This window comes from Cinclus cinclus, chromosome 1, assembly GCF_963662255.1.
Source record: "Cinclus cinclus chromosome 1, bCinCin1.1, whole genome shotgun sequence".
Taxonomy (NCBI): Eukaryota; Metazoa; Chordata; class Aves; order Passeriformes; family Cinclidae; genus Cinclus; species Cinclus cinclus.
In genome coordinates, this window is record NC_085046.1 from 92,352,004 (window position 1) to 92,496,182 (window position 144,179).

Below are 144,179 nucleotides of genomic sequence, written 5' to 3' on the forward strand. Positions count from 1 at the left end.
CTAAGAGTAGGCTCAGCCTGTGCACAGCATGGACACAAAGCATGCCAGGCACTCTAAACTATTTGCTTTGGATAAGAAACACACAGGATAGGTAATTTTGCACAGGAATTTGCCATTGTCATACGGCAAATGAACCCTCCCTGGCAATCCCACAAAAAGCCAACTGTCTGTTGCAGGGGGTTCCTTCTCTATTTTGCAGAAAGCCTAACTAAATGGGAGGGGAATGAAGAAAAGTGGAGGCAGGCCAAGTGGGGAAGCCATCTACATCCCTTGTTGCAGCCTGGAAGGACATTGCTTTCCCTCAGATGGGAGAAAGCACTACAGATCCTGCCAAGCTGCTCTGAAGAAGTGATCCAGGCAGTGATTCCCTGCCCCGTGTTCTGCCACTCCCAACGCACCGACAGACACCCATCAGTACATGCACAGGTATCCAGCACCACCTTCTCCCTGTGCCTAAGGCCAGAGAGGACATTTAGCTATTGAGTCAGGACTACCAAACAACACTGAGAACAGTGTCAGCCACCACACTTCAATAAACGCAAGATTTTTGTGAATTTCTATATTATTGCTTTGTTTGCCGGCAGCTTAATGTGAATTTTGGATGCAGGTGTGGGTGGATCTGCAGCCCCCGAGCCATAGCTACAGGTGGAGACACTGGAATGAAAAAAAAAAAAAAAAAAAAAAAAAAAAAAAAAAAAAAAAAAATCAATCTATTCCCTGCTCCCATCACTTTATCTCACTGTATATTCGGGCAGGCTCAGTTAAACCGCTTCCACTCCACGTTTTCAGTCAAATCCGTGCAGCAGAGCCCCAACCCCCAGCCTGAGCTATTCCCTCGGGTGCCGCGGGATGAAGAACACCCGGACCAGGCTGGAGCCCCGCTGGAGGGGCGGTGGGAGCGCCGGGGCCGGGCGGGGCCGGGCGGGATGCGCGGGGCTCGGCTTCCCCCTGCGGGCCGCGCCGGGAACGGCGGCCACGGAAAACTGCCGGGAAACCGCCGGGAAACCGCCGGGAAACTGCCGGGAAACCGCCGGGAGACCGCCAGAGCAGGGGGGGCGAGGCTGGCGCTCCAGCGGGACTGACTTGGAGTGAAATGTTGGGAAAGGCAAGCGGTGAAAAACCCACAAACTACCTAGCAGACTAAGGGGATGTCTGATCATAGAATCACAGAATGGTTCAGGCTGGGAGGAGCCTTAAAGATCGTCTAGTTACAGTCCTCCTTGCCCCATCCAGCCTGGCTTTGAACACTTCCAAGGATGGGGGTATATCCAGTTTCTCTGGACAGCCTGTTCCAGTGCCTCACCATCCCCACAGTAACGAATCTCTTCCTAATAGCTTATCTAAACCTGCCTTCTACCAGTTTAAAGCCATTCCCCACATCACTACATCATGCCCTGGTAGCAAGTCCCTCTCCAGCTGTCATGCGGGTTCCTTCCACACACTGGAAGAATGCTACGAAGTCCTCCAAGAACTTTCTCTCTTCTGGGCTGATCAGCCCCATCTCTCTCAGCCTGTCTTCATAGGAGAGGTGATGCAGCCCCCTGATCATCTTCATGGCCCTCCTAGTCCAACAGGCTCACATCCTTTTTACACCAGGAGCCCCAGATGCTCCAGGGATGCAGTACTCTGGGAGCAGGGAGAGGGTCTCACCAGAGCAGATGGGCAGAATTCCCTCCCTCACCCTGCTGGCCACGCTGCTTTGGATGCAGCCCAGGACACTGTTTGCTTTCTGGGCTGTGAGTGCACATTGTTTGGTCATGCTGAACTCCCACTCAACCAACAACCTCAAGTCTCTTCAGGAAGAGGTTTTGTCCTTTTGGGAGGGTAAAGGAGGGAGGATGGCAATTGAAAATGCTTAATGCAGACTTCCTTTTACAGCACTTTTTAAAAACCCATCCCACTTTTCCCCCAAGTGCTCTGTTATTATTTAACCCAGAAGACTAGAAATTAAGCCTCAGACCAACAAGTATTAATTCTCTTTCTCCTCCTGCTTCTGCAAAAAGACCTTAGAAATCATCCGCAGGCCTCTAAAAATAGATATTTTTCTCAGTTTAGCCTATTCTTTATTCCCAGGGAAAATGTTACTTCTACGTCTAAAACTCTGAGGAAGATCTTGTTTAGCTCTAACCTGACAGGAGATAATCTTTGCCACCTCCCAATTTCCACAACTCTCCAAGATGTGGTAGAGAATGGGACAATACACCAACACAGTCTTTTAATACTGATGGCTGGCAGGTCAAGGTTCAGCGTACAATTCCCAAAAATCATGTGGCTTTTGAGTGAGTCACATCAGCAACACTGCCCTTCCCTTGGCATTTGGACTCCTACATACACCATGGTTTGCTGCACAGCCAGAGTTCATTTGCAGAAGGTATCAGCGTCATAATCTTGGGTGATGAAGAAGTAAATTAACAGTTTGGGGTATTTTAATTGTTACAGTTATACTTACATGGACTCTTTGTGGAGTGCATGAAGCAAGCACTGAGGTGATCTGAGTGTCTTTGTGCTTCGTCCATGTGCAATTACTTCTGGTGCTCCCTCAAAATGATCTGTCCAAAAACCTCCAGAAATTCACTTGCCATTATTATTTTAAACGAAGATAAGCAAAGCTTTGTTCTGTTTTGTCCTCTCTTTACCTACCTTCCCAGTTGTCTCTGAACTTAAAATAAAACATAGGTGGCAGCAGAGAAAGTCTGACTTGACTCACTCAATTACAATATGTACACTTTTGCATCAATCATTCAAGTGCCAATAGCATGAAAGCCATTAGGAAAAAAGCAGAGTATTTTAATACGGCAAATTTCTTTGATATCAGCTTTTAACTTTACGTCAGTTGCAACAGGCCTGTTGGTTTTTTTGTTTTTTTTTTTTTAGAAAGCCCTATTTTCATTCCCATATTTCTTGTCAGCTGAGGGCTGAGGGGAGGAAGGCCCCAAGGCTGCAGTTCCTGAAACACACACACACACACACCTGAGTGGGAGTCGAGTGGGTTTTCTTTACTGACAACACGTCAGCCAAGAGAGGGAGCAGCAGAGTGAAACAAGGTAGAGAGTAGGAGCTTGGGAGAGAAGGAGATAAGCCTCTTCAACTTCAACTCTTCACTCAGTCTTTGTATGAAGTGAAGATTTATGACCTGCTGTATGATTTAGCCTCTCTTAGAAGGTCTCTTCTTTCTTTCTTGGGTTAGAACAGTTGCTGCTTTTATTTTCCCCCATGTTACAAAAGTAATAATGTCATATGTTAATGTCCCGGAAATAAAATTTGAGGATTATTCAACAAAGAATCAGGTAATAGCAAAGGTTTGAGTAGTTCATATTCAAAAATATTTATTTTTCAGTTGTTTATGATACGTGTCAAATTCTTGCAAAAAAATTGTAACAAACAGCATCACAGTGACATATAATCAAGCCATCAGAGTGCAGCTCATCACAACTGTGTAAACAAAAAGAAGTATTTCTGTAATGGCACTGTCCATGAATGAGATTATGGCATACAGAATCTCAGCAAAAGTCAAGGGAAACTTTTACAAAGAAAATAAAGCCCCAGATTTAGGCACAGTGTATGAATCTGGACAAACTGGCCCAATCTACATTTAATCAGAGAATAGAGTGTCCATAGAATTTTTGCTTGGCTTGTTGTTAAGGAAATTAAATCTTCATTGTTTTAAAGGCATCAGTCCAGCATGTGAAATAGTACTGTTATTTAATAATATGAATAAAGAGCAAACATTTCTTAATTATGACAATGTGAATACCCCTACTGTTACATTATTAAAGATGAGATGATTTGGGAATGTTATTGCCTGTATAGCATGACACCTTAAAAAGATATTCCTTAGGAAATAAGAAATAAGTTACTGAGAAATAAAATCCAAAGTGCACCATCAAAGAATCTTTTTTTTTTGTGCATAAATACCAAAAAAAGCAGAATCTTATTTTTCTGCAACAGAAGTAAGCAACTGGATTATAATACAAGGTACATACTGTAAACTGTAGGATGTACTTTGAACTTAAAATACCTCAAACGTATTTTATATATCAGCGTCTGAAATGGGATTTCTTAAATTTTATGTGCTTTTTTAGATCATGCATTAATTACAGCTTGCTTGATGGCTACAATTTTGCCAGCAGCCTTTTAGTGTTCTGCGAGATCCTCTTAATAAAAACACACAGGTCTGAATTCCACTACATTTTACACATGTACCTTTCATACAGGAAGTTTTGCATGTGTTCCATCTGCAGAGACTAGGTCCCACAACAGCAGGAAAGTAAAGACAGAGCAACGAAAGTACAGTTATTAAAAAGTACTGGACAGCTGGGAGTACATAATAGAACTACAGGCTGGTATCTTAAGTTTACAGAAAGCTATAAGTTTGCTTGTTTAAAAAGACCAGACATCCAACATGTGCTTACTCACATGAAGACACAGAGTTCATGCAAACAATTAAAAAAAGATCTTACTTATTTTATCCTTCAGAAATGCTGCATATAGATCATCCTCAAATAAATTGTGGTCCCCTCAGTAACAACAGGGGCCTGATGTGCAGGTTGACTCAAGCAACACGTAATTCCTCCACAGTGAGACGTGAACAGCAGTAACAAACAGGAGATTTAATTGAATTGGGCTTCACTTCAAACACCATTAGGTACAAATCCAGGTTCACTTGTCATTAAGCAATAAGGCTACCTTAAAAAATAGATTTATTTTCTTGGAGGAAGAACATTTTCTTCATAATAGCCTGGATTTACTACATTTCCAGCTGGGTCATATCTAGCCACCACAAAGGTTGAGCCATCACTAGCAGATGCTTTCCCAACTCCCATCTTCTTTGTGTTCTTCCAAACCATTGCTGTGAAGTGACCTGAAGAGAGAGAAACATACTTCTTCCCTTTAGATACTAAATCTGTAACATTCCCTTTAACATGTGAGGTGCTGGGGGAAAAAAGAACACTAAACAGCCTTTTCTTTGCCTAACATGAGAACAAGCTAAGGACATGAAAAGGAACCTGACCTCTACCATTTTGTCTTTGAAAAACCCTAATCTGATCTGTTTTCATGCCACTATTCCCATTTCCATGTCCTGTATCCAAATAAGAACATGTAGCAGGAGAATCATGAAAGAAGTAGTTTGATTAGTATCACATGTAAAATTTGACAAAGACAGTCTGTACTCCCTGCAGTGTGAATAGCAGTTCTGAGAGTGACTATTATTCATTTGCTTTAACCACCTCATACTCCCCCAAGTGTTTGCACGTGCAACTCTTCAAAAACCCCACTGTTTTTGTGGCTTCTGCTTAGTTTAATAGCCACCCCTACATTGTTTTTCCCTCTATGCATAGGCAAATCCCAAAATCAGGGAGAAAAGTGTGATTTTCTTAATCTGAAACAAGGTCAGGTACCTCTCTTGCTTGAGCATTGAGAAACAGCAGTCTCAAATTCATTTTGCACTAGACTGTCAATATGCAGCCAACAGCCTGTTCTCCAAATTTTAGCTGAAGTCAACTCTGTGAGTGGAGTGATATAATTCAGCAGAAGTCACATGTCAATGTAAATAACAACGTAGTACATTTAGTAAGACTCCTATACAATATAATATTTCTTACAAATTAATTTGCTTTAAAAATAAGTTGCCCGTTCAAAACTTTGAAGTTGGAGGAAAAATACAGTACTAAAAAACCCCTACAAATTTTGCTTAGTTTATAATTTCCCAGGGTCTTTTTGCACATTTGTCAGTTTATAGCATAGTAGTAGAAGTTCCATGTTTGAAAAGAAAGTTCCCAGTCTGAACTTACCTGTCCTAGAAGAAAACCCAGGGGTTTGAAAGCTGTAATTTTTTATTTCACTGTACCATCTGTCAGCCACATCTTTTCCTGAAAGACAAAAAAAATGTGCTGCAGAATCATGACATAAACACAGAAGTGCGGATCACTCAAAGCCTGTCCAGTAAAATTTTCTATAACTTTCAGCTTGGAAGGTAATGAAAACACATCTCCCTCATCTTGGATAAGTGCTCTGGTCATCAGGCTTGTATGTACAGCTTTCACCAGCTCCTTCCTCTTGAAGTGTGTTTGAAAATGCCTGGGTGCCATATTTTCTAAGCAAAAGGCCACACTTGTGGATGTTTACCCCTTCCAGCTCCAGGTAAACCAAAGAAAAATTAAATTTCTGATGTCTTTTAGTTTCCCATGTTCTCACCAGCATTGAATATTTCAGATTTCTGAGTGCATTTAATTTAGTGGTTTCTAGCTAGCACTAAAGCCATTGTGAAGGTCCATTTTGAGGCACTCTAATCCAGGGTACTACAGAAAAAAAACCTCAGATACTCAGGAACTGCTTCTGTGAGGAAGTCTGTGTGTCCAGCACTGTCTCATCCCATCCAAGGTTTTCCTAACAATGGCTGTATAAGGATGATGACTGCAGCCAGGGATGTAGCGCAGACCAGAATCAGCAGATGCAATGCAGACAAATGTCAAATGTTACTTGTTTTCCATTACTGATTGTTAGGAAATTCTTGTGTCAAACACCAGGGGGATGAGAGGGGTCAGGTTTTTCCCTGAGCAACCTCGATAATTAAATTTCTGTTTAGCATTCCAGGATGCATCATCCACACAAGGCCAGGAGGTTTCAAAGCAAGCTGCCAAAGCTGTTAAGCCTGCCATCAAGAAGAATGCTGGTCCCTGGTGGACTGCTGGCTGCAGAAGAGCAATGACTCATGCTTTGCTATTTTGCAGCAAAAAGTCTTGAACTTGCGCACTTCTAGAAGTCAGACACTGTGTTAACTTCTTTAAACTTCAGCTTCTTATGACTGAAGTCAGCTTAAAGGATGATGCTGTTGGCTTGGCAAGCTGGTTGTCAGAGCCCTAGCTGGTAAGCAAATATTCAGTGAAATGCCATCTCTAGAGAGCTTTATGAACTAGAAGTATTATGAACTTATATGCCACACTGCTTGTTAGGAACAGTGCTTCATAGAGTAAAAAATTTTTTCTACATAAAAACGTAACAAAACAGCTCTTGCCTCCCAAAGTAAAAGTTTCAGGAGTAGCAACTGGTTTCTTCTTTTCTTGCTCTCCTTGCACCAAAAGACCAAACCCAATAGACATGTATTGTGGTTTAAGTATGTAATACATACTTATTTGTTCATTTCTTACTTGTGCTAAAGCTAAAACGAAGACTAAAAGAAAGTGCAAATAGTGACCCTCATGCAATACAAGGTGAAAAGAGAAAGCACATCGTAAAAAACAGACAACAAACCAATCAGATTATCCTGTTCCACTCTAGATTTCATAACTATGAAGGATTTGGATGGGTTTGTGGTAAGCTGGGTGTAACAGAAGTACAGTGTGTGAGTGCTGACATATCAGACCTTATGAAGCCCGTGCATTTTATGTGTACAAGTGCTGAAGTGACTATACCTACATAAGTAGGATTTTAGCAGAGGTAGGACTGCATTCTCACTGCTGCCAGCTTTTTATTCCCTCTGTTAATGTATCAGTGTGATACAGTATAAACAGTATTTAAAGAGAAAGTCACCCCACTCTGCTTACTGTAGCTCTGAGAAGTGTGCCAAGGCAGCATGTGACAGAACTTGGAAGCTCCATAATGTAAGTATTGCAGGGCACATGAAAGTTTTGACAAACACTATCTCTTCCTAATTAATTTGCTTTTAATTTAAAGAGCACCATCATTTGAAAAAAATATTTGCCTTTTAATTCAAGGGAGATAGCAATGGCAACAGGCAAGACTGCCTCAATCCTGTACCTGAAAGACAATGAGCATAGCTGGGCAGCATAGTCTATCATGTGTTAATTCCCAGATTTCAAGGATGAAAGCTTTCAACTGACTGAGGCAGTTAAAGCCAAGAAGCTGATCACTATTCTTCATTTTTCACATGCAGGATCAGTTTTCATTACATAGCATTGCTGTCATCATCCTTGAATTAAGTCATGGCCTCATAAGGCATGAGAAAATAAAGACTGGCTTTTTTCTAGCAAAAGAGAAGGTCACCAAAGGACTAGGCAACTTTCGACAAACTCTGTCTTGAAAACATGTTAAAGAAGTGTCCTGTAAGTGAAGGGAATGAATTGTATCTGTCACATGGCACAGGAAGTGAGGGGGAATCCAGTGTTGAAGATATTACCACGTGAGAAGACAGGTAGGTACCTAGTAATTAAACAGTCTCTCTTTCCTCTGGAATACTTTCCTTCTCATTCTTTGCCCTTTGTGGAACAGTAAACAATGCCCTGGTGGGACACAAGACAAACCAGTGTTGAAAGTGACAGCTGGCACACAGGGGATTAAGGAAAACCCCTGTTTTGAACCGAGTGACCCCCAGGCTTCCAGAGAGAAAACAGCATAGGGGTCAGGAGTCCACTGAGTCTACCTGCTTTAGCAGCACCTTGCATCCTCAGAAAACTGACCACATATTTCCATTTAAATGTACTATGGAATAAATTATGCAGTCATATTTAGGATCTGTTTTGATTGCTTCTCAATGTTTCATTGAAAACAGCTCCCGCTGCTCCCAAAGTTCCCTCAAAACAGAGGAAATTGGTTGTTGTTCAAAATGCTTTTCAGTCAGAAGGGGAAAACACAGAAAAGAAATTGCTCACATCCCTCATTCCTGATCACAGCAGAAATTAAAAAGTTTACTCCTCTCAAGAAGCACAGGAGTCTGCCCTGCAGTCAGAGCTGCAGCTTCTCTTCTGTCACTCTGCTTCTGGAATTTATTCATATTTTTCTGGGCTTTTAAATCACCCTTCCTCTTTGCACTGCAAGCCACACTCAGAGTTTCAACACTTTGACTAAGGAAACGCAGTTTGACTCCACCCTTCTCCCAGTGAGAGATAGCTCACTCATGACCTGCCCAGCGAGGCTTACTAGATGTTCATTTCAGAACAGGCTAAATCTCACTCTGAGTTTCAATCGTGATGGACAATCTTCTTCACATGAAAACTTGGTGCAACAATCCTTGAACTAATGTCCAACTATAGTTTTGCCCAAGACTAGGACCAGCACAATGATTTGATTTTATTTACACAAGCTACATGCTTGCAATGTGGCCACACTGACTGTGCCTCAGAGGTGTGACCATACAGGCTCAGCTGATATGTAAGACTAACAGTCTAAATTATATCCAAATTATCAAAGGGTCATTGCATGTGCCAGCAGGTGCCATTACTCTTGCCTGGCCACACTCTCATCAGCTGTGTTATTGTCTCATTAAATGTCTCATTAAGTTTAGCTATCCTCCTGGGTGAAGAACTCCATCCTCTGTGGATATTGAGGGTGTGAGTGTCAACAGCCCATACCAGACCAAGGGTGGCAGGGACCTCTGCATTTGTGGTGCCAGCAACTGGAGCACCAGCAAAGCAGGTGAAGTGCTCTGGGAGGAGCTGCTACAGAAGTGTGTGGCCATTGCAAGGTGGGTTTTGGTCAGCAGCCAGGGACCTGTGCATGTGAGATGTACTGTACTGGAGTGGAACTGCAGCCTCAGGAATTGGTATGTGCAGGTGCAAGCTACTGGTGACATTGGACCCAAGGACAGATACTGGGTCCACTGAGTGTCTGAGCTTAGTTACTGTTGGGATCCACACTGGAATTCTATTTCTATTAGGTTATATATATATATATATACACGTATATGTGTGTGTATGTAATTTAACACTATAAAATATACTGAGAAATATATATTTGTACTTTTATATACTATATTAATTTACTTATATACACTCCATTAACATATACTGGAACATATACTGAAGCCACCTGGAAAAGGAAAGAGGAGAAGGCCACTAGCACTGTTCATTTTAATACTGACTGCATCTGTTTGTGCTGCTCATTTCCATGCTATATGTGTGTTTGTGTGCATGTGTGTGTGTATGTAAGGCTGGACACACATTCCCAGCCTCACCATTGGGAACACAATGCTGTGGCAGCCCTACTCCTGTACTCGGCTCCCCTCAGCTGGGCCCAGTTAATTTCTCTCAGCCCAGCCTTACTGGTTCTCCTCATGCCAAAGAATGCTTAAATCCTCAAATAATCCCACTAAGTTGCCAAAAAAACATTCTAATAGAACCACATAGAACATATTTCTCTGCAAATGGGCAGCATCTTGGTGATCTACTTAAAAACTAAGTTTTCACAACATTGCTTCCACCAGTCCAAGGGGAAAGAGGGTAGATTTAATATCTCCTTCAAAATAAAATATCTGCCTAGATTAAAGTATTACCAGTGACTTTCTGAAGTAATTCTCTGCTTTCAACATCCCTCATGCAGGTCCTTATTTTATTTTACTTTATTTAACAGTATTGTATAGGCCTGGTGTTAAACAGCAAGAGATAGATCAAGGCAGGCCTTCAGTCAGAGCACACTCTTCCAGGGTTTGCACAGACTGTGCTTGTGCTGTTCTGCCTCCTAATCCCAACTTTAGGAGACCCAGATTCATCCCATGACAGATTTGGGTAATAGCGCACTGTGGATTTCTCTTACAAGTTCTCTAGAGAGTTCATAAGCTGCAGTATTTCCACCAGCAACAGGGCGTGTTCTTCTCAGCCACACCAGCCATCCCAAACAGAATTCAGACATCCAGGGCTTGCCTTCAGCCTCCTGACACAGGAGAAATGAGATGAGGTATCCTGAGAAGCCTGACATAGCACAGCTGCCAAGGCAGGCTGTGGTGTCTTGCATTAGAGGCAGATAACAGCTCACTTATGTGAACACAGACAAAGAAAATTCTTGCCACGGAGCAGTTCCTGCAGGACTGGAGGGAGGAAGCAGCTGCCAACTATTTCTTGGATTACAGGGATAAACATATTTCTAGCAACAGCTTTAGACTATGTAACTCTAAAATCCTGAATAGAATTCAAGGTATTCCTGTACCAGGAGAGAAGTCATATTAGAAAACGATATAGTTGAAAACTTAAATCTTCCCTGAAACAAGAAATGCATCTTCTGGCATTATTAAAGAGCAGTAAGAGCCAAAATAAACAGCATCACTTTTTGAGAGAGAATACAGAGTATTCTAGAGGTTTATTGACTCTCGCTTTATCTGGGAAAGAAACCAGAAAACACTGCCTGCCTTTGTTAAGCCCCTGAATGGATGTCTTAATCCAAATTTCAGCCTCATTGAGCAGGGTACAAATTAACTATCCAGAGGGAACTATATGAGAAAAATAACAAGAATGAACCAACTCCACAGAGGTGGAGACTAAGCCTAGATGAGAAAATAACTTCCTTTGAAGAACTAGCTTTCTCATTATGGTACTTGGAGTGATCCTGCTGCATTGGAAATGTAGAAATGTTTCACAGAACAAAAGAGGATGTAGCTTAATTTTCTCAACATGGCATTTAATCCTGTGGATAAAAAGCAGCAAAACTTCTCAAAACTGGAAAGCTATGTATGGAAACTGCATTGAAGAAAACAGACCGGATCCAGAGAAAAGACAGACATTATGTAAAAGGATTTGTGTTTTATGTTACCAGCTCTCTAAATGGGAACTCCGTGGCTTTAACCTCGAGGGAAGGAGCACAGGCCCTTAATACAAACAAGAAGAAAGAAGTAAGCTCAGTCAGTGAGTCATAGCCACTATGCAAACTCTGCCGTACATCTGTGTTTTCCCATGCTGCTCTGAATCCTTTCCTCACACACTTGAAAAGGACAGAATGCCAAATATGAGCAGATCAAATTGTATTTTCCCACCATGGGTTTCTTTTTCAACATGAAAATGTACTCACTTTGGACTAGAGTTGGCTCTTGAAGAGGAACCAAAGAGCATCCCTGGGACTAAACTCACTAAAATTTCCAGGTCCTTCAAACAGAGCCTCCAGCCTGCAGAAACAAGCTTCTGTTTCTTTGGGGCTGTGCTGGAAATTCCAGGGGTAGATTGGAATAAAGAAAGCAAGTGGTCACTTTTAATACATTCCACCTGCTGTCCTAGAAGGCTGAGGCATGAGCCCTGCCCATTCAAAGGCAGAAGGGAAGAGCCTGCTGAATTTCTCTCCAGCTGACGGCTCAGCCTGACCAAAATTCAGCTCCCAGACTCAAACTAAAGGTTCCCAGTTACATAACACATTTACAATCAGAAAATACATGGAGTAAAACAGTTTTCAAAAATGTAATCACGGAAAAGGGCTTAAAGCCTGTTTGCTGACAGAGAGGAAGATACTAGGAAGGACGTTAGCCACTGTCACTTTGGTGTCCAGCCCCCTGCTTCTGCCCCCACAAACAAGAATGGCTGTGCAGTGTGCAAGAGGCATTTTTCCACTTCCCTCACCACAGCTGTGGGCAGACCTCTCTTTGGCTGAAACAAACTAAGGCTAAAGGTGAAGCAGTGGGCATTGTTGGCTTCCTTCTCTGCTGCCATGGACACACAGGTACCTCTAAAGGCAGCTCCACAACAGGGACATACAGAGCAGCCTAGCTGCCAAGCCCTGCCTCCAGAGGGACATAACACACCACCACAATCCCTTACTCCCCCCTGTGCCCACATATGCTTCTTGCTCTCCAGACACATAGGTGACTGAAAACCACCAGCCTGTCCCCAGGGAGCCTGGGCTGGGCTGTGCCAGAGAGATTTTTGAAGCAGAGAAGACTCCTGCACTCTTGCAACCAGATGCTCTGATACCAAAGCACTTGAGACAAGGCACTTATCAGGTGTCTGTGAGACAACAAGAGAAGAGAGCTCACCTGATTGGTCATAGGATGCCCATGCTAGGTTTTCTCCACAATTCCCATTAGCAGACTCGGAGCTGTGCTTGAGGACCCTCGTGGTAGCCAGTTCTTCTGCATACCTAGCAAAGAAATCCACACGTTGGGTCAGGGACCGCAGCTGCAACCAGCAGAAAGAAGGAGGAACAGGAGGAAGAGAAGGATATGCAAGCGAGGAATTGTGCTGGAAGACAACAGGTTTAAGTCAAGTTGCAAAGCCCTGAAGCCAGAGATGCTTTAAGGTTATAGAGATCTATGAGTTAGGCAAAGGAAAAACACATTTTCCCTGTCTTTCATGAGCTTCTGTATAAATTCTGAAAAAGGCCCATAAGAAATCAAAGGGCAGATCCCCTTGCACCATCCTTAGCCGCAGCTGCTGGAAAGGGAAGTACCTAATGCAATTGCTACAGGTGTCACCTCCTGGCATTTCTAGGCCCCTCGCAGGAGTAAATTAAATGTTCTCAGTGAGACTGAAAAAAATCCAGAAGTGGGGATGCAGTCAAAGCAAGTGTAAACCCCGTACATTTACAAATGAAGGTAAAAATGTCATATGCAGAAAAAGAGCAACAGGCAACAAGACCAGGCAACCTTGTACCAGGCCACAAGATGGAAGAGAAGGGGACCACATGGAGACACTGAGGCAACAACTGTGTAAACCAACGTAGGGATAAGCAGCACTGTTTCTATAGAATTTGTCCTGTGTTCAAGTGTGGGACGTGTTTTCTTAAAACAATAGGGTTAAGAAGAACATCATGAGTAAAACAGCTACTCTCTTCAACCAGCGTTGGAAAGGCTTCAGTAGAGAGGGAAATTGGAAAGACTATTTGTTATTTTGTATAATGTCAAGACAGAGAGTTATCAGGTCGTAGGTTTAAAATTCAAGCGAGACAAAGCATTTCTTCCACACTGTGCAGCAGAAATCATCACCACAGGACAATGCAAAGCACACATGAGTTTGAATAAGAGAGAGGCAAATTCACAGTGTATGGATGCGGGGAGGAATCTTCACAGCATATTAAACAACAAATAAATGAGGATACAACTTATCTTTTAGGAAAACCATATTTTCCAGGATAAATCTGTAATTTCCAGGAAAAGATAATGGGGGAAGGATCACATTTGTCCTCCTATTCCTTCCCTAATCATGAGTTACTGGCATCTGCCAGAGACATGAATTTTGTCCAGCTGAACATTTTGACCCAAGCTAGTACTTCAGTCATTAGGTTGTCATTTCCTTCTGCCCTAATCTTCCCACCAAAATAAACAAAGAGAAAAGAGTATTTAGCTGCATCTATTAATTCAGAGATAATGAAAACTTGTCAGTTTGCTAGATCCTGGACTAGAGGATCTTTAAATGCTCTCTCTACAGTCCTGTAATTTTTCTCAGGATCCTCATATCCTAAGTTAGAGGCAGGACTGGGACAAAGTACACTTTGCAGACAGATGAAGCTGCCAGGGATTTGAGACAAAGGGTGGTTAATCCACTCCAGCACAGGCAGTTGAAAGCATGAGATTTTCGTCTGAGATCACCACCCTATGCTTCATCACAGTCAGAGATAAACAGACACCTGCTGAGGCTGACTCATCTCATGTTACAGCACAGATCCAATAGTCAGCTCACCTGCCACAATAACTGGACCTGAAAATAGTAGGAAACATATCATTTTCAACACAGGTAGAGAATCACAGAAAAGTAACCAGAGATACACCAAATACATATTAACAAAGGTATGTATATAGGATATACCCAAAGAAAAAGTGAAGTTCTTTTAATTTAAGAATATGCAAAATCTGTCTTGACAAATATGAGATTTCTTAAATTTCATGTCTTTTATTCAGAAAAAAACATTTCTTGTTCTTGTTACTGACCAGTTTTACCAGTCTCTGAATATGTCTTTTAATTCTTACAAATTACAGACCTCAACCAAAGAGAGGTTTCCTATTGATCATCACAGCAGGGCACCAGCTGAGACCAAAGATGGCTGTGAGGAATTTCTGAAGGATCTAAAAATATCCAGCAAGGGCAACAGCACACTTAGAGATAAATGTCGAGCAATGCATATTTGAAAGAATAATCTGAACTATGCATAAAAGCCAACTTGCTCAAACCAAGTGTTGCACTTCTGAGACCCAACAAGTGCTATTGACAAGTCAATGAAACCTATTCCTCGCTGCGAACATGAAAAACAGAAACAAACGAACAAACAAACAAACAGAAAAAACCCATAGAAGAACAGAAGGAAAGCCCCAGCAGATTATAAGATTGGTGAATGAGTCACTGGCATTCCAAGTCTTAAGAACGCTATATCCAGTTATAATGGTGTCTCAAGAGAAAAAAAAAAAAGGGTGGGGGGGGGAAAGGAAGAAATAAAAAGTGAAAACACCAAGATTTTTCTTGCTGTCAGAGGTCATATCCACATGTCATTTATGTGGTGTGTTGTACAGCACAATACCTGGGAGAAATCTAGGAATCAGGAGCCAATTCATCTATGTGACATCTGTGTCCCATCATGCTTGGACAATAAATCAGGTTCTGGAAAGACTACAGCACCTCTCTCTCCCAGTCAACCAGCACAGAGAAATCTGCATGGTTACAGTAGAAAGCTAATGGGAGGAGATCTTATGTCTAGAGTAGGGATCAAACTGCCCACCATTTAGTATAATTTATCTTCTGAATAGTTTAATCAGCATTTACTCCTTCAGTTATCTCCTTTGTACTGTGACAATCAGCATGAAAAAGAATTGAAAATTTTCAAATCTACTTTTTGAAAAAGATTGCTGTAAAGAGAAGGGAATTAATCTGGTTATCATAACTACAGTAAAGAGGACAAGCAGTATTGGACTCAAACTTCTGTAAGTGACACTCAAGTCAGAAAGCAGGAAGATGGATTCACTGTAAATTAGACTGAGAAGAACTTGTGCAGTCTTCAACACTGGAGAAGAGGCAAGATGTTCCCTTCCTGACAGAACAGAGAACACAAAATAATTTTACTTTTGGGGCTGGGAGATAGATAAATTAATCTGAAATTACTTCCTCTTGATTCCACTGATCTTAGACCAGTCACCACTTCTTACCATGAAAAAGTTCTTTGCTCACTATTTCAGCAGGAGTAGATATTCTCCTGCAGTTGACAGTCCCTCATCTGACAGAAGTGGTGGTGAAGCATATTTTAGACAACTTCCCTCTACAGAGGACACCCACCAGTGCAGAGAGATGTAGTCCACATCTGAAAAAGGCTCCAAGAAAGATTTATACAATTCTGACCACAGAAGTGTCCATGTGACCAGCTACTGCTATGTGAAGGGAAAAGAGGGGATGAAAGAGTAGAGTCCCTCACTTTCTACTCAGTAAGTCTTCACTGGTTATCAGCATGTCAAAAGGCAAATATCTTTGCAGTAAACACAGTCAAACCTAACAGACAAAAGTGTCACAAATCTCATTAGAGAAAAGAAAGGACTGAACTCACTGTTGGGCTCCTCTGTTTAACTTCTTGCAGAGTTTTAATGGGGGGACTCCATGTTTCTTCCTGTAGTCATTGTGTACCTTCAAGACTTCTTCAGCAAATTGTTTGGAAGCTGAAATCACATTAAAAAATTGGAAAGTCTTCAAATACAGACATTAGTGAAGACAGAAAAAGCATACCCTGTACCTGTACACCACTGGTGCAGGCTGGACAGAAGAACACAAGAGTACCTCTCTCATTACCTGGCAGCAAGATGAAATGAACCACTAATGACTTCCATCCAGAAACAAACTCTAATAGACATTTCTATTGGGAAGCTACAGACTCATCAAGGTTGAAGAAAACTGTGATCCTTACTGCTTTCCTCAATAGCAAGGTGATTTAAAGTCAGTCAATCAGTTTGTTTAACACAAAGTTTAAAACAGAAATTGGTTTGACTGATTTTCATCCTAACAACTAAAATCAGTGCACTGCATCACCATCCCAATCTCAGAGTAAGCAAAAAATAAGTCCTTCAAGAGGTGCATTAAAAATGTAAATTATTGTCCCCCTATGCAAGAATTGTCTGTATTAGTCAGGGCACCACCTAAAGAGAATGAAGACACTAAAATGTTTATATCTCTTCAAGTGCTTTGAAGCATGCACTATTCTTCTAATTCATTTTATAGTACAAATTCATAGAGATCTTAAAATGTACCTTTATTTGGCTCAAGACAAATAAATGTTCACAAACAGCAAGTGGTAAGGAAAGGAACAACTATTGTGGCATGGGTTTTTATATTTAATAATGATTCATCAGCTTCATTTCTGAATATCCCAATTAGCATGACTACCATCATTTTCCTTGTAAGACACTTCAGAAACCCAAACCCTATGACCAGAAAGCGTTTCCTGTTATTAACCTTAGATTACTCAACTTCCTCTCACTGCTTGATCCTAACAACTAAAATTAATCATTCTCTGCTGTATCAGCATATTCTCTTCTGCTGTTTGTAATGATGCACTTTGCCCACAACAGAGCTGTCAATTTGCACACACTGCTTTCAGAACTTTTTCCTAAGGTGATTACTCAGCTCACTCTCATGCTTTAGGCTGTTCTTGGAGTTCTCTCCAGTTTCCTCAATGACACTGGGTTAATACAGCAGCCTAAAATAATCTCACTATCCAAAGCACATAAGAAAGCCATTACAGTTTCATGCAGTACCTTAAATCTGTTGAACACTGTCTGAAGTTGGGTTGACTCTTTCCTGACCAAAGTATCATTGTGGACATATATTTAATATATTCTCCATAACATGCTTTCAGACTCACTTTTTTTTGGTATCAGTTTGTTGGTACAACACAGCAGTTCTGTTGAGCAAGGTGACATCTGCCCACCACCTTCCTCCTCTTCAGTTCTCCCTCAATTTTGAGTATCACAAGTTGCACATCATCAAAAAATCAGGCACCTCTGTTCTGGTGTTCAAGCACACAAACTTCTTTTTGCTAATGAACCCGTCTCATCACTCTCGTTACCATCACTCACAGCTCACTGAGTCTATCAGGCCAGAGTCCTAAACCTCTCATCTGCTCTCTTAGAGAGGTAGCCAATTTCTACAGCATCTATCAGAAGTCACTGACAAAAGCAAGCCTACATCAAATTCACCCCCTTCCCTGAGGCAGGGGGTCCAAGTTTCCAGCAAGGAAATGTTAAGTCAGCCTACAAAATAAAAACATTAAAAAACACAGCTTTGAAAGTTGTATCATGTACTCCAGACTACCTTTTTATTAATTTTTCTTGAGACCATGCTAAACTTGAGGCTGTTATCATCTAGACTTAATATCCTGCCCACTCAGCACTGAATAGTAGACAACCAATCTAACCTGCAAGTACAGAAGTTTCTATCCAAATCATTTGCTCTCAATGACAACACCAAATTGAAATTCTAATTTAAAAAATAGTCAACTGAAATACAGATTTTCTCAGTGCTCAGTCCATACATTAACTGAAATACTGCATAATGTAGCTCTGTACTAACTTTCTCACTTACAAAGAGTAACAAGAATGGACAAAACTGAGTTGCTTCTAGCCACACCAGGCACTGCTCTGCTGTCCCTGGAGAACCTTCATCCTCCCCTTCCCTCTAAGGTGGCTGCTATAGAAATGCTTATCTTCTGTGACTCAAGCTCATGTGCTAACCACCTCCCTCTGTACAGCTTCTCCTGTGCCTGATGATGTGTGGAGAGGGACGCCCAAGTGCCAGATAAATTTCAGATTTGTTTTAGAATCCATGTTAAGTTTTTCCATTTTATGAGTGTTCCATACACTGAGAAGCCAGGCATTTAAAGTGAGAGTTAATGGGAGTTTTCAGGCTCCCACCCAAATGGGAACAGCTTCCCAAACAGCTGTGGAGACGTATTTCTTTCCCTTCATGTAAGCTGCTTAAGCGGCTAGAAAAAAATTATTTTCTACTGCCAGAGAGTTAAGTTTGGTCATGAATCATTACACAGCCTAATAAGTAAAACAACTGAAGGTATTAGATACAGTTGTTTGCTCCTCAATATTCAATTATTTGCCTCTATTTCTTATTCTTCTGGAACATTGGCTAAGATAATGGCAGCATGTGGCAAAGAATTTCTAAGATATTATGTGGTACAGAGCATACCTTACAGCGGTTACACTCTTGGACTTACAGTTTCATTGCTCAACTTTGTGTGATGGGGAAAAATAAGCAGAGGAATCTAGGTTGCTTTTTCCATCACATTTGTTTTTCAGAGAATCCTATTTCTCTATTCTTACTGTCGCTAACTTCCTGAAAGGTGGTTGTAGTCAGGTGGGGGTTGGTCTCTTCCACCAGGCAGCAACCACCAGAACAAGAGGACACAGTCTCAAGTTGCATCAAGGGAAAATTAGATTGGATATTAGGAATAAGTTTTGTAGTGAAAAAGTGATAAAGTAGTAGAATGGCCTGCCTGGGGAGGTGGTAGACTCACCATCTCTGGATGTGTTTAAAAAAAGACTGGGTATGGCACCTGGTGCCATGGTCTAGTTGAGGTGTTAGGACATGGGTTGGACTCAATGATCATGAAGTTCTCTTCCAACCTAGTGATTCTGTGAGTCTGTAAACAGTGCCAATCCACTCAGTCTTTCTTGCATGAAGAGCTCTTCATGCCTGAGTCCACACAGCCTCTTCTTAGAGCCATCTTCTCCTGCCATTTCTGTCCTAGTTTGGGCATCAAAACAGAGGTGAGTTACCCAGACGTGTTCCACAACATGAGCTGACCTGCATCACTTTTGCAGCTGTCAACTGCACCTCCTCCACTGGTCTTGTGGAGCTGCAAGATGATAACACTGAATTGTTCCACAAAGCACCAAATCCCTACACAGCAGAAATGCTGCAGGCAGCCTTTACCTCAGCACTTAGGACATACAACATCACAGCAGGCACACACATGACTAGCAAAACATTCATATATTTTTGTGCCTAAGTATCCACCCTGGTGACTTGAAAACGAGCCCTGTATCAATCTCTAGAGGTATTGCTTCTTCTCAGTGCTTTTTGTCCTATTGCTTATGGGTTAACCTTCACTGGTAATGTTTTACTTTCCATAAATACTAAGGTTTTCTACTTAGCCATCAAATAATTAATATATAATGCTATCAACAAGAGACAGTTGGGACTGCTCAGTCTGGAGAAGACAGGGGCTTATAAGAAAGACAGAGGCAGACAATTTATTAGGCCTGTAGTGATATGACAAGGGGTAATAGGTTTAAAATAAAGTAGATTCAGGTTAGATGTATGGAAGAATTTTTTTATGAGAGTGGTGAAACACTGGCACAGGCTGCCCAGAGAGGTGGTGAATAACCCATCCCTGGAAATATTCAAGGTCAGGTTGGATGGGGATCCGAGAAACCTGATGTAATTGAAGATATACGTGCTCTGGGGGTTGTATTAGAGGACTTTCAACTCTCTCTTCCAACACAAATTGCCCTATGTTACTTTGAAATAAACCTTGTTCAGAATCCTACACAGAAGGGTATCATTATGTCTGTCTCAATCTCTCTTTGAGGCCAGAGGCCTCACACTCTTTACCCAATGTGTGCATTAGAGGTAAATTGAGATAATGACCCCAACTTTCAAGCTTCGCCCAAAAATAAATAACCAGAAATGTGCTCATAGAATAACAGGCTACCGCATGTTACTTCCATGCTACTCTTTTGGGCCCAGAACCCAGGCAGAAAGAAACTGTTCTACTTCCAGCCAGGCCACAGATAATTTTTGCAGTAGCATATGAATTGCTCACCTGTCTTGTACATTTTTCTATTAATATTGTTGCTGTTATTCTTTGTTTTCTTCCTGTTTCCAGTAAGTTGTTTCTCACTGCTGTTTCCAGTAAATTGCTCTTATATCAACATGTCTACTTTTTGTTTCTCCAGTTCTCCTCTCCAGCCACCCATGGGTAGGAAGAGAGAGGATTGAGAGAGCAGTGCATCATTCGGGGTGGTTTCAGTGGAAGCACTAAATTGCAGAATACCATTCCTAAACCACAACAGAAGCCAAGTGCCAGAATACATGGAGAAGACACATGCAAAGTAGATAGAAAATACATAAATGGTAATCAAGTAACTGTTTAAACACTGAGTTTAAAGCTCTGCTTTAAAACTGAAATTCCTTCAGTCTTCCTTGATTCTGCAGAATTGCCCTACTCTACCCTGGAAGCAGAAGTGGGTTACAGAATAAGAATGCAGCAAATACAGCTTTTAGTATGCCCAACAAGTTTGTGGAAAAAATAATTAGAAGCTTTAGGGAACTGTAAAGTAATTATATGAAGAATTCCTTTGTTAGTGTCCCAGGTAACTGACACTTCTATTGTGACAAACTTCTCAAAGTATATTCACCAACTGGAAATAAACAAAATTCTCGAGTAGAAGAGATCCCAGCTTCTAAAGACCACATTTGCATCTAGACTCTTCTAAGAGAACTGACATTTATTATTAATCTTTATCCACACTTGAAATGTAACTCTCTGGAAACCAACCCTAGCTGAATCTTTCACACTCTGAGAATAGCATTCCTTCCATGGAGAAGTGATGGATGTCTAACTGATTTGAGAAATGTTAAGGAGACAGCCATGTTCTACTGCACTTTGACTCAGCACTTTGGTTTGAAGCCACAAATGAATCAGGGTAGTCTCATTCTGCCTGGTGTCTGCAGCAACACAGGGAGTGAATGTTCCATGCTTCTTTCTGCACATATTTAACTTTCTTCCCTCCCATTTAGGACTGTAACATCTTCCAAGACTGGTCCTCAATGCTATATGTCACTTGGGAAAATGACTCTGACACTGCAATTCATGACTCATTTCCAGCCATAAAAACTGATCTCCCTTAGTGTTAAACTCCCTTTTCCTCTAACATAACTGGCTGATTGCTTGGAAATATACAGAAGAAATAAACCATGCATAAATCCTGGAGGAAAGGAAAGATAAAATCATACTAAATTTAGAAAGTATTGTATCCTGGGTGGGGTTTCCTTGTCTCCTTTTACACAATCAAGAATTCAATAAATGAGCAAGGTCTCCATCCTATACAACAGGCATTAATGAGAGATATCATAATTGTTGGTACATGATTTCCCTTCCAACCTGAATTATCCTGTAACCTTACTAAAAGTTAGAAGAGAAAGTATTGCTGAAGGAAGTGAAAGGAATTGGGAGTTATAATTAGATACTAGTTTAAATTGGAGTAGTTTCCTGGAACATTCCTATGTTTGCTGCTCAAAATAGCTTTCCCTTCAGCTCAGGAGATCCTTCTTCAGCGAAGAGTTTCTGTGATGTTTCTCAGCATCCAGTTTTGCCTGAATTTGCTCACACACCTGCTTACTGCTGGGGTGAGCTTCAGGAAAACAGAAAGATATCTGAGTTAACTGGATCTGGTGGACAAGGACCCCACTTATTTTAGTATCTGGGCTTGCTCTACAGCCAACTGGCAACTTAATAACCTTTCATTAATAACCTGTGACACATGATGTAACACACTCTCTTCCCCCATACCCGATTTGGGGCATGTGGCCTGAGAATATGAAGCTGCCAATGCAATGATGTTTCAATGACATTAGTCATGTCACTGTTTGATTGCAAATCCTATTCTTGCTATAATAGACAGTGCTGATTACTTCCTCACTTACAGCTTTTTATAAACAGTATGGCAATTGACTGCTCTGATTAAAAAGGAACACCTGGTAAACTGGAGGCTGCACAGCTCTGAGAGACAGCAGAGCCTTCTATGATACAGGCATTTAAAAAACAAGCAGCACTAATCAGCAGTTTTGAGGTCTTGAGCACTGACAGAAGCAAGTTTTCACTTTCACTGGAGGCAAGGGTGTGAGAAATGCTTGGCTTGTAGCCCCCGTCTCCTCCAAACTGACAAACAATCAGGACAGCAAGCAGTCACCTCCACGGAGTGTTCATCTTACATAAAGCTGGAACTGACTGCTCATCATCTCCAGAGCAGCCAGTCCTGACTTTGCATGAAAGACAATCAAAAGTGTTGTTTTTATTACTACTCTGCCAGGAAGGACACCTGCATATTGTAATCATGCCACACACCCACAGTGACAACATTTGTAGGCATCTTATGTGTATCTTATGCTGCATGTTCTTATGCTCTGTAGATGGACAGCAACAGACATAACCTTGTTTTAACCCAGTGCCAATGTCACTTTACATAGCACTGCTAGCTGTGTGGTGCCAACCAAAGTCTTTGGAAAGTGAAGAATTTTGCAAACAGGAACCAAAGAGAGAACTATCCCATGTCTCCTGGATATGTTCCTTCATTTTACACCTCTACCATTCATGTTCTATCATGGTTTGGGGTAGGCATACCTGAACTAGCTTTAATCTCATCAGCTCAAATATCCTCCCACCTTGCTTTTCTGCCAAGGACACACAAGATAGCTGTGGCAATGCTCAAATTATGTTTACTTATGCACCTCCCTGAGGCATGGAAATATGGCCATGCACATTTCTTCTGATCACTGATGTGTGTGAACTCACCTAACTAGGAGCCAAGTCAGGCAGGGAGGCACAGAAACCTTTTTTTATTCACATTTATGATCAATTACATGACCTCTTTTTCATCCCTCTGCTCAACAAAATCTTTTAAGAAAGGTATTTCTTTCATAGAATCACAGCATAATAGAATGGTTTGGATTGAAAGGGACCTTTGAAGATCATCTAGTCCAATCCTGCTGCAATGAGCAGGGACACCTCCAACTATACCAGGTTGCTCAGAGCCTCATCTGACCGACCTTGAACATTTCCAGGGATACATTAAATGATGTTTACAGTGACCTAAACAGGTCCATATTGTTTTTCTTAGGCAACACCCCAGACTCCTACCACCTCCTCACACCTACTTGCACAGGAGCCAGCTCTGCACCAGGGAGATTGGGCATGCACACAGCCTCACATCATCCCCCTCTGTGGGGCCACCCAGCCCAGCTCTGGCTGCTGTTCAGACCTTCACAGACTGGGCAGAACTTGCCTACTACATCTGCCTGTAAAAACAGAATACAGATAGGCTCCAACTTTTCTTTCACAGAACAGCAGAGCCTCTGCAGAAAGAGAGATCTGTAGCCTTCTGGCCTGTTGAGATAAACAATAAACAACAAAACTGTTAAAACCAAAATACATGTTTTCTCTTACTTTTTGTTCCTGCACATAAAGCAAAAACAGAAGCAAATTCAAACCCAGGCAAGACAGACACTACCAACTGTACTGATAGAAAATGGAGGGTTTGCATGTTTCCAGTAATAAAAGCTTTCTTTGTGCTCAACTTTTATATATATATACACATACAACACAATAGCATGGGAAACCTAGGTAGGTGCCTCAGTTACTATGGACCATCACATTCTATCTTATTCTTCCTGAGCCCTCCCCACTTGTTTTGATATTTATCTGCCTTGAACATGAGGAGCTATATAATCTTGACAGGAGCAACTGCTGTAACATGGGGTAGCTGTTGCATTCTCCTCCCCCACCAAAACCCTGATGGCTCAAAAGACAAGTAAAAATTGGGTCCACGATACTGCCACAGCCTGACACATCCCTGGAAGACTTTTTTTTTTTTTTTAATCTGCTATTTATTGAACTTGAACCCAAGAATCAACATCTTCTGCACACAGCAACTGGAGATGAGGGGTTTTGAAATGTCATTTTCCCACCACACCTCCAGTTCAGTTCTGGTGTAAAGTTCAGTTCTGGTTGTGTTGGAAAGTTCCACAAATGCCCCAATGTTACCAAATGCAAAAGCTCAGGTTCTAACAGTTCAGAACAATCCATCTTCCCAATCCCCACCATTACTGCAAAACCAGCCAGCACAACTCTTTGTTATTTTGGCAGCTTGGGAGTATCTCATTTCTCAGAAAGCAAACAGGTCACTTGTCTAGTATGCCTGTACTTTTATCATGACCTTCCATGGCTGTCTCCTACCAGGATGCTGAAGTACAAGTCAGCACTTCAGCTGCAGATGTAGCTTGTTCTGCAGCAAACACAACAGTCCTTTTTACTGTCCTCTGAAGATGTATCTTAAGAGTTAAAAACCAGCACACGCTTCTAAATGAGATTAAAACCAGCATGGAAAACTGCACTGGATCTGGTTCCTGTCTCTTTTCCTTTTGTCAAAACCCTTTCTCAGCTCCTCTTTCTTTTGTTTTTTTTCTACTGACTCAACATGCAGAGCAGTTGAGAAACTCCCAGCCCTCTCTCTGGAGTCCTACCCACATTTGCAGAAGCGGGGAGAGGGGGGAAGGAAAATCAGAAGAAAAATAAAACCAAACTATAAAAAGAAAACCAAACTCTGTAAAATGATCACAGTATTTACGGAACCTGACCTCGACTTTGACACTGGCTGCACCCACTTGCCAGTACAAAGAAGGGAGAAAACGGGGCAAGCTCCCTTCCCCCACGAGGCTGAACCCGGGGGAAATGCTCCCACTGAAGTAAGACTTTTAGAAGCATTCCCTACCACCATCCCAGCCTCTTCAGAGACTCCCACTGCTCAGCAGAAATCCACGTGCTCCAGAGCGGAGGAGTGGAGCTTGCAGCCAGCTGCTTTCCTGAGCATCGCCTGCAGCTGCCCGCAGGGATAGATATCCTGGATATCCAGGGCTGCCCGCAGGATCCCACCTCCGGCCGCGCACAGCTGCAGTGGGGTCAGAGCCCTGCCAGCACGGCAGTCCCAGCAACAGGGCAACGAAGAGCTGCCAGCTCACCATCCCCTCCTTTCCTGCAGAAATACTTACCCCTGCCTTTCTGCTTACAGCTCTTCGGGATCTGTGGAGCCGGCTGCCTGCATCCCCCACTAACCCAAATGGTGTCTGAAAAGAGAAGACCTGGGGGGGGACAGAGGGTCTTCTCTGTGTTTGGCTTAAGTATTTGCAGGAGTTGTGAGCACGGGAGGCATTTTTCTAACCATGACAAGGAAGTTTCAGTATGAATTTGGTTTCATCAGCCTGCAGTTTCCAGGCAAGAAAGCTGAGTCAGATGCTTTCAACACTCAGCTCTATTCAGTGAAACAAAGCAATGTCTCTAGCTCTGACACTTGAAATGAACATTGCTTCAAATATAATCTAACAACTAGTGATACAAAGTTATATTAAAGTAGTGGCCCCACTTGCCGTGAATTAGAGCATCTTCAAATTAAACCTTCAGGTAATCTCTGCCTTAATCTTTCTGACCCAGGAGAGGAGCAAGGAATCTTTTGAGGTCAGGCAGGTCTGTCATGCAACCTGTTCCACGTTCATGTACCCATGTACAGTACAGAAAAATGTGTCTGCATCACACCTGAAGAGTACTAGAGCAGGAACACCTTTTGTATTTCGCACAAAACACATAGGAAGCAGTACTCTGAAAAACAGCTGCTCTCCCCATTCAAAGGCAAACCACACTGCATGATCTCAGACAGGAATTTGAAGACTTCGGTGAACTAGAAAGAGCAGATGGGATTTAGTCAATAAACCAATTGTCAGGGCAGGATCTCGATTATAGATTAATCTAAAAATATTACACATAGCTCGAAGACAATAACCTGGACCCAGCTTAACATTGGTTTGAAAAGTGTGACACAAGTGACAAAACATTTTTAATATGTACCTAGATCTCAAGCTCTATTTGCACAACCACCTAAGGATGCAAACATTAGCCAAGCCTTGGCAGAGGGAGCTTCTGGTCTGTCATTGTTCCTAAGTTTGTAAAAATCAACTAATGCACAGCAATAAATGTGCAGGGGGGAAAAAAATGAAGATAAGTAATTACCTTATGACTGCTTTAGCAATTTGCATGTATTAAAACAAAAGGAGATTTTTCTTCCTTTGGGGATTGGGAGGCGCACAGTGGAGTATTTCTACTGCTCTTGCCCAATGTGCTTTGCTAATGTAATGGCACTACACTGATTTGGTATTTGTACTTCTTATGATGTTAGCATGGGAAGTGCTAAACTTGATACTTCACATCAACTACACTTATTTAAATTGTTATAGGGTTATTTATCCCAAACTAGCTGCCAGGATATGAGGCCAAACCCACCCACTGGCAACTGGACTTTGCAAAAAAAAAAAAAAAACAAAACAAAAAAAACCCACAAACAAACAAAAAAAACCAGGTGGTTTGTCTGGACTGGGTGTCATACCAGTAAGCCCTCTACAGCCACATTTGCAGACAGCTCTGATCTCCTCTAGCAGGCTGACCTTTAAAAATAAAGGAAAAAAAAATCCAATACACACATGCTGAGGCCCTTTAAAGTGTTACTCACACAAGGATTTTCCTTAAGTTTCTCTAAAGAGGCCTATAGTTTTGAGTTGATCAAGTACTAGGTTTTACTAAGCATGTCCCCAGATGTGCTGTTCACACACAGGACAGACAGACAACAACCAGGCTCCGATTTGTCACAGACACAATGCCATAAGAAGTCCCATCCAGTTTCACATCTGTTTCAGAAATTCAGGACAGTTTTTGGTCTTAACAGGACAAAGGTAGAGAAAACCCAGGGGACTGAGCACTCCCTTCTTAAGTCTCTGGCTCCTTGGCAGCTTTGGAGAAGTCTCTCCCAGCCCAAACTGAGCAGGATACACAGACAGACAGACAGACAGCAGTGGGGAGAGAACCAACAGCACAGGCAGCAGCAGTAGGGAAAGGTTTAAAGAATATTTGCACAGCTGGGGAGAGACATAGGAGCTGAGCAAGGCTGTCCTGAGTTAAATGGTAACCAAACCTTACATTTAAATCCTTCCGACAGGAAGGGTGATAAAGCTTACCTCCCTCTAAGCATCCTGCTGCTTATCTGCAAGGCTAATAAGTTTTGTCAGACAGCAAGACACAAAATAACTTTAAAGCTGCCGGATTCGTAGTCATTTCTTTACAGCAATGCAAAAGTACTTTAGATTACCAAACACAAACTGTGCATGAAATACCACTACCTCTACACCGTGCAGACTGAGGAGGGGGTTTCTCTTTCCTTTTCCTCTTTTTACAATCCAACCCTTTGTCAGAGAGAAAGCTCCTCCCCGGCTGTACCATGCACAAATGAAAGCAGCCTTCTCCCAGGAAAGCCACTGAACGCTTCAGCAGCGCTTTCCAAGCACAGAGCCGGGCACGGACTTTGTGCGAACGCACGGCCGACTGCACGAAGGCATTTGCTCACCTGATTTCCCCATGGCCAAGTGGGTTTCTCTTTTTTTGTTTGTTCGTTTTTGTTTTGTTTTTAATTTCACCTGCTTCCTCCTCTCTTGACCGAGTTTTGCCGCTAAGTGCCGGGATGAAGCGTTCGCAGTTTCAGCTCAACTTCTTCATTCGCCTGCGACCGCTGCTGGGGGGGGGGGGGGGGGGGGAAAAGCCAAACCAAAAAACTCAGCAGCGCGAACCCGCGACCGCCCCTTCTTGAGCGCTGGAATAAGCCTGCCCATGCCTTTATAAGGCATAGGGACACCGCTCTTTTTTCATTAAAAGATCCTGGTTAGGGTCAGGAGCTATTTATCCTCCACAGTAACCAAGCAGCTCCAAAACACCATATGTTTTCACATGCCATTTTAGCTTAGTAATCGCATCTGTCTTCTGATAAGAGTAGGCTGTGAGAAAAAATTCTGCTGACAAATAGTTCGGCTGCCATAGTGGGCATAGCCCATGGGATTAATTCATACAGCTAAATGCTGTTGAAGTTTTACCCACTTGCTGCACGTAAAGTTGAAACAGAAAAGTGATAAAGCACTTTGAAGTATAACTACATTTATATGTCTAAAATGAATCACTTCCTGCACTGTTACAACACCGTCTGTAGAAGGTATTAGTAAAATAATTTTTTGCAGGTTAAAGAGGAACCGTGCTGATGGTGTGTTTCTGTGAAAAGCACTGGATGTGAGTATGTCTCATTTTGTCTGTGTAAGCACGCTGTGCCACCCTTATCTTCACATTACATCAAAATGCCTCAAGCTAATTTGGCAAATATTAACTACTTTTACTACAGTGAACATGATACTTTGATTTAACTTCAGAAGTGCTGCATATCTACAAACAATAATTCAGTTACGTGTTTCCAACTTTCATCTTCTCATCACCACAAAAATCACCTGAGGCTAATGCTTCCCAATTTTTTTCAATGCCTTTCAATATTTTAAGGTTCTCCTTGGTTTTGTGCCAAGTCTGCTGGCTCAGCAGGATTTAATTATCCTTTGTCCACCCCTGTAGGCTTGGTTCCATGGAAAGAAGAAAAAATAAAAAAAAAGATGCAGTGGGGAAAGGCAACATCCCCTCACCAACAAACTACTCCTCCTGTGGTTGTTTGACTGGCAGGGCTGAAACACAGGTTGAAGGCACGTCACTGACATCTGATGGGTTCACTGAGAGGAGGCACGAGGGCAACTCATCACCACCCAGAGGAGGAAACCACAGGCTGTGAGGCCACATTCATATTCACAGTTGCCCGACATTTTCCTCTGCTGGCAGCAAGGCAGGTAGCAGAACACGAGAAGGAAGTCAGAGAACATGCAGAAGGAAATCTCTTCCCAGTCTCACTGCTGCAAGTGGCAGTAGTTGGCTGAGGAGGAAGGTGGAGAGCTGGAGCTGGTACTATCAGAGCCCTATCAGGAAAAAGCTGCTGTTTTACTTTGCGTGCAGGAATGAACAAACCATGGACCAGTCTGAATGAACTAGATCCTAGCTTCTGAAAATGCCCTGCTAAATTTGAAATACTGGGCTGTACTACTCCTAGGACAGCCCAGCTCAGCAGTCAATGCTCAGCAATAGCCAGTGCCACCATATGGCCGTGACAAGGAGTAAAAGGGATTCTATACTTGCATAGTTGGGAATCTCTGGTATTTGAGATGTTCATTCATATTCTCATACTCGATTGTTATATTTTATGTTGTTTATGTTTTAGATCTTTATAATATTCAGCTGAATTATAAAACAACATATAAAGCTTCAGGACCTGCACTGCTAGTAGGAAACAGCACCAAACATTTTCAGAAGTGACCAGATATATCTGCATGCCATTGACACAACATCCTGTGAAATCACAACTTAGAAAAGAGGGTTTCTCTGATCTGACAAAAATCCAGTGATATCTATAGTAAAAAAAAAAATGTTATGCTTTTTCTGATCAGAAGACAAGGAAATCAAAATCAATGCTCCAGACTGAAATGCAAAAGTACCAGTACAAGGTAAATGCAATTACTCATCAAAGACAGGAAAGCAGTTGTAAGCTGAGACATACAAAAGCAAAGAGGAAGGAGGAAGCTGGGCTTTTTTATTGTTTTAACATCACCTGCTGAAAGTTCTACACTAAAGAATATTACTGAAGAATATTATCAGATGGACATTTAGAGGACGTATGTGCACTAATAATTAGAAATGAAAACAAGCCTTTGAAAATAATCAGAGTAATTTAATAAAAGCCACTGCTAATGATGACTGTCAAGTTGCAAGCCATTAAAATTCTTTTACCAGTTTCAGGCAGTATCAAACAAATGTGCATGGTAACAAACAGGATTTTCCGTTTGCTTTATGATGTGTCAAAACATTTCCAAAAGCATGATTCTTTTACACAGAGAAAATACTAGGATGACATTGGTATTATTTAATAGTGGACACTGGAAATTACATTACAGCTACGGAAACGCCCTGTGCAGTAAGAGGAGTTCAGTATTCTGCCTCCTAGGGCCACACATACTAAATGTTCCTGGACAAGGAGAAAAAAAAGGCACTGTGTGGACTGACTAATTTTTAACTGTTTCATCTTCCTGTTAAAAGGAAAGCAGAACAGAAGCAGATGGCTAAGAAAAATAACACTTACTTAGTAAAGACCGCTGTAATAAATCTTCTTTCTGGGAAGAGGCTATAGAGCACATGATAAGAAAAAATGGAATTTGAAAGGAAGTGCATGAATCATTACAATCAGGGAGTTAGTGATAACTCATCTGCAGTAGAACTATTTCATCTGCATCCTGAAAATCTGTGGCTAAAATTCTGATGTCAAACTGACTGGGCCATTCAGATGACAAAACATTCCTCCTTCTATCCTATCTCCCCTTTTCTCCTAACAAAGCAAATCCATTTCACCTGCACACATCAGCCACTTCTCTTTACCTTGATATGACTGACCCTAACACACACAGCCTCATAACCTCCTCTGGTGCCACTAGGTACTTTCTTTCTTTGCTTTCCTGTGTATTCTGGAAGCTTTCTGCACCTCTCTTTCTTTCTCCTGTGCCCCAGCCTGCCCCACCTGACCTGCTGTTTGCATTGTGACCAGCCCGGGGGAGCTGCAGGCACCCCTATGATGCCTCACAGACTGCCCCAGGGCTGTGGACCTGGCAAGGCCAGTGGTGGAAGTGGCAGTGTGGATTTCTGGGCTAAGCTGGGGTTGTGCTGCTGCCGCCTGCTGTCTTGCTCAGCTTGGTCTTCACAGCTGTGTGCCAACAGCCTTCAATATTCCTCCAGGACCCTCCACCAGCCAGCCATATATGGCTGCATCTGTAGAAACTCAGGATTAAACAGATGTCTTTTTGATAGAGCAAGGAGCCCCAGGCAGATCCCAGGTTACCTGTTTTCTTCCCAAAGGTCTGCCTGCACACAGCTAAATACCCCCTTCCATCTGGCAAGGGCACCCTCTTAAGCAGGCACCCCAGCACCCGTATGCCTGCTCTGAGAGCCCTGGTAGCATCATGGATTTCATCCTGCACGTTTCTGTTCCAGCAGCAGTGCAAGAGAGGAAGTAGCAGCCAGCCAGCTGCTGCCTGAGCAGATCCCCAGCTGCTGGTAGGCAGGTTCAGACACATAAGGAAGCCTGAGATGAACCTTTCCACATGTCCATGCTCTGATGGGCCCAGGTGATGCAAATGCCTGTCATCATCAATGTTTTGAGTCATAAATTCATTTCACCAGTTGGCATCTATCAGGTACAATTAGGTGTTCACACAGACTGGGACAGACATTTGACAACACTGTCACACGGAGGCCTTACCAGGGAGGTGTGGGTGCATCCCATCCTTCTTTTAAATACAACACGGAGCAGCTTCTCCACAGGTCAAACCATGCAGACAAAAAGCTTGTGAGCAATTCTAAGTGTAACAAATTTGTTTTCTCCAGACACCCTTAACAAGTGACACTAAGGACCAACAGTATTTGTATTACTATAAAAACATCACACAGGAAAAACATCACATATAGTTACAAGAACCATGAGTAAACTGTAAAATTAGGTACAAAGCTGTGTCAGGCAACAAGAAATTTGCTTATTTTTAAAAATGTAAAGGGAAAATGGGGCAAAAAAATATGGTAGAATATTTCAGAATATTTCCTTCTCTTACAGTTATGCCAGGCTTTGCTTCTGGGCTCTATATTGGTATTGCCATTTCACCTGTGAATTAAGCCACATTGCGTAGCAGATCGAAAAGTCAATTTTAACACAGCTGGAGATGTTAATTTTTCTTGCAAGACAAGATACTGCTTTTTAGTTTGACCATAATGCTCAGTTGCTGAAGAAAATTAAAAGAACAGAGCCGGAAAGAGGAAGAGTGCAAAAGCAAGGCTATACCTCTTCTCTCAGCACTATGCTGTTATCAGATGGCCACATCCACAAAACTCTCACAGAGAAAACAGCAGACTGTGATTGCAGAATAGTCATTCACTTCAACCTCTTCCTACACACCGCAATATAAAAGTAGCGCGTGATTAATCATCAACATAGAATTACAAAATGAATTGGGTTGGAAGGGACTTTAAAGATCATCTAGTTCCAAGCCCCCTGCCACGGTTGGGCAGGGGGATTGGAATCAACAATGGTCTCAAGAGCTGGGTTCCAAGCAAAGGTTTGGGGAACAAAATGTGTGAGTACTGCTGTCCATCAGAGTGTTCTCTCAAGAGGCCCAGCTGACATTCTTCAGGATCATCTAAAAGTCTGAGAGTAACAGTACACTAATCTCACCAGAGCAGGGCAGTGAAATGCCCACTTTGGACTTGGGATGTTCCTCAACATGGCTTGAGCTATGGGGGTTCTTGCTTCACAAAAGAATCAGAGTAAAATTCTCAGAATGGTTGCTCTCAACTAGCTCAAAGCAGGAGTCTCCATAGGAAATGCCACTGCCCACCTGTCCAGATGCTCAGAGTGCTTGCCCTCTGCCCTACCAGGGAAAAAAAAGGGGGCTCTGTAAGAGGCAGCTCAGTCTCAGGATACAGAAGAGCTAAGGGAAAGCGGGGGAGAAGAAGGTACCCTGGACAGATTTGTGACACAAAGAAGGATTTGGGAGCACTGAAAAGAGACTTTCCATCATTTCCTCACAGTGTTACCGGTCTCCTCCAAGGTGCAGTAGGTTGAACAGTATCTGGAGCATGCTTCATGGGGTTTCTGTTTCAGCAAAGTACCTCAGGTTGAGTTTAAACACCATTTTGACAGGACCACTGCTCTGTAGCTATGATGGGAAAAAGTAAATGACAACCCAATGAGCACAAATACACAAAGGGGTCAGACAGCTAGGACAGTTGCTGACCTCCAGTAGTGGTGTATCCACACAAACACACTGACCAATGCAGTACTATATTTTGCCTTCTTGTGCATTGCCCCACAATCTACTACTTTTTATATCTGATCCACATAGCCTTTGTTTTAGTAAAACCTCATCCTACTGATTGGAAATAGCTCCTTCCAGAGCTACAGATTTAGCTATTACATTAAAATATCCTTATACATGAACCACATTATGAGTCAGAAAGTAAATTTGAGCAGTTACTCATGCATGAGATCACACAACTCTGATAGGCCCTGGAAAACATCAGTTCAAACATTCAGAACAAGACAACAAAGCACATCTGATATTGGGAAATAACTAGAGAAGAAAGAAGAAAAAGACAGGTTGTGGTATTGTTTAAACCTCTGGTTTGCTGCTGCCTTAAATTACATGGGTAGTCCTAGTTTTCTGATCTCAAATAGGATACAGCAGGAGTGGGAAAGGATCAGAAGAAGGCAGCAATAGCATGGAAGCTTCATACAAAAAATAACAGGACTTTAAGCAACCTGTTCTAGAGGCAAGTATCCCTGCCCATGGTGAGGGGTGGAAACAGATTATCTTTAAGGTCCCTTCAAACCCAGGCCACTCTATGACTCTTCAGCCAATGGAAGAGATCATGGAAAAGGAAATAGCAGACATTACTACAAGAGGATGAGCAACACAGACGGCTCATGACTGTTGATTGCATCCTCCAATACAAGAATTAGAGGATATTAAAAGAAGTTTGATGGAACAAAAGGGTTCAAAAATATGAATGTGGGATGCAACAGAGAAGGTGCTTTGACAAGGAGATTTAATTTTTGTGCACACTGCCTCTTGTCCTACCAGTGGGCATACTGAAAAGTGCTTGTCTTCCTCTCCTCCACTCCCTCCCTTTAGGTATTTATACAGAATGATGAGATCAACCGTGAGTCTTCTTCAGGATGGACCATCCCAGTTCTCTCAGACACTTGACAGGAGATGTTCTAGTCCATTAATTATCTTTGTGAACCTGGACTGAACTTACTTCATTTAGAAGATCTGTGTCTATCCCTCCATCATCCCCTCTCCAGCAGCTTTCCTACCTGACGTTTACATCAGGCTTTCACAATTCCCACACCATCCATATTCAAGCACCATCACATCTGCATTCATCCCAGAGCTTTGGTGCAGTCTTTTTACCCCTGTAGAGTGCTGTTTGCCACACTGGGGCTATGACTGAGCTAGCAAGTACTTCAACACTGTAGTTCAGGTAGATTTGTAGCTTAATGTTTCTTTGAGTTTCATCTTGGCCTAAAACTAGTGCCTGGCCAGCAGCATGGAATGAATATCCAACAGCGGTTGCAGCAAGCCAGCTAAACTCCTGAGCAAGTCTCTAGCTGTATTCAATCCCAAAATAATCCATTTTACACCCAGAGGCAGTCCCATAGTGCAAACTAATGAGAGACAGAATGCTATTCAAGATGGGCACTGGTACCTCATAGAACCCTACTTTTGCTGACTTCTTTCTATTATTGACTCTGTTTCCTCATAATTTCATCTAACTCACTTGGCAGAATCTTGACTTATTGTCACTGGTACATGTAATGTTTGCAATGGCAGTGCTCATCTACCTTGTTAGCTAACAATATCATACTTGCTTTTCCTTAGGCAAGATTCCTCTTGCATTACTGCTTTCTGTTGTCCTTCAACTACAGAAACACAATTAAATTCAGAAGTAGTCAAGCTAATAAATCCAGAAATAAAATACATTTTTTGTTCAATTATATTGTTCAGTATTTTTCCTCACAAATATTTTTTTGCTTAATAATACACTGAATTTTAGATGCAACAGGCACAATTCCAAAAAAGTTCCAAGCAACCTCTGACACCAAAAATAAGGGCACTGCTCATCACTAGCAGATGAACCATCACATTTTAGTTGATAAATTATTGCTGGAAGCAGGTATCTGAGCAGGATACACAGACATCTCTGTAATGACAAGAAGGTTATTCTCAATACCTTAATTCTTTCCTGTTCTTCTTTCCCTCTGTGTTTCCAATTAAATTGCAAAGCCATCCCTGTAGAGAAAAGGGCTAATCAAAGAAACACGAAGGAAACAGATGTTAATTCCACAGCAGGCATCTCCCCAGCTGTACATGGGGAGACACTTGCCAGGCTGTGCTTTGCTTGCCTTCTCGGGGTGGGGGGGTGGATTGGGAGTAGAGGAGCATCACCCCTCATCCTTGTGCCAGGACATCAGTGCTGGGGCTGGACTGATTGGCTTGGCAGGACTCATTTTTAGCCAGAACAGTCCAATAACCTGGCTAGCTACCTGCAAGTCCTACAGCTTTTGAGAAAGAGGCTGCAACCAGAAGCAGTAACAGCAGCCTGGTCCAGACACACGCACTAGAACTGGCCCACAGTTCTAGTACAGTTATAGCCCCTCCTAAAACTATGTACTTGGGAATGGTGCACACTGGAGGGGAAAAAAAAAAGAAGCTCCTAAACTGTGAAAAAATAACATCACATATATATGTTATGTCTGTTGTGGATCTCCATTCATACCTCCCAGTTCAGGAATCTTGCCCTCGTCTGTTGATGCTACTCACAGCTCTGTCACCACAAATTCACACCTTGGCACGTACCCTGGCTTATCTCCTGGCTATGCTATTTTCTGCCTCTTCCATTCCTGCACCAAGAAGGCTCTTACCATTTTTTTTTTAATATGAATCAATCAGAACCAGCTTAATTGCCAGTCTGCAGTTCTCAGGTGCTTTTCTCGTATTTAGTGCCAGCCCTCAGTTTTAATGTCCTAGGATTATGGAAATTTCTGCTTTTGTTTTTCTTGAAGGTTGCTTTCTAGATCTCTTTCTTGTAAAGAAAATCTTGACAGTGTCACCTGTAAGGAACAGATGGCAATTAATTTATTTTTAAATAATGCAGGCATTGAGCTATTATCATGAAACCTACAGCTTCTGAAACGGTGGGAAATGAGAAATTGGATACTAATCCTTTTCTCAGTGAGTTCACTTTCCCCCCATGAATTCTGTCCCTTTGTCTTTTCACTCAGAACCCTATGATGAAATCCTTGCTAAAATTCAGTTAATTTTCTTAGGTCTGTCAGCACATTCATATAGCTGTATTTTCAACGTACTTTTAAAATATACTATTTAAGATCCCATATAGATAGCACACTGGAATGATTATTAATGCAATGCTAACGTATTTTTTATTACTTTAATTGTCCACCAAAGAATGTACAGCCAATATTAAAGTTGACAAAAACGAAATATTGTTTTGATCCTTCTGTGCGCATTTTAGACAGGGTATTTCAGTTTCCCTACCATATCCTTTAGTCTGACATAATTCCAAAGTTATTATTTCCATTTTTCCTTTTCACACTCTGTATCTATAGGTGATTGCATTCTGTCTCCCTGACATTGTACTGTACTGCCCACAAGCAACACCTTCGGCCCCCCCTTTTCTCTGTTTCACTTGTTCCTTAGGACTTTTAAGACATCTCACACCATTCTCATATCCCTTACAGTTTTTCAAAACCATAAAAACCAACGAGCATTGAAAGAGTTTGTGAGTAGATAACATCAAGCAAGAAAGTCAAGAAAACTCACAAAAAATCTCTGAGATAGCTGGAGTCTGTACTACTATCTTTAGGTTGTACTACCACCCATCGGCTTGAAGTAGAATCAACAAAAGCAGCTGAGTGGACAAAGCCTCTGCTCTGCTGCTGCAGCACAGCCTGCCACAGCAGCTCAGCTCCTACAGGGATGTGAATCCCAGCAGCCGGAAACTCCTCATCCCCGATGGATTTAGCTGCAATGGCTAGAATGATACTGACTCCTGTTATGGTCCTCTTTGACCATAGCTATATCTGACACGGATTTTGGCTTTCCAAGGAGTTTCTGGGTAGCGGGTGCAGGACTAGATTTCTTTTCTACTACTTGTGAGGGAGTTTAAAAAAGTAATCGCCGAAAAAACATTGTCCTTTTTAAATTTTTTTTAATGGTAACATTATTTACCAATTCCAAATATGAAGTCCTTTTCACAGATGAAGGTGCAAGCTATCTTGCTCTTCCTTCTCATTGTGGGAGGTCTTTCACTCAGGATGACTCCTCGCAGTTTTAGTGTGCTACTTAATTCTTAGTATTGCAGGTAAAACTACTTAACACTAAAGGCTACTGTCAGCAGAAGTAATGAAACGCCACAGGTTTTGATGTCAATGTAACCCAGTGAATCTTTAAGTAATTTATCTTATTTGATCAGAAAATCATCAAACCTGTTTCTTTTCATTTCAGTCATTGCAACCTTCTGTAATTTCTTTGGGCTTTACTGCAGTTGCAGCAGCACTGCTCAACTGGAACAAAACATGACCATCCAAAAATAATTGAATACAAATACCAATCTTTATGTGCTGACTTCAGGCATAATTTATCATGTAACTAAATATCTACATAACATAGATTGCACTGATTTTTGTCCAGGAGCTATGAAAAGTGTAGAGCTCTAACATTCAGTCCAACCTGACAGTGATACAACCTCCCTGTGCATACCTTGTGAATGGAGATTCAGTGACATATTGACATACATTCTACAGCAAACAGGTAATTTTTAGAAAGCTGCAGCATTTGTTTCAAATAGCATTAAGCTAAGGCTACTTAACATTGGCCTAAAATGTACATAACTATAAGAATGTAAAAACTTTTAGCATTACTTTTGCTAGGATTGCTTTAAAATGTTTGCTCAATGACACAGAAGAAAAGTAAGATTTGCATGTAGACTCCTTTGTTGCTATGAAACATTAGCTGATTTCAAGTGCTTGATACTCAACCTGTACCAGCTCAGCACAGTAATCACATATTGCTTTACACCAGTTCTAGATGAAGAACTCTTCATGTTAAAAGCAGGTGATGTAGCGCCATAGTTACTGGCTTGTATCTTGGAACTCAGGCAAGAGGACAAACTGCGCAGGGAAAGATGCAAGTACAGCCTTCTGGGGCTGTTAATATTGGTAGCAGTGGATTTTGAGATTCAGATTTTGTTTACAGCTGGCAAACCCAGTAAATATTGAATCGAATTCATAATATAGTTATTACTGGTTTTGCACAAATACAGGCTAACAGCAGACAGAATAAAAGAATATTCTGAGTCGTTCTTTACTGAGTGTGAACACTTGGGATGTATTTTATGCTATTCCTGCATGGTAAGACTGACCATGAATAAGGAGACAGCCAAGGTGCAAACAAACCAACAGCAGACTGCATTGTCAGTATTATAAGAATGCCTTAATTTCATAACCATGAGCTTTATTTCACAACAGATGAACTGTGACCTTGGTTTTTTGAGCCATGTATTTCTAGAAGCCAGAATTTATTTATTGTCTGTACTTTTATAGCATTTCTTAAGAACATTTTGGAGAATTTCCAACACAGAACTATACTAATTAAAGGAACTGTATGATTTTTTATTGTGGTGTGCCTTGAAGATACAGATTTTTTTTCATACAACAGTTCAACAAAAATGCCCACTTCAGAACATATGAATTTTTACTCTTATTAATATAAACAATATTGTGTGAAAAATACTCAGCTGTATAAACTCGTTGAGATATTCATTTTTTCAAACATCTGTCTAAAAGAAACTGCATTTTGGCTCCACACAGCAGAGAGCAAGGTTATTTGAGAAGGTGATTAATTTAATTACAAAGTTGTTCTAAATATAACCTTTTTTTTCATCCCAGTGTTAGTATGTTTCAGAGTATTTGACTGTAGCCTGATGTTGCTACACTAAGTATGTAATTTTATTAGACACCACTGAGGAGGGATAAACCTTCAAGTATTTTTTATGCATACACTGAAAGGCACCACCCTGTTTTGAAATGCAACTGTTGCTCCAGTAGAACATCTGACTAATGAATTATTTATGAAAGCAAGGAAGATGGCAGGGGAGCTCTCCTTCAAAGTTATGTCCGTTTCTTTCTGCATGATTATATGTGATTATTTTTAAAGAGTCTTAATGTTAAAATTCTGGAAAGTTTTACAACTACTTTTGGAGCCTACTAACTTTGACTTGAAAACCTTTGTTTTAGTTTTTAATAAATGTTGCTTCAGATCCTAAAGATGTTTAGAACCCAATCCTTGCTGGACTTTGGAGATAGGATCTATTAATATATAATCTCTGTTCTGTAACTCCATACCTGTTTTGTGTGTACAACACATAAAAAAGCTAAAGTCTAATTTCTCTAAATCTAAACAAATACTGTTTCTCTAAAGCATTCCTCCCAGACTTGAATTTTGAATACTTCTAGTGAGTTACATACAATTGCTAGTGAGCAATAGAGCAGTAGATGTAAAACTTGTTCAGAGGAATACATCAACTTATGATTAACACCTGCTAGGTGGGTCAATACTGTCCAGTGAAATGCAAGACCACAACAGGGGTTAGACAGCTATTAGTTTATTGATAATATACACTGCAATCAGCACAGGAAGCCTCAGTAACCACAGAGTTGTGAAGGAAATGCAGTCTGGTCAGGTACCTGATCCAGGTTCAGTCCACAGTCAACATCCCTCCCTCAACTTCGATACTTGTTCTTTTTGACAGCAGGATACATATCTCTCTCTCTCTCTATGTATGTGTATATATATATATATATATATATATAAAAGTCTGTTTCATGCCCACCTGGTTGCACATCAAACAATACAACGATGCAATAATTAAAAGCTTAGGTCACTGTGACCTGAGGACCATCAGTGGGGCAGGATGCTTGCTTTGTGAACAGGGACTACATCACATGCATTGAGCAATGTCCTTGATTCCTTGATGATCTTCCAAGTCCTGCCCCTGCAACAAGTACATCCCAACGCGGTGCATTTCTCTGTACAAACTGCAGGATCAGGCTTAAAACCTTGATGAATAGATGATTTTATGCATAGTTTTTCTTTCACCTCAATCAGCACATTATGAAAAAAGACAAACCCCAATCCTTGTGGTATAGCTATTTACACTTGCAGCAGCACAGATATTTATGTGTTAAAAAACTTATATACAATAGTACGTTTCCCATTATTTCCGTATTAAAAAAAATGCAATGCAAAAATATTCTTAAATTCCTTCCCCAAAATAATCTGAAAACTTACACGGTGTTTTAGGAAAGATTTTGAAATAATGTGCACAAACAAAGATTACCTGAAAATACTGCCTGAAGGAAGACAATGAGAATCAGAATGGCAACATGCCATCAACAGCGCTTAGAAAATGCAGCTGTTCTGAGGTTGGCATTCCTTTTGTTCACTTAGCTCTCTCTATTCTGGCTGATTCGTATCAATCCCAAAGCAAAAATCATCAATATGGTGCTTCATTAAGACATGGAAAATAGTCTTCAGTCTTGAAGAGGACTGGAGGTTCATAGAGGGTCTGTTGTTGTCGTGAGGAAGATGATTTCTGCAAATTAGATATGTTTACTTTTCACCTTTTTCACAAAGCATATTAAAGCAAAGCCTGCAGAGCTAAAATGCAAAACAAGGAAAGTTTCTAAGACGTATCTCCTTAGTTGATTGACTTCTTAACCATACACTCAGACGAATCTGGCACGTTCCTAACATTAGTGAAGAAACACAGCCTTTGACCTTTGCCATTCCAGCACCTAAACATATCCAGTCCTGGAACGTGCACAATATGCCAGCACTGCAGGAGCCAAACTGTACCATCCAGCTGATAGGAGAGTCATTCTAAACTTCATCCTTTCCCAGACATACACCTTTAGCTTTTCTGCTCCAGCCTTCAAATTCTCCTCAGCTGCTTCTTTTGAGTGAACTCTGGGCCTGGGCTCTCTTTTAGTTACTCAAAAAGCCTTCCTGTGGAAACACACCTAGCAAACGATTGTTTCAAGAAGGTTGCTGCTCCTGCTGATCTTCTTCATATAATACACTGTTAAAAATAATCTGGCAGTGGACTGCAAAAGAGCTGTTACACTGTTTTTCAGTAAAACACGTGTACATGTTTCTTTTAAATATTAACTGTACATTGTTTTGCTGTATCAAATGGCTCATTGAAAGAGGCAACATCAAGGACCACTAGTGACTACTGTGTCAGTTTTGCTGTATGTAAATAATGCTGCAACACAGTACAGACACAGGGCATGTTTTCAATACCCAACGTTAAATAGAATACTTGAAATCAAGATTTCATTCATTAAAAGTTATTTTCAACTAATAAAACGATTTTGTAGAGCCCTGTCAGTTTGGAATGAGGAAATTAGCCTTCACCAATAATAAAGTTAAAAGTGTACCAAATATCATTGGTAGACTTGGAGTTTAGAACAGTTTTACAGCAGCAAAATGAAGATATAAGTAACCATACCTACAAAACAAAGTGGATATTTCTCAATATTCAGTTGATCTGTGTACTTGTACTCCATATGAAGTAAGTACATATTCTCCTGCTGTATACAAAATTGCTGATACATTAAATTACATCTTTAACTTTACAATAACAGTATTTTCTCTAAGTTTGTTTTGCCATTCAAGTTGCAATGAAATTAAAAATATAAACAAAGATCTGATCTATGAACAGTGTATATTATCAGTGTTCTCACAAATTTTGCCAAATGTTAAAGCAACCTTCAAAATGAAAGTTCTGATTTTTAAAGTAAATTCCTACCCTGTATTGTCCTATCAGGTAACAACCTGCAAGCATGGGAAACTAAGGTCACAGGTTTTCTCCAACTCCTGACACAGATTTAAGAGGCGCTGTATTTGCCTCTGTGCAAGAATGGGGTAATTCCAATCCAGTGAGGAAATTTGTAGAAAGGCACAGCACACACTATTGCCTAAGAACACATTTATGATTACTTTTGCAGCTGCTTAGCAGCCATTTTTACCTTTTGAGAGTAAAACATTCTTTACATTCTTAGCGATATTAGAAGTCGTACAGTACTGTTATTTACACTGCCTGATACTCACAAGGGAAGAACTTCAGGCAAAATCTGAATGGGAGATTATAAATACACACCTTGAGGTGTAGAAATAGAAATAGAAAATACAGCCTTTGTATAAAGAAACAGGTACATTTAAATGAGAAGAGAATGAGGGAACCTGAGTAAATTAAAACCAGCAATAAAATGTGAACTACAGCTACAGTGAAAATCACAACGTCAGAATAACTTTCTTTTCCAAATCATGTATTTTACCATTGATGTATTAAGCTAGTTAAATATGAGGCATGTGGAGAAATCTCTATAGGCATTTTCATCCATATGCTTGTGTTTACTACTGAGAGTAGGTATTTTACTATGCAATACCCAGAACCACCATGGAACAGTAACCTGCTTTTTAGTGAATCAAATAATGACAGTAAGTTCTGAGCATTATTTTATTGCTTTCCATAATCAAACTCAGAAACCACTGGAGATGCCAGATTCACCTTCCTGACACTTTCAAAGATTTTTTACTTTTAAATTATGGAAAAAGTGCTAATTTGACAAACTGTTCCCATACAGCACTAAAAAAAGAGTACTTTCTTGGAACTATCAAACTTTTCAAGTAAAGGCTGTAATTCCTTGGTTGATAACTATTTATAGAAAAAAAAATGGAAAATACTGAGGTTGAGTATTCTTCAAGGCAACTTGTGCAGTTTTTTGGTTTTGTAACTGGCCCATGAAGTGCAGCTTTGTGTTCTTTGTATTTTTTTAAAAGAAAAAATGACAGAACTCTGAACTTAAAACACCAAGGAAAATGAAGGAATGAGATGAGAAATTAACTAACTTTAAGGCTACAAAATAAAGAGCAGTGAAGAACAAGTTCCTTGAACTGAGCCTTAACAAGACAACACATGTTCTTTTTCTATGTATTTTTCTCTGCTGCCATACATGCTTGGAAGATGTAGGAACAAAAATACCTTGAAGAGCCACAACCCTCTTCCTCTCCCGCTCTACAAAGCTATTTTTTCATCTTTCTTACCAGAATAGAGAAAACTGAATTAATACAGGATGAATATATGAGAAGATAAAATGGTCTGTGAGCTGGCAAGATGCAAAACTTGTAAATGGTGTACTGACAGGTGATGTCAAGAAACATCAGGTATTCAGGTGATTTTTTTTTTTTTTAAACCAAAAGGTTATTTTACATCCAAGGCATAATGACAGTTCAGTGCTGGGCAAGGCATCTCTGAAATATACCAGAAAGAGCATTTCAAGTCTTTTGTTAAGGAACAGTCCACAAGGAAAGACAGAGAAAACTGCATCCTTAGAAAGTTTACCAAGGTGGTAACATGATTATCCAACTGTGTGGATTGAATATAAACATGACCTTTATTTTAAAAATACTGTGCAGATTAGCTTTCATGTTCTTTTTTGGTAACATTTGTGCAGTGATGTTATCAGTGCAGAAGGACCCTTTAGCAGTGTTGCCTGTTCAGGTTCTTCCTACTTGCTTTGCATACCACCAGAGATCAGGGGTTCCTTAGTATAAAGGCTTGTGCATTATGTTCTTGTTTGTGTCCTTCACCTTCATTTCTTTGTGTGCTCGGCCTTTTCTTGTAATGTCACATAAATCCTTGTAAGAAATTATATTTTTAAGTTTGGTTGTTTCCTAAAGAAGCCTGAGAACTCTGTAAAAATCCTAATAAAGTATATAAAAATGCACAGCTACATTCAGACACGTGTAACAAACTTATTATTTTAATCATCTGCTCTAGTAAGTAAGCAGAGCAACTAAGCTGATCACATGGCAGCAAAACTTTACTTACATTAAGGAAGGATGGTATGCTGATTGTGTGCAAGATTTTCTTGAAAGTGCTTGGAAAAGCTCCAAGGTCTGTTTCTGCCTTTATGACCCGTTCTTCCAGTCCAGCTACCCTATTCCCAATCATTTTCACAAAAGCCTAGTGTAAAAAAAGACCCCAAAATAAATATGACATTTTTACTAACATAATAAAACAGGATTATGTATTGCAAAACAGCAGTGAAAGATCCATTGCTTAAATGAGGAGTCAAAAACTTCATGCTCTATTTTCCTTCTGCCTACAACTCCATTTTAATGCTAGAAATTACTTGCGATACTTAAAAGGCTGAAAACCAGGTTAAATCTAATAAAATAATTTTCCTTTTCCAATTTACCACTCAAATAACTACCCTGGATTTTTCAGAATCTAGACTTCTACCTGCTTTTCTACTACCAAAAGAAAAACCAAGGATCTGAACCACAGTTTTGAAGCTTTATTAGGGATCAAGAGATCTCTTATTCTGTTTCTTTCTGAAACTTTGAAAGCTAACACCAAAAAACTACCTTGCTTCAAAAAGTCAATGAACAATTTTATTTTTTTTTAATATGTTAAAAAATATCTAAAACACGTCTGGAATTCCCACAGTCCCAAGGAATTAGTCATAAATATAGTCCTCTTTATTAACCCTGAAGTATTGAAACCAGCATGGACATGGAGAGCACAACCCACCTGAGATCACTCCATGTGTGTGCACATACACACACAAATATGCAGACATTGATCTTTCCCTATGTTAGGAAAAAAAATGCATCTAGAAGACAGCAAATACCTCTAGTTTGTCGATCTTCCTATATATCTGCCTCATTTCTGTAGCTTTTGTGTAAATTTGAGGTATACTTTCATTGACAACTTGAGAGGAATCACTTCGAATCTAAAGACAATGCAAAGAAATAATACAAAAATCAATTAATGAAACAAAACGTGTAGTAGATTTTATTCGGGAAATTAGAACTGTGCTCCAAAGAACAGACTAAAATTTAGAGTTTAAAAATACCAGAATAAATTAGTATAAAAACACTAGATTGAAATCAATACACTCCAGCTTTTTTGTATAGTTTTAAGTATTTTTGAAGAAAATGTATTTTGCAGAGACTAATATTTACCTTTATACTTATATTAAATATAGGCTAATTTGATCTCTTCTGAACTGAGATGGAACATCTTGTAAGACACCCTAAAGAATTTAATATATTAAGCTAAAATTTTGTCTTGAGCTTTACTACCTATACTTTTCCCCAGGTTTGTTTAAAAAGTCAGGCCACAAAAAAATCTTAGTTTACTGGTACTAAAAAAAACCCCAGACCTACAATAGAGTCATGCAGGAGTACCATATGTGCTACACTTTAAAAGACAGCCTATCTACCAACGTCAGCTTACAGGAACTTTCCATTCAGTTCCCCCACCTAACCCTATGAGAAAAGTGAAAACAAAGCTGCCATTCTGAAAAGAGGGTCCCCTAATGACAAATCTAGCTCTGGTGGTTTGGCAACTCTGATTAGATAGCTTCATTATAAAACCAACAAAGGATGTCTTCACGTATTTTAAAGGATAAGCAGAATATCATACTGTTCTTTTAAACCTCTGTCACTTTGCCATTCAAAATGGGATTCTGTGCATATACACAGACAAGAACACAAATACAACTACAAAAACACACAGTCAGGAAAAATTCCTTCACTGTAAGGGTTGTCAAGCATTGAAGCAGGCTGCCCAGGGAAGTGGTGGAGTTACCATCCCTGGTGTATTTAGAAGATGTGGCACTTCGAGACATGTTTCAGTGGTGAATATGGCAATGCTGGGTTAACGGCCGATGATCTTAGAGGTCTTTTCCAACCTAAGAAGTTTTATATGATGCTATAATTCTATAGCTATATGTACACATTTTAGTCTGACATGAAAGCTTGGTAGTTTTCACCCATGAGCATCCTGATGACCAAAATAAGTCATCTAATTATCAAATGTGTTTTCATACTGGAACCTGCCTAGACTAAAGGTTTCTTTCTCTCTATGTCTTACTTACAAACACCAATTAAACTCTGTTTAATCTGACTTTGAAAACACAGCCATGTGCAAGTTACACGTACCATGTCCAGCATTCCCACGAATTCATCCACCCTGGTCAGTAAGTCTTCTAGACTCTTGTCTAAGCTTTCTATCTGCAAAAAAGAGGTCGCTTGAAGTGCTTGAAAACACACACACACAAAAGCCCGGCCGGTCTCACAAACAGGACCACCGAGTATAGACACCGGTCAGACTACAGCCAGTCCCACAGGAATCCCACGGCTTTTCCGTCTCTCGGCTTCGTTCAACGCAAGGGACGCGACCCCCGCTAGGTCCTGTCCCGCTCCCAGCCCGGGAGCGTGTCCAGCTCCAGAGGGCTGCTCTCCCATGACACCGCTTCCCGGCGCCGGGCCAGCCGCACGCCCCTGTGCCGGGAGCAGCGCGGGAGCCCCGGCCCGGGCCCTCGCCCACCTGCTCGCTGAAGAGGCTGCGGTCGGCGAGCAGGTACGCGGAGTAGGCGGCGGCGGTGGCGCTGAGCGACGCCTCCGAGACGTCCTCATCCTCCGCCTCCCCGAGGCCGGAAGCCCTGCTTTGGCTTTGGGACACGTTCCCGCTGTCCGCGCCTGGACCGGCGTCCGGCAGCTCTGCTCCACCCCGGTCGCCCACACCGGCGGCCGCCGCCATCCCACCGCCCGCTCCGCCCGGGATGTACCGCCCCTCACATGACCGGGCGGGCCGGCGCAGCCGCGCTCCCGGCAGGCGGAGCGGGATGGGCCCGGCCCCGGGAGCGGGCGGAGCGGGATGGGCCCGGCCCCGGGAGCGGGCGGAGCGGGATGGGCCCGGCCCCGGGAGCGGGCGGAGCGGGATGGGCCCGGCCCCGGGAGCGGGCGGAGCGGGATGGGCCCGGCCCCGGGAGCGGGCGGAGCGGGATGGGCCCGGCCCCGGGCAGGGAGTCGTGCCTGAGGAAGCTCAGGCTCCGCCGCTTCCGAGCCGGCCCTGCGGCGCTCAGGGACAGGAAGACGGCTCCGTCTGCGGGGGCGGTCGCGCAGGATGTGGTCTTTAGTGAGGGCTGGCGTGCCGCTGCTCCCTGAGCCACACACCCTCAGAGCCCCCCTCGGCAATTGAATCCCACAGGCGAAGAGGCCCCGGCCTGTGAAAGCCGAGCAGCTTGGCCGCCTTTCCACCCGCAGATCCCTCCCTTTACGGCCTGAGCTGGGAAGGGAGCTCATTGTGAGTGGACACTGTACAACATATCTTCACTTATGCTTGTAGGGCACTCAAAATAGAAGCTGGGTTGTGTGTTTATTTTCCCCACGAGGATGCTGCACAAATTGTTTGCAAGCCTTAAAAGTTACTTCACAAAGTGTTGGATCCAAGGCTGACACTCAACAGCTGGCTGTTCTCAGTTTGTAATTTGTACATGTGCACGAAACAACTTATGCTTCCTCCCTTCCGGGATGAATGGGGGTGGAAAAGTTTGGATAGACTACTAGAACACTTTGTAGGGACAGTGACAGCCAGCAGACAAAGGGGTGCAGAGTGGCTCTCAGAGGTATCCTGGCCTTTTTCCAAGGAGCCAGAATTACTCCACAAAGCCCAGAGATCTGCAGCAGCCCATGGTGTCAGGAGGGCAGGGAGCTACTTGGTTCCCACGGAACTCAGAATAACAGGAACCTTTAGTAAAAGCAGCGCTGAGAAAAAACACTGCACTAAAATGGTTCCATAGTTGAAGAGCCACCCAAACCGGATACCTTGTTTTCATAGGGAGGGGAGATATTTCCACATAAAATGCTTGAGGCACAGGGAAAAAAAATACAGAGTAGAAGACAGTGAACATTTTATTGCAGACAAGGTCACATTTTCATCAGTTAACTAAGGTAAAATGAGTAACTTCAGCCAGACAAATCCACTTATTCATAAAAGTAGTCTTATTTAAGCTGTAACAAATTTTTCTGAATAAGATGGTCTGATTGACTGAAGCATATCCAGCTATTTTTTTTTACTGCACCAATAATCAGCTTTATTTTTTTAAAATGAAAACCTTTGGTAAAGTACAAACACAGTTTTAAGATGAACAGGATCAATGTTCTATTCTTACTGTGCTGGGAAAAATAAGTACAGCTCTATAGCTGCTTTGTTACCTAGAAAAGTTTTAATTAGAGTAAGTGAAAGACTTTTAAAATAAACTCTTAAAGCAAATCTAAAAGAAATAAACTAAGTTCAATGTCCCAAATATATTTAACCATGAGTAGAAGACTGTTTGTTCCACAGGTATTCTAAATTAGCGACAATGAATTAGTCCACACATCCTTTTTCCAGCCATCACAGATTCCAAAACTGAATGCAATTTTTCCAAACCAAGACTCCTGAATTTTCATATTCATAAAATATTTAAGAAATGTCTATTCCACCATATAAAAAAAGCTTCAATGTACTACAAAGTTAAAAACAAAGAGCAAATGACACAAGCTAAAAGTAGAAAAATACATTTAAAAACATTTATATTTTTTTCCTTACACTGATCAAGATATAACAAAATATTTTAGATTAGAACCACTTTCATATAACTCATGGTGTTTCCAGAAGCAGACGGGTACTGACTCGACAGTCACGGGTCACTCACTAGCCACCTGGCCACCCAGCAAAGGTGTGTGATCTTCACAAATATCCCGTATTTTTTTAACTTTCTAGAAGTCCTGTGTAGACATTAAGCTTTATTACTGGAGGAGTCAAAAAAATAACAGAACTATTCTAAGCTAGGCTTGAGAGTCAGTCAGCTCTCCTCCCCTCCATAGGGCAATCCCTTGTCAAGGAAAGACCTTGCAGATTCGGGTTGCCCCGAAGGTACAGCAAAGACTTGTGTCAGCTCTGAGGCTTGCCTACCTAAAAACTCACACGAACCATGATTTTGAAAAAACAGAGATGATGCGGGGATAAAAAAACAAGCAAACAAACAAACAAAACAACAACGACCAAAAAAAGGAGGTATTACCTAATAAATATGGTAAAGAGAATACAAGAAGGCAGCGGCGCTGCCCCCGCCGGCCGGCAGATGGCGCTCATGGCCCGGCAGCCGCGGAAAACGCGCGGGTTTACATGGATATGGATTTCTGTCGTCTCCTTTGGAAAAATGTGTCTGCAGCGTCTCCCGAACGCTGCTACCACCGCAATAGGAAACGGCTGCTTTTACAGAGCTCGTCTGGATTAGACATAACGCTGAGAATACGGTGTAAACAAGTCGGTGGAAGGGCTGTATGTAACAGAAGACGACGGGATGGCTATTAAGAAAGCACTCTCTCAGCTGGTATTAGAAGAAAACCAGGTTCCACTTCAAATAGACATACCTGTTACTATTAAAATCTAATTCATATACATGCATGTATAAATACGTCTACCCATGCTTTCAAACCCGAGTATATAACACTGCCATGGGTAGCCTGTAAGACTGCTTAGGTTTATACCAACTAAAACAAATTTGTGTTCTCACTCCAGGGCTGGGACATAAACCAGGTTGTGCACTCTGGCTTTTTCCTGACAAATTTTGCAGTGCATGACAGTTTTATATCTAACTCCAGATGCCACGTTTCCTAGAACACAGCAATTTTCGGCACCCATGAGGTCTGTGAGAATATCAGCTCCCTGTTTTGTGCACGTGTTGCACGAGTCAATTGTCCCAATTGGCACTTAAGACTGTAAGGAGAATTGCAGAAATTGCTACTAAAGTGTAATGACTGTTCCATCCTCCTCAATACCTCCTCTGGGGATAACCAGACTGTGTCGAGGATCAGTTTTTAAGGAACTGAGCAATTTGTGGATGTTGCCGTTACTTTCTCGGCCAGAGTTGTTGTTGAGCACCAGGTCCCTTTGAAGTCTGTGGCTAAGGCTGCTGCCATTGATTCGAGAGAGGCTACTGGAAGTAAGGCTGTGCAGTTTAGGAATGTGTTGTGGCTCCAGACCACCCTCGATGACAATGTCAGCCTCTTCGTCACTCTCCATTTCATCAGGGTGGAAGTTCTGCAGCACGTGGGATGTAGGCAAGCTATGGTGACTCGCAGTGCTGTCTGTAGATTGGCCAGAGCTACCAGACATCCTACTGCTCCGAATAATATTGTTCCTCTGGTTGGCTGGCTTGACCGTGATAATGAGATTATGGCTGTTGGCAATCATCATGTCTGTGACTTGGTCAAGAGTCTTTCCTGCTACTTCAATACCATTAACTTCCAGGACTTCGTCATTCACAGCCAGCAAGCCTGTGCTCTCTGCCAAGCCACCAGGAACCATCCTGGAGATGAAGATACCAGGTACTTTCTCCAGTCCGTGAGGAGTCACCCTTACGCTGGTGCCATCGCGAATGTAAAATCCCAAGGGTTTCTCACACCCGTGCCGATACAGCCTCACTCTCCTGTGTGTTTCAGGGAGAATGTCCACATCGATTATGGAAGACACTGGTCTAAAATCATGAGGCATGCTAATGTTGATGTGGGGACGCCGGCGGAGGTTGTCATTGCGCAGTGTCACCAGAGCCTTCTTCTTCCTCGACAGCGTATTGGTCCCAAAATTGCTGTAGTCCACTTCATCTGAAAGAGAAACAGCACCAATGAATCAAACAAAATAATTCAATCTGCAGGCCATTTTCCTCCTCCAACTGGTTCAGTGAAGGTATTAATAGTAATACGGAAATCATAATAATATGAAAAAAATAATACTAATATGGGAAAAATCAAATTCTTCCATTTACTCCAATCTTTGTTTCACTTTATGTCCATCAGCACAACATTCAGAATGAATTAATTGTTTACAGTGACTCCCCATACTTCTTCCACGTTTTGGAGAAAAGAGACTTCTGATTCTCAAGTCTTGTTGTCAGCTGTGCAGAAGGCAATTTCTTGCTGCAAGCCTGATACACCATCTTGGACATGAGACTGTATTTTCAGAACTGGACTGTAATTTTACACATACCTCTCACATGGGCAAGGAGCATATACACATTCCTAACCTAAAAGTCTGAACTGGGGAGTATTTTAATACCCAATATACTGCCTTAACTATAGCTACAAACATGAAAGCAAGAGTGCAAGAGAGTAGTTAGATACATTTTCAGCCTAGGATTTTCTAGTAAGGGAGTTTTGTTAATAGGCATCTCTTGGTATATCACTTTCCTCTCTGGAGTGTTTTACTTCGGTTCAGCTGAACCTGACAGCAATAAAAAGTGCTAAGAGTGACAGGCAACAAAAGGTGCTGTGTAAGGAAGCAGCCTGGCAGAAAGAGAAGCAGGTAGAAGGAAACTCCTCTGCTTAGTCTGTATGCTAAGGACCACAGAATGGACATGGATTCACACACACACACACACACACACTCCTGCCTTTGAGAGCAAGATTCACAGGAAAATGTCTTTCTGGGGTCTGCAGTTTAAGGAATTGTTAAAATATTTCAGTCTCTGTAGCAGTTACCTCAGGGGCATGTGAAAAGCAATCACGTTTAATTCACCCAAGTAAACTGAGTTATTCCACGTAAGTTCATGTTGTGCTTTGCATAAAAAAAATACTTAAGACATGAAGTTGTTAGTGTACAAATTGCATCACTGCATCTCACAATAGAAACACTATGAATTTTAAACATGAGCCACACACTAGCTCTAAAGTTATTTCACCAGGAGTTTAAGCATACTTTTCAGATAAACGAAGAGACTTTCAGTTTGTTCTCCTGTTGAAGATGAGAAGTACCATACAAAGTACAATTACAGAACTGCTACTAAGAAAATTGCTTCTCTGACAAATTAACCTTGCATAGCAAAGTTTGAGAGAGTAAGACAATACCTCTACCTGATAAAGGTTGGAGGGGGAAAAAGGGCATTAGTAAAAACAAGCTTATAATTGCATTTTTATGTCTTGCAGGGTTTCATTTTCAAGCCTGCTTTCAAGACATATTATTGACAGAAATGACATCAAGTTACACTAACTAAAGTACACTAAAAAAAGCCAAAACCAGTCAGTAGCAACCTGATCTAACTGAGCCTCCTTGGAGCAGGGTGTTAGACTGGAACGGATCACCTCTGGAGCCCAGCTAATCTAAGTTATGCAGTGATCTTACATAGTCCTTTGGGCTGGAAAAAATAATTCAAAGACTTCAGAAAGACTTCTGCCTTCTCCAACAACTTATTTACACTGGCTGCAGTAACCCTGAGGATATCACACGGCATCTGGAAGGTCATCCTGAAGAAAGTTTCTGTGAAATGAAGATATTCCTTGAACAAATCTGCTGTGTTTAACTTCATATTCACCTCTTCTCTCTCCTCCCAGCTGTACCAGCTGCAAAAGACCTGTTGTGTTATTTACAGTGAGGCATTGGAAGTGCTTAAAACCACCCAAACACAAGAAGCTCCCAGCTGGTTTCTGGAAGGGTATTCACAGCCAAAACAGTGACTGTGGAGGGATGGCACCTTCTCAAGTCCACCTGGTGAACAGTCAGTGCAGTGACTACTCTTTTGAGTACAGTAGCCAATTACTGCAGCCAAAGCCAGGTATTATTCCTCTTCTTCCATCAACAAGATCACCATCTACATTCAGCTGCTTCTGATGGATGATTCCAAAGGTTCACAACAAATATTTTTCTTTGTAAAGTATGGGTGTACAAGAGATATCTTTCATCACCACAGTCTCCAACACTGTGCGCAGCTCACCCCAAAAATTTTTGTGACAGTTCTATGAAAACTTGGGGCTTCAGATCTAGAATCCAAATTCTTCCTAACTTGAAATACAGTGTTGTAGAATAGTCGTGCTGTGCCTTAATGTCCAAGAGAATCTTTATCACAAATTTTCAGCTTAAGATGTCAATTAAAATTACACGTGGGCTTATGCATTTTAGACTGTCTCTAGTACTGGCAAAAAAAACTTAAAACAAAACCCACATTCCTTAAAGACTCAGAAAATTAGGCAGGTCAGCACAGTTCACTGCAGTGAAGATAAAATGAAACACATGCCCTGGTTAGCCATCTATCCCCTGGAAGCACGCGGTAGCTGTTATCTCCCTCTCTCACTGTTAGTACATTAATACTTTAAATTACTTTAGAGCAGACTTGCGAAAGCTTTACCAAATAATAAATCTATGAATATTTGTTGACAAAACTCTTTTCTTTCCCGCAAATTAAAAACAACCTAGAGAGTTAATTCTCACAAGATGCAAGTTTGTGATCATAAAGTAGTCAAGTCACACAAGTATGATGGCCCTCCTAACAGATATAAGTAATTTCTGAAGCACCTCCCTTGAGCTGAACCACCAGCAGGGCACTGGCACAAAAGAAGTGGTTGTTTTGTGCCTGTGACCTCCTCACCTGTGCTCAGCCCACTAACCAGTCTCCCCAGATGATTGTCAGCATTCCTAACCTCTGAACAGCTTCAAAACAACCACCTCCTTTAATAACAAAAAGTCCATCTCACCAGAAAAATGCTAACTTTTTCCTCCAAGCACAAACCAGGAATGAGCAGGGATTACATTACAAGTGATGCAGGTAATGTTACCTTCCTAGGATTTAGTATTACAGGGCTGGACCATGTTAAAAATGAAGTCCATGTCTTGCTGATGACTGGAGTTTTTTTTTTTTATAACAGTGCGAAGCAGTAGTTTCCAACTCTGACTATAAATGGGATCCTATATGAGGAATATGAAATCCTAATTTTAACAGATAAAACTTGTTAAAAGCCATTATGGGTTAGAGAAATGAGAGCTTTTAAGAAAAAAAATAGTTTATTTTCTAGAAAAAAACTGAAGTTCAGAATACATGCTCTTTGACAATACAGGAATTATTACATGACTTGAATTTGAGATAACCTGCTCTCTAGTGGTTACATTTGCTTGAGACATCACCTTAAAATTAAAAAAAAATAAGAATAAACAAAATTCCTGTAGAATGAAATAGCTACACCCTCAAAGTTATTTAGAACCACTACCCTTGCTGTAGGAATAAAGCAAAGTATCTCAAGTTTAACATCACTGGCTGTTGCTTTTGCAGCAAAAAGTCATCAATCCCTACCACAATGAAAATAAAATTTCCTTCTTCACAAGAGAACTGGGAGAAGTTAGCCACCACCATGCACTTTTATCAACCACGGGGTGGTCACACAATGGTGCACTACCCCCTTTCCAGCACTGAGCTGCTCAGGTGGCATAAGTTGGGCTGAAACAGAAACTGTATCGGTGCATAATTTATGATGACACACTTTTAATGAGGGTCAGCAGCTTGTTAGGTTTTGAGTTTCTCACCATACAGGATTTCAAGCAGGAATGCCACTTCAGCTAAAGAAATGGACCTTGAGGCCAGATCTCAGGCAAGACCAGACTGTACCATATGGAACCAGACAGCCAATTTTTCATTTTTCATTTATTGCAATATCAAATTTTGCTTTGCAAAAGGGGTCTGTAGAACTCTGCATGTACACTTGCATGAGAAGTGTCATCAAATGGCACATCTGAACAATGCTTAAAGCAATGAATCTTAGAGGGTGTCATATTTTTCTTATGTCTCAAAGGAGGCCAGAGTTAAATGTTACTTACATACAGGTGACAGAGGGAGAATTAGTCTTTTATGTCTTGAACACGTCCCTCCTTTCTCAGAATATGCCAGATTATATGGATCATTTTAATCTACAAGATGCAGTGCTTTCAGATAAGATAAATTTTAAAAGACTTGGACTGAATTTTATTTGTAATAATAATAATTTGCTTCTGACTGAAAATACTGTTCCTATAAAAAGAGATGAGGAACATAATTTACTACAGCTGGAGAAGAACTCTTGGCCTTTTCAATTCTCTCTTACTTGAATCTGCAACCCAAAGCTACACAAAAAAATACCTCAAACTCTTCTGTAGGCACTGAATAGCCACTCTTTTCCCCAAAAGCTTCAGCTTTCATCACATTTGAAGAAACATTTTCACTATTAATGAGTCACACAAAATCTGAAGTATTTTGGCTGAGTATTTTCTGGTTTTATGTGTTTGGACAGTGGGGTGTTTTTGGGTTTTTTAAAATAGTGTTGTCACTACCTACTTATTCATTGGGACCTTTCTGTTAGAGAAGATACACGTACAGATCTCTTCATGCAGAGATGGAGACTGTGCTCACTTTCTTGGCAGTGGTGATGGTGGTGGTAAAAAAAAAATAAACAGTAAAATCTATAACTTTGAGGTGCTCTTCTGACAATTCTACAGTCAGCCTGTGGCTTGACAGAATACCTTACACCTTCCTAGTGGGCATCATGAATCCTGTAACAGCAGAGCATACTAAAGGGCTATTTATAAGGCTAAGAAAACTGCTTAAAGCATTTGGTTATAGCCAAGAGAGTATTGTGTTTCTGTAATTTACATGAAACAAGAAATTATAGACCTTCTGAAAAAACCACCAGGAGCACCACTCCCACTGCTTGGACAGCTGCTTTTCATAGGAACTGCCTGCCAGATAAAATACCAAACCTTAGCCAGATAAGATTGTATAAACAAGCTGAATTCCACAGAGAAGCAGACTGCCAGGCTCCTATAGGAACAGTTCATTTCAGACTCTACATTTTCAGTGTACATGCACTCATGGCTTATTATTTCCTCTGGGAACTGTGGAACATTAGTTGACAGCTCTGGAAAGTACTTCAAAGACAAAATTACTTCCACTAGGGAGAGCGGCACTTCAGGCAGCTTGGGAAGGAGGCCAATGAGTCATTAATAGTGAAGGGCAACCCTCCATCCAACAGATCTCTATTAGTGAGCATTCAAATTAGCAGCAGTCATAAAGCCACTTTCAAGGGAACATGTCATGTTTAACCCTTCTACCTTTCCTGTGTCCCAGCTACAAAACACTGTCCATGTTTGACAGAAAGTGCAATCACTTTCTATTTTCTCAGAAAGATCAACACCAGAAGCATTTGTGAAAGCAATCAGGCAGCAAATAAGCTGACAGTCTCTCATTTATGACCTGTAAGGCTGACTGCATGCAACGGGATTTAAGAGGAAACAGATACAAAATGAACTATGACATGGGGGAAAGACCAGTGCCAGTACTGCTCATCAAGGAGTATTTAATGGCGGGAAAAAGAAGGTTATCTGAATGCTAACATTGCATTGTATGTGTTGCAGGAATATTAAAAAAGAATCCAGCCATTCTGCTGCCAGCAACCTCTGGGTGAACCAAACAAAAAAAACCCCCACACTGTAGGTAAAGTAGCTGTAGCTGCTATTCTGTCAAAAATCAAGTAATGTATCCCACACATGCACAGACCCACACACAGATATTCCCTCCTCTCTCTCCCCTCCTATCACTTTATCAGAAGAAACTGGACATCATTTCATCACCCTTTAGAAGACCACCTAAATGTTATAGTTTATCATTAACATTCAACAGGACTTTTGAAGCAGGAACTGTGCCCAATAAACTGCAGTTTTCCAAAAAGCAACCTTCTTTCTCCAGTGATTTAGTCAGAACTGGAGAGATAAATTTGCTTTCCTGCTTAGGAAGTGATCATTAGTAGGTTAGGATTAAAATCAAACACAGATGTATAATATAAATGTATCTCTACTTCCAACGTGTTTGCAATAAACTTGCAATATCCTACATTATTTCAAGAAGGTAAATGTTATTTTGTTCTTTGTTTTAGCATGTTACAGCACTCAAAACTAGAATTGTATTCATCTCAGTCTCTTTACAGTGTCAGACATGTATTAAAAATATTTTTAAGCTGCTTGCCTTGAGGATGGAGACAATCAATTACTTGGGACTTCAGCCTGCACTACTGCTGTGGCCTCCTGCACTTCTCCCTGCTTGTCATCAGAGGCCACTGTTCCCTTGCTGAACCTCATCCTTTCCCAGCAGGAGGCCCCTGTCTTGGACTCCCAGCCCCGCTTCAATGGAGCAGAAGCACGACCTGCATGTTTGCCCCACGAAAGAAGTGAGCCTTTGGAAAAGACAGGTGCAAATAAAAGTGAGCACCCAGGCACATAACTCCCAAAGTTATCCTTATCCTCAGAAATATTAAAACCCACCTCTCCAAACTGCCCCATAAGCCAACTACAGGACTCCAAATTTTACAGTGGAAGTGCAGATAGCGATTACCAGGATTGTCAGGGTTTTCTTCCTCTAAGTTTGGTATGTGACTTCTCTTCTATCCTAAAACATGACAAAACCAGCCTTTCTCCCATTGTTGCTTTCCACAAACCACATTCTGCCAAGATTACATTATTGCAGCACTAGAAAATTGCGGGGTTTGAGCTTTGGCTTCACTGCTGGGTTTTTTAAAGTATTAGTTAATCTTTCCCACTTCCTGCAGGAGGTCAGTCGGAAGTTGGGAGAAGTCATGTTTCTGCTGCACTTCTCAGATTTCAATCATTATTACATTCATCTCAGGTCACAGGTGCTGCCTGGGAGGTTTTGATGGTGAGATGGCTTCCCAGGACAGTGAGGACACCCAGCAGCAGCACTGGATCTGTGACGCATGGAGAGAGCAACAGCATCACCTGTAAACAGCTCTCCTGCTGGCCTGGCCACAGGAGTCTATTACCACGTGTCCAACAATTCCCAGCAACCACCCACAACTGTGTTCACTCAGCTGATGGTACCAAAATGGGAGAGTTAGCAATCCTATTCAAAGATATTGGGGGGGGATGGGGAGGGAGAGAGTTCACCCTCAAAACCACCCTCTCCAACCGATAATTTCATACAATCTATTCAGCAAGTCATTACATATTTAAAGATTTAAAGTTATTAAAAAGCAACCATTAATTATTCTACTTCAACCACTCCATTTTTCACCTGCAAACACTGTCCTATTCATTCAGATCAGATAATTGAGGGGAGCACCATTTGCTCCCCCAAACAGGCACTAAAGGAATCATTTCTTCCAACAGAAAATCTGTGCATGCTATGCAAAACAAAATGAGACACAAAACTGCAAAAGCTCTTATGAGCCAGTGCAGATACAATCAAAATCTCATTTATGACACAAAAAGTGATACATTTTTTCAGGTGAAGATTGAATATAACAGTTTCTCAACTGGTAGTAGAAAATATTACTTCTTGCACAAGTCTTAAGCGTGGAAGGCACAAAATGTTTACAGATTGAGCCAAAGAGCAAATTCAGGAGAATATAATTCTATTTTTCATAGCTGCAATATTTGGAAAAATCACAAGTAATAATAATAACAAAGAAAACACCTCAGGATCACATGAATTCAGAATACAAATTTTATACCTCTGAAAAGAAACCAAATTTTTGTCTCATACTAGTCTCAGGAGAAGCTTCAAATGTAGCTTGGAAAGGCAGCACAAAAAAAAAAGGTGATTTACTTGCATGACAAGACTATTTACAGAGCCATAGGTGAAAGGAAAATATTTTCAAGGGCTGCAGTACTGAACCTGATCAGAACCATCATCCTCCAGGCAAAAAATATTAAAACACAGTCTTTTCATTTTCCTCTGTTCAGAGGTAATTTGCTCAGCATCAAAGATCATTTAAACAGCCAGCAGAAGTGAGGCATGCCAGGAAGGCAGGACTTCTATTACCCAGCTAACACAGCTTGTGGCTCACCTGAGGGAACCCTAATCCAGTGTGGTACTTCACACTCCCTTCTGCTACTTTCTGCCACTTACAGACACCTTCCCTGCCAGGTCCTCTCCTCCACTCTAGGGTGATCCTCCCTCCATAGCTAAAAGCAAAACTGATACCGATCAAGATTATTTTATTACCCTGTGCTCAGCTAACTGCTAATCATGTTTCTCTAGCATGCAAGCAGTTTTTTTTCTTGGAAGGAAAAGACATCCCAGAACTGGGAGCACTTATTCAAAGGTGGCAATAGAGACACTCAATTGCTGCAAACATTAAATCTGTGACATACAAGGATACTATTAAAAAGACTCTTTTCTGTTCTGAAGTCATTCTCTCACTCATTCTTCTGCTGAGTAACACCTTATTCACCCCAAGCTAGTTCAGACAGGCAAGCTAGGAAGTGCCTTTTTCCTTATTCTTCTAAATTCCCAGTAAAAATATTTTTTTAAAAAAAATCACCAAACTCTGGAGAAGTTCATATTTAATGAAAATATAAGACTTAAATAAATAAATGTCAGTCTCTTCCACACTCTTTATCCCAGCGTGTTCTGAAGCTGCTGCCAGATTTTCTCAGAGAAAATATGTGGTTTTATGTGGTTAAACCTTTTTCTAAGGTTGTGTTTTCTCTGTTCAAAAAAGGACACAATAATGTTTTGATAGCTTCACTGTTGTGGTGTGATAATACCACATACATCCTGCAAAGGTGGGGGGGGGGGGGGGAACATTTCCAGCGCTTCACAAAGCACTTTTCTGGTTCCTGTGTCCAACCCAGTGGATTGTAAATGAAGTCCAGATTCTGCCTCTTATCATGGAATTAAAAAGGCTTCAAAACAAGCGTGGCATAAGAAATTAATTACAACACTTGTCTTTCAAGTCACGACCTCTGGGAGCCTCCCAGACTTCGCTGGCTGGAGTCAGGTTAGTCACAAGATGAACAGCGGCGATGGCCGGCCCCGACGGCCGCGGCCCCGACAGGACGCCCCGGGCCCTATGGCGCTGGCAGCCTCCTGTGGCCTCCCGGATGCACCGGGATGCCCTCCTGGCTCGTGGGAATCCCAGACAGCTTATCTCCGGTGTGCTGCTGGGGCAGGAACAGGCGGCACTGCTCCTGCAGAGACATGTTTTCCAGCCCCCCGTTCCCCAGGCTGGAGCAGGCCGGGGCAGGCAGGAGCAGGCCCGCGGGCAGGAGGAGAAGGAGCGGCACCGAGCCCTGGCAGAAGCAGGTCTGAGCCAGCTGCCATCCACGCCGAGGAGTCCGGCCGGCGTCCCAGATGGAGATGATGGCACTGAGAAAGGAGCATCAGCGAGGGAAGCAAAATCGTGGGTCCCCAAGTGGTGGAGGACAAGGGAGGAGCAACTTCAAAGCACTGCTGGCACAAAGCAGAAAAGTTGCAAGCACCTACTATATAAATATATTTAATGTTCGGTTTTCTAATGCAGAGGAGAAACAAGGTCAAGAGCCCAGTCTATTACAATTCAAACTGCATCTGTAACACTTCCCAAGTTGTCAGCACCCTTCCCCCTTCAGAGGACATGGCTGCTCACCTCACAAATGGAAATCATCTTCTTCCCAGTTATAAACAAAGCAAAAGCCAGGAAGCCCTCTTTCCTGAGGACAGGTTGTAAAGCAGTAAAAGTTTTACCGGCAAAGTCAGAATTTTCCTGAATGATCACGCAAAGGAGACTTTTCTCTGGAGCTCAGTCGCACCTGCAGTGGCCCAGCCATGTGCCAGGCAGTGCAGAGCCGATCTGCTCTACAGAGGCTGGGAAAAACTTCCTACCTGGGAAACGGGAAAAATGCCAACCCCATCCCTAGTGCACAGCTGACCCCAGCTGAACACTGCTACTGGTGAACCCTGAGCCCTTGCCCACAAGCTAAGGAAGGGATGGAGAAAAGCCAGTCTGAGGAGGACTGCCTGTGTTTGCCCCATGGAAAGCCTCTCTATAGAGCCAAGGACACATTGGCCATCTTGATGGAGGGAGAGGCTCTGCCATACTATTTTTTTTTCCTAGTACAACAGCACATATTTGAAGAAGAAAGCTTTATCTCACAGGCTCTCAGTGTGGTATTTATCATAATCCCTGTGGTCTTCACACTCGTATGCATTTTTGGCACATTACTATGTGGCTCCCATAACCCGGCTGCAGTGGTGGCTCTTACCTGGGCTACAGCAGCACATCACTTCCTCGTTTCCTTTGCTATCTTAACACCATGAATCAAGAGGGTTACAGCAATGTCCCCACCCCTGTTCCTCAAAACAGAAATGAAGCCTTGTCTATTATACAAGAACTATGGCTCCCACTGCTTAAAACAAAATCAACTTGTTACTCTTAATGTTAGATTAGCAATAACCTTTCCTGGCCGTCATCAGAAAGTGAGAGACCCTTAACTCTCATCCCCAATTCTGTCAGTAAAAACTACATGTTTTACTTAGAAGTAGCTTAAAGGATCATGGTGATTCAGGCAGAAGGATCAACTGTGTAGAGTTACCAGCTAAGTGATTTCTGTAACACTTTTATAATGCTATGTTCCTTTCTCCATCACTGGCTACAGCTCCATACCCAATTACGTACACAAAGTAACTAAAGGCTGCAGCTTGGGCAAACTTTGCAGCTGAGGAGACTCCCCAAGATCTGCTGACACTCACAGCACCTGCATGCTTGAGGGGCTTATTCCACAGTTGACCACTATCTGGACTGTGAAGTTTCTCTTTTCCTAGAACATTAAGCACTGATCTACAAAACTGAAGGAAAAAAAAATAGGGGGGGGAAAGAAAATCCCAAGTGCACCACCTATGTCTATACTGCTTAAAACCTGGCTTCTTTCTTCCAACTTTTGAGATATTCCATCATTATGTGAGTGTGGTAAGCTCGTGGCTGGTGCACTTTTTCCTTTAAAAAATGCTTCTTCCTTTGAGCACATGATACAAACAAGGGAGTGGCAGACAGGAAGTGATTATTCAGAAATTAGAGAATTAGATCAGGTTCCACGATATCAGAACAAAATATGACACATGGCAAGTGAAGCTGACATTTACTGGCTCAAATGTAGGAAAACTTTTCTTTATTTACTAAATATAATTCAGACCTCGTGCAAGCATTTTGCCCCCTTATTGAGTATCAGTGATGACAGCTGTGAGCATCAACATGTCTCCTCGGGCACCAGTTACCCCATGTATTTCACCAGCAAAGTTATACCAAACACAGAAATACAGACCTACACTTCTACCCAAACAAGTTTTTTTTTTTGAATGAAAGCATAACTCTGCCAGAAGCAGAAGCAAATGATGGCACTTCTGCTGATGGTTTGACTGGCACAGCTGCTCCAGAGATGCTAAACACAGACACTGCTCAAGTTCAGCCCTGATCTCGGTTGCTAACAATCTCCTGCCACAATGAACGGAGGTTCCCAGTGCCTCGGGTACACCCAGTATTCATGCCACTGGGAATTCCCTTAATGATCTCACCTTTCCTGTTACACCAGAGATAACAGCACTGAGTCATCACCACATTTGCCTGTTGATTACTGGGGGGTAGGGGCAGACATTCACCTGACAGAACATACAGCTTTCATAGCCTGATCCCTGCTCTAAGTGCACCAACTATGTTAGGACATGAATTTTACTGTAGCTGGAAAATTAAGTTGTGGCCAGACTACTGCTGTGCAACTTCTTAGTGTGGAATTGCTCCTCCTGATTTACTACCATTTCAAGTTCCAGAAAAGACACCTTAAAGAAAAGCATCCCACACAAGAGAACTAATTACATAAAGTCCTTTTCATCTGTGAATCCTGAAGTGCTAAAAATAAAAGTTTACTGTGCACAGGAGACTAAGCTCCCATTAAAATGGTTAAACTAAAAACCTGGAGAATACATCAGAGGTTACGCAAAGCCCAGCAGCTTTAGAGGAAAGAGGAGGGATTTGCAGGGTTCAAAGGCAGGAAAGAACAGATGAGGTATGTTAGGACTTATTTTCATTACACTACATAGTTTGTTTCCAAGAATGCTTTCAACAGAAGCATCCTCTCCATACAAAAGGCAAGTGCTTGTTAAGCTGACAAGTTTGGACACAGGCTGTGTCCCAGCCCAGAGACAGTGAACTGCTACCAGTAGTAACCTTGGCTCACCACTTCTTGTGTCTGCTTCTGAGACCTTTCTCCACCTTCAGTCCCTCAAGGCTCTACTGTGAGCAGCCTGATCACATATTCACCTCCCATATGAAACAAGAAGGAATTAAAAACATCTTCTGCTTTCTTTAGACAAAAGCCCAGTGTTCTTTTTCTGTCTTTCCTCACCTCACTTAAATTGCTAGACAGCATCAGGAATTGGCAAGATCTTTAATAATAAGATCAGGCAGTATTACTAAATCCATAATTAATTCCCACAACAGGAGCCAAATGGTGACCAAGACAAGAATTTTTATTCAATGACGTGTTCTATCTTCAGAAGATAAACGTTCCAAAGACATGAAAATTGAAGACAAATAGCTATATAAAACAAAACAATAGCTCAGAGGCTGATGTGAGTAAAATGCCTTCTTGCTAAGATGCTCTTGGGGGGGATACAAACACTCAGCACTCAGTGCCGTATTTTAAAACACTAGCTAATAGAACATCTTATTTATGGTATACCAGCTTCACAAAGTTTTGCAGCTGCAGTGTTCAGATCAACATTAAGAACCAACAACTCGCTCTCAGGGTTAAGGAAGTTTTCTTTGTGCTTATGATAAGTGTTATGAACATAACACTTTATATGTTTAAAGGTGACCAAAAACCAAAGTGCAACACCTTTGTATTCTGTACAAGCATCAGTGCAGGGCACCTCCTGCAGAAACCGAGAAGATCCCAGAGCTTCCTGTCATGCTGAAGGACAGCTAGAGCATAAAAGAGACAGGATAAACAAGTTCCAAAGTCAATGACACCTGTCCTTAGCTTAGCAGCTAACACCACATTAATTCAGGGAGCTGCAGTGAGAAAATAAAATAAAACAGAAGTAGAATTTTTTTCCTAGGCTTCTTTTCTTACCCAGGCAGATTGCATTTATCTGCTCAGTTCATTTTTCCTTCTGCGTGGATGCAATTTAACAACCACATCACCACGCTAAGACTCTACACAAGACAGCTCATCTTGCCATTGTCTGTATCAGCTCATTTCACACAAGTCAGGCCTTCGACCATGGCAAATCAAATGATATGTTAGTTGAAAGGAATCCACTTGAACTCTCAGTCCCCACTTTTTAATACACAGATAAGGTACTGAAAGTTCAAGAAAGAAAATTGGGAAAAGAGTTGTGGCTATGAATTACCTGACTGTCTGCAGGAAAAAAAAAATCTGGAAAATCCTGATACTAAGACTACCTGATATAAAGTGAAAGAGTGATGAGGCATTCAAGACCAGCTAGGCATCCTAGAGATCAAAAGCTAGTCAATAGAAGGGAGAATCTCATTTCTAACACATATTTCTCCTAGGAAAGCACCACTGTCCTGTTTGGTTTTATGCCTCACATGTCAAATCAGTCAAAGGCCAATGTAAAGTTAACATGCCAGATTTCACATCATTTGCTTGCCCAAACAGCTGGGAAAACTGTTTTAGCTGAGCTCTGCTCTTTTGCTCGCTTCAGATTATTGTGTTAATTAAAAAGTCTTACTCTTCTATTACACAGCCCGCAGGAAGCGAGGAGGAGATTCCTAACTTCATAATCACTTTAGCCAATAGCTCCCAGCGCTGTCCCCACTGCTCTGCAGAGCAGCAGCGCTGTGCTCTCGGGCTGGCAGGCTGTGGGAGGATGCTGCGTAGGAGACTCCGAGACTCCTCACGTTATGCAGCGTCAGCCTGAGCTCCTTCACAATGGGAGCTTTCTGCCCAAGAGCAACATAAAATCCTCCCTAAAACACAAAATCCTCCCTAAAAATACAAGCCCGTCCAAGCGAATTTCCCAAACAGAAAGCCAGCCTCACAAAAATCCACTCAGTAAGAAAAAGGCAGTCACTAGCTGGGGAGTTACTGGATATGGATGTGTCCCCTTTGGGCTCACCCCTAGTCTAACAAGTAAAACATACTAATATTGTCACCTCCAAGCTTAGACTTTAGAATTTCCATCTTGGAAGCACTACAAGGAGTGAGTCATTCTATATACCTTGGCACTGACTTGCAGGCCAACAGGGAATATCCAGAAGGAAATAATGTCACCAGTTGGTGAGGCAGCAGCTATGTTTGCCAGCCTAAACAAGCTCGTGTCTCAGTACTTTTAGTTAAGTGTGAATCTCCAATTCACAGGTTATAAAACTTCCAGTACACAAGTAATTTACAGTTTAATATGTCTGAAAATTAGAGATCTTCAGAAGTTATCCCAATCACTGAGGAAGAATACTAGATATTAGAATCACACCAAGCAATGAATTCTTTTGAATACCATGTTGTCCTTGCCTAATCTCTGCAAGACCTTTAGCAGAGCGGGAGGTTAGGACACTGGAAATGAAGAAGGTCAGAGCAGCTACCACCTTTTCCTATCTCTGGGAAACAGGAGGAAGCCTTCACAAACCAAAGCCAGGCGTGGTGGCACAGGGCACCCACAGGACAGCAACCACAGCAGCTCAGGAGCAAGGCAGGGAGAGGTCAACCTGATTGATTTTGACAGCCTGAGGAAGGTTTAGGTATTTCAGCAGCTACAGTTGACCATCATCAAGAATTTGCAGGTTGTGACCAAGCTAGTTAGGAAAAAACAAAGAAAGCCCCTACCCCAACCCATTCTGGTCAAACTGAGTTTTGGGGGAGATATCAAAAAACAAGGCACTGAATAATTAAGAGGACTGCTTGTTTGTCAAACGAGATGGTTAATATTGTACAAGGTGGCACTTATTTACTAGCCAAGGCTAAGAATAAACTGAGGAATTAAGTGTTCTCAACACATCAGTTTACTCCATAAACTCTGGCAATTTACACCTGTGCTACCTGATGAACAGTGCTAAAGACACTCAGCAGTGCAGTTAAGGAAGTCTTTCTTACTTCACAGCGAATACACTCTGCACATGACTTATTCACAACTTGAACTGAAAGTTTACTTTTAAAAAGGGCTAGTGGAGATGCATCGACTGCACCTTTGAAGCAGACAGTGCGGGAGCAGCACAGAGCCAAGTTTATGGCAGGGTAGAGTTAGGATGAATGTCACACCAAAGGCTGGCTAGGAAGCTGTGAGAATATCAGTAAGCAGCCAGTTGAGAGAAAGTGTATTAATGAAGCAAGACCCTTAAGCTGGCTTTTGTCTACTTCTAACAGACCTATTACCCTCAGAGGATTCATTCTTTCCAAAGCAAGCCAACTGCCTTCGTTACAGAAATGCTTTATTAAAAGGTGGACACTTGTATGAGCAAGTATCACATGCAACAATTGCATGTTTTCAAAACGGTTTGCAAAAACACGAGGATGCCATCCACTTCCACTACACTGATTCAGAAATCAGGAGACATATCTTGTCATCTCTGCCCCTCCCTAAGACATTTTAAAACTGACAATAGACTACACACACATCCTTTCAAGCCTTTTTATTTGTGTGTATCCTTGCAAATCTCTAGGATGCTTTCCTTAAGGCCACAAGTGGAAGAAAGTAACCGAGTACAAATTCTTTCCTATTCCTCTCTGGAATCTACAGATGCCTTAAGGAAGACTTAAAGTAAGGCACGACAGTTTGACCAAAATGCTTAAATCCCCAGGTTTTAATCTCCTTCACTGTATATACTCTGTGTCCTATCAGCTGCCAAAGGTTAACAGGCAGAAACAGAGGTGTCATAGGCTTTTAACACTGTAACCCCAAACCCACAAAATAAAGCCTTGCAAGAGCCTCATTTTCTTTTAATAAAATACTAAGTTTCTGCTATACACTTGTGAGGGCACTTCAAATATCCTTATGTTCTAAGTCAACAGAAACTGTGTCTTAGCAAACCCAAGGAAAGCAGCCTTGCTAGATCCATGTTCATTTCTTCTTATGAGGAAACAGTTTTCTGAAATTCACTTTCAGATTTCCATTTTTGAGGTATCAGCACATGGGGCAGCAGCACACTCAAAGTGTCCCTAATTGGCATTTGCAGTTATTGTAGGTTGAATTAATTGCTCATGCAGATATTGTCAGCACATACTTATCACAAACCATAATTATTTGCAGACTCTTCGAGAGAAAGCCTGCCTTTCTAAAATAGTGTTTTCACTACACACATTTTATGAAATCACTCACATTACAAAGGAGGTAAATAAAAGTGACCATCTTGATAAAGGATGTACAATTGGAGTGACTTGTAAAGTCTGAAAACTTGGTTTAGGCAGAATGTTTGCACAGCAAGTTCTCTTTAGATGACTAAGCTGTCACTGAAACTGGCTGAAACTCTGAACCACAATTTCTCTCACAGGGGGCTTTGCCAGCTCTGCTGCCTACTGCCAGTTTTCAACAGCTCAGCAGCAGCCAGCACCACCACCTGACAAAACTGCTTCCAAATTCAACTTCTGCATCAAGCCTTGCAGTCTAGGGGCAAGGTAAGGCAGCCAAGCATGGCATGAAAGTTCAGACCTCTTACACTCTGGAGCTTGACTCAGAATAATGGAGAAGTTATTTTGTTTCTAGGAATTTATACAAGATCAATACTGATACATTTCTCTCAATTGCTCTAGAAGGAAAAGCCACATTAAAAAAAAAAAAAAAGACGGACTACTGTATCAGACTTCTTCCCTCCAATATTTTTATTTTCCCTCCTTTGCATATCTAATGAAGCATGAAAGCTGTTGCTGTCCCCACTGCTGTCTGTCTCTGCCAGCAATACAGCCAAGAGATTGTAGCTCTAAAACTTACAGACTTTATTATAACCTGCTGTGCTGGTTTTGCACACTGTTGACACCTCTAATATAAAAAAATATGCCAGATCACATTCTTCAAACAATTTTCATCAGAAATCATGCTGCCAGTGGGGTGCAGAAAGTGAAGGTATTCCTGTTTACTGTTAGACTTGAAAATTTACAGGGGAAAGGGCTTCCAAACACAAGCTAATACCTGAAACACCGCACCAATTTGTGTGTCATTAGCACAGATGTTTATCTAGAAGAACAATCTAAAGCTTGTGGATGAAGAATCATTGCAGAAGTGTGACCAGTGACTAACATGAGAAGCATGGGACATGCAGAAAAATACTGCTCAGTGCCTGTTAGGGTAAGAAGTGATATGAGAGAGACATGGCCCTGTCCTCTCAGAGGACAACCATGCAAAAGAAGGTGTACTCTATGTCATGTTATTGCACTCCCAGATGTCATTGTCAGGGCTCAGACTGCTATATGAATTCGGACACTGAGCTGCCAGGCATGCACAGACTCCAGCTTCCAAAAGCTATGATCTGTCATTTCATTTTAGGACAGGCTTGACTTTGTGATGTTTTATGTTATAGATGCTTACTTTGATTACTGATTATTTTTACAGGTCCCTTAAAAGTTAAGCAATGAGCTGTTAGCTGGAGTTGGCCCACTAAAAGGTACCTTAGACATGAAACTCAAACCTGACCACAAAATGCAGGCAGAGTCACTGGTATCCTAGTGTGAGAGTCAAATAAAGCTTGCAAAGCTGAGACTGCCACTGCAAGAACATACCTAACATTGTATATAGCATGCACAAGTGGATGCCACCTGCTCCAGCCAGGGCTGAGTACAGCTCTGTCCTACTCTTAATTAATTGCTGCAAGATGGGGAGAAGGCAAGTAGACACACTGTGGGTCTTCTCATGAAAGCTCACAACCCAAATCAAAGCCAGATTCCTGCCCAGTGTTGGGAAAGAACACACCTGTTCAGGATATCACCACATCTCTCCTGAGTAAGGGCAGCGAGGCCCTCGGAACACAAGCTGGCTCATTACTGAGCTGTAACACAGATAGATCTCATTTCTGCCTATTCACGGGTGGCTGATTTGTACCAATAGTGCAGCTCTGCCAAACCCACCCAACAGGCCCAGTCTGAAACCTCCAATGCTGCCAGCTTCCCATGGACAAACCTGATCTTTGCTAACTAAACTCCATCCTCAGCTCTTCCATCCTCACAGGAGACTAGGTTGTCCAGGATGCTCCTGGCTGATAAGCAAACTCCTTTTGATTACTGCTAGTTGTACTAATACAGGCAACACTCTAGCAGCTGGCTCCACACAATAGAAAGCTTGAGGAGACAATAACCCAATCACCACACCAATAAAAACCAGGGCCATTGACAGATGAACCGCTTGGAGAAGCAAATTGTCAGCCATTGCTACACTCTGCTCATGCAGCAACTGTGTCTAGTCTCTCCTGACAGACTTTTTTCAGGGCAGGGACTGGATCCACATTTTTGGCACACTGATTCTTCAAATTCTAAACACAATACAGAGATCATTGAAGCTTGTGGAAGAGAAAATGCAAGCAGAGAAAGCACTGGTTTGTAAATAATCTTCAACATTTTCCAGTAAAAATAATGCAATGCCATTCATATATATATATATATATGTATGTATATATGAAAATTATGTTCATACATACATATGAACAAGCATTTCACAATTTTCAATCACACATTTTCATTTGTTTTGGCCCACTGATGTCTGGAAGACAGCCACACTGTATTGAACATTCCACAGTTTCCAAGTTTAGACAGAAACGGGCCTGAAGACAATCTGGATTCAACCCAAAAAGCAACTTTGCCTCAATTGAACTTCATTGGCAATTCTGCTTGTGAAGAGGCAACCTAAGAGAAGGGAAGGCTCATGTCAGTGCTACATTCCATTTCAGTCACAGAGAGAAAGTTTTTATCTGTCTACACCACGAAAAGTAAAAAGCAATATAGAGAACACATTTGAGAGGCAGTAGGAAAGAAGTATTCATACTGTTGAGTTCTGAAGAAGGGCTGTGAACAGAGATGTGAGCAATGAGGTCCACATCCAGCCCATTGGTAGTTTTGCAGAAAGGACAGATTGAACCCATGAGCAATTCCAGCATACCTCCATGGTTCAAGGCTACACATTTAGGTCTCAGACTAAGAATTTTAAATACTCACTGTACTCAAGCTTGAATTTAGGTTGACTTCTTGCCTACACGTCCATCTAGCTTTTATGGCTAATCCAACTGGTCCCTGCCTCTGTCTTCTCAGGCTGCTGTATGTCATGCCTTGGTATGACCATAGCCTGATGTCATGATTGCTACAGCAAGTCAAACCCACTGCTGTATCGTTCTCCACTTTCCCAGGACAGTGGGTTTTGTGGCCAGGTTTGAGTGTTTCCTCCCTGACAGCCTCCAAGCCATCATTATGAAATTGCTGCTAGGTCCTGCAGATAACCAACTATGGCTTTTAGTCTGTCCCCATGGGAAACTACAAGCTCTGGATTCATCAGGTCAATGAAGTAGCAGCAATGCTGCCAGCAGTAACACAGACCAGTATTAACAAGATGATTTTTATTTTAACCTTATATTGACTAGAGGATATCTAATGTATGAACTGTTTCTTCTGAGTACTCCTAGCTAAACAATGAGATGTTTCCAGGCCAAGTCAATTCACCCAGCACTCTTCTAGAATTTCTATCATAACTTAAAAGTTTTCACTTCATTGTCCTCTTGCTCCCTTCCTAAGAAATTCCCAAGATGTTAAAAAAAAAAAAAAAAAAAAAAACAGAAAACCACCCACATACATTTTCTGAGAATACAGAATTATTTAATGCAGTTTATGTGCAAGTTTGTAGTAGAAAACTACCAATTCAGGATCAGTAAGCTATGTCAGATGTTGAAAACACCGGTCCTTAAAAATAAATGTCTCCTATCCTGTCTTAGCTCGAAAGCCTAAGCCTTGCCTGCTCAAAGTTTGATTTGCAGATTTGCTTTGGAAAGGATTATTTTCAAGTGAAGAGAGGCCTGTTAAATAAAGCCAAATACATATGATAGCTCTGTATCAGCTATTTCTGGATGCCTTTATAGCAGTAATCAGCAATCTTATGCATGTTATCACCTGACTATACAGACACCACCTCTGAAGCGGCTACTGAGGAAAGCAGGCAGGAAATAAAGTCATGACTTCTGCTTTGGAGATAAGGGAAACACTTGAAAGAGTATTAACAAAACCCACAAAGATAGCAAGCTAGTAACTGGCTGTTCATCTGTCCTGGCTTCAGAATAAATCCTTGAAATTTGTCTACCAATCCTCAAGCAGCCCCAGGATCAAAAGGAGAGTGAAGAACCTCTGCCCTCATCAAGCTCCTGCTGGAACAAAGATGTACATGCACACATGTGCTGGAGCACAGATGATGATAAGCTCTGCAGAGCACTCCCTGAAGCTAGGCCATGTGGCCAGCATCAGAGGGGTGATAAACTCAGTGAGAATCCATCTGCATAGAAAAGGCCTTTAAAGTCAGATTGCTGCCTGCAGGATGTGCTGTTCCTACTGTTACCAGCTAACAGCTTGCTCCAAAAGGATGACTGCTGTCTGTATGGCTGCTTATTGCCTTACAGTGCTAAAGAGAAGCTGGATTTACCACTCATGAATGAAACCCCAAGTTCCTAAACACAGGGCTATAATCCCGATTCTGTTCTACATGTCAGACATCCTTCCAGTCCAATCTGAAGAGAACTGACAGCAAGTTACTTCAGTATGAGCAGAGGAACCTGGAGAAGGCACAGAGCCATGGCTCACTTTGACAATCTGGTTAAATTCTGAAGGAACATCTAAAGAAAGAAAAGGTTTGCATCTTGTGTTGAGTGAGATTTGGAGTAAGAGCAGATAAAACCCAGGGTTGTTTGTCCTAGGAGGTTCTGACAGGATCTTAAAGCAATACCTCGGGTCTGGTCAGCATCACTAACAAAGGACAGCAGAACTATGGTGATATGCCAGCAGATGGAAAGCAGCATTAAGTGCTACTGTGTCAGGAGCAAAAAAGCATCTGACCATCTGTTGAGCTCACTGAAACAGTGGCTACTTAAGTGAAAAAATTAACTTCCAGAAAAACAAAAGCAAGCACAGTCTGTTCTTCAGATACTCTACTTTATAGAAATCCACTCTAAGAATCTGGATTTTACAGCAGATGCATGCAAGACAGTAGCCCAGAGTACACACGGAGGGCCAAAGGCTGTCATGGACACTCAGTTATAGAGGTATTTAGAGGAACACAATGGCAAAAGAGAAATAATAAAAATGAACAGGAACAGAGGAGAGAGGAAGAAAACGGGGGTGCATAGGGGGTTAGTGCTGAGCTAATAATTACATTACAAGGAGCACATATCATGGAAAAGAAGCACAGAGCATTTACAAGAGTTGAAGTCTGTATAGTACTAGAAGGCTGGCCACAGGGAAAGAAAAGAAAACTAGAGAGTAAAGAATCAGCTCATGAAGTAGAAAGAGCACTGTGGCCAGCACTGAGAAAAAAAAATTGAGATTCATTATTTGAGAGAGGATGGAACCAAAATTAGTGCTAAAGACCGAAAGGACTTATGTTAATAGACCTACATACATTTCCTCAAACACCTCACATCAGTCCTAAGATATGCTGCTCTCAGTGCAGATTCCAGGAGGCATATGAAAAAGAAGTTTACAATTTACCTCACCAGGCAGAAAACCTTATTCCAAACACACATCAAAATCTTTCATTTTCACCTCTAGAAAAACAAAAAGCTGCACTTCTATTGTCAAATGATACATTACGAACTCTACATTGTAAAGCCTCCATGTGCTGTGACTAGATTTACAGGGCTGCATCATCAGCTGTCATGTATCACTATCACTCCACTGAAGTCAGTGGAGCTGCAGCTGGATCTGCTTCATGAACTTCACTATTTAAACATCAGTCTGATGTGCTGCCACGTTGCAGAAAAAAAGATATTATCTATCTTTCAGGGATTTATGTATTTTTTACCAATCCTGACTTCTGGTTTTGGTCAAGTCTTCAAGGTCTGAGCCTAGTCTTCTGGAGGCCATCAAAGCCAGCGCCTGCCTAAATTGTTCACAGAGCTTGCCACCAACATCTGCAGTCTAACAGTGTTGAGATGTCCTCTGAAGATTTACTCCTGGCAACATGCCAGATAGGTGGATTGCATTGCCCAAAGTCTACACAGGTGTCCAATGAACAGTTCTTTATTAACTCTTTAGCCTACAGGGATAGAGCTATCACACCATGTCTTGGTGACTTCTCTATGAAGGCTCAGGTTAACTTGCAAGTGGGCAGGAGCCACACCATTGTACTTCAGTGCTGCTGAAAGACAGGAGCATTGCTTAAAAGTAGGAAAAGACATGGCATTTCCAACCCAGCAGCACATCATGCAAAATAAATTTTGACTCTACTCTAAAGTCATTTCATGCCTATTCCCCATGCTTCTCCTCTCAGCTGCTGAAGCAATCGAGTTGTACAGTTCCACTCCTACAGCAGAGCACAAAAACAGAACTAAGGGCAGAGGAGACAGGAGGTTGAGCCAACTGCTGCACTGCACTCAGCAGAGAATCCCTGTTCTTTGAACTGATGAGGCCACAGAGAAAAATCTCATTGCTGTGACTCTGTTCTCTCAAGTCATGAATGCTAGGTGTTGGGAGCAGGGATAAGGGTGGTGGGGGTGGTGGTAAAAGGTGATCTCACACAACTATCAAGAAAAACAGGAGAGAGGCAGAGGAAGGAAAGCACACCTGATAGACATGTTTAGAAATGTCTGAACAAGAACAGGGCTGGCCCAAAACCACAACAGGCTCTTGGGAGTTGTGGAAGTAAAAGCAGTTCTGCAACTAAAGGCTTATCAATCACTTGTGTGCATATGCTCTACAGAACTCCTGAGGAATAAAAGATGGGAACTGAAGGATGATTCTAACAGGCTCTCGACAGGAAGGGAAGAGCAGATATGGGAAGAGGGGAGAGCATAAGAAGCAGCACAAATATTATGTCTGGAAAAAGCCAAGACATACAAAATGTCTCTGTGCTATGCCTGGAACAATTCTTATCTCACCTCCTTTGAATAACCACTGTCACATTGCTGACTTCTTTCATATTCCCACTTACATCAGACTCTCCCAAAACATCATTTCTTTTTCAGGAGTGGTGACTGCTATGCTGCAACCAATGAAACAAGCAGCTGCTGAAGGAAGGAAGCAGCAAGTTTTCAGTCGACTTACTAGTCATGCAACTCTGTCAAAAGAATAACAATTCACAGAGTCATTCTGTGGAACAGGATGATGAAAATTAGATACTGAACTATCACCATTAGTTTGCTAAGCATGCTTGTCCACAACTTTAGCAATCCAGAAGAGGTGGTCAACTTGCTTCCTAGGGAAAAAAGCAAGCCTGATAACACCAGACTTAATCCCACAAAACATGACACCACCTTGCGAAAACATATTCCAGCCTAAGCTTGTTTAGGTAATTAAGACAAAAGATCTTCCACCCTACCTTTGCTATAAGGTATTCCAGTACAACTGTACCTGACACTTAGCCTGAAAACAAGCCCATTCAAGTTTGGATACTGGATTCAACCCACTTAAAAATTCTTCTGCATAACTTGAAAAACTGAGCATACACTTCCTTAACTGCTGGATGATTAGTGTTAATCAGCCATTTTCACTTGTCTCTCACTGTGTCTGCAGCCAAAGGCTGAAAGGACTCACTGTAAAAGCCACTCAATTTATAAAGCTTTGTCACCTGATAAATATCATCATGACTTAAGATTATCACCAAGCCTTTCCTGAGCCAGCACCACCAGACTGGCCCATGTCCTGCTGTGAGTGTTTGCACAGTGCGGCCACGTTACTCCAGGAGTACACACTCCAACTCTTATTTCTGGCACAATAGTTCTGTCCTCACCAGAGCAGTTTTTAACATGGATTTTAAGTCCAACACAATGCAGCTATAGCTGCATGTCAGTATTCAGTGCTGCCAGATAGATACATTCATTTGGTCTTTGTCATAGTTCATTCCTGTCTGAATATCTGGTTCTCTAACAACTCTCCAGACTAGCACAGCACAATCAGTAGCAGCACAAGCCTCCCTCATAATACAGCTCCTCCTCAAACCAGGAACAAGAGAACTAGAAGGGCAGAGTAAGGTATTTGTAAGCGATCAGGTTTGGAGGAACTTCACAGAGCACGTATGTCCAATCCCTCACTACCACACTCAATTTCAGAGTGGTCTCCTGAAACCAGTTAGATGCTTTTTTTTTTCATTTTGTGTCATGGGAAGGCTCTCTGAAATCACATGCTCCATCATTGACTAGAGACCATTTGAGCTGCAGCACGGGTCTATTTCCATCAGCTCATAAGCATTTATTCTCATGCCAAGAGAAGCCTTCAGCTTCTTCACCTCCTTTCCCTTCCCCAGTCTCACCCATCAGTGCTTCATATATTGATATCCATAGAGCTCCTCCCTACATGACTCTCTGGCCAGGAGCAGTGACCTTTGGGTTGGTATAGCCAGGTCTTTGCCATCTAATGAGCTCCCAGTTTCTATCTTTCAAGCTCTGAATGATCTGAAGCCATCTGCCTGTAAGGGCCTGGACTGCAAGCAGAAGCATTTCAGAGCTGCTGCTCCATTATTCCACCTATGACAAAGTCAGGAGTTTACAAGAACAGAATAGGTACAGGCATATTAGTTTTGACAAGCTGAGGCTTGAAAACAGGAGCATGAGGGCACATCATGTGAAAAAAAAAATAGCACAATTCTCAGTTTTATGAGAAACTTATTGAGAAAACATTCATGGTTTTCACCTATATTTAAAATTCACCCTTCACTTTCACCAGAGTTAACAGAAGGTAATTAAGTCCTTTGTTTATTGCTTTTGCTTATGTTGCCCTTTATGGGGGGGCTTGGGGAGGGGGGGTGTGGGGTGTGTGTGTAATCCAGACTTTGGCCTCTGTTTCTTTTCCCCTGGCATTCTGTATCACAATAGACCTGATCATGAAAGACTCCAACAAATTGCTTGAGAATTTTCAAGCATGTCAAATCATCATTAGGACTCCTCGATCAATCTGCCCTCCCACACCCCGTGTAAGGCTACTCATTGTCTAAGCACACCTGCTGTAAGAGCAGACATCACACAGCTGGCATGTTTTCATAAGGCAGTGAGACACCTCCAACCACCCATTTCCTGTGGACTCCCAGCAAGGATGGTCTGCTGAGACTCCAGGCATGAAAGAAAAAAAAAAAAACAAACAAAAACAAAACAACCAAGTCACAGTTTCAGATCAGCAAAACACAATGCTTCTTCTGCAGCAAGTAGTTTGGAGAAGACATTTCCCAGTATCTGCTACTTGCCTCCTCCAGATTCCTACAATTCAGGTCTTTCTAGTCAGCAGAAGACCCTTTTTTCACAGGAGCAAGGGGTAAGAAGTCAGCTGTGCCATCAGCTGTGGTGCTGTGTGACAGCTTGAATCTTGCCAGCATAGACATATTTGTGAAGAAATTAAAGCATCTTTAGCAACACACTACACAGCCACCTACGCATCTTGTGAAGTCACAGCTTGGCTCCATGTGCTGAGGAGACCTATGGAATGCTGGCAAGCAGAAACAGTTGCCAAAACCAGCAAACCAAAGTGGCATCAGCGTTGGAGGGAAACCAGTTGTTAACACCTGCTGCTCTAAGTCAGACCTGCAAGCAAGTGGTGTTCCAGAGAACAGTTTTTCAAAGCCATATACAAGATTTAACCAACTTCTGCAGCAAGGATGCTTCAAGCACAAAACCATCTTCATCTGTTCTCCCCAGACAGGAAAGGCATTTTCAGTGAAGCCAGAAATAGGATAAAAACAAAAAATGAATTCTCCTTCATAGATAGCAGGACAGGGGAAAAGCGCATTTCTCATGCAGCAGAGGCAGCTGCTGAAGGAAGGCAGAGGACAGAAGGAGCAGTACTGCCAAAATCAGCAAGACAAACATCAGAACAGCTTCAGCATCTCATTCCCTGCCTGCTGGCAAAGCAGAGGCCCTTCTGCCAAGGCACAGGGGAAGGTCAGCCATCGTAGAAGTAATTGAAACAGAGATGTTCACTGAGGACAGATTTCCTCGAAGAGTCTCGCCAGCAGATCAACTAGAGCCTGATCTCCTCCCTCTTTACTATAAAAACATCAAAACATATTCTTTATTTAACTCCACTTGCAAGTGATTTCAGAGAGACTAAGAGAAGTGCACATTTAATAAGAAAACATGACTGGAAGGGCTAGACCTGATTTTAAAAGTCAATAAAGTGTGTGTTTTCATTTAAGAAACAAAACTTAACTGTGGCTTTAATAAAAATCCAACCCTTATTTGTTTTGGAGGAAGAGAAAGGAGATCAGTGTGCTGATCCTCTTGCCTCCTCAATTTTGAATCCATCTCACTGCTCATGGCAACAACAAACAAAATTTAGGTCATCCCTATGAAAGGTCTGCTCCTAAATCAAGTGGAAAACCCAGGCATGTACTGGAGTGCTAGAGGAAAACCACTTGGAGATTCTTGCATTGCTTCAAAGATTAATCTAACATTTTAATTTTAGACCAGAAGGAGCACAGCAAGATAGGGATTTTGTTTTTAAAGGGCAATTAGAGCCTTCCTCCTCCATTTGTTCCTTCTTTAGAAGAAATACCTCTATTGTCTTGACATTTTGGAAAGGAAAAGCCCCACTGTGATTGTTTCACAGCAGTTATGAAATGTAGCAGCCACACAATATGCAGCCCTAGGTCTGTGTTTTTGGTTCTCATTTAGGTGCCCAGTCGGGGTGGTGCAGGCATGAAATCTTTTGCCTGACAGCTCAGCTGCTGGTCACTTATCTAAAATCACTGATGACTGCAAACCAAGATAAACACCTGATGTGGACAATGGAAGAACTCTGAAAAACAATTTACTATTTCAAAGAGCACCCACACATTAATGACCCATTGCTTTTCCACCTTAGCCACTACCTCTACCAGACTCATATCTTAGTGATCGGCCTATTTGAACTCAGGCATAAAAATATTTGGTTTACAGAGCAAACACAGACTTAAGAACAAGTTACCCTGGAAGGCACTCTGCTAAATTTATAGTCTCTAAACATCAGGACAAACAACCATCTACTGAAATGGCACCTAAGAGACATCTTTTAAAGTCCTTTAATCTGCTATTTCGAGAAGACTGACCAGTACCAAATGAATCGCAGTCTACCTAGGTCAAGAGTTCTGCAACACTGTGCTATATGATTTTATCAGGCATGAGAAATGCAGAACTCCTCACATGTGCCAGCAGCTCACTCACAACACTTGCAGTGAGTGAATTTTCTCACTGTAAGCATTTCCCTGAGGACATCTCAGATTCTTCAAAATTTTGCCGTTTATGAGGTGCTTTCTTTTCACCCTGCAAGACTGAAACTTTGTTCCAGAGTCTGAAGGAGGAAATTTTGGAAAGCTTTAGTCAAGACACAGCAGGACAGAAGCCCACTGCATAAAGGCCAGGTCCCTATTTATCCCATATGGCAGTCATCAAAAAACAAAACCAAGAATTCCCAGGATTTTCACCTCAATTTAGGGCTGGAGGAGGTGGGGGGAAGTGATTCCAAATTTCCCACAGTGATTAACGCATTTCTAAAAAGTTCCCTGGTAAGACACAAGAGCTGTAGTGATCCAATCAATTTCACACCATGACACTGACAGTAAGACGCCTTCCTGACAACAGCTGGTTCTTACTAATCCTCCCATTCAACCTGCTGGAACACGATTTTGCGAGGCTGTATGCAGAAGCTTCTGGCTCAGGAGCAGAAACGAGATGCTGTTAAGCAGGAGGAGCTCCACACCTTTCCTTTTTCTATCCCTGCCAGTGAACACAAACAGTGTTTGATGCCAGATCCCACAGGCCCTGAGATGGAGGCAACAACCAGGAAATGCTTCTTTAGAAATGGGGGCAAAAGCATGTGCTATAAATTATGTACAGCCTGGTGCAGATGGCCACAGGGTTGTAATGTAATGCAAACTTAATTATAGACTGAATTAATTCTGAGTCCGGAGGTTCATAGTACATCATTGAAGTCTCTTCTACTTTCTAAATAGAAGAGACCAAGCAGTCAAGAGACTGCTGTGAACTTTCATCTTACAATTGCCAACTTATATAGGAAGACCCAGAGGTGAACAGCAGCTTCCAACATATGTGAATTCCAGCAGAGACCATTTTAAGAAACAGGGCTGGACAGTAAAAAGGCTAAACCTAAGCAGCTTCAAGGCACTCCAGCCCTTTTCTGCTACAATGTGCCATGTTTAAATGGAATCAAGTTTTTATGCCTTGACCCAGGGAGGATTTCCTTTTCTAGGACAGAGTAGCATACCATTTCCTTCCCTCATATAAAAGCAGCAAAACTAGGTCTTCTGAACTTCTGCTGGCATCGAATGCTGATCAAACAAGGGAGAAATTATTTTTAAAAATAATTAGCATAAAGGTTCACTCACAGACTGCCTTTGCGCTAAGACTCAGGAAATGGATGGCAGAAGTTTTATTATAACTAGAGGGGGAACATTTTTCTTTAATAATCTCCACAACTGAAGTTACTCAGGTGTGTCTCCAACAGACCTAGTCTGAGACACATTGCATAGTCAAAAGATGAAGTCATCATCAGGGCAAAAACCAGTCTAGCCACCAAGGAGAGAAGCTTTTCTCACAGTCAGCTACTTACAGCAAACATGTGGTGCACCTGAACAGGGCAAAGCATGGCAAAAAGTCACAGCAAGCAGCAAGCTCCCAAAGAATAGGTAAGACAGCGCACAAGTTACAAATTCAGTAATAGAGAGCCCCGTGAGAGACCAAGTTGCTAAGCTGTGGAACTGCTCTGTGTTACTAATGAGGGTTTAACACTGACATATATCTGCCTTGGAGCTTCAAAACAAGACAGCTGGAGAGCCTTTAATGCATCTCTCTCTCCTGTGTCAGGAACGTGTCCCAGCTATCCAGTTGCAGGGCAGTTAATGGTGGTTAATGGTTAGAGTTGCTTCCTGAGCTGGCCAAATTTAAACATACAACATAATGAGCTTATGGAAGGTGTGTGCTATTTAGGACACAGCATCCTTCATTCAGATTAGGGTTTATTTATTTATTTACTGTTTATGTCAGCCAATGTTCCCTCCTCTTCCATTTTAGGCAATTTCAAATGCTGGGAGGAGAGAAAGGAGAGGGCAAGAAGAGGAAGCAAAATCATAAAATCATAGAATAGCCTGGGTTGGAAGGGACCTTTAAAGATCATACAGTTCCAACCCCATACAATGGGCAGGGACAGTTTCCATAGACCAGGTTGCTCAGAGCACCATTCAACTTGGCCTGAAAGACTTCCAGGGATGGGGGATCCCCAGCTGCTCTGGGCAATCTGTTCCAGTGTTTCCCATGAGGAAAGATAGCACTTCACTTCTAGCAGGACCAATGACTTTTTGTAACCCTGTTCTAAGGAAAAGCATGGCTTTGCTTCCCCCACTTTGTTTGATTTGTGTCTTATTCGCTCTCCTAACCATCATTTCAATCTGGGCAAAATATGCTAAGACTGCAACAACATCACGTGCTTATGGTGAAAGGCACAGAGGCATCTCTACACATCTCTGCAGGAGCACACACCAGCTAAGGAGAACTCCTACCACACACCACCCATGTGGTATGCAGGGACAAAGAAAGCTCCTCAAGAGGCCATTCAGGGCAGTTCTCCACAGCAAGACACAAATCAATTCCTTCCCAGGAAGGGAAAATAGCAAGATGATGAAAAAGGGTTTCTGAGAACTTTCAGTGACAGCATGAAAGGCAGCTATAAAAATAAACAAACAAAACACAACAACAAAAAAACAAACAAAAAACTCCACCCACCCAAAAATGTGAATCCACTGAAAGGGAGCACAAAAGTGTGCCACGCATTTCCAATGTAACACGGGGAACTGCAGCCACAGCAAGTCAACATTCACCATCTCCAGCCTCCCCTCTGGGCAATCTGTCCTTACTACCACACTAGAGCTGGCTCTGCAGTTCCAAATAGCTTGGCCCACTTGAAGCAACCTACAGAACAATGATATAGAAGGTCTCAACAGACTGATTATTAAAGGTCTATGAGGCTTTTATTTCTGACCAGGTCTCCTGCCACTGATCAAACACCCACCACGTCAGGCAAGCTAGGTGGGATTTGAAAATGCATCCTCTGGTTTTGTTTTAGGTAGAAGGAATCCAGCTTGCATCTCCTGATGCTGCTCAGCAATGCCAGTCAGCACACAGGGCAATACAGGGAGGAAGTCAAGAGGTTCACTTCAGAAGTGAAGTGATTTCTCATCCAAATCAAAATATAAAAGGCAAGCATACCAAAAACTTTCAATGCCTTTACCCCATACCAATATCAGACACTTGTTCTCCCACCTTAATTCATCTGCTCATTTTGGGACACAAGAGAAGGAATAAAATTCCCTAAGCCTCTTTGCCTTCTTGCTGCATACCTCTGGACCCTTCCTCTCTAAGATGAAGGGTTAATAGTAAAAAAGAGCACAGCACATTAAATAGAGGCTTCCCCAGTGCCAAATTGCTTCTCAGCTGCCAGCGTGCTGATTCTATTGATGAATGCAATCTTTGCAGCATGTTTTTATGTCACGTTCCCAAGTCTGCCATTGACAATGCTGGATGAAACCACTGACTTAACGAACAGCCTTTACAACTGTTTTTGAAGAGCTCCTCCACTACTTGCAGCTTACTACTTGTTGCTTACGAAATGGCTCAAGGCTGGGAGTGGTGAGGGAAGAAGACACTGCACTGACAAGCCCATTGCCAGGGCCAGGTGCTGGGCTACTGCTGAAGCAGGGAGGGATGGGAAACAGCAGCCAGGACAAGGACACTGCTCCAGCTGAAAGCACTTACTGGTGGAATGGGAGAGGTATCAGCAGCCACTCTGTGCACTTGAAAGCTCCTTGGCTGAGGAACCTCCCCCAGAAAATGAGCATTACCACCAGTTGCACCAGGTTTTTGGGCAATGCTGTGCAGGGCCATGGCCAAGAAAGGATGGATGCTTTGCTAGGCTGCAGAATCTGAAAGCATAACTTGGTCCTATGTAATAATCTCACTTTTTAAAAGAGACTGTCACTTGTGGGAAGCTTTTGCAGAGAACATAAATTACCCAAAAAAACACACACACACCCTTACATGCCTTGAAGGGCTTCAAGCAATACTCAAAACACTCCCAAGACTTCCAGTTCTGCCTCAGTTTAACTGCTTAATACAGGACCATACACTTTTCCCTCTTCCAACATGCATGCCTTCCCTAGGTTTCCAGGATCCCACTGTTGCCCACATGAAGACAGGGGTTACACTTCTGGCAGCTGCATGATCCACACAGCAGATCTGCAGCAACTTCTCACAGCACAAAAGAGTGCTTGAGATAGGGAAGAGGAAAGCACAAGGGGAACAGTGTGCTTTTTTCCAGCTAGAAGATACCAAATGGGAGTGGTTTTCTTAATTTCAAGGGGGAAAAAAAACAAATTCTTATTAGTATGCATACTATAATTCAAAGTCTTATGAGTTTCTGTGCAATAGTGATCTGAAGGACACAGCCAGGCATGGAACTGCTGTATGGCAGAAAACTGAGTATAAATGGAAAAAACTGCATCAAGTAAGTTTTCCTCCTCTTCTGAAGGAGCTTTACATCAACACACTGGCATTTCATTTCCTCCCTCCATCACCACAGCCACTGATGATCTTGAGGCTGAGAGCACTTGTCGGCATCACTCTCCCCAGCTGGTTATGACCAGGGTAACTCGGTGCATGTAAAGGGGGATTCAAATCAAGCTAGGAAATAGTGAGAGTAGCAAAGCCAGACCTCTGTGCTTTCAGGAGGGTCTGTTCTGCCCTCAAACAGCAGCCCCACCTCCTTCAGTTTCACTCCTCATTGAGGTCACCTTTCCTTCTAGTCCCCATTGCTGTGAGTCACCAAAGGACTGAGGTTAGCCTCTGGAAACCACCAATTTTCTTCCTTCCTGTAATGTGTGGTGATAGAGACCATACAAACTTTTCAGGAAAAATCTGCCCCCTGAGGGCATGCATTTGTTCACTGTCACCCAGCGACCCTTTTGGCTGCACAGGTGCTTATTTTAATGCTGGTAAAGAACTCTTCATGCCACATATGTTACAAAAATTAAGGTGCAGTAGAGAAAATTATCTGTTTATAGTATAGTGAATAACTGGTTTGAACCACACATTGTCAATTCCCCTCCTCCACTTCCTCACCCAGACAGAGGGCATAGCGCAGTGAAAATAAAACAAATATGCATAGTTCTGTTAATTCACCCACAAAGGACCAAGGCCAAGGGCATTGCTCTCCTGTCCACAGAGGATGGCTGCTCTCCCAGCCCACTCCAGACACCAGGCACAGGAGTATGAGCTTGGCACCACACTAACCCAGCTATGTGGCTTCTGGAGCAAAACCAGGTCATGTTCAGCCAAGAAAGCAGATCAGCCAAAATGCAGCTGCCTGTACCACTATGCCCTTAGATACTTGTACTGCTTGTGTTTTCAGGTCAAATTCTTTTTTCCTTGGTAACTATAAAAAATACACAACTTTCAGAAGTGTCTCAGAAGTTGACCACAGACTCTAGAATGTAAGGGTTTTGCAAATAAAAACACCCTGCACTGTCAGGACTAAATAAAGCAGCAGAAGTTTACCTAGCTAAGAGCATGTTAACTATAACATATTTTCTTGGAAGTCACTGCTTCATTCTTTGAAACTACGAGCAACAGCATGTGTTGCAGTGCTGCCTCCCCAGCCTGCACAGAGGATATACTCTGCTACTTTAATTTTCTACTCTTTGAATTTTTCCTTGGAAGTCTCCACCCCCTAGACCACATTCCCATCTAGCCACCCCCAAGCACTTGGACTAAATTATGCCAAAAAATCAAAGCCATCTGATTATTTATTAAACAAATAGGACACATTTTCTCTTTGGTAGAATGGAGCGCTCCCGGTTAGCTGAAGACTTTAAACTTCAAGTTGCAGGGGGCAGATGGAAAGGAAGGAAGCAGTGTTTCACTTTAGGAAAGCACATTGAGAACTCGTTTTTTGGCTTAAAAGCCATCTGCCTACAAAATGAAGCTGCACACATACATAAGACTTAACAAGCTGTAAGCAAGCACCAACAGCAACAATCATATTTCAGTGATAATAGCCAGCTTTGATCACGTTTCTTTAGGATAACCCTCCCCTTCAAATAATTTTCAATTCTTTCAACTCCTGTCAAGTCCATCTCCCACATCTGCCAATTAAAGGAAGAAGCAGAAACTGAAATTAGTGGGGGTGCAGGGAGCAAGCTAGAGTGCTTTGTTTGTGTGTCAAAAACTTAAAGAGGGTGCAGAGAGGTCCATGACAAACAGGGGCCAGCAACACGTGCAAGTGAAAAAAAAGCCAGTTATGTACATGGAAAAGCATTCCTAAATTTTTCCAGGCAAATTCTGAATACTTTGTTTCCTGTGAGAAAATAAGCATTTGACTAGAGATCTCCTAATCAGGAAACAGACACGTCAGGTATTTCTAGAATGCTAATGAATGTACAGAACAGTGCAGGGATTATCTGCTGCCTGCCTCAGCTGACACCAGGGACTCCCAGTATCTGAACTCCCTCCTGTTTTTATTCAAGCCACAGTTTGCAGAGAGATCTTTTGCATGAAAATAAAAACAAAATGTGAAGTAAGTTCCCAAACAGATACAGAGAGCTACATGCAGAGCTACAGGAAGACAGATCTTAGAATCCACTTACATCAGGGATTGTTTTCTTCTTCTGGTTAGGGAAAAAAGAGAAAACATATCCAAAACAAGAATGCGCAATAAAATCAGATTAAGGAATGTTAGTCACTCCTGGCTTCCCCTCAAAACAGAAGTCAAAAAGTTTCCTCCATTTATTCATAAGATATCCAAACACTGAGTCTTGCTGAAAGAACAGGAAAATAAATAAAAACAATAAGAGAAAAGTGAAAGGAAAGAAAGAAGGTTGCTCTTCTCAAACTGCTAATAAGCTCCTGAAATATTCTTCTTTCATCCATGTACTAAAAGCCAAAGCAATCTCTGCAGCATCAGCAGGCACCGTGGTCAGTGCTGGGTCCCAGCCAGCCAAGAGTGCAAACACAGTATTAAATGCACTCATACTTTCCCACTGAGACAAAGCCTGAACAGCCTAACAACTGCTCCATCCCTTGTGCTCCCTCTTCCCAGATAAGCTCCCGATATTGCTCCTAAATACAGATGTCCCTGACTGTTTCCATCTATGTTTACACAAGGAAGAGGCTGAGGGTCACAGGGTGGAACAGCAGAGAAGAGCAGGCACATTGCTGCAAACGTGTCCACTCTTCGTCAGATTTGGCTCTGGTACTCAATGACTTTGCTGTTGCTGCTCAGCATCCATTTACACAAACACCAGTGTGGTTCTTGGAGAAAGGAGGATTGTAATTGAAACCACCAAAAATAATCATTGGCATACAACACTTGTTATTTAGCACAGACCCCCTTCAGCAGTTTTCATGGTCATGATTCAGCAGACATAGTGGCAGCACTCCAAAATAAGGTTTTTTTCTGCAAAAGAACCATGGAGCTGCACAAGCAGCCTAGGAGAGGACCTCATGCCCCAAGCTTAACCAATTTACCACCACACTGCATTCCAGCCACAAGAGAAAACACAGACTAAATGCAGTTGCAGGCAGAGAATTGTGCTAAGCCTTCTCAAAGCTTCTCCCATGGAGCCCTGTTTCCCCACAGGCAAAATGCACCTGGGCTATTCCCAGCAGCTGATGAGTCAAATAACTTCATTATGAAACACTTGTTTAAGACCAGAGTTGTTATTTAAGGAGCCAGTATCTCACTTGCCTCTCAGAGATAATACAGGTACACGAGACCACACACCCACAGCACAGCTCCTCTCTCTACCTGCACAAGGGATGCACTCTGAAGCAGCTTTTGGCTGTTTAAATGTGTCACGCTAGCACAGGATTTGTTTACCCAACTTCTTCAGAGATAATAAAACTGGACATGTAACACTTCCCAGCAGCTGCAGAAAGCAGCCAATGTACCAAATAAAAAAAAAACAAAAAAACAAAAACAACCACTGTTAGGTTTGCTTGGTTGGGTTTTTTTTTTAAAAATAATGAAAATTCCTCATTTCAAAGAGGGCCTGGCAGAAAAAGTTACTGAATGGATGTATGAAGCGATGTTTTCCTCCAATTTTTGCCACACGAAGAGCACAGGGAATAACATATGCCCAAGACTTCTTGTAAATATATTTCAATACAAAAAAGATTGTACCACACAGTTTCAAAACAGTTGAAATAAAACTCCCTTCCTTCCTGTAAATCTGTACTTAAACTACAGGCACAACATTACATACCATATTTAGCATTTCCAGAAGAATGTACACAGAGATGACCATGAGGAAGATGACTGTGGTTGCAATCTTCCCTTTAAACTCCATCTTTTGCTTTGAAAACAGACAAACATGCCACGTCTGAAGAGAAGCTGTTTAACAGCTCCCAATTTACAAATCTGCTGGGCAAGAGAGATCCCACAGCCATAAGAGCTTTTCCCTTGCAGTGGTCACATCAGATCCTTTGAGCTGTCAGACACAACTATCTTCATATATGAGGAGTCAGAATCTTCTAACTCCATTTGGAGAAACAATTCTTCTCAGAGTCTTTATAGGGCTTTAATTGAACTTGGCCCATCAGCTTTGAACCTCACCATCTTCCAGAGGTCCTGGGCTGCTGCCCATTCAGATTGTTACTGGTCATTCCCCCCTTGGGAGGGCTGGGAATCAGAGTACAGATAAAGAGCAGCAGAATGTAGCAGCGGTATTATGATGGTGTTTGGAGAGACAGAGAAAAAGACAGACAGGAAACAACTCTTTTTAAATTGTGGAATTGTGCATTTTTTAGTCAAAGTAAACCACTCAAAAATATATACATGTGTTCTGAGCAGATTATTCATCATAACCATTTTAAAACAATTAGCTGATGTTTATTTCCCATCTGATGTGGATTCCAGGTTGAAGGTACACTAGACAACAGACCTAAACTCATTAGTTTTTATCCCCATCATTAAAAACAACTAAGTGGCATGGGATCTAAGTGTCTTAAAAACACTTGATAATTGTTGTCCTCAAAATTTTATCAAACCAGTGCAAAAGCTGTTCACCCAGCTCCTGCTGGGATGATAAAGAGGTATACAACTTGCACATCACAAGAGGAAAAAAAAGAAGCGTACCTATCTCCAGCTGTTGAGAAAGCAGGATTCTGCAAGTTGAAAAAGCTGATATGCTTTATCATGGAAATTATTACATTATTCAGGAGTGGCTGGTGGCAGTGACTGTGCCACCACCCTGGCAGACACACCACTTGTGTGAACTCGCAGCTTGGCAATCATCAGTCGCCCACCCTCTGTTTCCAAAAGAAGCACCACTCTGAAGAGCAAAAAGCAAAGCTCTCCACAGAAGCTCTACACTGTAAGCAACTTCAGGGGCTGTGTTTCAGTCACTCTACCACGCCTTACGAAAGAACTTTATTTTACTGACATTCAAGCTGCCAAAGACTGAGTTGAGATTTAGATAAAAGCAACAAGTGTAGATAAATATTACGACCACCCTGTTTCTTCCAAATGCCAATATTTTCAGTGCCATTGACACTGGTAAAATGCTTGAACTGTATACTGTACTTTACTATCCAAATTCAACATCCAGCCTCCTTGTGATGTCCTCCCTGATAGGGTTTCTCCAAAGCCATTCTAGCCAGACTGCGGGATATCAGCTACCTAAGCCTCTCGAATTGCTGTTCAGAACAGCTACTGTTTCTACACCTGTATTTTCAAGCCAGTTGGTTGAGAACGCTAAGCGCTATAGATTTAAGCTGATTATTTGTTTTAAAATTATTCATGTTTTAACTACATTAAGAAAAAGTCTTTAGGCAAAAGATCTAGGAAGCAAGGTTCCGCAGAAAAAATACGTGAATTTGGAACTGAAATCTTTCTTTTTAAAACCAGTGAGCTTTTGCCTTTTTTTTCCCTCCATTTTTTCCCCTCTTCTTTCCCATAGATATTTCCTGTGCATTCTCTCTTTCCCTGCACTTTGAATTTTACTAGAACTTTGTGTCTGTGGGAGGCAGATTCTGGAGGAAACCTCAGAGATATGAAGACAGCAATCTCAGAACCATCAGACCTTCTGCAAGCTAATGAAGCGGCCAAGTGCACAGTTGGAAGTTAGGTGCCATGTGAGCCCAAAGAGACCCAGATGCACCTGAACAAGGGCAAGACTTTCCCTTTGATCCTGAACTCTGCCCTGATGCTCTGCCCCAAAGTGCACCTACCTCTGGATCAGCTCACAGAGCCCATCCACGTGCACTGTAGCCAAACACCGTGTTCAACAGGACAGAGTTCACGGCATGCAATAACAAGCATTCCTGATTTATTTTGGGCTGCATGAAAGCTAATAACATAAGCAAATCTTATGTTTGCCTTGAAACTGTACAAACACTAAGAGTCAGGGAACAATGTCTCAGCAAGACAGCAGGAACCAAATGTGAGTAATCACAGAAGAGTTTGGGTTGGAAGGTAGCTTTAAAGGTCATTAGGTCCAACACCCCTGCAATGAGCAGGGATGGAGACCCCGTAACTGCATGGCACAGATCTGACACAGCCTCACCATCATGGAGGAGGGATGCAAGGTCATGCCAGAGCCTTTGTGTACCTTACAGACATGGGACTGCAGCAAGCCACCTTTTCAGATCTTTGGACCTCAGCATAACCCCTGAAATACCTCCAGCAGCATTCCCTCCTGAGCAGGGATGCAACCTCTCCCTGTTACTTCCAAGTGCAAGCAGCTATCCAACAATTTATGATACTGCCACTGATGTGCCTAGTAGTGCCAGGAGGTCTCTAAGGCAGGGAGACCTGGAGTTGTTCAGTTCACACCAGTTGTGAGAGCCACCATGGAAAGGTACCATTTGGCAAGATGCTGGCAAGCAGCATAGGTCACACTAGCAGGTTCTCTCACGGCTGCTGCTGATGCACATACATAAGCATCTTCATCACACTGATCTCTTTCAGCTCCCTTGAGATATCTATGTGGAACTGAAGTGGTCTGAAACAGAGACAATAACATTTCTGAAGACAGATGGTGCTAGGAACCCTGATTTTCCAAGATAAGTACACACCCATAAACCAGACCAACAAGACTCAGGAGCATGCTACCCACACACTGTATGACACCAATCACAGTAGAAAGGCACCTGCACCACAGTTTGCAGCTCCAGTACTTCCTCATGATGCAATACAGCTCTGGGATCTCAGGATGCAACTGTGAGAGGAAGGGTGTGGGACACTGCCGCCACTTACCAGCTGAACTGGGACCGAATGAGGTACAGACCTAAAAAAAATCCACCCAGGGAAATTATTATTCCAGGCATCTAGAGGCAACACAAACTGGCTGCAGGGATGCTCTGCACATGGTCTGGTGATCAACATGGTGAAGTCTACTGTAAGACAGGCCTTGGTACACACCTCTAACAATAGCCTTTCTCTTGCTCACCACCACTGTGCACTTGCCAGGGTTGATGCAGATGACATGTACCCTTGTTGAGGGTTCATCTGAGCAAAGGAAGAGGAGTGTGTTGCAGCAAGCTGTTTCCTGTGATCTGCACCCCATGACGTGGCTTCTGTGGCCAGCTGCTTCTGGGAATGTTTCAGGGACAGGAGTTGAGTTCTGAGGTACTGCCAAGCCACTCTGCCCGCAGCTGAACATGTTAAATTATAACAGATACCCAGTCTGCAGCCTCTCCTCTCCATCCCTTCTAGATGGCATGGTGTGCCTGTGAGATAGGCTTAAAAACATCCCTGCACCCCAGAGTGCCCAGCAATGCTCGTACAACAGAGACCAGCATACAGCAAAGAACAACCTCTAACACAGACCCTCTGTTACACCCACAGGTACCCCTTTGTCACTCAGGATGTCCCCTACCAGGTGACTGCAAAATGAACGTGGCAGGGGGAGGCATGCTGTGATAGGGCAGACAAGTACCTCCAGGAAGGAAAAATTAAATCTCACTTTAAGCAAAATACAGCACAGGCAACCAGTGCTCTTCTGGGGGACAGATTGGGACCCTCAGGACAGCCTGCAGACAGCTATTCAATTTCTCTCTTTCAGGGCAAGAAATGTTAACTCTACACATGAGTCACAAAAGCTGCCAGGTAATGCTGACACAATGCCTTTGAAATCAGGCAAAAAAAAAAAAAAAAAAAAAAAAGGAAGGGAAAATTCCATAACACTATCAATACACCTTTGCATCCACAAGCAAAGGGGAAGAGACATGAACAGAAGACAGAAGTTAAATAAAAAAGAACAGAAGTTAAATAAAAAGTTTCCTGTTTTTCAGAATCACAGCCCATTACAAGCACAGACACCTTGACAAGGTCAGAAAGGCACCAGCCACACAACTACTGAAATCAACTAAAAAAAAAGTAATCTGAGGTGCCTCTGGGCTTGGTCTATTTACACAAGAAGTGTTAGCCAGATCCAGCTAAAACCATGACCAGTATTAGCATTTTCAGTCACCCATGCACGTGTTAAGCTCTAGCAGATCACTGTCAGCACTGTTTACCCTCAATTATTGTCTGCCCGGGCAAACATTTGGGATACTTTTAGGTACAAGCTGATAAATGGAGACATCATGTGGTTACCCATACAGAAAAGCAACTCCCTCATTAAAGAACCTCATGGATGAAGAAGCAACTTTTGAAGCACAGCACTGTATGACCCAAGTTCAGTTTAACACTGGAAACAACGATCTCACATTTTGGAAGCAGTACAGATAAATCCTGTATTTGAGGCACAAATGTTGACTCCCTACATGCTACCTTCTCCTCTCTAACACGCAGGGATTTTAAAACGCAATGAGTACATTGCACCAGTGGTCAGTGCACTTTTAAGTGACTGAAGAATAATGCAGACACAAACACCCCCCCTGATATTGATATTCTTTGTTTCAGTCAGGAATCATTCTGAAATGAAATTTTTAACATTTCTCGTTGCATACTGTCCAAATGTCTTGTACTGTTTTTTTCCCCCCTAAGGCATGTTAGAATCATGCTGTTTCAACGAATACAAGCTTAGGAAACTCCATTTTTAATTTTTATTAGCCACAAAGGCACTACCCTAGGAGTTATTTATGGGTTCTATTATAAAGCATTCATTTATTCACTCAGAGTCAGAAAGCATGTCTCCTAAAGGGCAAGAAATTTCATGGTTTTCTGATTAACACGATGTTTTTTGTTAAGTCGACGAGTTTTCCTCCACTTTATTCACATCAGCTACACTTCAAACTAGACCTTAGTAAGTGCACAAAAACAAAAGTGAAGAGATTACATTATTTTGCATTCAAAAATCACTGCATCATACTACTAAAACTACCAAAGTGCTTCGCAGAATGAAAACAAAGCCATAATAAACCAGCCTAATGAAGTGAATTAACAGGTGTCCATCCAGTGTCCATCCTGAGGCCATAACTAACAGACGTCCTCTTAGGACATCTCCATGGCATCCAGGGATGAAGGAAACACCTTGAGCCCTTTTCAAATCCCAGCTGGTAACTCAGTTTTAAAGGAAGCAGCGGTGTTCACTCACAGTAGCTGAAGAGGCAAAAGGCTGGCTCTGAGCTCAGCATTACCAGCAGCTTGGTAGCCTTGCAGTGCCCTTGCAGATGGAGCTTTTCCCCAACTCCACTGAATTCCAGCTCATTTCCAAAGACATCACACAGCACAAAATTTATTACTTATAGATCGATCCCAATTTAAAAAAAAATCCTTTTTCTTCAAAACTTCACAACCTTTTTTTTTTTAATTCTCAATCTTTATTTTTTTAATGCAAAGGGATAATCAGAGAAGAAAACTAACTGGTGCAAGACTCACAGCAAAAGGCCAATTCTCCTCACTAAGTGTAACTCGCATACGTGTCTGTCACTGCTCTCCAAGCCTTTTTCTAGTGCTGGGAGTAAAGCAACACCAAACTTGTGTGCCTTCACCTAACAGGGAACCTGCCCAGAGAGGAAGAAAAAAAGCAAACCTGGGAGAAAAAGCAGAAGAGAAAAACTACAAGAAAACTGGGGGTAGCAGGGGAGATAACTGGTGCGGAAGTTATTCATTCATGTGTTATTCAGCTTTTAGAAGTTACTTAATACCAGCATATGGCAGGGGCCTGAAGAGCAAGAACAACAGTGAAGTTTTCTAGGTTAATAGTTTCCTTAATATTCCCACAGGATTCTTTACTACTCTAAATATAGCACAGAGGAAAAAATAAGATCCAAGGAGATCATTGTCAGGGGCAGGTTCACAAAAGGGTTCTCTCAACCTCCCCCAAACTGCTTTCTCTCTTGGAGCTGAAAAATATCCACAGTTCTTATGCAGTATTAATACCGACCCATTTAAATTTGAAACATGCGATCCCAACAACAAGGGCAGACAAAAAAGGTTTCATTCACTTAAAAAAATAGTTTGAGTGGAATCATATTTGTTGAACTATATTTGGAGTTAATTTTTCAATCCCTACTACAAACACCCAACAGAAATATCCTTCACTGCATACTTGTTCTCAGTGCAAGAGTCTACCAGTTAAGTTGCCCTAAGACCATTAATGTACATAAGGGTTTAGAATACTTCAAAACTTCAGCAGAAAACCTGCTCCTGAAGGCCTGAATCTTGAGTTCATGTTTCTATTTGCACTGTGCTATCTACCTTCATGGGCTGTGTGACAGCTACTTTGAGCTTGTGAGGTCCTGCCAGGTAAAACCCAGCGTCAAAGAAGAGACTGTCCACTCTCATTATTATCTGCACTTTATGTTTGTTTCCATCACTCACAGAAGGGAAATGACAGCTAGGCCCAACAGGAAAAAACCTGAGCCATGAGCAGGAAACAGAATCCCTTGTTTTGGCTACTAAGGTAAGAGAAGTAAATAGTGGAAAATTCCCCTCGTATAGGGACCATAACAGAGGTGGATCATTTGACAAATTTTCCTCACCTCTATTTTTATACAGCCAGAGCAGCTTCACTATCTTTCTACTATTTTTCACTAGAAAAAGCATCAAGCCAAGGCAGGAAACAAGAAACAGCATTACTCGAGACTATCTGTGAGTATATGTAATAGGGAAGTTCTTGTGTTTTGGTTTTCTCAAGTACTTTTAAGACAGCAATCCACAACTGTAAGACAACAAACAGAAGTTTGGAGGGACAGAGGAGTGTTTATTTGCCCATTCTTACATGGGTTAGGAACTGAAGCTAGGCATGGAGTTGAGGAGAAGCTCCTATTAAAGGCTGCATGAGTTCCCACTGTAAACAAGTTTCTTTAGCCTAAATTCAGCATAGTGTGTGGTGCTGGTATGAGCTTGATGCAATTTTTAAGACCATGAAAGTCTATTTTTATTCTTAATATAGTTGGTTATGTGTATTTATTATTAAGCTATTAAACTTTGAAACAGAAAACAAATCCCATTTAGCTTTAACAAGGAAGTGGAACAAATGTTTGCTGTTTTTGCAGGCTTCTGTTCTGTGATTACTGCACACTGCAACTTCAAATATTTATGCAGCACATTTTTCTGTGATAGTTCCCACTATCAGCTATCGACCTGACCCCACAAAGCCTAGCTGCAGGATATGCTATTTCCATCCCTCTTTCACTGACAGTCTTCCTTAGCAGCTGTTCTGGTTGCAATTAAAAGTAACTGGTGATGAAAATCAAATATCTTCATACTCTAGAAATTGAGTGTTCAAAGAGAAGGAAAGAAGTAGCCTCACATTGGCTCTGCTCAGCCACCAGGTATCACTAACCATGCAAGCAATAAAATCCAAGCCTGTTTTTTGTTTATGTCTGACAAGCTAGATTAAAAACTTTATGTTTTTAAAGTTGCTTAATAAACCAGTAAAAAGATAATGATTACCCAGTCTCATCATTTGCACATGAAAGGTGGAACAGAGAAGTTACAGTAATTTGTTGCCAGACTTCACTGGAACAAACAGCTGCATTTTACTTATCTTCAGATATCAAAGGACTTGAGTGGTACAAAGATTACTTGGCTTGACAAGCTTTCAAAGACCCCTCCAGCTCAAAACCAGAAATGTTTCTGAACAAAGTCATGGAAGGATTTAATATAAGCCTAGCAGCAGTTCCTGTATACTAGCACAAAATTTACCACCATCCTCTAATCTTGTCAAAGCTAAGACAAGATGCTTTGCCTCCTTTCCAAATCCAGTGGAATCACACACTTCCAAAGGCTAGAAGCAGACAAGTTCTTCCTCCCAGGAAGCAGAGGCTTCATGGAAGTGTTCAGCTGCTTTAAATCTGCCTATCCCATGCAAGCTCCTCGCTCAAGCAACTTGTTTTCTGCCAAAGAGCTGGCTCAGGGAGCCCAGCCACTGGGTCACATTAATGCCAGGGCAGAGGAGACAGGGAAGCAGCCTTGGGATGGTCTGACCAACAGCAGAGCCACATTCTCCAGTGCACCCATGAGCTACAGCAAGTGTCAGCAGAGTTTCTTCTTCACCCTCCCACCCTCCTTTGAAGCAGGTAAACTGAAGACCTCAAATCACCTTTTCTGCACTTGAATAAAATTCATTTTATTCTCTCAGACTCCTAGAAGACCATTGTGAAAATCTGCTCAGCTCAACCAAAGGGAAGACCAGAAGGAGTTCAGTATTTTCTCTTAATATGTGCTGCAATGCACAGTATTATTTAATACATCAAATACTTTTGACAAGAGCAGTAAAAACACAATGTTCTTGTTTAGAAATACAAGATTTTGAGAAAACAAAGTCAATGTCTGTGCTGCAAAACAAACAGGAGAGTTACTGAAAAACCAAAATGAAGATGTGAAAGAATTGAACTCAAACTTTTGTAACTGTACCCACACTAGGAGGCTGAGCTGAATTAAAAGTTTTAGGTAGCTGGAAATAGCTGCTCCCTCAAAGCCAGTTTTTGTGTTTAACACATGTGGTTAGACAGCCAACAACCATTCCTGGGGATTATCTGCTCAGAGTATGAAAGACAATAAAACAACCCACCATTGGTTTTTTCAGGCAGACCTGGGCATGATTCCCATTAGCACATTTTTATTTTAAAACTGAGTGTGTTTACTCTGATTTTATAATACAGGAAAGCTAAGTACAGATGTTGGTACTTAGAGCTGGACAAAACTTCGCCAGGTAAATAACAAATTGCAGAATTATGAACTGCTTCTGAACATGCCCAAATATATTGCACAGCACAGCAGTTTAAATACATTAGTCACTGTATGCAGTTGAAGAAAAACAGCATCTTCCAATCTTTACATTAAAACAAGCCAAATCCAAAACCCAACCAGGTAAATGCACATTTTTCCCCTGTTGATTTTGGATCAAGCTTTAAGTGAGAACTGATGGTAGACTGCAGTATGAACCACTCAAGGAAGGAAGTAATGACTGGTGTTCAGTACTGGTTTACTGTAACAGTAATGGACTATTAAAAAATATAACTACAAAAGAAAAGACACTTATACCAAGTTTATGAAGATGGTACTTGATTATTTAACACACTATCGATTTATCAGACTGCAAATGCAAGACAACACAGATATCAGAAGTCATTAGCCTTCTCTAACTTCCATCCACGTCAATTAACAGCTGCAGTTAAGTTGTGGTATTGACTAATTTATGAGGTAAGGCCCTGCTCCATTTTGCTGTGGTGTGGTTTAGTGTATTGGCTATTAGAATGCTCTTCAGTTTGTTCAGACTTTTTTTTTGCCTTTCATGTTCCTGCAAGAAGCGTAATACTTGACAAAGTTAATCCAAAACTCAAATTTGTCACATGACACTTCAGCACTTTATCTGTCTCCTACTTGCAGGACACTCATAATGAAACCATTTAAACCTTTAGAAAGTTTTAAAATTAACTTTACTGATGAAGAGATTGTGAACTTGATGCACAATTTGCTTTAGGATTGACAAAGTGCCCCCACATTCATTAATTTATTGTTATTTTTATAGAATCAGAACATACCTTCTGTTGTGGACAAAACAGAAAGGCTTCTCAGGTGAGTTCATATGACTGCAGTCTGGCATCAGGATGAGACCAGATAGGCTGTGCACCACCTCTCCCACCTCTTTTGCTACTTGAGCTACAACAGATTTTCTGTTACTGCCCATGCAAACACTATAAACCTGCTCACCCTGATAGGAAGTGAAGGTCTGGTCATCAGCAGCCTTCATCAGTTCTCCCAGTGTCAGAATCAGAATCATTAGCCTGGATTTACAGTAGTGTGCTCAGTTAACCACTCTGCTCACTATACTCTGTCCGAGACGTACCACTTGGAAAAAAAAGAAACCTTGGAAAAGAAGTGCTGCACAGAGTTACTTACAGTGTGATCAGATTATTCATTTTGCCACACTTCCTTGAGTTTCTGAACCTTCTAGGTTGAACACGCTCCAGTAGGTAACACAAACAAAAGAGGAGAAATTCTCAAATCTCTTACTTGGTACACCTCCACTTACATCCTTATACCCCCCTGCAAAGTTCAAGGAATTGTTTGAGGCAGGTTTACCATGAAGAACTCAGAATTCTGCTATTTATTCCAGTCGATTTAAGATGCTCCAATAAAGATCAGTTTGAACATATACTGTGCCTCTGTGAGACAGGCATTAAAGCAAGATTTGATAATAATGTCATTCCATTTAATCATACAAGAAATAATGTAATGCACAGTATATAATACTAACTCCTTTCAGTTTTTCTGGTTTATGTTTCTGCTTGAATTCATAGCTTACACTTAAACATTTTTGCAGTATACAAAAGATTGTTTCAAGTGGCGTAGTTTAAGTCAGACACAGACCAAACAGTCTTGAAAAACATGATCAGCATCATCAGATAAGCTCTTCCTTGATGCAGGTCTTGGTTAAAATGCGAAGGCTACTATGGAGCAAGTGAAACACATCCTCAAGTTCCTGCACTGATCTAGGGTCTTTGAGACAGCTGTCCATTCCACAACAGCAGGCACCTTCCGTAGGGAGTTCTGTGTTTGTCTGGTATCAGTTCCAGCTGAGTGAACAAATCCTCATGCTCAACGCATCAGTTGATGTAAATCACTACTGTACTAACGAAGCCAAAAGAGCCACTTCAGTTTACAACACAGGACATGACCCATACTTGCAGCCTGGGAAAGCAAGTCAAAGGAAAACTGCTTTTTCTTTTATAGCCTGGTTCTCTAATTAGGATTTTTGTCCACACTGTAATTTGGTATTGGGGGGGAAAAAAAAAGTGCACCATATACTTTAAGCAGACAAATCACTATGAGCCATAAAAATTTGCTATAGCTGAATTTAATCATACCTGCAAATGTCCCAGATTCTTCAAGACCCAAAAACTATGAACAGCAATTTTTGCAAGTACACTGGGAACACCAATTCTAATCCTTACTCAAATGGCTGGCTAATAAGCACTAACATTCCATGCGTGGAATTACTGTGATCCTGAAAAATTTGGGGCTCGGGGGATTTGAACAAAAAAGGGGAAAAAGAGAGAGAGAGAAAGGGGAATAATAAAACAGCCATTCCATATCTGGACACCAACTTGGTATGAAGAGTCCAAGCAATGAGCACAATGTTTGCTTCTGGGGACAAGTGAGAAAAGCTTTTGAAGTGAAAAAGTGCAAGACTAAGCTCAGATGAAAAACACCTGGGCAAACAAAAACATCAAGCTAGGAAATTGTTGCTTGATTATCCTGCAAAGACTAAGTTACCTATTTTGCCACTCTGGGAATGTTTTAAGTGTTTTATCATGACTGTGAAATTGACCTGACAAGAAAAAGGGTAACTCAGCTATAAACTGGGAAAACAGACAGGATGACTAATCATGCAGTTGATAAACAGTTTGCTTTGCTAGAAAGAGACCTGACCTTCAACTATTCAGCCCTTCTGTGCCTGCACACTTCTGCCCTGTTCCCTGAAACTCTCCCAACTCTGCAACACTGCGAGAACAATCTCTGGCAGCCAGCTCCCAGGACTACTACTGAACAGCAGTGATCCCTGATCCAACAGCCTAGAGAGCCCAGGCTCTCCAGTCTCTGCAGCATCCCTGTCGTGCTAATTGCCTGCCTCTGAAGTCAGAATTTAGGGTGCAAGCACACCACATTCCCCTGAATGGCACAATGATTTATTGCTGATAGTTACCTTATTCTCTTGTGCAGGTCTCCAACAGAAGGACCAGCACTGCTCTATTACCTCAGAAAAGCAAAGGAAAGAGATGAAGACTTCACCTTCATTTCTGAAGGGAAAAATTTCTAAAGGGTTTGTCTAAGCAAAGGAAATGAGCATGACTCTTAGGGACCATCCACACATATGAATCTCAAATGTTAACCTCGGGAGTCCCCTACAAAAGTTAGCACTAAGCAAAGGGATAGGCCAGAATTTACTGCTCCCTTCAGCTTTACAGAGGGAGAAGGTGTGTTGGGAAAGATTTCAGGCTTTGCCATACTTAAGGAAGAACAGGCCTGTCTTCCTTCACTTGTCAGCATGATTCTTCTCACTGAGCAACAAGTAAAATAAAAGCTTTTTTAAAAGGAAATGTTGTCCTTTTCCATTTAGTTTAAGAGTTAGAAACCTTAATAACCAGCACACTTCTCATAGAAGAAGAGGGAGAATTTTTTTCAGTATGTAGACAAACAGTTCTGATGAGCCTACTTCTGTGATCAGCATTTCAGTGGCAAACCCCTTCCAGTGCAGGGCTGGGCCGGTGTTTTCAGCCATCTGTCCAGAGCACGGATAACTGTGTTCTGAACAGGACTGGTCCAGAGACATGAATAAACTTAAACTGAAGTAGGCAGGAAAAACTGATGCAAAGGATTTCTCATGACTTGACCCACCATGAACATTCACAAGCCCTTAACAGGCATTGCAAGAAGACCTAATGGGATTTATGATCCACATTTGCACTTTCTGCAGAAGAAGGAGGAGCAAGTTTTTTTCCCAAACATTTCCACTCACCTAATAGACAGACCAACTAAAATTGCTACAAACCCTCTTCTCAATTGGCTCCTTGAGCATCTAAAAATCACATCTGAAAGGTGGCATATGATATGCTCTGAACAGACAGGAGCCACACAGCCCTGGATGTATTTGATGACACCAAATCAAGCCACACACTACACAAGCTCACACCAATGAGCAGGTTGCAGGAGCCTCTTGCTAAATCCTTACTAGTACTCAGCAAGAGTCCAGGCCAAAAAAAGCTACATCACTGCTCCAAGTCTGAAATCAAGTCTTGCTTCTGCATCTGTTGATGATGAGATTTTAATTCTAAAAGCCCTGTGCTATAAATCACTACATGGCTGGAAAAAAAAACAAAAACTGTGGAGGAAGTGTTAACACAGTGTTAGGTTCTCCTGGGATTTAAGGAACTCTGTGAGAAGACACCTTATTATAAAAGCCAATTCTCTGCTGAAGAGACTGCCAAACATCATCTTTAAGAACAATAACACACAGGCCACTTAAACCTGATGTCATCTTGACATTCATGCAATTCTGCCCAAGGTTTGCTTCTACCCATGATTCAAAATGGGAAGAATCAGCATTCCTTAGTGTAAGGACAGAGGGAGAAAAATCATCATTCATCAGGTTAACAGTCAAACAAAGATGTCATTTGTGACAATTTTTTTTCCCTTTCAGAATTACACATCTGGGTGTATTCACACACAGGCATGAATAACTTGGGTATGACACTATCAAGATGGATAGATAAGATTGCTAAATGTGAAGCAGTAGCACTGAGATCCCCTCCCTCCACCAAGTGGAACGGCGTGCTTGGTATGCTCAGGTGATGACACAGTACCAGCAGCACAAGGTACCTTTGCCTCAGACAACAAAGGGGCTCATGCTGATTCCCAGCATGGCATCCTTCAAACACCTTACAGGCAGCAATGCAGTCCCTCTAACTGCCATGAAGCCATGCCATTCCTGCCAGCTGCAATGAAGTGCCTGTGAGGAAGAGCGAGATAGCTCCTAGATGCCTCTTACATAATTTCAGCCTTTAAACGGGTACCACAAATCCACTCTTCCCCTTGCTGCAGCACACTTCGAAGCACTGAAAAGAAACTGCATCTTACCTTGTCTTTGGATAAAGACCCTGAGCAGTGGATGAGCACTTGAAACAGCCTTGAAGAAGTTGTCGTCATTATTAATAGGGAGAAGGTCTCCATGCACATCAGCATATCCAATCATCACTTCCAGGTTGGCTATGTGATGAATGTGAAGAATTAGTTTGTAGAAGTCTTCAAACTTTCCTGGCTTGTAGCGATCCAGAGAGAACCTTCTGAACTCTGCCCCAAACTGCAAGAGAAAGCAAACAGAGAATCAGCAGATGCATCACCACAGGCCACTGCTCCAGTTCAGCACCTGAAGGTGGTATACATCACTTCTCTTTTCAAAGAATTAGAGAGCCACAGAATCAATCAGGTGGGAAAATACTTCTGAGATCGAATCCAACTTCTACTATTCAAACCTTTTCCGAGGTGAATACAGTCACATGTTGATGCTTAAAAGTCTACTAATGGCCTTTTAGGTCCTCCCATCAGAACATAACCGTGGCTGCCAAGACATCACAGGTACAGTCAAGTGTTCCAACTTGAAATATACCATTTTTTAAGAAAATATTAAGTTTTCATTAAATCCTCTAGAGGATAACAGCATTTATAGAACTTTGCTTTGAGGGTCCATCATTCATTATCATCATCTCAAGCATCAACAGAGCCATTCTTCTCCAAAGCAGAAATATTCACTCTACTTCTTTCAAAATAAGGTACTCAGCTATTCAAACAACCTTATAAAAATTATTTGCACGTTTCCCATCAATGGCACTGGGATCCCAACCACAAGACCTTTAAAGAAGCATGGTATGTAAGCACACAGCTTGTTGTTAGAAAATACACTCACTCGACATGACCCCTGAATTTCCTGGCAGTCCATGCATTTTTCTGTCACTCCACTGGCTTTTACTTTTAAAGTGTTATAGACCACTGAATAGTGATTGTCAAAAAAAAAAAAAAAAAAAACCAAAACAAAAAAAAAAAAAAAACAGCAGGGGTAGGAGGGTGTGCTTTGGAACAAGACAGTATAAAATGTTATAAATCCACGAAGCTGTTTTAAGTAAGTCAAAGGGACTGAGGAGAAGATTTCAATGGTCCTAATCTCTGATATTAGAAACATGCTGTTAAGAACAGAAGGGAAAAAATTTATCCTCTATTTAAGGAAATTAAAAGAATGAAAACAAGCATCCAGTTACACTAAACAGCTTAAATCACCTTTCTGGTACATTTAATTTATTATTTCAGATTGTATATTATGAATAAACTAATGTTCATCAACCAAACCTCTAAAACCATCCTAACTCACTCTTGAGCACATGGAACCAAAGCCACAAATCCAAGAACAAGGAAGGATGTAACTAGGACATCATGGAAGCTCTCATTTGCAAAGTCAGCCAATACCAGGGCTAGAAACCAAAGATACAAAATTAACAAGCACACAAAAGAAATCAAAAGGGGGAGGAGATCCTCTCTAGACAAATTCTTCCATAAAATGGTGAATGACTTGCTTAGAGGTTCTCAGCTGTTAAATCAACTACACATGCATGCCACTCTTTTGCTGAGACTAACAAAAGTATGAATCATCACCATAATCATCTTCAAGCAAAAAGGATAAAAAGAAGCCAACATAACCCTACTGGCTTTGGGCACAAGCATGTTCTCAAATTACTTCCACAGTTACGAAAATCCCACTCTCGAGCATCAAAGCCTAGTTGTGATCATATGAAAGCTTGTTTAGTCAAGTTATGCTGCTTGTTTGTAATATTAACTGCTAGTTCCAGTTTGGATTTCAGAGTGCCCGTCCAAATGCACAAAAGGTGAACAAACCACAGCTGGTTCCTATGGAGGGAAACAGTTCTCCTTTGTCCTTCACCTCCGGCTCCTCTCCAGAAAAATCCAAGTGGCAATGTACTTCTGTGGACACACTTCAAACCAAAAAGAAAAAGCTTAAGTTGTTTAATTTAGTATCCAAAAGTTTTCTTTTTCTTAGATGCAAGCTAGAAAAAGCCATCTTCAAGTATCAAGTTTAACACTTATCTAAAATGATGAACTAAAGAGACAGGAACTAGGTCTTTGTAGGCTTTGCTAAGAACTGCATCTACTGCTCTGCACACCTGAAAAGGAACCCGGGATTCCTTGTGATTCCCTTAGCAAAAATGCCAGGGCACTCAGACACCAGTCCCAGTAACCATTTGTTTACAGGACAGCTTGCTCAGGACATGGTACTTTGGAGTTTGCAGCTGCTGTGCAGCCTTACCCCAGGCAGTACAACACCCACCCTACACAGTCCCCCTGGACCCCTGGTCTGCTGAGGGAACCCATCCCACCTGCTCTGCCCAACACAGCCAAGGTAGAGCTCAGGTCCTGTGCAGGGACATTGCACCCAGCAGGGCAGGAAAGTGACATGGAAAAGGACAGAGGAGAGAAAGAAGAATGGGTACTTGCACTTGGTTGGTAGGACCCAAAGCTCAGCTTAAGTTGCCACATGAGAAGACCAGCTGGCAAAAGGGCCAAGCCTCCCAGCCCAGCCCCTGCAGGTACACTGGAAACTACTGGATCAGTGGAGCCTGACATGTGGGAATGCCATTGCAGGCTCGGGGCACTGAGGTCTGACCTGAATGCTGTACAGTCAAATTGACTTGTTCACATGTTCAGCCTTAGGAAAGCCCAGGAGTCAATTTCATTTGCCTGGGAATAGCACAATAGTAAACAAATGCAAAATATTTCACTTGCGGTTTCTGCACGACCCAGCTTTTTAAGGCAAGGGAGCTAGAACGTGATTCTGTAGAGGAGTAGGAAAGAGTCCAGAGATTTAAGCAGATAATGAGAATTACTTTCTTTTTGTTTAAAAGTTAGTAACACTGTAGTAATAGATTAGCTGATTTATTCACCCAGTGCATATACACGGGCAGCAACCATTGTCAGCAGGTCTTTTGAGAAGAGGGGAAAAAACTGCTTCAGCTCATTCATCATCCCTAATGAGGCTGATAGAGAGTATCACAGTTAATAAAGGGGTTTGCAGTACCACTCAGCTGGGAGACTGGGTGCTCTGCATTGTATTCAGCCAGGGTAAAAGATAACATCCACCGTGTATCTTACAGAAACTACAAATTCTGATAGCCAAAACGACTGATCTGCTTCCCTAAGCCAAAGTGCTTCTTATCATATCCCTTCACAGAAAGACACACAAGGACTGGTGTCTGCCAGCAAAGTCTCTGCCAGAACAATACTGTATTACACTGTTTGATAAACTAACAGTTTTAACAAGCAGATTAGTTTTCCATAATGAAGTAAATTACTCAGGCCTATTTAACTAATGCAAATACTGCATCCAGTATTGCAGAAGTCAGAGGACAGGAGGAACATAAGGAAATTAAAAAGAATTTAGTCTGACAGGGTTTGTTATGACTTAAAAAAACAACTTAGAAAGAACTGTACATTTTGTTTCACAAAAATAACCTTCGTCCCAAGATCCTCAAAGTATCAGCCAATCAATGTATTCATTGTCTGCAGATTGATGACAAAGAGCACACAACAAAATGCAACACATCAGGCAGGAACCCTGAACAAAAACAGATGCCCAGAAAAGAGTTCTGATAAAAGTTGTGTTAAGGAAGAATGAAGACACAGCTAGCTGATCAAAACTTGCACACGCTGACCAAGAGCAATCAACTGCTTTCTTTGGCTTTTTTTCTGGCTAAAGGGTACAAGAGGTCAAAGGAGATGAGGGGAGCAGGATTTTGAGGTTTGTTTACTTAGAGAGATGCTATTTTGTGAAATGAAGGAGTTGTTTGCAAGCAAAAGAGAGCAACTCTTTCTTTTTTCTTTAAATTTTAAATTTCAAGATGCTTACAGGGCCAAAAATGAAACCCTATGTTTATGAGGTGCAATCCCTCTAGTTTATTGTTGGCTTTGAAATCAGGCTATTGTAATAAGAAGACATCAAAGAGCAACATTTAGCAATAAACATGAGTTACATTAGCCACCTACTTCTCTTATGAAGTAAAAAAAAAAAAAAAAAAAAAACCAAAAAAGCCCCACGAACACTTTCATCCTTGCATAGACTGTAATTTCTGCTTACATGTGAGATTTTTAAAACTGGGAAGACCTAATCAGGGATGCTTTATCAGTGAGAACAAGCAGAGGGCCAGAAAGAGGAGGAGGGAATGCAATGTAAATGGTTCTGTGCTTACTGACTACACCTGGGACTTCAGAGCTCTGCTGTCACATTCCTGCTTGCTTCCCTGTTCCCTTTTTCTCCCCCAATTACATCTTCCCCAGCTCGCACAGCATTCTCTTGCTCTGCTCCTGGTCTCAGAGTGGTTGTCACTCGTGGCAAGAAGCTACCAAGCAAGCAGATGTTCCCTGCAACTAGTTCTCTCTTCAATGGCTTGCTCCAGAGCAGCTTGATTCACTAAGATGATCAAGCTGGTGGAAAGTGTGAGATTTCATGTTCTGCTCAGATCTTGCTATTTCTTTCAAGAGAGAGTCCAAAAGCAAGACAGCCTCTCTTCTGTTTGCCCCCCATATAAGTCTCATCAGGAACACACTTTTACTACCTTCTGCCCCAAACTTTTTTTTCCTGATTGACATCATGCCATACTTTTACCCTTCTTCCTTCTATTACCTCCTTTTACTCTCCCAGAAAAACACAGCCATGCTTTAGTATCTTAAATGCTTAGAATAATTTCTCTTACCAAAAAAACCCCAGCAGTTCCCCTTCTTTTTCATGCTTTTTGACACAATGTTTCATATCTCTGCTTTTTGTTTGAAGAACAACTTTTGTAACCCCTTCAACCCTCTCCAGGGGACTGTAAGGCTCACATCGAGATAATATCGTTCTTTCTTCTGCACCTCCTTGGAAGATAAATTCTCTCTCTGTTCCCATCACCCTCATGAGATGGATCTCACATTCAGTCTCAGAGCAGAGAGATCATTTCACACGTGCTTGGCCGTCAGCTCAAGGGCAACCTAAAGCCAGTGTTTCCCTTTCCCCTGCCTCATTTACCTTATTTCATGATTTTTGAGAACTAGCCTGCTAGTTCTTCGAGCTTATTTTGCCTCATGACCACATGGCAATCTGTGAAAATAGTGATCCACAAAAACAATTCTATCGGCCTATTTGTTTGGAACCATCATTCCTTTCTTTGCCAGCCTTGCCCCAGTAGTCCCTCTCCAGGCAGGTCACCCATGTAGCTGCTTTCTCCCTGTCATCTCTGCCCGTGCTGCCTCCAAGCAGCACCTTGCCAGCCTTCCTCACTGCCCCACCTCCTGATATTTAAACCCCCGGAGCCACTCTCCTTCAAGAAACAATTGTTTGCAGGAAAGCAACGCCTTTAAAATAAATCTGTGATTTAAGTGCCAAATCTACCTTTCCAAAAGCCAGTATATTCCTTTTTTTTATTCCAGTCCCCTGCACCTCTGGGAACAAACCAAAGTCTGTTTATAAATGACATCGACCAAGATGGTCCTGTATTTTTATGCAACACACACTCTATCACACCATGGAGCTCAAGCACAAATACAGAACAGGATGTATACATCCATGGCATGAGGGAGAAAAGGAAGATTTGGCACCTTGCCACCCAGAGGGACAAAGCAATCATGTCTGGTCAGCACTGTGACAAACCCCTGAGCCTAGCTTTCTGCAGAAAGGCAGCCCTGAGCTACTAAAGTCTCCAGAAGGAGCAAACCACGAGAGCAAACCACTTTCAAACACTTACTGAGAGGTATCTACACGGATACAGGAAACCTGTAACCAGTAAGGGCTCCGGCTGGTTGCAAACTTATTTAAGACCCTTTTAGCTGCCGCCAGAGGTTTTTCCTCATGAGCTCAGTGCCAGCAACAGCTGCAGAGAAGTAATTTGATGCAGCTGCACGCACACCCCTGGCCAGACCTGAAGGGGGACTGGGAACAGCTGTGCAGGGAGGAAGCAGGAGGGATGGCACAAGGCTGGGTGGCCCTGGGGCACCACACCCTTCCCCAGACATTTCTGCTCCAATGAACTTCAGGCATTTCCAATGGGAACGGGTCTGTATCGGAAGATTTTGCCCTTCCTTAGAGGGAGGCAGTGTCTCCCAAGGTACATTTCATCTTTTAACTCCTGGCCTGCCATTGTAAAGGTAATTAGAGGCAAGCAGTGAATCCTTGGAAAACCCTTCTCGGCTACCAGAAGCTCAGATTAAGTGCACACAAAGTCTCTCACAAAGGGAATGATAAGGGACTACAGAGGAAGGTACTATTAACTGCACCTCTGAAGAACTCCTTGGAGGTGGCTAGTCCTGGAGCCTGTTAGACAGAGCTTCCACAGGTATTTTAACCTCACACGGGAGGCTTTCCTTTCTGACTTGGCTGTAAACAACATTTAATTTTCTGAGGCGCTCTTTAAAGCTGAAAAGTCCATTGTTCAGTGTCCTTTAAGACTGTTTCAGTGTGGTGAGACTAAATTTGAGAACACTACTCACATAAGACAGACTGGCTGGATGAAGTTTTAAGCAGATCAGAAACTGCCAAGTTACTAGACTAAAAAGTATTACAAACAGGAGAGAAGCTGGTGGCAGGATCAAGAATGGGAAAGTATGGGAATACTGGAACACAAGACAGCCAACCATCCAGTTAGCACAGCTGGTACCCAAGCCCATACCAATACACTCGCTTCAGGAACATTGTTGGAGGAACTACCATCTTTCTGTGACAAGAGAGATGCAGTCTGAGATTACATCAAACCTGAGCACCAGGGCATATTGTGCATCATACCATGCTCTGGGACACCAGGTAGCTCAAAGCAATGTTCCAGCCTTCCCTGTATCTCCTAGAGGCACTACTACTCCCACAGTGCCAGAACACAGGTCGGAGAAGAGAATTACACTGCGCTGGTGCTTATTGCAGCTGTCACCTGAACAGAACTATCACAAGATGACTTGTCTGTGCCACGCTTCCCAGCTGAAAGGCTTGGCCTCTGTTGTGGCTCAGCTGAAAGCTGTGGTCACTTTCCCTCATGTCACCTAGCAGACAGACTTAAGGTTACTAGGTAAGACCACTTCAGAAAGCTATCCTACTACAAAAAACAAAGATTTGTTTGTAATGAGAGAGGAACCAGGAGATTAGTAGGTGCTATTTAGCACATCAGAATAAGCACAATACCTGTGAGAAGCCCAGCAAACTGGGAGGGAAAGGAACAGAGGCAACACTTCTTAAGAGATATTAATGTTTACAGTCTCTTTCTCTTGACATGTTTTGCAACAATCCAGACCGTCTCAAGTTGCTATTACTGTGGCACACTGTCTTCATTTGAGAGGGGGAAGCACTGTGGTTTTCTGAGTCCATGCCACATTTGGTTTGCATATAATAGAGTATGTTTTCAAGCTCAAAAACAGAAGTTAAATCAGATGGTTACAGGGCTTTTTACTGCACTTATTTTAGTTTTATGCCAGGTATGACAAGTATTACCTTAACTTGGAAGAATCTAAAGTACTGCTTAAAAACTTTAAGCAGACTTAAAGCCTGTTTTAACATTCTGTAGCGTTTAAAACGAGCGCTGCTTTTTGATCTATTTTGAAGTGTGCTACACATGGAAAACTTTTCTTAAAACTTCAGAAGGCCTGTACAGCTTCAGGGCTAGAGTGAAATCAAAGCACACAAGGCTGGAAAACACAGTTTGTAAACCTCTCTCAGTGAACACCAGACAGTGCAGAACCAGACCTTTAAAATCTCTTTAGAGGGGGCTGTTAAAGGTAAGCTTGCTCTTAGTGCTATTGCTGAAGTTTTAACACTGCTTGATGTTACCCTTTATACATTTCAAACACACAATGTGTGTGCATATACTGCCACAGCTGAACAATCATGTCGACATGAAATATCAGAAACTTTGGCAGGGAGGAAGATGCAAAAGAGGTGTAAACCATCGATCTTTATGTACCAGCACAGGCACACTTCTTTCAGAAGGGGGGACAACACGTGAGCAAGACAAAGTACCCACAAGCTGTTTGGATGCCACATCTATCTGGCAGCTGGGCAGGTTTGCTGAAGCACTGACTTCTACACGCACCTCAGGCTAAAACAGTTCTTTCAGCTGCTACTGACTTTGTAAGAGCACGGAGCACAGCTGATCCCAAACATGCTTTTTTGTCTTTGAACACCATAACAGTATCATGTCTACTCAGGACACACTACAAAATTATTGGAAATTCATTAATAATCCATTTGTGGCACCCACCTAAACACCAACATCTAATGAGAGGCAAAACAGGATGGGAGAAGAGAGTATAAAAAATATGGCTATAATTAACTGGTTCTATTTATCTTAATGGGTTTGTTTATGGTAGTAGGATGTTAGTCACATTATGGTTAATTTGTAAATCAGTTTGCAATGCAAGAAAACACGACACTATTAATCAGGCAGAAATGTGACAGTCAGCATGTGAGTCAGGTAGCTGTGCTTTTACAATCCTCAGCCACTATCAAAAGTTCCATTGTCCCAGAGGGTTCATCAACAACAAAGGGTTCTTTTGCAAAGCAATTTTATCAGAGAACCATAAGTATATTTAGCCATCTTTGAAACAATGAAAATTAATTCTTACTAGTACATACAGTTCACAGGAATTCATACAGTAGCAACAGAAAAACAGTACTCTGCTGCTTTTGAGACAGAAACATGAACCTGTCCGTTTCAAAGTGAAAAAAACCCCAACACACATTTTCACAAACAATTCAAAGTGCCATCACTTGAAGGCCCGAGGCAATCTTACACTTCTACTATTCCAAATATCTAAGAGATTGGAAAAGAAATATACACTTGGGCTGATAGTTACCCTCCTGTTTGAAAAACTGTGTATAATATTCAAGGGAACAAAAAGTAAAATCTCCTTTCACTCAGATCAAGACAAAAGATGGACTACACGGAGTTATATAATTCAAGAGAAGTTCTACCACTAATGTAGGAATTCCTATTTTAAAAGGATTTTTTCTTCTGTAGGCTTATATTCATGGGCAAAGAAGCCTGTAACCTCTCTGTAAAGACAGAAAACAAAAAATAGGTTAAGAACTCTGCCTGTGGCCACAAGATCCCAAACAAAACAAGCACAAAAAGCCCCACACATTGCAGGCACTGGAGCTCTTGGTAAAAGGGAAAAAGAGGAGAGAAAGGATCATCTGGAAACCTTTTTCAGAGATTAGAGGCAGTTTCTTGAGAGAGGACAGATACTTCACTTGTCACCCAGCAAAGGAAAGGAGCCAGTGAGAACTAGACACATGAGAATACAAAGTTGTTCTAAGCTAGCAAGATAATGTGTTTTCAGATCCTGTCTAAAAGGGCTGAAACATTAATCCTGAGCTTCAGAGACAACACCTAGATAACAACTAAGCTTCTAATTTATTTTGTCGTGAAAGAAGGGAGAGAAGGGCTAAGGTGTAATTACAATTCAATTAATATTTTCTTATGACATGTGCCAACATCTAAGCAGGTTTTTCTTTACCTTTCCTCTTTTCTATCTAGTAATAAGCTTTTAAGTGTTTTGATTTTGATTGTGCCTCTAAGGATGAGGCATTGGAAGGGAGAAAGCAGGGAGCCAGACAGAAGGACATGTTTCAGCCATGTCTGAAATAGAGGTGTACACAGATGGCAGGGGGTTTTCTCCTTCAGTATCTGCTGCAGCACAAAGATCCACGAAGCTTTTGTAGCACCTTGCAGTCACCCAGAGGAAAAGTGACCTGATATACACCAAAAGGTACAACACAGTGCCACAAAGCTCATCCTTCTGCAATGACATAGCCAGAGAACATACCCCTGCCAGGGTCCCCACTACACAGTCCCACACACGAAGAACCCACAGACACAAGAATCATGAGCTGAAGTGTGCTTTGGGCCACATTCCTAGGGGGGGTGATGGGTCAGGCTAGGCTCAGTAAAGCTGCAGGCTGGTTCAGACCCGCTGAGATTCACTCATCCACAAACCTCATAGGTCTACTGGACTACAAAAAAAAGTAGGAATACTGCCTGCATGTTTTGGCCCTCTGGCACAAGAAGGATGTTGAAAACTGGAACATGTTCAGCCATCCAGATGCTCCCTTCTCCTCCTCCTCGCCCTCTCCCCCCTTCCTACACACAGATACACACACACTTTGTTTTTAACAACCCTCTGGCACACGTGGAGAACCTTATAACTTAAGGACACTTGGGGATTTCCAGAGAAGTGTCTTACCCAGTACAGTACTTAGTGCTGATAAACTCTCCCCTTTCAGCAATCAAGGGCACAAACTGACTTTCAAGAACTTGTTTTTTGGAGAAAAGGAAAGAAATTCAGAAAATCCAGAAAAAACAGATTTCACAGGAGCCGTTTCTGAATTATGACTAATGCAAGACACCAGCAGGATGCTGGTTTATCCTTAAGGAAGGAACCACCTGGTTATCTTAACAGAGGCAGGGATATCAAAACCCCCAGCATCTGCAAATTATCTCCCATCCAACTCCCCACAACCATTTTTTTTCCCCCAGAGCTCCTTCTGATCAAACTCAGTTTTCAGAGGAGAACAGCTATTTCACACCATTGTGTAAAAGCAGCACTCTCTCACACTCAGCTCCTCTGCTAAAAGGGATTCCACCTGCCCACGGACTGCCACTTCCCCAGCCTTTGAAAAGCCACCAAGAATCCCTTGATCCCTGGCCAGGAGCATGCCCCGGCGCAGAGGCTGAGCTGCACCCACCTCCGCTCACCTGGCAGCCTGCGCTCTCAGGCGATAGCTGCAAAATCATGAGTTCTCAGACTCAACTTTCAAGTTCTCAAACAAGCCCAGACAGGCCTCACACTTACAAAACACAGGCAACTAAGTGTTTAAAAGGTTGACTACATAGGGCCACTAAAAGTAGCATTACTGAAACTTTTTGTTTTTCCAGCCTCAGATAGTCCATGCAAACAAAAAAAAATTCCCAATATTCTGTATTTCTAGATGATCACAGCACAACAACACAGTGACCCACAGCGACAACCCACGCTACAAGAACATAGTGTTTTTGTAAGAGGTATAAAGTTTTTATACAGCAGCTTGCCAGGTACCATTGGCCATAGCTTTTCACTGGACCTCCTTCAGATCACTGAAGAGTAGCTCTGTGAGAGGGAACCTATGAGCTTTACAGGCAAAATAAAACTGTCTTGCAATGTCAGCACCAACAGCCTGCTACATCAACAGCCTAGCTGTTATTGTGCCCAAGTCATGCTAACAGGAAAACTCACCAGCACCAGGCAATTCAACAACACAGCTTCCACTGACACAGGCACACAGGCTACAGGTTCACAGATCATCGCTGGGTGTAGGCCCTCAACTGGGAATTTTGAATTTAGCCTCTATTTTAAGTTTTCTTCCAGTGCAGTGGAGTTCTCCATACTAACTTCTGGGCTATCAGTAGTGACAACCCTGAGCTAGAAAAGGCCTTCAGTAAACTCGTCCCACCCATACAAGGTTATTTTCCTTCCCTCCAAAAATCCGCAATCATTCCTAGGCTTACAGTCTCGCTATACATCACTCTGTGCCTATAGAGCCAGGTAGGATTCACATGCATAGTTCCCAAGGGAAGCTACAAACTCTTTACTGTAAGGCTACTTTCTAATTGTTAATAGAACAAATCCAAGCTATGGCAATACTGAAGGAGAAGGGAGAGGATGAACTTAAAAATTCTCATATGTGGTCAAGGCTTTAGTTTAACACTTACAGAATCTAAGGGGCAAAATTCAGAGGACAGGATCTGGAGCATTCGAGAGCCAAAAGGAATGTTGTGGGTGGGTTACATCTTAGAATCAGTACAAGTCGAACCAAAACTTTCCAGCTATAGAAGCAGAATGGAACTTTCTAGGCCAGTTGAGCCCTTTCAAGTGGCAACAGGAGGTTAGGAAATAAGGGGCTGAACCCACATTTCAGGTGCCATGCTTAGAAATGATTGGAGGCACCTTTGGACATAAGGTACTTCTCCCACTGAAGCCATCTCTGCTCTGTGTGCTGCACAAGGCATTTTAGCTGAACGAAAATTCTAACAGCAAAAATGGACAAAAATGAGCAGCACCAAGCAGAGAGTCACAAAGACATCACCTTCAACATTGTCTCAGCAGGGTGAGATCTCAGGTGATCAGGGACTCCAGGAAAGGTTAAAGTTAAAATCACCTGCACTCTTTTCAACTCGTGCCTGTTATACGTGTATAAAACACAGGCTTTCGGGGAGATTTCTCAGTTTTACTTAAATGCTGCTTATTTTTGCCCTCAGAGGCACAATATTTTGATGCCGCCGGTTCAGCGGAGAACCACCGAAGTCTCTTGACGAGAGCTCAGCAAGACCTACGCCAGGCACAGCCACCCGACACCAAGCCGGGAGGCGGCCAGCTCCGGCAGCCCTGCCTATCTCGGCTCCTTCCCCAGCCCCACCGGCGCGCACACGCTGCTGCCGGTGCCGGCATCTCAGCACAGCCGCAGCAGGAGGGGGAAGCTCCCCGCAGGAATCTCCGGCTCGGACCAGCGGCGGGACCGCGGCGCCGTCAGCACCGGCGGGGGGACCCGGCCCTTTTTCCTCCCGGTACTCCGCTCCGCTCCTCAGAGCGGGTCGGGGCACCCATCCCTCCACCCGGGAGCTGAAACGCCCCGGGCTGGGGCGGGAGCGGCACCGGGACCGCGCCTCCCGGTGCCCCCGGGCCGAGCCCCAGCCCGCTCGCCAGGCGAGGCCGGCGGCGCTTCCCGAGCCGCCCCACGGAGTCATCGCCGGGGTCCCCGCGGCCAGACAAAAGATGGATCAGGAGCGGCGGGCGCCGCGCCGGGGGCGGGCGGGGAAGGGTCGCGCCGCCGCCTCCGGCCGGGCAGGGGCGGCTCGCCGGGAGCTGCGCCCGGAGCGCTGAGCCCGCCTCCCCGCCAGCCCGTCCCCGCTCTGCGGGCTGAGCCTGGGACACGGCTCCGGCCGCACCGGGCGGGAGGGGAGACAAGGGGGAAAGGTGGGAGGAGGGGAGGGCTCCATTCACTTTCGGGAGCACCACCGGGCAGGGGCGCTCCCGGCCGAGGCCGCGCCGCGGTCCGCTCACCTTACTCTTCACTTCCACCGCGCTGCACTCCAGATACCGCAGAGTCTGAGATTTGTTGAAACTCCGGTTCATCTTCCCGGCCCCCGCTGCCTCGCCTCGCCTCCCCTTCCCTTCCCGCCCGTGCCCGGGCCGCCCGCACGAGCCGCCGGCCCCGCTCCGCTCCTGCGGCCACTTTGTTCCCGGCGCGCGCGCGCCAACGGCAGCGGCGGCGGCCGCAGGGATCCGCGCGGGGCTGGCGCTCCGGCTGGGCCGGCGGCGGGCGGGCGCCTTGGCCCGGCGGGACACGCCCCGGGACACGCCCCGGACACGCCCCCCCGGCGGCCACGGGGCTCCGGCGCTCCCGGCGGGGCTCCGGCGCGGCAGGAATTGGTGCGGGAAGCGGCGTGCGGGCGGCTGGCGAGCCCCGCGCACCGAGCACCGAGCGCACCCCCGGCACCGCAGGACGGCGGGTCCCCGGGTGCCCCCCAGCGCTCGGAGGTGCCCGTAGTGCGCCGCAAAAGAGACCCGCTCAAACTTTCCCAGACAGCGCTGATTGTTCTTGAAAGAGGGTTGGGATCTGAAAAGCGCTGCGAGTCATTAATTTGAGACCACAGATCACCAGGTTTGGGAGGAGAGTTTCCACCACGCCTTCCTTGAAATAAATCGGTGGACTGCCTCCCTCGGCTAGCAGCTCTTACTAATTAGGTAGGTTATTAATTTGAGAATCTCGAAGGAACTTAACTTCTTTCTGTCTTCTGCCAAGGATCTTTTTAATTTTAACAGACCTGTTTCCGTCAGTCAGCATATTTTAGTCGCTGAGGGCCTTTGAAAGTGGTGTTTTTTTCCTACACAATCCTGCCCAAAACATCAAGTCGTGATGTACAGAAGCTCAGGACACAGCACAGACCTGTGCAACCAGTTCTCTGCTGCTCGACATCTCCTGGGATCGTCTGCCCGTGTAAGCAAGGAGCACGAAGTCCTAGCAGACATTACAGGCCACCCGTCTCTTCTCCAGGCTTGCTGGGCAGGTGTCAATGGCAGTGATGGGAATACCCACGAATGTAGGGGCAAAAACCAAGAACTGAGTTGACTTTTCATGTGACTCCAAGCAGGAGGATAAAAGCACATGCCCCAAATACAAACGAGCTCCATCTTATTGGAAAATGGACCTGAAATGAACATTTGCCACATGTTCTGGGCTTTCACTGTGCTTGGAAGTCTTGCTGTAAGTTAAACTGGAAAAATAAAGTCTAGAGAGCTGAGAAAGGAAATGTTTGTATGAACTTGATCTTTTCCTCTTTTCATCTTAGTATAAGCAATGTGGCAGCTTTGCCTTCCTGCTGTGATGGCCAGGGCCAAGCTGTGGAGATACAGCATCCCTGGGGTGCTCAGAGGCTGAACAGCCCTTTTGGGATGTTTCAATGTAAAGATGGATCTTGAAATCCAGCAGCTGGATCTGTATGGTTTAGTGTTTCAACATCTGGAGCAACAAGGCCAGTTCACTGGCATGAAGTGAATCAGTAGATGAAGGGCTGGTCTACACTCCAGTTTTTTGATTTTTTTGATTCTTCTTTGTTTCAATTTCTTTGGTCTTTTTTTTTTTGTTTTATTTTATTTTGGTTTTGGGGGTTTTTTGTTTTGTTTTGTTTTTCGGTGGTTTTTTTCTAAGAAACAACGTTCTCCATAGGCATAAACCAGCAAGCAATTTCAGTTCTTAATTTTAAATATGATACTTGTATTTCTGATGTCCGCTTGAGAAGTACAGATTAAACTTGCTTGTCTTCTATTTTATGCTTACTTCAGGGAGCGCAAATGTTTCATTACCATATCTTTTATATTAATAAAGACTCTTCAAACTAATAATGCCTGCTGAGTTGTGTGTAACCAGAATTAGAATTCAATGAAAATTAATAAAAAAATATGTATATATATTTTTGGGTGAGATATAAGCTGGTAAGACATTCTGAATTAATAAAGAATGAAGATATGTGTTTCAAAGCACAAAACAGGGGTTTATTTACCAGCAGAGCTGAAGGGATTTCCACTCTCCCTTCGCCAGCCATTGCAGATCCTGTTCATATTTCCACCACCACATGAATAGACAAGCCTCTTCTTCTCATCTACCCTGCCTTTGAAGCTAACAGGTATATTGAGGACAAAAATTACTATATTTGAGTAGTGGAGCTAATATTTTTTCTATTTCTTCTATCCTAAAATAATTTAGAAATGGTAGGTTACTGCGTCTCCTTTTATTTTTTTTTTAATTCACCTGTAAGAAAAGCTGCCTCTTGGCTGTTCCATTCCTTCCCAATTTTTCAACCTTGCATTAAACACTTATAGAAACAAGGTGAATAGACTAATTTGAGGAAATATGCTTTTTATACCTCCGAAGAGGCTACTGCTAGCAAAGGTTTCTTTCAAATTGCTTTTAAAAAATCTGATTTGTGCTGTTTTTTCTCAATCTGAATTAAATATCCATCCTTTTGTAGGTCAGTGTAGACACCTTTTACCCACTCTGATCTGAGAAATGATCAGTTTCTGGATAGCTTATTAATAAGGTTAAATAGGGGGTCACAGTATGAGAAACTGGCTGTATTCCTTTTTTAGTAGAAAAATTAGCATATTTCATAAGTATTTATAAATTATCTATGATTTCTCAATATTATTTCTTAATAGCATTTAATAATTTATTAAAAGTGGATGCTTCTCAAACAAATCCAATCTCTCAAATCCAGTTCAGTCGGTTCTTGAAAATTCTCTAAGATACGCTTTTCATTTCACTATTTCCAAATTAGTTGCAGCTTTAGTCCCTTTCCTCCAGAGCAGAGCTGAGGCACAACTGGGACAGCTTGAGAAAATTCCTTTTTCTCTTGCCTCCCCTCTCCATGCCTGTGCTGTGCCATGCTGTACTGAGCACCAGCAGGAGCCAAAGCACTGGGGGTGTTCCTAGGCCGCCCCAGCCCGGATTGCACGAGGCACTCCAGCCCCTGCCAGCTGTTTTCCTCCTCAGACTCGGTCACAAAGATGGTTTTAATTTAACTGCTTTTGCTCAGCCACCTTTCAGGGTTTTTGGTTTTTTTTCTCATCTCTCGCCAAGGGCACAGCATTCCTTTGACAATTTCTATAAATCTTCATCTGTTTTAGTAATCTGCGGTTACTTTACCCTGTTTCTGACCTGCAGAGCTTTTAAATCACCGTTTCTTCCCACGTGCCTGTCTCTCAGCCTTTTCTTGCAGCCTTGTTTTCAGAAGCATGTGGAACGTGGAGGGCACATTTGCTGTTACCCAGCCCCTTCCTGCATGCAGGACTTCACCAAATACTCTTGTTTCTTGCCCTAAACTGGGTAGTGTAGCCACAGTGTAGGGATCCTAACAGGCCATTTTAAAAATATTCAGATTTTCCTGTTTTCACTGCTTTTTACTTGCTAGACCAACAAAAAGTGCTGCAACATGTGCCAGACTCACATTCCTGCAATGCTGGTTTTCAGCTGGCAAGGGGGCTTCCCTCTGACTTGCTGCATGCCTCATCAGTATTAACAAGTGATCTATATGCTCTAAGAGGAAAAATTACCCCAGACCCCCATCCATGGAGTTATTTTTCTAACTCTGCACTGAACTTGCAAGAGCTACAAATTCCACATCCGAAGGGCTTGGGGAAACTGCCGAAATGACAGACTGGTTTTGGTTTCTTTAAATGTAAACCAAAATGAAGCATAGCGTGAGAGACAACGACAGCTATTGTTTTGCTTGTAGCAAGCAATGTTCCTGCCACAGTGAGGATGGTTTCTACTTCATCAAACTCAGAGTACAATGCCAGGGAACATCCATTGCCCTGGTGCAGGAGCTACCTAGAGGGGAACAAGAAGAATAATGCCACCATCCATAGCAGTAATGGATGCTCCAGTACCAGAGAATGGCCGTTCCAATATTTTTCCATTGTTTCATCCCTTGTGGCAGTGAAATGTCTTCTTTTCCTTTCCTTTTAAGAGCTTTTGCCTTTAGGCCTACAAGAGACATATGTGCATTTAAGAGGACAAGGAGCAGAGAGAGGGAAGGGTTGTTCTTAGGGCATGGGGAACTTGATGCTTTTTTTCTATCAAGGATGATGAAGCATTTGAGGAAACCTTGTGTGACTTTACTACAAAACACTTGAAGAGGGGGAACCAAGACAGTAGTTGAGAGAATGGTGTGTGCTGAGCTGTGCGCAGAGCTCACAAGCAAGCATGAGGATGAACATTTGCCATTGCAGCTCCCAGTATTTGTCCAGAGAGGTGTGCTGGGGGGAATGGATCGAGGTCCCCAAGCTGTCTGCATACAGGTACTCTGGCTTCAGCAGATCAAACCAACATGCTCTGGTGTCTGCTGAAAATTTTCCCATTTGGCTTTGCTGGTGAATGTTATATAACCAGTTACACTTTGACACGTATCAATGTGAAAACAATTCACGAACCAAAGCTGCTGGGATACCACAATCCCAGCAGCCAAACTCTGAGCATCACAAGAGAGGGAGTAAGGTGATTTATGAGATCATTTATCTTTTTTCCAAATCACACCTCAATTGGGAATCAAAGCAGCAGTGCCTTACAAGGATGGGAAAGGTGAATTTTGTTGTCAGAGATGAGTTTAGGGTTGGAAGGAGGAAAGAGAGAGGATCATGTTCCTTATTCTGCCTCCATGCTTTAACTACATTGCTTGCCAGGATTCAACATTTCCCATTAAATATGAAAATATTAAAACTTTATTTATTCTGTACATGAATCTGCTGAATTTAATGATCTTTGCCTCCCTTTCAATTTTTTGAAAGCTTTGCCTCTTGGTTTTCTGTTCTTTACCAAGGAGAAAAACAGGAAAAGCAATGATGTTTCCCAGATGCCATTCACTGCAGCAGAGAAATAGGTATCATCCCCTCCCAGTGTCCAGAAGTAGGTCCTTCTATTTCCACTTAGGTTAAAAACTTTGCTTACAATGTGCTGCTCTGTAGCTACTCATGATGCTAGAATGATTACTGCAAATACTTTTAAAATATTATTGATTTTAAGACAGTATTGCTGATCATGGGCCTAGGGTGTGTAAGGGTCTGCCTGGTTCTCTTCTCCCTTTATTGCTAGTCCTACTTCTACAGGAAACTGAAGCATAACTGTAAGTTGGCAAGTGCAGCATATATCTTCTAATTAATCCAAAGTTATCAAATAATTTTTGCAGATGGCATCATCTTTATCTTCCCAAGCACTTTTTCTGTGTGAAACTATGAATATTGAAACAACTATGACACTGGAGTAATTTTTCTGCAGTAGTTACCAAATTTTCTAATGGAGCTAACCTGACCAGATATAGAAAGAAAATTAGTATTGTTAATTTTTAAAGGTAATGTCTTTAAGAGAAAGCTGCTATCATGAAGATATAATCATGCCTTCCTTTGAAGTGCTTATCTAACTTGCTCAGTCAACAGAGAATCCTGCCTGTGGAACCTTTCTGCCATTCTTCTCAATCACAAACTGGCTTTAATCCCTTTTGGGTAGCAATTTAACTCATCTGAATGCCATCTACCCTCTTTGTTTCCAGGCAGCTGAAGTGTAGGGTCTGGTAACAGGGTAGGAGAGTATGAATTTTGCCCAGACTTGGCTCACTTCCTCACCAAGAGTACAGAGAGGTTTTCAGGTTTACATGGAATGCAATTAACAGCAAGGAGGAACCAGGATCTTCGTAAGAATATAATTTATGGAGAACTTCCACTTGGGAAGTGACTAAATGTCACTGTAAATAAACAACCCAAATATTCCTGAATTGCAGCTTTAGGCAATTTGCAAGGCACTATGTCTAGCTAGTAAGCCAAGCCCTCTCAGAAGTGGTGGTTTGTGGTCTCACCTGCTAATAAAGGAATTAATAAGAAACTGTCCCAGCCATGCAAGTCATACAACAAACAAATCTTGTCTGTTTGCTTACTGACTTGAATTCCTAAAAATGTAACATGCTGCAGCTGAAAGCTTCTTAGTAGAAAAAAGATTTAAAAAATGTCAGATGACTTTTAAAGTTTGCTCTTCGCAAAATTTCTTTGGCACATCTGCTAGACCAGTGGCAGTGTTAAGATAAAGATAGACTCAAAGATGTCATTCCTGATTAAAAATAATAATAAAAAAAGGTTAGAGGGAAAGGTCACATATTCACAGAGCAAACTCCATCTGTTTACTGCACATAGCTGTACTAGGCTGCAATCACCTGATCCTGTCAGAACTACTGAAGCAAACTCCTGTATGGAAAAGCACTGTAAAGCTCTAATTGGCTGGGACTGGACATAATCTCTTTTTCACCCACCTGATTTGCAAAGAGATTTGACAGGAAGCAGCTTACTACTTTAGAGATGTCCTTCAGCATGTCTTTGTGCCCTGCAAACACTGAAATTCAAATGATTTGTGCACATTCAATCCATTCCAGAGCTTTCAGTGAAGGCAAACAACCTCATGTGAGGCTTGAAGAAGTCCTTCAGAGCAGCTGTTCAGAAATGCATGAAGCATGAGGCACATTATATTCTCTTCCCACAGGCCAAGGGCCAGATGTTCAGTGGGTGTAAAGCAACAGAGCCTCAGTGTGGCTTTTTGGGGGGGGGCACTATGATTTATACCAGTCCAGAATCTGGCCCTTTGTGTCTCAGCCAATTGACTTCCCCAACCTCTGCTGCCGAAAAGCATGATTTTATGAGGTGAGAAGCGATGGGAAGTGTCCAGGATTGCTGGCCAGAGGTGCTGAGAAAGAGAAATCTCTCAGAAGATTCCTGACACCACTTCTACAGGCCAGATTGCCGAAGTAAGCACAGGTTTTTGGTTGTGATGCATTTACATATTTTCCTTCCCATGTTTCTGCTGCTAGCAATGTACGTAGGTACATTATATCTGTATATTCCCAAAGCAAGTTCACTTTTCCACCCTCTTAAGATCAGGAAATGAGAATATTTCTAAGTAGAGGAGATGTTCCTGTATTTTTGTTTCCTCCATAATTTGCATTTTCCTGAAACACAAATGAGAATTACTCATGGGAGTACGGATTTCAGAATCAGACCTTTTGGTCATTTTGACAGTGTCATGGGAGGAAAAAACTGTTTCCCAGAACCAAATAATTTTATTGCATTCCAGAATCATGTGCAAAACAGGGATCCCATCTGTTCAACAGCATTCCCACTAAGTACAGTTCTGCCTCTAGCTCACCCGAATAAGCAGCTCAACAAAGGAGCCTCAGTTTTCAATGATAATGTTTTCTTCAAAATACAAGACAGCAGTAGAAAGGGCTTCCTAATAATTTGCACATTTGCCAAGATGCATTTTCTTAAATATTGTTTTGACTGCTAAGGGCTCTGCAGAGTAGTAGAGCACTAGAGCACTCACTCATAAATTAAGCTTTGTCTGTGATCAGTTTTGCCAATTCTTCCAAATCCACAATAAATTAATAAATAATAAAAAACCCATTAATCTCAGAACTGATGGATTAAAACTGGGCTAAAATAGACTTCCTTGTTTTTTCCCTTGACAACTTGAAGAGTTTTGAATAAAAGGTGCTTGATTGCAGCACTATGTTTAGGCTAGTTTACTAGAACAATTCTGGAAGGAAAAGATTATGAAATGAAAGAGAGAGGATTTTAATTTATGAAATTCCACTAACTGAGGACTGATGCCTGGGATTTTTTGTCATCACCATGAACATTAGGAAGTTTTGCTCAGCAAGTGCAATGAAGAGCTTATGGAAACCCCAGGTCAGAGTTTTACAGTTGCTTAATTCTGCATGTCTCAATTTCTAAGTGTCTGCTTTACGTTACTTCAAAGTCTGCTTAACAGTTGCTCCATCTGACTGAGATTCCCTCGACAGCTCTGCTTGTGCTTTTCCTTAGAGAATCTGATCTGAAAAATGAAATACAATTTCAATGCTTGCCTGTGGAAAGGGATCATTGTTGGTCTGGGGAGTCAGCCTTGCTGGTAATGTGCTTTGCCTGTGGGTAAAGAGTGATGCCCACCAAACCCAGTCTGTTCCAACCTCCCTTGTTTCCAGGCTGGAGGAGCCTGGAAATACTTGCACCCAGCTCATGGATAGTAGCAAGAGGGACAGAAGGGAGATGTCTTTCAAGATAGGGGCTGAAGTTATGTTCTCCTGTCCTGTAAAGGTTTGGAGGGAGGACAGGATATCTATCAAACTTTATTCCACCCTTTTTGATCAAAGTCCACCTGAGTACATCTGGTGCACCAGCATGGTTTTGCAGCAGAGCCACTTCTTTCCTGTAGTCCTCCTATACACACAGCTCCAGGATCATCACCAGAGGGTGGCAGCTGTAATACCTTTGTCTTGTGAGAAACATCCTGGGATATCAGGATGCTGGCATTGCACAGGTTTTCATGCTGGCTGGGTTTTACCACGATGCAAGCAGTTCAGTGTAAGTGGATCGTAGGGTGCAATGGAGATATGTCTGGCTTTCACTCCTTGGACTCAGATGTTGGTGCAGGTGTCATGAGGGCCACATGCTGAAAATGACAGAGAGGTACAACCCATAGACAATCAAGGGTCATCCCTGGTCTGCCTAATGATTCATATGAGTATGGGTGTCTTTAGGAGTGCATCCATGGTGAGCTCTCAGGTTTTTGAAAGGGGGGAGGCATTTCCAAGGCAGTGATGTAGGGAGTATAACAAACATTGAAATTCTTCATGATTTCATCTTTGTAAGAAAACTTTGTTAGGATTTTGCAGGGATGCTAGATGTAGTGTGTTAATGTGATCAACAACAGGTCAAAACTTTTTGATATCTGTCAGGAAGGAGAGCACCTAGTGGCTAAAGTGGAGAGTCCAGCAGAGGGCTTGGGGTTTAGGACTGAGTAGCAGGTATAAGCTGGTCCCTCATCTTCTTCATTTGTAAACCAGGATGAAGAGAAATAGCTGTAACTCAGCATCACAGGCTTAGCATGAGGCTTAATTAACTGTTGTTTATGACACTCTGCCAAAAAGGTGTTAAGATAATTAGAAATGTAACTCTTACATCTGTTCAGGACTGCTCTGCTGGGACCACAACCCATGATTAAGATTTCTAACAGATGTCACAATGCAAATGGCAATAACTTGTAAGTGGGAGTACAGAAACGAAGAGCATGAGCAGCTCTCCTCCCTCTGAGGATGGATATACTCACACCATCACTGCTGCCCACACATCCTCATGTTGGGTGAGGTCACTTCAAGGGATCCAGCCCCACACCACAGTGCTGCTGAGCTCTGTGTCCATGAAGACAATGCTGAAAAATGGTGTTTTATGATATTCATGCAGCCTCTGCAAAGCAGATTAATCTGTTCCATGCCTTCTACCCTCACTGCAGGCAAATGCAAGAGAGAGGCACTTGCTATTGGAAAGCATGCACTACTGAGACTGTTAGGGAGCAAAGTGACATCACTTACATTTTTTGGAACAATGGCCTTTTTCCCACAACTGCCTTGGCTTTTGTTCCCTTTGCATTGGCGCCATGGAGCTGGCTGGGATCTGACATTATTCCCCTGAGTGCAAGGACAAGGCAGTCCCTGGAGAGTGGGTGTTTGGGAGGAGTCAGCATAATGTTGATAGGCCCCAGTTGATTTTCAGGGGGAAGTGATGATAGTTGGTTTTAGCCTGCTCCATGCTTCAAACTTGAAATCTGTTAGAAACAATGCCTGTTTGCAGAGCAAAGATTCAGTCTGTTGGTCCCTGTGGTGCTTGATGCAATGGCACACATGGACAGGAGGGAGATGAAAGTACCTATGCTAGGCAAGGGATGGGAGCTCAGTGGTCTGGATCCAGGTGAAAGAACAGAGATAAAACAGGATCCTGAAAATAACAACTTCCCTCATTACTCTTCTTCCTCTCCAGAGCAAGTCAGTCCTTTGCATCAAGGTGAATCTTGTTCTCCTACTCTTACCCTATTGCTTCTTTAAAGTTCCCCTGCCTCCTTTGCTTCACTGCATTCCTTCTCCTTAGCTGGAGGCTTTTTCTTCTGTTGCAGCCCAGAGCTGTTTCCCACCAAGCCTGGGATCTTTGCTGCTCACAGGACTGATGGGGCTTTTACTTCACTAGGGTGCTCTGGCCTAGCATGACCTGCAGGAGCTGAGTGGCTAACCAGGAAAGGTTTTCTGCAAATTTAACCACTCAGATCACTGAAAGTTGTTCAAACTAGGACTCCTCACATGTTTGGAAGAAATTAGGTGCATATCAGTGGCGATGCCATTAGCCTCCTACTCAGTGTGCTCAGCAAACACTGTGTAAAAATGTCATCTGCATGAATACAATCTTTCTCTCAGGTCCTGCTAGTGTTAGTAATTTCCAAATGAAAAGATCACACAATTTATTTCTTTTAAATATGGGTAAGAGGTACCTTCCCTAGCTTCTTCCTTGGCAATGGTAGAGCTGTTTTGCCTGGGAGAAACAATACAAAATAATTGCACACAGCCCCCTCCAAACCACAAAAATCCCAAACTGAAATCAACTCCCAACAAGACTTAACTAGCCTGAGGTAGGCACCCAGGGAAGATTTCAGCTTGCTCACTTTTGGCAGTGCCGTAAGGAAGCAAAGGCAGGATCTCATGCCAGGAAATGCCAGGCAACCTGAACCTGAGGCAGGCTGTTCCTCTTGCCTTCTGAGCTGGCCTGGACACTTGGCATTTCATTCCAGGTGTGTTGGCTGTGTATGGCAGGTAGCCTCTCTTATTAATTCCTGCTGGCAAGCCTGCACCTGAAAAGCAGTACTGTGACTTTTGTATTTAATGCAAAGCAGTTTGAAGCATGTGAAGTAGTAAGGACTACATGAGGCCATTTGGGTAATCACTGTGCAGAGATTTGGTACCTGGTTTCTGAAGTAACAATTTCTTGGGACATTGATTCAGTGTTAGTGAAAAATACAAATGGACCCTTTGGTTTATTAGGAGGGGAAAGGAAAAGCTTCAGCAATGTCATTATATAAACTACAGTGAATATGTCTCTACATTATCTGGTATCTAGTCCCAGCCCCATGTCTCAAAGGTGCCACAGCAGAATTTGAAAAGGTGCATAAAGGGCCAACAAAGCTGGCCACAGCTTCTCTAATACAGAAGATGAACAGAAGTTCCACAGTCTTGGGGAAAAAGAGGACTGAGAGGAGAAACTGGAGAGGTTATAAAATTATTAAATGAATGAAGCATAGAGTGCTTTTGGTAGGAGGAGACCTTAAAGATCATCAGGTTCCAACATCCTGCCACGGGCAGGGATACCTTTCACTGGACCAGGTTGCTCAACACTGCATCCAACCTGGTCTTGAGCACTTCCAGGAATGGGACATCCACAGCTTCTCTGGGCAACCTGTTCCAGTGCCTCACCACCCTCAGAGTAAAGAATTTTTTCCTCATATCTAATCTTAACCTACTCTCCATTTGTGCTGTCATTACACGCTCTTGTCCCTCTCCCATCTTTCTTGTGGGCTCCTTCAGGTTACTGGAAGGATACAGTTATGTCACCCTTAAGCCTTCATCTTTCCAGCCTGAACAAAACAAATTCCCTCAGCTTTTAGTTATAGGACAGGTGCTCTATCTCCCCAGTCATCTTGGTGGTCTTGGACTAACTTCAAGAGGTTGATGTCCTTCCTGTGCTGGGGGCAGAAAGGTGAATAAGGAGTAGTTATTGGCACTTGCTCATAAGACAAAAATCAGGAACTTTCAGATGGAGGTTTAAAGCAAAGAAGAGAAAATATTTATAATTCCCCCCCCCCCCCCCCCCATAGCATTTCATTAAACAGCAGGATGCCATAGGATGCTGTGAAGGCTGAAATATTAAATTAGTTCTAAAGCACTTAGACTTATGGAAGACACACTATCAGCTAATAAACACAGAGCTGCAGCTATGTTCTTTAGCTCTAGAAACCTCTGTCTGCCAGCTGCTAGAAGCCAGAACAACACATCAGGAGGAACAGTACTGTATGTTGGTCCCAATCCTTAATTTTTTAAAAAATATATTCATTTTATATTCAATGCTAACATTTTTCTGAGGCTACAGGCTGAGTGGCATTACACATAAGGTGGTTGCTTTACTTGCAGTACAACACTTGTGAAAATGCACCATCTATCATTTGAGGCAGGTGGGAAAAACAACATGTCCAAGACAGGGTTCTCTGGGCTGGAAGTTCATTAACACCCCATCAGCAGAACTACATTAGGCAGCAATTTGTAATGTTCATTTTCTACAAGTAGCTACTTGGAGCATTAGTCCCTTCCAGCTAGGTTGGGTGGGTTGTGCTTCCTTAGGGAGGTTACAGTCTATAAAATAGACATAAGCAAGACAAGTACAAAGAGTGCTTTCACTGGCTGCTGATATTTTCTCTTCATAAAAAGGATGAGATTGGAGAAATGTGCAGCATGTTTTAAGTTACATTGTGTAGTTGCCTCAAAACCATTTCTTAGGGGAACAATAATTCTCGGGAGGAAGTGTCAGACAAGAATTAATACTGATAAAACCTACATATTTCTTCCTGGAGATTCACATGGGAAGTGTCTAGCTTTTCTATTTAAAATTATTTTTTGAAAGATGTGCTACCAGTCAGGTGTTCTAGAAATAAATTAAGTAAAGGAGTAGGTGACAGGCATAAACATAAAAAAGAATGGTGAACCCTCTGTCACTGAGCTTGTCATGTGAAATTCAAGTACTCCAGAGAAGATAAGCAATACCTTGGAACTTGTGAGTTTTTAAACCAGCCACTAGATTGCACAAGCAGGTCTCCCAGTTTAAATCAGCTTCAAAGTGAATGACTGAAGAGTGATCCTGGAAAAAAAAAATCTCCAAAGGTATTGTTTCCCTTTAATACACTGCCAAGATTTTTCTCTACAACAGGAAGAGTTAGTTCACAGAGACAGGGAAGCCAGGATTGGCCATCAAACATAGTAGCAGGAAAGTTAAAATGTGAAATTATGCTGCTAATGAGCCTAAAATGCTTGGCAAGTCATCTCCTTTCAGAGAAGCTGGAAAAGCATGTGAGGAAGAAGAGCTTGTGCTGCCTGCAAGAAAATTTTGTCTGCTGATGAACCTGTAAGAGTGAAGGAACATCAAAAAACAGGCCAGGAATCCTTCTTGTTTATTTCTTCCACAGGAATTTGTCTGAAGCTCCTTAGGACCCTGCTGTCTGATGCCTTCAGGTTTCATCCAGATCATCCTACTTCTGAATAAAGGACCTCAGACCTGCTGCTGATGGAAATAGGTGGCTTTAGACAGCTGTGACTTTCAGATACCTGACATTTTGCCTCCTCTGCTTTCCACTATCACTTTGTTGTGAGGTTGCTGATGGCACTGAAGTGACTGCTGTGGCTGGGCACAGTCTGACACAGCATGGAGCTGCTCCTTGCTTTTACCATGGCATTCCCCACCACTGTTTTCCATATGGAAAACATATGCTTCCATATGGAGATTTTGATTCACCTCCTTGTTTCCCCAGCAGGGCATAACCCAGTGGCTTTATGATGCCAGTAATACTTCTTCCTCCTAGAAAAGAATGCTGTAAGAAATATTTTCTTCTGCCTTTTCAGTGTCAGGACATCAATCAGACTGGACGACTGGACTGTATCCACCTCCTCAGGTTTCAGAGTGAGCCTTTGATACCAGACCCCATATCATGATAAGATTTTCCTCCAGCCTTTAAGTACATAGTGCCACAAACTTATCGTTTCTTCTTCATCTGCATTTACAGATCATCCTGTCATTCCCTGATACAAGGTTTTCTTTCCTTCAGGCCACAGACAACTTACTGTCCAAATGCCTTGCATTCATTTCACCAAGTCCTAATAATTTCTGACTAATTTTCCCATTTCCCTTCCTATTTGGGTAATCTGATATAAACCATGCTGCATTCTGTTTCCAAGAGGAAGGCAAAGCTCTCCTGCAGGTAAAGCGTTGACTCATTTTGGCACTTTTATGCTAACCTACAGTAGGTCTGCTGCAGAGTCACTGACTGTCACTCCAGCTTCCTTAACCTTTAGAAGATGGAGAAGTAGAGAACAAGAAAGACATTCAGGGCTCCCAGGTCATGGTAGGCAGTGAAGCCTGACCCAGAATTATTCTGGGTTGTATATATATATAAAACAGGATTCAAATTTTCACTGACATTTGTCAGAGGTTTCACTATTGATATCACCCTTGACAGGGCAGAGAAAGAACCATTACACCCAAGAGACCAAACAATCAACCATCGGTGTGTAGGGAAATAGTAGATTCAGCTTTGCTTCCTGATAGAAAAGCTCACAAGTTTTGTTTATTTCCAGTGACAAAGAGGGAAGAACTGCTCGTTTCTCAGAGCCTACGGAAAAAAATGACGATGACAAGAAAGGGAAAAAATTACAGAGATGAAATAGTCAGACGAACTTATTTCCCACATATGCAGTCTTAGTATATTTTTCGCTTAAAAGAACCTGATATGAAAAATGTTATCATTGTTGGACTATGGGAAAGGAAACATTCTACTTTCTCATCTTGGCTTGGTTTCAGGAAAAAAAGCTAAAGCTGCCTTGTTCATCTCACAGAAAATGAATTTATCTTAAAACTTTTTAGTTGTAGCCCAACTCTTCACCATATGAAGGCACCAGTGTATCCAGGGAAGCAGAGCATCTACAGAGCTGTGATACTGACTCTACTACCAAAGTCAATTGAATTTTGGATCCTGAATGTCAGAAAAAGTTGTAGGTATTGCCTGGTAATTGTATTAGCCCACTACACAATAAAAAAGGCTCACATTTATTAAGGACATTCAGATTAGAGTCCCAAGTGATAGGCTGATTATTTGAAACGCACAACAAGGGGGTGAAGTTCAGGCAGTTTGTGGATGGCATCGTTTGTGCTGCCTGGCCGTGGACATTCAGTTCTGGTATGAAGGAATACAAGGCTGGAACTTGGGGTGGGACCAAGTCAAACTTTGCTGAGCATCAGGAAGAGGAGTCACATGCAAACAGTAATTTACTAGTCCAAGCACATAACCACTAACAATGCCTGGGACCATTCCCAGGAGGAAGAACTTGCTTGTTCTGTTGTTAAACAATTTTGTTCAAATTGTTGAACAATTGCAAAGTACTGTTAAATGGTTAGCATAGCTCTTGCCAAAGAGCATCTTCCAAAGATCTCCCGGCCCAAAAACTGTTCCCAGCAGGCAGTTTGAGGTAGGCACACTCTGGTGAGCAGCAGAAGTTAAACATATGGTACTGGGGCCCTTAGTGCAAGGGAGTGGAGCAGGGCACAATAAATTTACTTATACAGACGTAGCTACAACTTGTACAGACAAGGTAACAGCTTGATTTGAGTGCTCCTGAACAACCTATTTGGGAACCAGCAATGATTTTATAAAGGGTATGTACCAAGCCAAAACAAAGGCCTGCAACAATGCTCTGGATGGTACCAACCCATGTTGGGCTGCAGCCAGTCTTTGCTCCTGGCCTGTCCAAACCTCACACCAGTAAGAGAGCAGCTATTAGCTGGGGATGGCCAGCCACGGAAGCAGTACTCACTCCATGCCAGGGCCTTTGGATACCAAGGTCTGGCCTTGCACAGGAGAAGAGAGTGAATTCACACTTTACAAACACTTTTTAAATAAAGATTTCTTTTTCCTATTTAATTTAAATATCTACACAGACAATCCTTTAAAGTTGTAAACACTTGCTGCTGGTAAATTAATTTGGTTGGTGCTGTATTTGTCATGCTGGTACTCAAGAAACTGAAAGTGGAAACGAGTAGAAACAAAGGGAAACAGCTGAAGTAAGTCAGTCATCCTCTGAAATAAGTAAATTAAAACCAAATAAATAGCACAGATAATGTAATTGGTGATTATAAAACTACATAGGATTCCTTCAAAACACAGAATGACATGAGCTACTCTCTTGATCTGCCGGTCGCTTATGAAGTTCTTGATTAAATGTCATTGAAATAACAGTGTGCCAACAAATATAAATGGCAAACACAGCATTTTAATAAGCTCAAAGTGAAATAAAGCAAGCCAGAGCAGATCTGTTGGCTCTTGAAGTTTTTTGTTTGCAAGACTGGGAGGTTGGAGGTGGGAGGCATGTAGGAAGGGTACTCTTCCTTGCACATGCTTGTCTGGTGCTGATTAAGAGGAGCGATGTTAAAAACTGTCTGTGACACATTACAGGCTATGATCTTCAAATTTGGGGCCTTCTATTGCTCTCAATCTAGTCACAGAATCCTTCCTAAGGAGTGTAGAGAGCCCTGAGGAGGTTGTGTAATAGGCTTTAATACCATCTAAGAAACAAAAATGTCCTTCTTAATTGTGCCCAAACCATCTTTTCTCCCATATTGCAGAAGGACCTTGGACACTAGTGTATTTGTCCTTCATCTAATCTGTTGTTCTTTAAGAGTGCTCATCTAAACATGGGCTTAAAATAGATCTAATTAACAGATCGGACCAGCTGCTTGGTCAGATATAACAGCCACTGCAGTGTAGAGAGGTTAATCCCAAGTGTGAAGAAAGCCAAGTGACATCCTCTCTTCCTCTCAGAATTTGCCATACACTCATCATTTTCCCTGTCACATCTCCCCCTGTTTGTTAGTGCCTTGATTAACAACACCATCTCCAAACTCAAACTGCTCAGTTTTGCTTCTGCTTTGCACAGATAAAATCCCTGTGAATTTCCAAGCTGAAACTTCTGCTTTGAATCCCAAAATATCAAGTCTTTTTCAGCATGTAGGCAGAAAGCTTTGGCTGTTCCCCTTTCTGAGCATGACCGCCCTGTGCTGATGCTGTCACAAGGGCCTGGTGAATGGAAAGAGGATGCTCATGGATGCTGCCAGAGAGCTTCTGTCTAAGCAAAAGCGTAACCAGACAAGGCTGGGCATGACGGGATTCAGGGACCAGAGCTCTGTTCCCTGTGTGGCATGGCATGGCATGCCCCAGAACAATGCCACCCCAGCCCCTTGCCCCACCGCTATCTCCCTCCTTCCCTCTGAGCAAGCTCCTGCCTGGTGCTTTAGAAAATTAATGCTAAGTAGAAAAATGATGAAAGCATATTACCTGTAAATTACCTGACTAATCATATTCTCTCTCCTGGGACCTATTATGCTCCCAAGCTTGCAACTTAGTCATCCTTGCAGGCAAGCTCTCGTCATTTCCCAGTTTTGTTCATCAGGTTCATCCAGAACATTTGCAAATTTCTTTCTTGTCCTCCAAGCTAGCTGTTCAGTCCTGCCAGGTACTCAGCTCCCTGAGCACCCTCTAGGAAATTAATTAAGCACATGCTTGACTTAAAGCATGTGAAGCTGATGGCAATTAGGAAAATGGCAGGTTCTACAACACTCTCTTTTTGCTGGCAATTTCTTAGGTAGGCGGGATGAGCTCGCCTCTCTCCCTTGACTTAGGAGGAAATCCTGACAGCCTGTACACCAGTAAGAGCAGTTTGGATATACCAGCCGAGACATAGCATGTGCATCCCTTGACTAGGGTATTTTGACTTTGGAAGATAAGTCAAGCACTATTTTTAGCATCCTTTATTGATTCCTGTATAATTTCCTTTTCTCTTCCTGTGGAAGTTCCTTCCTTTCCAGCAACACCAGCATTTGAAGTAGCACATCAATCCCTATTATGTGTCAAACCTGACTTTTTTTCCCAAGCCTCGGCATGATGCGGAAACTCTTAAACACAAAGTCTTCCTGTAATTTAAACACCCAACTGTATGTGTAATTCAAATAAGATGTGATGACTACTAATGAAGTTACCCCCAGGCTCAGCAGATAGTACAACTTTCTGGATTATTTGTAAGGTTGATATAGAGCCACAGAAGACTTTATCTTGCCAATGTCTCTATGAAACCTAAACTCTAAATAACTTTGGCTGTGCCAACATCCCTTTTGTGGTTCTGATTCATTCTTCCCATCTGAAAATTACAGAAAAAAAAGCAAAGTTATTCGCAATTCCATTTTACTTGCTCTCAAGCAACCTGATGCTCAAAACCTCTGAGTGTAGTTGCTGCTTTTAAAATACTTTCATCACTGAAAAGAATTGATGTTTAATTCAAACCTCCCAAAAAGGGAAGAAGCTTTGCCACTAGATCTGAAAGCCAGATTTAGAGGTGAAAGCTAAGTATCCAGTGTTGATACCGGCTTGTGTCTTGATAAACAAAAACAGGCTGTGTGAGATGAAGAGTACACAAGTGTTTTCACTTTAGCAGCAATGTATGCTACATCAGATCTTTTTAGGTTAAGATCTGCATATGACTATCCATAAAGCACAGAGTGAAGTAAGTGCAATTTTCTCATTAACTATTTTTATCTCATTCATTTACTGTTGGTATGACACACTTTGTCTCAGGATGTATCAAATGCTATCAAATGCTATTGTTCAGGATGACAGCAGACAGAAAGAGCCTTGAACATTTTTTTCATCTTAAGGACAAATTGCTTCCACCAAAGGTCTTTGAGCCACATTTTCAAGAAGCACCCAGCCCTGTAAAAATGCCAAGGCATACTCAGTGGGACCAAAAAAAATAATACCTGAGATGGTTTCTCTGCTTTTGCTAAGTATCAAATATTTGTCCCTGATCTGTTAGAGCTATACACACAATTACCACAGAAGAAACTGTGAGCAAAGGCATTGAACACATCCACATTGACCACAACTGCGTTGAAGCACAGGGACCCACCATCTCCTCAAGTTCACAATCCACCAGGCATGTGTGCACCAGGGAAAGACAGAGGGGTGGAGAAGGATTTAGCTATTTATGCTAATGTATGGCAGGAAAGCCAGCTGCAGGGTGTGATGCTCTGAACTCATGGCTCTTCCATACTGGATGAAATCCTCCCATACACTGCTGTATTTGGGAAATGAAGGGGTTAATGGAAGCAGTGACAATTGTGACCCAGCCATGCTTCTCAACCAATGCTACTTTTTGACTGCCATCTGGGTAAGGGCACCCTGGGTCCATGCTGAAATTCTCAGTAAAAAATGAATCTCCTTTGGCTTCCCACTGCCCATGTTTGTGGACACAAATGTGACACCAAAGACAGGGGACATTTTGCCTCCGGAGGATATCACAATGACAGCAAAGTGTGGAAAAGTTTTTCATTAAAGAAGCATTCTGTCCAGCTCAGGTGAGCCCTATGGGGGTGTATAAACCCCAAAAGGCTTTGCAAGAGGCTGGAAATACTTAGTCAATGGGGACAAACTGATAATATCACAGAAGAGTTTTCTGTCCCTTCACCTAGTTGGCTAGTTTGGGTTTTGAATGCCAAGACCCCATGCCTGACAATTCACAGGCTGCAATATTTTTGTCATTTTCTTCTAAACTCTGAGTAGCTTTAAATGCTTCATGAAACTTGAGTAAAAGTTAGACTCAAGAATGGCCAAGCAGCTTGCAGAAAAATTAAGCTGTCTACCTTGCTCTGCAGTTCTGAAATGCTTTAGATGGATGTTCTTGTGCAACACTTGCCCCGGCTTCCACGGTGTGCATTAGGGCTGTAATAAATAAGTTGTGAGTTACATAGGCCTGACATGGTATTTATGAAAAGATCATATTTACTCCTTTGAAACAGCCACCCTGCAGAAAGTCTGGCACTTGTACAAAGGCATTTATTCAGTGCATCCCCTTTAAAGGTCAGGAAAGAAAACTGAGAAGATGGGTAATTGCAAAACTGGTTCTGAAAATGTGCTCTTATCTGCTGGCCAAGAGGGGAATGTCAAGAAGGCAGGGAGGTGAGCTAAAGCAGTCTCAGGGAAGATGCAAATTCCAGGACCCTCACGTAGGCAGATGTAACAAAAGGAATTCCTCCTGCTTTTGCCATCTGAGGAGTGCTGTGCTGCCTTCAACCAGCAGCAGAGGTATCCAAGGGAGGAAAGAGCCATATGCTATTTACCCCACTTATTATTTTTTTGCAAGATTGGGAACAGGGAGGGAAAATTTTCTATTTAACAAGCACTTAATATGGCATTTGGACTTCCCTGTTTTTGTATGGACCATCCTTTAAAATCCCAAATCTACCTTCTATTCAGACATGAATTTTGACCTGGCAGATATTTCAGTGACCAACCCTTTTTTCTGTTGACTTCAGCAGATTTAAGTAGATTTTTTTTTTTTTACTAATGCTGCTATTAATTTCAAATAGACATATGTCCTATCTGGTAAATAGCAATTTAAAAAACAACCTATTCTAGTCCTGCTTTCTTAGAACTTGTTCCCTGAGGCTGACATTACCCTGTTTTGCCTTCTCTGGTACTTTCTGTCCACTTTTTCACCCCTCCCAGGTTATGTCCATTAAACATTTGCTGCACTTTGTAACATGAGGGTGAAGATTGGTGTTTCACTATGTAATGTATGTAAGCAAATGCCTTGATGTTATTTGGGTTTCAGTCTCTGATAAGTAAAGTTATTGCACACCTGGAGTACAGGCCTTAATCCTGGTTGTTTTTTTTTATTATTTTGGCTGGGCTTACAATGATATGTTGAAGGGCTCAGAGTGGTCCATCCTCTCTGCGGAGTGAAAAAAAAAAAGCACAGTGCAAGCTTTTTAACCAGGATTTCCAGGGCAACTCCAAATCAGGTACAAAGTGCAGGAAGGAAGGACAGGCAGAACTGATCACCTTGCAAAATGGAAAGTCTCTTACACAGGAGCAGGTGTTCTTGTTGCAGGCAATGCTTGTTCCAGTAAGCATAAATTACCACTTCTGAATTTCTGGTAAAACTTACTGAGCAGACAGAGAGCCCAGCATACAGGAGCAGAGAGGCACTGGGTGTCACCTGGTTTCATTGGGATTCAAATGGAAGATGTCCAAGGACTCCCGAAGCAGCAAAGTTTCTTCTCCATAAAGACCAGATGAAGATGTTGTTCTTTTGAAATCACAAGATATGTTACTTTCTCTATACACATCAGCTGCTTATTCTATTTTGTTCATCTAGAAACAACAAAAGGAATAAGAAAGAAATAACAAATGTCAGAGCTTGTCTGGAGTTAAGTGACAAGTACCATGTGACAGAGGTCTACATTTCTTGACTGGAAAATGAGACAGACAGCATGCCAGTGAGACCACAAGGCAAAGGAAAATAAGGAATAATTTGTGGAAGCAGCCTAAAACCCCCTCAGTTTCATGTCTCCCTTTTATTTACAGTATTGATGTGTTGGAACTGCTGCATGAATCTGAACCAGTCAAAGAAAGCAGAATTAGATCCCAAAGTTCTTGTTTCTGAACCAAGGTGTCTGTTTCACAAAAAGCACTATCTACCCTGTGCTCTGGTCAGTGAGAGCAGTGCTGAGCCAGGGCAGAGGTGACTGAAGACAAGTCCTGGAAGGGAGAGCCATAGGCTTTGCCACTGGCATTGCCCCGACCCTGCTGTGACCTTGGAAAGCCTCTTCGTCCCCACCACCATTATTTCTTTTATTACCCTCATGAAGGTGTTAATTGCTTCACAGTTCCAAGGGCTGGTCTTTTAGTAAGCTGTTTTAGTGGCTTCATTCACTCAGCCACCTGCAAACATTGGGTTTCACTGGTGTTTGTGTCAGCGCAGTGGAAGAAGAGAGCCGGCCACAAACCCAGCAGCAAGACATGGTATGGGGTGTGCAGCCATCTCCTACCAAATGAAGGAAATGTTAATGTCTGCTCCCCATACGAAGCCCGCAGACACTAAGGTAAGAACAAAACATGAATTTGAAGTTTTGCACAACAGCCACCAGGCTGTAATGAGATTTATTCTGTGGTCTCTTAGATATTTTGGATTGATAGGCCCAGCAGCCCACAGCATGTGGTTTATGCATATCAGACTTAAGACATGCATCTGGAGGAATGCATTTATGGTGGGTAAAGGTGATCCACTGTGTCTCCAAACTGAGTTTCTAGTCTAACCTAGACTAGTCTATTTTTCTGCCTTCCTGTGTCCTACCAAAAAAGCACATAAACATGATAAGATCTCCTTTTTGTCCTTGGAAAGGTTACAGTAGTTACTAAATTACAAACTTCCTCTCCTCTTTTTCTCCCGCTTTTAAACAAACCCACAGGAAAAACAATGGAATTAAGCATAAGGAAACCTAAATGCTGGGATGGCTACTTCAAAAATGTTTTGGAAAAGTGTTTATTTGTGAAAGAAAACCTAAGTACTTCTACTCATCCCTTTGCACCTGGCATAATAATGTAACCATCGTTTTCAGCAACCATACAGATTTGAAAAGCAGAACTCTGAGTGAACTACCTGTTCCATCTAAAAAATTATGAATAATGAATGGGAAGTTGGGGCTGATGCATATGGAATCTGTTTTCCTACTTAACTTGGATTTCTGCATAAGCACGTGTGGGTGTTTCACCAGAGCACAAACCTCATAATGCCATGACACCAGCAGTGGTATGTCCGGGTTGTTTCAAGCCAAATGCACAACTCTCAAGACACAGGTCTGAGCTCCAACAAGGGAGCACTAGCAACTGCTATGATAGATCCTCACATCCTTTGGGCGCTCACTTTCTTTTATGAGTTACACTCAGTGGAGAAAGACAAGAAGGAGGGAAGACCCACTTGTGTTGCTCAGAGGAGTCTTCCTCACAGGAATTTCTGGAGCTCCTTGTGGAGTTTTGTGATGAAGACCACCACTGGCACTCATCTAAGTACAGCTAGCAACTATGATTTTATTCTTTTAGGCTTTTAACTTACAAGATGTGGGTATCCACAGTCTGCTCTGTCTATCACTGAAGGTTTTCAAGATCCTGTCTGTATCCAGAAAGGGAGACTGGATCCTTATTTCATTTATGAAGGGCTTTGTAAATGCCTGAATTTAATGCTGTCAAGAAGTGGGATATGTGGTACAGGTGCAAAGAAAGTAACAAAAGCCTGGAGGACAGCTTTAGGAGATTAAAGAAAGATGAATATTTAGATACACATATGAGCTGAGCAAGAAGCTGTGCAGAAAATTAACATGATCGAGGTGCTGCCAGTATCTGAGGATATAAAAAAAGAGTATCAGGTCAAAGTAGCAGTTTGTGGATAGATGTATGAGAGGAGCATAATGGCCATCATGTCTGCAGCAAGCAAGAGAATTGGTATCACACTTTGCTGAAGAACACTTTTATTCAGAAACAATCATATGAGAGTGCAGAACAGCTGCCCCTTCTAAATTAGCTGGCTGTTTATAGAAACTGCTCATACACCTTTAAAACTTTCTTCTTTCAGCCTTGCCATTCTCTTTAATGAGTATAATTGACTTGGTCACTATTTCCCAAGGCCACTAACCTCAAGATAACACCACTGGAAGGAATAACGAAGAATCACTTGGAGGCTGACTGAGAAGAATATCTGGCCTTTGCATCATTTGTCCTCTGAGGGAGCATTTAGTAAACCACACCAACACATCAGTGAAAGTCAGCCTTAGTCAAGAAGGTGGCAGCACATTTAATTCAGAGGTTGCTTATGCCCGTGGTGTGAGCACTTTCAGTGTCTCTGGACAGAGGCCTCTTTCTTTGCTTTCTCTTAGTGTCCACTGTAATGCGCCTGCTAGTGGCTGTCTCTTGACTAGATTGCCTTTTCTACTGCATGCCCTTTGTAATATTTTTCAGGAAATAGATCACTATCACCATGAGAATTTGGGGACTTTTATGTTTGATTTTTCTCTGGGTGCAACCTTTCTGGCTATTGATGAACAAACAGGTTTAATGCGAGCTCTTAGCACAAAGCAACAGGATCATCCCAGGAAAGATGTGGCGTGACATGCAGTTGACAGGCAACCTCTGAGGAGACAGTAAGAGCTGTCCTCTTCGGCTTAAATGCCTAGAATATTAAAAAAACAAAATTTCTTTCTCTTAAAAGGCTCTGGACAGACAATGTCCCTTCATTTGTCAGAAGATGCTAAATATACATCTGTGGGTCTGCAGCAAGGACTCCAAATTTGAAAGTGCTGGCTGATGTTGTTGTCTCACTGAGTTAGTTCCTCGTGGCCATGACTTAAACTGGGACATGAGCTACTTTTCACTCCTCTCAGTCCCTGATGCATCTGGTTCTATAGGCATGTGTAACAAAGAACAGAATTTGCACCACTGGGTGGTAAGGGGAAGTTAAGCCCTGGCCACAGGTTGTGCTTGTTCATAATGAGCGTCCCTGTGCATTCCTAAGGTCAAGATAAATTTCAGGGGATTTGAGTTGATCAGCTAACTGTCTCTCATTGAGGGGTAATTCAGTCATCTTTGGGCTAAGACATGAACATGAGTAATTACCACAAATTACATGGAGCAATGACTACTTTATGTACCTTGGATCCTCCCTTCTCCAGTGTGCCACTGAAGTGCACGCCATGGACCAGGACTGGATTCTGGCTCCACTGACACATTGGAGCAGCTCCAGTGTGAAAAGCAGTGAATCCAACCTCATGAATAAGAGTATTAGTCTTGTCCCCTCCTAAGTACCTCTCATTGCTGCTGAGGTTTGGTTGTATATCAAGATGTCTCACAATTTGTCACGCTGTGCACTTACAGGACAGGCTTTATTTGCTAAGTCCCCTGTTAGATCTATCTGAAGTTTTCACCTTGCAGCCTTTTATTGGCTGAAATGATGTTTCACTCTAAAAATTGCTAAGGCAAATGAGCCTTATTTATCCCCAATAGGATTTTGATAGGAGTAACAGAAAGTCTAGCACTGGTCTAAGACAATCCTAGACTGGCTAGGCAGCTGGGACTTTGGTAGAAACTGTGTGAAGTAAGACATTAATTTATCTTTTACTGAAAAAAACCCCAACCAAACACCAAAACAACATCAGGATAGTTTTATTCCATCTTTTTCTCCTTCTTATCATCACTGTAAAGTGCTATTGAATCAGACACAATCAGTATTGGCTTCCTAACAGGAGGCACTTTTGTGGCCAGGCAGGTTTATATTTAGAATGGGAGCGGTTTAAGATGAGGGATGGGAGTTGTCTCCAAACATTGCCATTACTTCTTTAATGGAATATACAGCTTCCTCCCTCTTTAAATAGCAGAGCAAGCCTCTGTAACCAATTATTAGAGCTTGCAAGCCTCCCTCAGGCCCATAGATGGCATATTCCAACTATTTGTGTTCTATGAAACCTGTAGTGGGCCAGAGAGCAGAACAACCTAAAAGGCAAGATTGAAACTGAAATGTTTCTTCAGAGGCAAAAGAGAATAGCAGGGATTTTTATCCCTGGAATTCAAAGGCAGAGAAGTGAAGAGCTCAGAGAAGACTCGGTGAATGCTCACAATGGATTCTCACCATTTACCCTTTGTCTAACTATAGGCAAGAAATGCAATGTGATGGCACAAATTGTTTCTGTTTTTCTGAAAACAAAAGCAACTGGAAAATGAGGCACTAAATGTAATGCAGATGGGAAATACAAAAAAAAAGCACACCACTAATGAATTTGGTAAGAGCCACAGACTCTATTCCATGCCTGCTTTATAGTGATCTCAGTCCTGCAATGGCCCTTGTCACACTGGTGAAGCCTTTGAAAGTTGATCCATGAATTAGGATCCAGTTGACCTTTCTGGGCCTTCGGTTTTGAGCTTCTATGTCAAAGTCACATCCAAGAATTTGAGTAAAACTAAAATTGTATCTTCCTCTCCTGTCTCAAATCCATGCAAATTATTAATGCAGATTCTGTATAGAGGGTTTGGTAGCTGGGGACAAATAGTGAAGTCATTTGGGAATTAGTTATGGAGTAAGTTGATTTGTGTGAAGAGAATATGATCTCAAAGCATTTTATAAGCAGACCTAATTATTAGTCCACTATGACCATCAGTGCTGTGTTCTGGTACTGAGAGGCTCACATGTAAGCATGTGATAAACTAACCCAGACTTCAACAGGAGTAGCTTGGGGTAGAAGGAATAGGGAGGATGCCCAGAACATTTCTTTTTACCCATATACCCATCAAAGAAGCCTAGTTCACTTCTAGCTCAGCAAAATTGATGCTCAGGGATATTGTGTACTTCCTTGTGAAGTAAGAAGGAATAATGCTTCTTGTCATCACTGGTGGAGTAGTTTTCAATTTCTTCAGATATATCCCTGCAGCCACAACATTTACGGCAGGACATGAAGTGCTTATGTGGCCAGGCCAAGTGGCACAGAGGAGGTCTTATCCATGCTGTTCATGGTAACCACCCCCAGGGCAGCCTAGTTCCACTTGCCTTGCAAATTATGTGGCTGGTCTATTGTGCCCAATGTGGCACCCCAAAAACACATTTGGTTTTTTTTATCCCAGTGCATCTGAAATGGATGTATTGCAGCCAGAGTGGGGGTTTTAATACCAAGAAGCTGAAATTTGCACATTGCAAGCACTAACTTGTGGTTCAGGGGGCAGCCTGAGAGTACAAATTGTTGTGCTCATGAGTGGGACTAAAACCTATGGAGTTCCAGTGCTGTTCTTTAGAACACTAATAATTTAGTCCTTTAAAAGTTGAGCTCTAGACGTTGTCCTAAAAGAAGTCAAACAACTTGTTAAAAAGGGAACCCAAGAACCTCAGTATCTCCAGTGCAGTGCAGATGGCTAAAAGTTGCAGACCAGGCAACAAAATTATCTCGCATTTTAAATTTACTCTGACCATTACTAGTTCATAGCTTCGTCAGGCCAGAGTCAAATAATCTTTTGGCTCCATCCTTGTGAGGAACATACTGCAGAGATTTGCCTTTAGATTTCTTGGACATATGAGGAACATATCTGCTAGCAGAGAGCTCAACAGTATCCCATTTTAGTAAATTTGTGCTTGTGTGCTCTGCTGAGGAGTCAACCTTTATTGACGTTTGTCACACTTTCTTTTGTGTGTGTGTGTGTGTGTTTTGGCACCTCTGTACCACAAACAAAAGAAAAACTCATGTTTTACAGAGCAAAGTTTGCTGTTGCAGCGCTAAAGGTACCCTTGTAATCCAAACTGCAATCCATGTGCAGCAAAGCTCACCAAAACCTAATAAAATAAACAGTGGATGGAAAAAGTTTATATTGGAAATTATATGAATAACAGTGTTAGAAAAGCAGGCCACATGCAAGAGTGCTGAGAATTCATCAGAAATTGTTCTGATGATCCTCAAATAACAAAGGCTTATTCTTCTTTGTTTTTCTAACACATGCTATGGTGAATTTTCCAGTGTCCTTGAAGTCTGCCAAGAATGGGGAAAAGCAAAAGAAAAATAAGGAGAGGGGGATGTATTGCAAATATGGGATGACAGAGGGCAGAAAAATGTGGAATGAACTTTGATGTGGAGCAGATGTACCGCTGCATTCCATAGGCAAAACCAGTGCCGAGGTCACTCTGAAGATAACGAAGAGAGAAATGTCTCCTGTCTCCCTTTAGCTTTAACACAGAACCATTTCAAAGATGGGTAATAGGAATGTTTCTAATAGCCCCCCCCCCTTTTTTTTTCTGTGGAAGGAAAGGACCAAAAAGCAGGCAGAGAGAGCATTACACTCTGCAGCAATGATGCTTCTCCAAATTATTTCTGGATTCAGACACTTTGCAAAGTGCCCTAAATTACCCTCCATCTGGGGATATTTGCTCTGTCTCCTGGAGATAAAACTAGAAAGGCATATTCAATGTGATGTGTAAAAGTGTTCTATTGACATAATATGCAAATGCAGAAATGTATCTTTTTATTTGTATATTGCAACAGCAGAAAATATAAGACAAACGCATAAGCAACAGAAAATTATATTATTCAAACATTTTCTCTTTTTCTAATAACATCTGAGATGACCCTTTCAAGCTGTTAACAGCACCCAGCAAGGGAGGGGAGAAAGGGTCTCAGATGATTTGATATTTGCACTGAATCCAAACCCACGTGGAAAGCTTGTGATATTAACATTTCTGTTAACTTGGTCTGGGCAGAGATTGGAGAGCAGTACTAGCCTTCCAAGGAATGAGTGGCAGAAGCCACACTGACTTCAACAGAACTATTGTTTAACCCTTTGCATGGCTCTGATTTATTAGAAACATCTGTTAAAGACACAAAGAACTATCAAGGAGATGAGAGAATTTTCCTTGTGATTTTGCTTTTAGAAGTATACTGAAATATATATTTATATGTGTGTTATTATAGATGGACTTACTGTGTATGAGTTTGTGTACATAACAACATATGTAAAGATAAGATGCTTTGAGATGCCTTTTCCTTCGGTCAGAATGAGTACATTTTAAAACTGTCAAAAATTAGTAGGAAGAGGTAAAAAGCCCCATTGAATTAGATGATTCAAAAACCTAAGTAAGAATCCCAAACTATCCAGCATCAGTAATTTTTTTCAAACAGAGGCAGCTTTTTCAGAAAATTAGTTGTGTATCATACATTGCTATTTTTTCATTATTTATGTGGCTGAAAGTTAGAAATGTTTGCAATCTTGTATACAAAAATACTCTTCCCTTTCTCCAGCCTAGTCTGTTCAACGGAAACAAATGAAATGCTCCAGTAATATGAAATGCTCCAGCAAATTTGTGTATGTTTCTTGTAAGGTTTAATAATTTCTATAAGATGTGTTAAATAAGAGTCAAATTAAACATCAAAATATAAGAGAACAATAAAAATGAGAATAGTTACTGAAAACATGTACAAGTGTCAAAAATGCTCCCTTCATCTGGGGCTCCAGTGCTATGCGCTGTCACCTTTCTGTGCCCCAGTGCACAAGGAATCACACAGGAAAGAGATTTTGCAAACAGGACATGTTGCCTAGGCTGGACTCACACAAGAAGATGTTTGAAGAATCAAGCAGCCAAGGATGAAGAGCCCTGTGAGAAGGGCCACAAGCTCTCTTGTGTTAGCATGCAACACAAAGCATGCAGCACCTTCAGAAACTTCCTCTCTTGGGAACCAGCAGCATGTCCTTCACTTCCATCTGAAACTCCTGATGGTGCCTACAGTCAGGAAAAGAAGCATGGGACCTTGCAATGGCTACTCTGTGGTTGTGCCTTGGAGCCCCAATCAAACAGCTCAGAGGGCATGAGCAGCTGGTGGCACTTTTTTCCCTCAGATTTTTTACTAGCATCAGCTCCTGGAGACCAGGAGAGAAACTGTGGGTGAATCTGCACAGACACAGCTGAAAAGACACCTGTATCAATGGGAGATATCATGCTGGGGCAGTGGGTTGTAATGGGGAAGTTCCCAGCAGTCCTGTGGAGGAGGTCCCCGTGAGAGTCCTTAGAGCCACCTATTTGGAAGTAAGTATTAAGAAAACAGTGAATACAATCACTTTTGGTTCTGGGCACATGGGTTTTGTTGGATGAGTGCACAGAGATCCACCAGGCTTTTGCAGCCTGCTCTGAACAATATTTCCTGCACAGGAGCACGGGGGGGATGCAGGATTAGGCCTGAGAACATCAGTTAAGGATTAAGCTGAAATAAAACCTGGCCTATGGCAGCAAGCAAAGTATGATGTTTTATTTCATGTGTGCTGGGGTGTGCACAGAAAGGGGCACTTTGGAGTCCCCAGTGACCAAATTAAATTGATTGTAGTGCAAAAAAGAGGCAAGTATAAAAAAACCCCTGAAAACAAAGTAATTGCTTCCAGAGGTTTTAAAATTGCCTTCAGAAATGAACAATGAAATCCTACATGAGCAAGACAATAGCAGAGGCAGCAAGAGTCAGGAATATTTATGAAGAACACAGTAGAGGGCACCTCTTCTTTCAGCAGGAACGTAAAAGACTTTGCAGCCAACACCACCCAAAAGTCTGTGCTTTGGACGGTGGCTTGCTATGGACTTTCAGACTGGCAGACAGTTAAGTGGAAGGGATTAACATGCTAATTACAAATGAACACAGCCAGGAGAAGTGTTGTTGGCCACAAGTTTATCAGGGCTTAATTAAACATGATAAGACACACAAAGCCTTGGTTTATCGAACTGTCAGCATGAGGCCACTGCCTGTCATTCATCTTTGTATGTGGTCTTATAACAAACAGGAAGGTGACCTTAAAGCCTTATTTCTCTTTTGATTGACTCAGTACTCAAACTGTTGGGACTCCTCTCATTTTAATTGAGATTTTTTTTTTTTTATGAAGTCCATCCACTTTTTTTTTTTTAGCTCTAAAACCCCCACATCTGCATTGTACTTTAAACTCTTACAAGTCATGGCAGAGACCTTGGTCTGATGCCTGCAAGCTGTCCTTCACCTCCTAACTTTTGGAGCCAATTCCAGGCTCAGGTACCAGAGTTCTCTGCTGTGCCTTTAGTCACACACTCAGTGTAAAGAACTGAATTCCCCAACAGTATATATATATATATATATAAGAGCCCTAGAAGCAGTTCAATTTATCAAACAGGATTTTTGAGGGACAGTGCCCCCACTCAGCCTGAACATACTTGAGCCTGAACAGAGTACTGGAGAGTACTATCCTAACATCCACTGCCCAAATGAAATAAAACAGAGCTGTTTTTCAAGAAAGCTGCACTATGAATGAACAGTTTAAAACATTAATCTATATCTGTACCAGCAGGTACCATACTGACTTACATGCAGTATGTAAATAAATGAATGCAGTATTGAAGGAAATCAGAGAAAAGATATGGCTGCAGGAAAAATACCAAATATAGATTTTTTTTTACATAACTTTTACACAGTCAGGTTTTTTGCATTGTGCTTGTTGGTTTGGTTTGTTAGATTTTTTCTTAATGAAGCACTGTATCTATGTATTCTTCAGCTTAAAAGACAAGCAGAAAACAGAGGGCAGTATAGGTAAATGTCGTTTCTGTACAGGGATCAATGTGATTGAGCACAACTAGCTATTCCTCTCTGAAATGGGGCTGTAGAGGTTATCTGTCAGCCTCTGGGTTAGATGTTTGCAATTAAGACACCACGCCTCAGCAGCATGCAGCAAAAAGAAAAGGTGCTTTGTTCTCTGTGGTTCCAATGGGCATTTGAGGAAAGGATTAAAGAGATTAAACCAAGCTGAACTGCCAGAGGAATTGTTTCTGAGGATGGACCCTGCACTTGCCCACCCTGGAGCTCAGCAGCAGGTTCCTCTGCACAGTGGGGAGCCTCCTGAGCACATGTGCAACAGTGAGGGGAAGGGCGATGTGGACCCACAACCCTCCAAGCTCATGCTCTCTGTCTTCTCTGAACTGTTCTCCTTTAGCATCACCCCAAAACTGGTGTGAGGCTGTTTCCTGGTACTGCACTTATGTATTGGCATTGTCCTCTGGGAGGTGCAGCACAGCAGATCTGCAGAAAGGAGAACAGAGTGGAAGAACTCTGCCAAAAAATTCCTTTATTGTGCTCACAGATCCAGGTCTCTACCATTCTGCCCACTGCAGGGTAATTATAGGTTATGTAAAATATATTCTAGGTCTGGTTTTGTAGCGTGTTGCTTCTCTTATAACAATGTGATTATTCCAAATGATGACGTTAAAATGTAGAACCTGGTCGTGCCAGGCAGTTTGGTCCCAAAAACTCAGAAAATTATTTGTTCCTTCACCTGCCAATTCAGTCTTTACCATGAGTGGGGAAAAAAAACCCTACATTTAAGTAACTTATATTTCTATAGAATATCTTAAGCAAAAGGAATTTTTCCTAAATGTCTTTATGAGAAATCTACTACAATTAATTTTTAAGTAAAGATCATAGCCCAGCTTCTCTTT

General features: G+C 42.1%; 3 protein-coding genes across 4 annotated transcripts; all 3 read right to left on the reverse strand.

Annotated features, from left to right (window-relative positions):
* Positions 1-3,168: 3,168 nt before the first annotated feature.
* Positions 3,169-28,002, reverse strand: GLIPR2 (GLI pathogenesis related 2). Of its 2 annotated transcripts, XM_062500568.1 has the most exons (6): positions 27,854-28,002; positions 19,144-19,373; positions 16,174-16,282; positions 12,686-12,789; positions 5,793-5,870; positions 3,169-4,861 (listed from the first exon to the last, which is right to left on the reverse strand). In XM_062500568.1, exons 2-6 carry the CDS (start codon positions 19,190-19,192, stop codon positions 4,701-4,703), a joined length of 501 nt encoding a protein of 166 aa, XP_062356552.1. In that variant the 5' UTR covers positions 19,193-19,373; positions 27,854-28,002; the 3' UTR covers positions 3,169-4,700. The 2 variants fall into 2 exon arrangements, with proteins under 2 accessions (XP_062356552.1, XP_062356561.1); XM_062500577.1 differs by lacking the exon at positions 19,144-19,373.
* Positions 28,003-39,629: 11,627 nt separating this feature from the next.
* Positions 39,630-46,668, reverse strand: BLOC1S4 (biogenesis of lysosomal organelles complex 1 subunit 4). Its single transcript, XM_062500589.1, has 5 exons — positions 46,447-46,668; positions 46,059-46,130; positions 44,744-44,845; positions 43,939-44,073; positions 39,630-40,635 (listed from the first exon to the last, which is right to left on the reverse strand). The coding sequence occupies exons 1-5, from the start codon at positions 46,657-46,659 to the stop codon at positions 40,537-40,539; spliced, it is 621 nt and encodes a 206-aa protein (XP_062356573.1). The 5' UTR covers positions 46,660-46,668; the 3' UTR covers positions 39,630-40,536.
* Positions 46,669-49,692: 3,024 nt separating this feature from the next.
* On the reverse strand, positions 49,693-112,743 carry PARD6G (par-6 family cell polarity regulator gamma). Its single transcript, XM_062500602.1, has 3 exons — positions 112,672-112,743; positions 99,640-99,862; positions 49,693-50,552 (listed from the first exon to the last, which is right to left on the reverse strand). The coding sequence occupies exons 1-3, from the start codon at positions 112,741-112,743 to the stop codon at positions 49,693-49,695; spliced, it is 1,155 nt and encodes a 384-aa protein (XP_062356586.1).
* Between the last annotated feature and the right edge of the window lie 31,436 nt (positions 112,744-144,179).

What these genes read in the sequence shown, in the direction of transcription:
- GLIPR2 (XM_062500568.1), bottom strand. Translation starts at nt 19,192, where the DNA reads ATGGCACCAGGTGCCATACCCAGTCTTTTTTTAAACACATCCAGAGAT. An exon ending in GGCATCCTATGACCAATCAG is followed by an intron (nt 5,871 to 12,685) that starts GTGAGCTCTCTT and finishes TTTGTCTTTCAG; the next exon opens with GAAAAGATGTGGCTGACAGA. An exon ending in TGGGTTTTCTTCTAGGACAG is followed by an intron (nt 4,862 to 5,792) that starts GTAAGTTCAGAC and finishes CTCTCTCTTCAG; the next exon opens with GTCACTTCACAGCAATGGTT.
- BLOC1S4 (XM_062500589.1), bottom strand. Translation starts at nt 46,659, where the DNA reads ATGGCGGCGGCCGCCGGTGTGGGCGACCGGGGTGGAGCAGAGCTGCCG. An exon ending in TCGTGGGAATGCTGGACATG is followed by an intron (nt 44,846 to 46,058) that starts GTACGTGTAACT and finishes CATTGTCTTTAG; the next exon opens with ATTCGAAGTGATTCCTCTCA. An exon ending in GGAAGATCGACAAACTAGAG is followed by an intron (nt 44,074 to 44,743) that starts GTATTTGCTGTC and finishes TTTTTACACTAG; the next exon opens with GCTTTTGTGAAAATGATTGG.
- PARD6G (XM_062500602.1), bottom strand. Translation starts at nt 112,743, where the DNA reads ATGAACCGGAGTTTCAACAAATCTCAGACTCTGCGGTATCTGGAGTGC. An exon ending in CGGTGGAAGTGAAGAGTAAG is followed by an intron (nt 99,863 to 112,671) that starts GTGAGCGGACCG and finishes TTTCTCTTGCAG; the next exon opens with TTTGGGGCAGAGTTCAGAAG. An exon ending in GGTCTTTATCCAAAGACAAG is followed by an intron (nt 50,553 to 99,639) that starts GTAAGATGCAGT and finishes TTTCTCTTTCAG; the next exon opens with ATGAAGTGGACTACAGCAAT.